General features: G+C 28.7%; 12 protein-coding genes across 28 annotated transcripts; 4 read left to right on the forward strand and 8 right to left on the reverse strand.

Moving 5' to 3' along the window:
• Positions 1-2,361: 2,361 nt before the first annotated feature.
• LOC149892278 (prostaglandin reductase 1-like) lies at positions 2,362-8,016 on the reverse strand. 2 transcript variants are annotated; one of them, XM_090077875.1, is made up of 8 exons: positions 7,867-8,016; positions 6,985-7,030; positions 5,816-5,872; positions 5,519-5,692; positions 5,138-5,408; positions 4,815-4,926; positions 4,486-4,607; positions 2,362-2,568 (listed from the first exon to the last, which is right to left on the reverse strand). In XM_090077875.1, exons 1-8 carry the CDS (start codon positions 7,982-7,984, stop codon positions 2,458-2,460), a joined length of 1,011 nt encoding a protein of 336 aa, XP_089934001.1. In that variant the 5' UTR covers positions 7,985-8,016; the 3' UTR covers positions 2,362-2,457. The 2 variants fall into 2 exon arrangements, with proteins under 2 accessions (XP_089934001.1, XP_089934002.1); XM_090077876.1 differs by lacking the exon at positions 6,985-7,030 and having other exon boundaries at positions 7,867-7,986.
• A 2,164-nt stretch (positions 8,017-10,180) lies between these two features.
• On the reverse strand, positions 10,181-19,076 carry LOC145187597 (prostaglandin reductase 1-like). 5 transcript variants are annotated; one of them, XM_090077878.1, is made up of 9 exons: positions 18,891-19,040; positions 15,876-15,996; positions 14,993-15,038; positions 14,425-14,481; positions 12,019-12,192; positions 11,665-11,935; positions 11,080-11,191; positions 10,771-10,889; positions 10,181-10,580 (listed from the first exon to the last, which is right to left on the reverse strand). In XM_090077878.1, the coding sequence occupies exons 2-9, from the start codon at positions 15,880-15,882 to the stop codon at positions 10,470-10,472; spliced, it is 897 nt and encodes a 298-aa protein (XP_089934004.1). In that variant the 5' UTR covers positions 15,883-15,996; positions 18,891-19,040; the 3' UTR covers positions 10,181-10,469. The 5 variants fall into 5 exon arrangements, with proteins under 5 accessions (XP_089934004.1, XP_089934006.1, XP_089934005.1 ...); XM_090077880.1 differs by having other exon boundaries at positions 14,982-15,038; XM_090077879.1 differs by lacking the exon at positions 18,891-19,040 and adding an exon at positions 16,280-16,535.
• Positions 19,077-21,633: 2,557 nt separating this feature from the next.
• LOC145196566 (uncharacterized) lies at positions 21,634-26,810 on the reverse strand. 2 transcript variants are annotated; one of them, XM_090077469.1, is made up of 2 exons: positions 26,724-26,810; positions 21,634-22,794 (listed from the first exon to the last, which is right to left on the reverse strand). In XM_090077469.1, exon 2 carries the CDS (start codon positions 22,783-22,785, stop codon positions 21,664-21,666), a length of 1,122 nt encoding a protein of 373 aa, XP_089933595.1. In that variant the 5' UTR covers positions 22,786-22,794; positions 26,724-26,810; the 3' UTR covers positions 21,634-21,663. The 2 variants fall into 2 exon arrangements, with proteins under 2 accessions (XP_089933595.1, XP_089933596.1); XM_090077470.1 differs by lacking the exon at positions 26,724-26,810 and adding an exon at positions 23,272-23,289.
• Positions 26,811-33,336: 6,526 nt separating this feature from the next.
• Positions 33,337-42,454, forward strand: LOC145187479 (dnaJ homolog subfamily A member 3, mitochondrial-like). 2 transcript variants are annotated; one of them, XM_080063892.2, is made up of 15 exons: positions 33,337-33,596; positions 38,452-38,499; positions 38,591-38,676; positions 38,839-38,919; positions 39,621-39,687; positions 39,801-39,937; positions 40,012-40,167; positions 40,274-40,421; positions 40,535-40,599; positions 40,677-40,748; positions 40,830-40,886; positions 41,344-41,459; positions 41,554-41,648; positions 41,896-41,982; positions 42,228-42,454. In XM_080063892.2, exons 1-15 carry the CDS (start codon positions 33,464-33,466, stop codon positions 42,275-42,277), a joined length of 1,398 nt encoding a protein of 465 aa, XP_079920018.2. In that variant the 5' UTR covers positions 33,337-33,463; the 3' UTR covers positions 42,278-42,454. The 2 variants fall into 2 exon arrangements, with proteins under 2 accessions (XP_079920018.2, XP_079920010.2); XM_080063884.2 differs by lacking the exon at positions 42,228-42,454 and having other exon boundaries at positions 41,896-42,212.
• Positions 42,455-45,377: 2,923 nt separating this feature from the next.
• Positions 45,378-47,896, forward strand: LOC145182523 (uncharacterized). Its single transcript, XM_080057684.2, has 2 exons — positions 45,378-45,632; positions 46,839-47,896. Exons 1-2 carry the CDS (start codon positions 45,602-45,604, stop codon positions 47,426-47,428), a joined length of 621 nt encoding a protein of 206 aa, XP_079913810.2. The 5' UTR covers positions 45,378-45,601; the 3' UTR covers positions 47,429-47,896.
• A 9,328-nt stretch (positions 47,897-57,224) lies between these two features.
• LOC149892279 (uncharacterized) lies at positions 57,225-63,587 on the reverse strand. The gene is made up of 2 exons (XM_090079233.1): positions 62,511-63,587; positions 57,225-57,726 (listed from the first exon to the last, which is right to left on the reverse strand). Exons 1-2 carry the CDS (start codon positions 63,464-63,466, stop codon positions 57,720-57,722), a joined length of 963 nt encoding a protein of 320 aa, XP_089935359.1. The 5' UTR covers positions 63,467-63,587; the 3' UTR covers positions 57,225-57,719.
• LOC149892280 (uncharacterized) lies at positions 59,169-61,594 on the reverse strand. The gene is made up of 2 exons (XM_090079051.1): positions 61,031-61,594; positions 59,169-60,867 (listed from the first exon to the last, which is right to left on the reverse strand). The coding sequence occupies exons 1-2, from the start codon at positions 61,461-61,463 to the stop codon at positions 59,858-59,860; spliced, it is 1,443 nt and encodes a 480-aa protein (XP_089935177.1). The 5' UTR covers positions 61,464-61,594; the 3' UTR covers positions 59,169-59,857.
• A 2,767-nt stretch (positions 63,588-66,354) lies between the features above and the next one.
• On the reverse strand, positions 66,355-74,605 carry LOC145194546 (uncharacterized). The gene is made up of 6 exons (XM_090080483.1): positions 73,965-74,605; positions 71,864-72,408; positions 71,432-71,649; positions 67,502-68,289; positions 67,079-67,242; positions 66,355-66,992 (listed from the first exon to the last, which is right to left on the reverse strand). Exons 1-6 carry the CDS (start codon positions 74,286-74,288, stop codon positions 66,464-66,466), a joined length of 2,568 nt encoding a protein of 855 aa, XP_089936609.1. The 5' UTR covers positions 74,289-74,605; the 3' UTR covers positions 66,355-66,463.
• A 1,327-nt stretch (positions 74,606-75,932) lies between these two features.
• On the forward strand, positions 75,933-86,941 carry LOC145182500 (uncharacterized). Of its 2 annotated transcripts, none has more exons than XM_090079455.1 (7): positions 75,933-76,257; positions 83,947-84,093; positions 84,163-84,359; positions 84,437-84,566; positions 84,707-84,792; positions 84,912-85,119; positions 86,347-86,941. In XM_090079455.1, exons 1-7 carry the CDS (start codon positions 76,110-76,112, stop codon positions 86,625-86,627), a joined length of 1,197 nt encoding a protein of 398 aa, XP_089935581.1. In that variant the 5' UTR covers positions 75,933-76,109; the 3' UTR covers positions 86,628-86,941. The 2 variants fall into 2 exon arrangements, with proteins under 2 accessions (XP_089935581.1, XP_089935580.1); XM_090079454.1 differs by having other exon boundaries at positions 75,938-76,257; positions 84,903-85,119.
• LOC145194022 (uncharacterized) lies at positions 80,567-93,844 on the reverse strand. 5 transcript variants are annotated; one of them, XM_090079458.1, is made up of 6 exons: positions 93,526-93,842; positions 93,161-93,310; positions 92,331-92,378; positions 91,192-91,551; positions 89,865-90,114; positions 80,567-80,758 (listed from the first exon to the last, which is right to left on the reverse strand). In XM_090079458.1, the coding sequence occupies exons 1-5, from the start codon at positions 93,562-93,564 to the stop codon at positions 89,866-89,868; spliced, it is 846 nt and encodes a 281-aa protein (XP_089935584.1). In that variant the 5' UTR covers positions 93,565-93,842; the 3' UTR covers positions 80,567-80,758; position 89,865. The 5 variants fall into 5 exon arrangements, with proteins under 5 accessions (XP_089935584.1, XP_089935583.1, XP_089935582.1 ...); XM_090079457.1 differs by lacking the exon at positions 80,567-80,758 and adding an exon at positions 86,497-86,621 and having other exon boundaries at positions 93,526-93,841; XM_090079456.1 differs by lacking the exon at positions 80,567-80,758 and adding an exon at positions 88,788-89,539 and having other exon boundaries at positions 93,526-93,839.
• Positions 93,845-95,229: 1,385 nt separating this feature from the next.
• LOC145194665 (beta-1,3-galactosyltransferase 5-like) lies at positions 95,230-97,960 on the forward strand. Of its 2 annotated transcripts, none has more exons than XM_080072340.2 (2): positions 95,230-95,355; positions 96,241-97,960. In XM_080072340.2, exon 2 carries the CDS (start codon positions 96,257-96,259, stop codon positions 97,472-97,474), a length of 1,218 nt encoding a protein of 405 aa, XP_079928466.2. In that variant the 5' UTR covers positions 95,230-95,355; positions 96,241-96,256; the 3' UTR covers positions 97,475-97,960. The 2 variants fall into 2 exon arrangements, with proteins under 2 accessions (XP_079928466.2, XP_089936392.1); XM_090080266.1 differs by lacking the exon at positions 95,230-95,355 and adding an exon at positions 95,835-95,974.
• Positions 97,961-101,569: 3,609 nt separating this feature from the next.
• LOC149892281 (uncharacterized) lies at positions 101,570-107,623 on the reverse strand. Of its 4 annotated transcripts, XM_090080414.1 has the most exons (3): positions 106,290-107,340; positions 102,805-102,934; positions 101,570-102,012 (listed from the first exon to the last, which is right to left on the reverse strand). In XM_090080414.1, exons 1-3 carry the CDS (start codon positions 106,353-106,355, stop codon positions 101,903-101,905), a joined length of 306 nt encoding a protein of 101 aa, XP_089936540.1. In that variant the 5' UTR covers positions 106,356-107,340; the 3' UTR covers positions 101,570-101,902. The 4 variants fall into 4 exon arrangements, 3 of the variants coding, with proteins under 3 accessions (XP_089936540.1, XP_089936539.1, XP_089936538.1); XM_090080413.1 differs by lacking the exon at positions 106,290-107,340 and adding an exon at positions 107,390-107,623 and having other exon boundaries at positions 101,570-102,934; XM_090080412.1 differs by having other exon boundaries at positions 101,570-102,934; positions 106,290-107,036.
• Between the last annotated feature and the right edge of the window lie 2,983 nt (positions 107,624-110,606).

Here is a 110,606-nt window from a genome sequence, read left to right on the forward strand (position 1 = left end):
GTTCTAACAAGGTAGTTCTGTGATATGAACGAAGCAGATTTTTCATAATAATTTTTAATAGGCTAATATATTGGACCAAAGTACATGTAAAAAATTTGACCAAATTTTATGACTTTGTTGACCGATATAAGAACTGGATTCAATTTTTTAAAAAATCTGTCACGTTTAAATCACAGAAGAGAATCAAACAAATTTATACTTAAAATTTTAGCTTAATACCACTTTTAGTTATTTAGATATGCTGGCCGGCGTCTTAAAAACTTTTCATCTGAGAAAAACAGCTTTTAAAATTGCTAACATAAAAAATTTCAAAACAGTGTAAATAAATATGCAAGTCTGTATATAATAAAAAATGTTCAATCTTAAACTGCATCAGTTTGATATTAATTTTGCTCTTTTTCAAGAGATTTGTCATATCGACTCTTCTTTTTTCCACGAATTACTTGTCTGCGTTTCTTTGCTCGTTCTGTGTTCTTTTATATGGCTAAGTATAATCGCTTTTGATTAATTTCCTTCTAACAAATACTTTTCAGGTCTTAAATTCATTTTTTCTAAAACCAAAACACTAGCTTGTCTACCAATGTTAAAATGGGCAACTGCATCAAAAGTGCAACATCAATAACATTGGGCACATGGTCTGGAATAGAATTTAAAACAAGATCACTTTTCAAGTCCTTTAATTCTTGAGCAGCATCCATCATAGTGTTTTCAGCTACAGATTTTACTGCATTAGTTAGTTTTATAACAATTTTATTATAAATATTAGCAGTCATTGGTTTAGGCATGTCCATTAATGAGACAAATCTTGAGAATGCAGAATAGTCTTGACCACATGATCTCAGCATATACAGCCCTGGTATTAATATCAAAACTTTTTTGTATATTCAATGTTGAGGTATAATATTCTCTTGAATAATCACATACACAGCAGTTAACATAAAGACAATACGCTAAACCTTTTCTCTTGTTTTCATTTTCAGAGAGAAATAACTTAGATGACACATTCTGGACATCTAAGGGTAGAAACTACAGAGTTTAGCATTTCTAAATCTATAAAACGGTATTCAGTAATTATATTACTAAATAACTTTGCTCTTAATGACGAAATTTAAATTTTTCTAGCAGAAACACATAATTCATCAGAATTAATAAAGTTAAAATCAACTGGTTTCCCCATATTTACATTTAGATCTTCAACACTTGTAGTATGTTCATATCTACAATATTCGATTCCATATTTACATCCATATCAACATTATTTATAACTAAGTTCTTTTTTACATTACATCCTTTTATTATTTTTAGCTCTTTGTTTAACTCTGCAAGCCTAAACCATTATAGAAGATTAATGATATATTTATGAGCTTTCCAGTAAATGTTTTTATACTCAAGTTGCTTTGAACAATGGAAAATACAATTTACTTGATATATTTTTCATATAAAAAAAATAATATTTTGGACTATTTTTTAGTAAAGGCAAAAAATAGTGCCGTTGTTATGGCGGTTGTTAAGGAAACTTAAAATACTAGGGTTCATTAAAATCTATTTTAATGAAGATCTATATTGAGTTTTCAAAAATGGTTTTCAGATGGTGAATCTCTGATAAATTTTACACAAAACAAGAAAATAATATTTTTTTTCAAAAATCTCATATTTCTGAGGGGTTTTCCACCTTAAGAAAGTTGCTGACACTCTTTAAATTACTCGAAGAAGTAAAAGGTTTCCTTGTTTGCATTTTTGCTAATATGCAAGAGGAAGTTTTATGAGTTTGATGAAAAGTATGTTAACAGAAACACCAACAGTTTTATGTTTATCAAAGATTTACTTAGCATTGTTTTTAAGAATTCTATAATAAAAAATTGCATTTTAGCGACACTTTTTACAAACATTTTAAAATTAAATATACCATAAGAACTATTTAAGGAACCGGTGTTAGGAATTTTTTCCAAAATATTGGTAGATTCTTTTGTAAAATCTTATTGAAATATCTTGTTTACTTTTTAAAAATTGAACCTATTTTTAGCAGTTACTTTTTTAGAGTAAAAAATTCCATATTTTTAATAGCAACAAGTGACTTGTAAGTTTAGAGCGAAGTAATAGGAACATGATGTTTTAGTTTAATAAAGACTGGAACTGGTAAAGATGGAACTGTAATAGAGTTAATGGAACTGTTTTTTTTATTGTTACGCCATTATTTTAGGATTAAAGAATGTAAAGTTCTTACCCGAGAGTCACCTAGTTTTTTTTTTGTTTTTTGTTTGCGATCGAAGTTTAAGCTTTTATCAGATAAGTATTCCGGAAACAAGGTTACTTCGAGAAAAACTTAAAACATCCGATATTTTCATAAAAAAAAAACAACCGTTTTATAAAAAAAATGTCATTCCAACATTTTGCATATGAAATAAAAAAAAAAAAAAAGATTTCTACAAGATACTTTAACTTTTTAATCACAGAAGTTTAACACTTCACAACAACTTTTCCGATATTAACGCTGTGAAACAGTCCAATGAGTGCTTTTGGCATATTTTCGAATCCCTCGACAACGTGTTCGCGTGCAGATATCTTTCCCTAAAAAATTACATTAACTTGATTGAGTTTTTGAAAGGTTTTAAGCGAAATATTTTTAACAATCCAATATAAAAATTAACGAGTGCATATATACATTATCGCCTCAAAGCCCGTTTCAGATTATTCATGAACGGAGAAATGTATTTTAAACTTAAAAATACAAGTTTTCTTTATTAGTTTAAATCTTACTACCTGAAACAAATAATTCACACTTTTGCTGTCAAATCTTTGTTCATACACCGAATGTGATAAGATGCGTTACCTTGCTAAAAAAATCTAGGAAGATCGGGTTCTTGTAGGAAGTCAGTTAGTGGCGCAAGGTTTTTTTTAAAAACGTCGATGTAACAATATTGTTTGTGAGGACTTCCGAAAGTCTTAACTCATTTGTAACTCAATTGCCCCTCTTGTTTAGTACATATCAGGATAAGATCATCGAACTTTTCAGCGTATTTTCTATCTTTGAACGCTGAGTAGAATTCAGCATTCAAAACCCACGGTTGAATTCTAGAACTCTAGAAAGCATGATGGAGCTTAAAAGAGTGATTTAGTGACCAGCTCTGGAATTGGTGTGGCATCATCTCAAAGCTTCTATTTTGGCGCAACGTGTGATGACACTTCATTTCTTTTTTTAAATTACAGTGCACTCCTTTTGGCATTTGCCGTCATTCAATATATTATTATATAGTTAATACAAATAATTATTACACAATATAAAATAAAAGGCAAACTTTTATTCATCAATTATACAAAACAGTGTTGAATAACTTCTTTGACCATGCAGTTTATACACGGCAACGTCAAAGCCGACACGTCAAGTCATCGTTTAAAGCCCGCACCTTATGTATGGGGAAATTGTCCACTACTCAGACAAGAGCGCACTTTAGAGACTCGATAGTTGGGTGTCAAGTAGAGCAAACCATATCCTTTAACACGGACTACAATTTGTAATCCAATTAATTCTGGTCGGAAATGAACTCATACTGTTAGATCTACGGGTTGTTTGCAAATAATGTAGTTTTTAGAGGCTTCATAACCTTTCCAAAACATCAGATAGATGCACTTTCGCCAAAGTTTACCAAGCTTCATATTTGTTTCCAAGAAATAAGAAGCTTGGTAACTCTGTCATAGACAACTTTCCACCAAATTAACACAAAACCACTATCAACTCTCAGAAAGAGTTCTGCTGCATCTAGTGACGACAGAGCATACACTCCGTCGTTTTGTTTATTGAAAGAATCCTCTACCGAGAAAATATTTTCGTCAGTAAACAGATTTCGTCTGTGGGCATTGTTTGAGTACCTAATGCTTTCGATTTTCTTGTTGTTTTAATGAAGCATAAATGATTAAAAATTTAAAAAAGTACAAATGTTACTAGGGTATATTTATCACTTCCATCCTATTTTCACAATATGCACCATAGAAAAAATTAAAGATAGAAAATCTGGAAATGTACAAAGCTGATATCAAATTTATACTGATTGCGTCGCAAAAAGTGAAACTGTTTTGAAAAAAAAAATTTTCTCTTTCTGTTTACAATAAAAAACTTGCTGAAAATATAGCGAAAAAGAGTTTTATTGCCTGATGTAATCCTATTTATGAAAACATAAGTCACACGTGAGAAAGATGCTTTGTTCCACACGGAAATACAACTTCCATAGATAACGATACAATCTCAATTTACAGAGCCAAAATTAATTCAGAAAGGAAGCCTTAGTTTGTTACACCTACGGTAGTCAGTGCCATCAAAAGCCTTATTGAGAGGAACCCCAGCAGGTAAATGATGGAGTATTGTAAAACACCTCTATATCTCTTTCATATATTGTTAATCTTTTATGTTTTAAAAAAAAAATTTAGCAATCTTAATTCACCTATTTGTTTTTGAAACCACCGTAATTTAACTTTTAAGTCATTACTAACCTCAGTTAAATATCTGTGCATTGCATTGAAGCTTTCAACGTATCTGTCTTTGAATAACGTAAATACAAGAAAGCCTTGAATCTTTAGCTCATTGCGAATAGCAAAACTATGTACATAAGGACCTAAAATTATACAAACAACATCTCCATTTAAAATCGACACATGTGAGCAATTTAAAAATCTCATAAGTATGAGTCAAAATATAAAAAATAAAACATAATAACTTATAATATAGAGACAGTATAGATAGACAAAAAGCATAAATTATTTTTAAAATCACAGATAATTATATTGTTTATTTTTTTTTCTTGTTTAACATAAACAATCACCTTTGAAATCACTTAAATCTTTTTCATTGTACAAAGATATAGAACCGCATAACGCAATTCTCCCATATCTGTTCATTAGGGGAATCACTGAATCAAACTGGGAACCACCAACCTAGTTAGAAAAGAAAAAAAAACAAAACAGAAAAATTGGTATGAGTACCAGGGGCTGTTAAGACTTTAGTTTCTATTTTTTTAAATTTAATCTTGTATTCTCTTCTCAATATTGGTTGCAATACTTTTTTAATGACTTTAAAACTATATTCTTTTAACAATCAAAATCTTTACTCAATTTTTTATAAACTACATAACTTTCTAAAACTCACATTATCAAAAAAGCAATCTATTCCATTTGGAAACAGCTCTTTCAATTTTTCTGTTATGTTCACAGTATTATAGTTAAAAGCAGCATCATAACCAATTTCTTTTAAGTATGCAACCTTTTCATCTGAGCTTGTAGAGCCAACAACATAGCACCCTTGTATTTTAGCAAGTTGACCTACTATACTGCCAACAGCACCAGCAGCTGTGTTGACAAACACAGTGTCACCAGATTTAGGATTACAGATATCGAAAAAGCCATAATAAGCAGTTAAACTAAAAATAATAAAACTTAAAATGTTACTTATTCATAATTGTAAACCAGCTAATCATTTAACATTTACCCTTCTTCAACTATATTATATACAAAAAGAAAAAAGCATTACCCTGTCAAACCAAGTACACCAAGAGCTTGAGAAGGTTCTTGCAAATCAACAGGGACAACTTGAAAATTATAAGACTCTATTTGCTGTATTGTTGGCACAAAATGAGTAGTCCAGCCACAATGAGCAATAATCAATGTGCCAACTGGATATTTTGAATTTTTACTTTCAATAACTCTTTAAAAAGTAATAAAAAGACTTTTTAAAAATAAATAAAAAAAAAAAAAAAAGAAGAAGAAACAAACAATTAACAGTAATATGTCCCATAAACTTTGAGAAAGCTTTTATTTAAAAAATTACCTTGAGACTCCTGCTCCAACCATAACTTGTCCTGGTGTCATACTAGCTGCAAAATACCTTACAAAATGATTCACATTAAATTAAAAATGATGATAAAATCATAAAAAATATACCAAACAGGTGAAATAATGTTATAAATGAATAATAGTATAAATGACATGATATTAAATAATTCTTTACAACAATTTTATATATGCAAAATAAAACTAAGTTTATTCTAAACAAACTTTCATAATAAATATGGTAAGGTGGTTTACTAATATTTACACAAGCAGAGGTTCATTCAACATTGCTTAAGAAGAAGGTCCCATATACATTAAGGATGGCACAGCTTTCCTTAAAAACCTTTGTTCCAATATATCATTGTTAACTAATGACTACTAAATATTGACAAGATTCAAGAGAAACAACTTGGAACACAGATTGCAAAAGTTGTATTCTTGTTCTAAAAAAAGAACAATAGTGTAGAAAAAAAAAAAGGGGGGGGGGGACAGGACTAGAAGACAACAAGTAGCAGAATAGCTTCTTGCAAAAGTCAAGAGTAGATGTATTGTAAAAACTGTTGAGGTATCTATGGGCACTATCTATGATGTTAAGGGGCAAGTTTCAGTTGGAGTAGGCATTAAGAGAAAGTTAGAAGGAGGAGGCATGAATAAAAAATGGGATTTTGTACTTTTCAAGTCTCTCAAAACCAAATTATTGAAAAATTTTACAGAATCCAAGAAAGCTATCCTGGGACATAAGAGCTACCTCCTGGACATTAAGAAGGGCTACTCCATCAGAAGTCACCTTCTAATGTTAAAGGAATTTTTAAAATTAAACACCCGGCTCAAATCATGGTTCTGGAAGTTGTAGCACCTGATGGAAAATGGTTGGTTAAAGTAATTTTGATATCAGTTGAAAAATAAATCATTATGTTTACTGTCTTTGAATTTGTATGCTTTGCTTCCTCACCCTGCAGATATATACAACAAGCTTTTAAAAACCATGAACAAAACTAAAATGATTATGACAGATCTTAGTTTAAAATCTTTTGTGAGCACTATTTGAACCAATATTCTAGGAGCTATATGATTATTGCTATATAAAGTTAATTGAAGTGTTAAAAGCAGGGTTAAGACTATTTGATAGTGGTTAAGGGTTCAGCAAATGTTTTAAAAATCTCTTACCTCATGTATGGATCGACACTGAGAAATAAGTTCTCACAAAGAAACTCTAAAAATAAATTTTTTTTCTAATCCAAAACATGCATTTATACTCAGTATTTTTATGTGCAAACTTACTAGGTATGCTAAAGTACAATTTTTTAGAAAAGACTGCTAGGGACATTTGTAGAAAAAAAAAAGTCAACATAGAGAAAATTTTGATTCTACAAAAAGGACATTGTAGCTGTTATAATAAACAAAAAGAGAGAAGCAACAAAATATTACAGATCTATTATTTAGAAACAAGAAAATAACACTTCTTTTTCTTAGAGAGTGTGAAACTTTAATTTAATACTCTCAAAGAACTTCAAGTTTGTGTATGACTTCCTAGATCACTTTTGTAATATATTGGATATATATTGTAATGCATTGGATAAATATTGTAATATATTGGATAAATATATAAAAATATTATCGGATAAAATGATGTCTTTAATTGCATTGAATGTGAAAATTTAATTAAATGCCACTATTTTAATAACATATGGTTAAAGAATTGCCTGCCTTTAGCTGCTTATTAGGGATTTATCAATTACATTTACCAAGTAGTTACAGCTCACAAAAACCCAACAAAAAGGTATTTAAAAACTTCTTTAAATTGATAATAATCCATCAAAAAACCACATGATTAAAAGTTTAAATTTTTAGTAAGGTATCTTCTATTTATTTTAAAACTCAAATATAGAAAATAGTTTTTGTAGCAAACTATTTTCTATATTTGAGATTGAAAATAAATAGAAGATACCTTACTAAAGTTAACATGCATTAACTTTCATTATGTTACAATTAGCAAACAAGTGGAAAAATGTTTATTGAATGCTTTATAACATTTTTGAAAATTCTTACCACCATCAGCTATTGAGGGAATTTCACTAACTTTCATTTCAAAGTCATCTTCTTTTGGAAGTCCTTCAAAGGCTCTTTTGTAGAACCAAGTTTTAGTAACTTTATTATTTTGAGACATCTAGTAGAAAACCGCTAACATTAGAATGAAAGAGAAAAGACAGCATTTTGGAATGGCTTTCACAATTTTTTCTGAATATATTTTTAGGAATAAAATGCTACACATCATCAAACATGCTTAAACAAAGAGCAGCTCAAAGAAGCAACACAATCAAATAGCACTTCATCTAAGGTTTTGATTTATAATTTAAGACATTTAACAAGTGCTTTACCAGATTTTGCATTTAACTACAACTAATTTACTCTACCTATATTAACAACAACAAAAAAATGTTTAGTTTGGCAAACCTTATTCCTAATCAAATTTATTTTCAACAGACACATGATAAATTTCCATTCATTTTGTTGAAAGCGTTTGGCAGCTTTTTTTTGCTGACAAATGTTTTTAAAGCAAACTAAAAAAACACGACTTTTTTCTTTTTAACAAAAAAATATTTCATGATCAAAAAGTGCACTTTTTTAAGAAAGTTCTTATGATTTAGAAAGTAATGATAATAAGTTAATAATAAGTTCTAATGATTAGACTAAAGTTTGCAAAGTATAAAACCTCATTGTTAATGATGCTTTTAAAAACTAAAGATGTCAAAATTTTCCATGTTAATTTCTTACCAATCTAAAATAATTGTAATATAATTAGCTTCACATTAGGTGCAAAAAGCCAATATGGTTGAGAAAGGATACACAAGAAGTAAAAAATTAAACTTTTTTAAACTTCATTTCATCCCAAATATTTATCCCAGAAAATTTTAGCATTTTTGCTAATATACTTTTTAATATTTATGAAAATAAAAACTTCACGACAAGCAACTGTCACTATTTCTATCTACTTAATTTTGTCCTGAAGTTTATCTATCTATGCATGCTTGCTACAATTGAGCTATTATAATAAAATAGTTTATTGGGGAGAGGGATTAAATTAACATTTAAGCAACTTAATCCATTTTTCTTAAGGTACATTAGACAGTCTATAGAAATTTCATTCAACATTCTACTTCCTTCTTTAGAATTAGCTCTAGACATGAACTGAAAGAAAATGTATTAAAAGGGATATGGTGACATAAAAAGTTAAGACAAAAAAGGATTGACAAAAAAAATCTGAGTATTAAACATTTATTCACAGCAATACAAGTGAGTCATAACTCATACTGCTGGCTAAACAAAAAGTGAGATTAGTTTTTTAACAAATAGGCTTACATTCTTTAAAAATTTAATATATTAAGAAATGCTTCTTTTTATTATTAAGAGATAAACATACAACAAACAAAAAGCATGTTTTACCCACAAAATATTTACATAAACCAAATGAAAATCTTTTCATATACAAAAATAGTAAATTAAACAATATTTAAATGGAAAATCTAAATGTTTCTTCATTATTAAAAAAAAACTATTTTGTTAATTTTAACATTCAGCTATTAAAGTAATTTTAAAAACTTTGTACAGAATTAATAATCATAAATTTAGGGAATATCTTTGTTTGCTTTATTTACCACTTTCACTCTCCCTCTTCAATCATGTAAATAAAAGTAATGTTTGAAACTAAAAAGTAACATTTCCCTGCATTGAGCTATTTTTCTACAGCTGCTCAGAAGAATGATGAAAACAAACTGGGAATCACACAAAACGACTTGAAATCAAAAAATATTACAAATAAAATTTAAAAAAAGGTATAATATTATTTTTTAAAACATTAATAAAGACTTGAGGAAAAGAAAACAATTGAGCTGGAAAAATAAACTTTTTAAAAGAAACTTGATTATCAACAAAAAAATATTGTGAATCTGAAGAAAATATTTTCAAAAGAATGTAAAAATATGAAACTGCATTCCTAAGATTTATTCAAGTAGACCAATCTTTTAAAAAAAAGCTGTCTAACAGAGTTTTTCTTTTACTTAGGAAAAGAACAGGTGCAAAAACTTCCTTATTTTAATGACAACAAAAAAAAAATGCACAAAACAAAGAACACTAAATCAGGTAAGCAATCACAAATAAAACTTGCAAAACAATAACAGTAACAACTGCAAAATTACAAACCTTGTACTGCATATAAATAAAAAAAAGCATAAAAGCCATCAGACTCATTTGCTTAACTCATTCTGCAACTGAAACTTTGACTCTTTCAATTTAATCAAATTTTTTATTTTTATTTACTACTTTTATTTACAAATTTTATCTTTTTTAGTTATCAATTTTTAAGTTTTATTTATCACAAAGTATTTGAAATCACTTAGCAACATGGAACTTAGCAACAGGGCTTGAGTATATAACAACAAAACAAAAGAAATCATATAAAATATTTAATTTCTATACTTACAAATATAAAGTATTATTAAAAGCTTGTTATAATATTCAATTAGTCATATATAAAACATTCAAAAAAAGCCATATTTGGTAAAATATTTTCAACGAGCAAGCAAAGAAAAAGATGCAGTCCAACCTTTCTTTTTACCAACTTTTATTTTTGTTGGTTGTAGTTTTGCTATCTCCTATACTTTCACCACAACCTTCCCAATATTGACCCCTGTAAATAATCCAATGAATGCCTTGGGCATGTTTAAAAAACCTTCCAAGATATGCTCTTTGGCTTTTAGTTTTCCCTAAAAAATACAAAAAATCCGCCAACAAAAAATTACTTTACTGCCATACTTTTTGGGTTATTTAAGAAAATACTCACATAACATGAATAAATAAACGTTAAATAAAACAATTAAAAGTTTAAAGAGAAAAATCTTGAAATAAGAATAACTTAAAAAGTAGTATAAAAAATGAGAACCAAAATCTTCATACTTGTAACATCCATGAATGCAAATTCTGCACTCCCTCATCATAACGGTGGTAATAAGATGGTGCCAGAAAACCTTGAATTTTTAATTCTTTGTGGATGATGTAATTATGAATATAAGGACCTGAAATAAATTGAAAGTAATAATTCATGATCTTATATACCAACTAATTCATTATTATACTCATTCTAACAATTGCAAGCACAAATAATTATTTAAAATTTTTACAAAGGTATCTCTAGAACTTTTTTATGGCAGCAATAATTTGTAAATAAATATTGATAAAAGTTCTTATAGCCATCATTATACAAACCTTTAACTTTATTTAGGTCCTTCTCATTGTATGTTGATATGGAGCCACAAACAGAGACTCTACCATATCTATTCATATGGGACATAACTGTATCAAACATAGAACCTCCTACCTGTAAAAAAAGACAATTTTTCATAAAAAATTTAATATACCTTTTCTTACATCTTCAAGGTAAATTTTAGACTTATTTAAGGGTAAGAAGAGAATCTGAATTTTAAAAATATTTTGCCTTAAATTTTAAGATACTACAAAAGATTATTAAATTATTTTTTTTACATTTTGTTGCATTTTAATATCTTTGAGCATTTCAACATCTTTCAAAAGATTATCAAATTATTTTTTTTTTTACATTTTGTTGCATTTTAATAATATCTTTGAGCATTTCAACATCTTTCATCAAAAAAATAAATATATTTTAATACTTATTCCAGTTGCTCTTTTTATAATTGAGATGAGTAAATAGGTATATAGTAAATAGATATTTACATCATAAAATTTAAACTAATTGTAAGCAGAGAAGACTTTTTAAAGCAATTTATTTGTAAACCATATGAACTACAAAAAACAAAAAATTGAACCGCATACATTATCAAAGAAGCAATCAATTCCTTTAGGGCAAAGCTCTTTTAGTTTTTCTTCTAAGTTTTCAGTTTTGTAGTTAAAAGTACTATCAAAGCCAATTTCTTTTAAATAAGCAATCTTTTCATCAGAACTTGTACAGCCAACTACATGGCAACCTTTTATTTTTGCAATCTGACCAACTATGCTTCCAACAGCACCAGCGGCTGTGTTTACAAATACTGTTTCCCCAGATTTAGGCTGGCAAATATCAAGAAAACCAAAATAAGCTGTTAATCTAAAAAGAAAACAGAAAATGAAAATAGAACAGCTCAAAAATTTTCTATTGATAATTTACAGAAGCAAAAGTTTTAAACTGACCCAGTTAATCCAAGAACACCAATAGCATGCGAAACATCTTTTAGATCTGCAGGAACAATATGAAACATCTTTGAATCAAGAACACTTTTCATAGGAATGAAATGTGTTGTCCACCCACAGTGACCTGATACAATAGTCCCTACAGGGTAGGTCGAATTCTTGCTTTCAATTACTCTAAAATAAGATGAGAAAGTCCAATATTTAATGACAGGTATACTACCATTCAAAAGTTTAAATCCACATAAGAAAAACGTTTTTTATAATTTCCAACATATTTTGTTGTTTACATACAAGTATGATTGTAAAAGTGTTAAGGAATTAGAAAATAAGTTTCTTGAAATCATCCATGGTCACCAGTGAGGAAATTTTTATTTCATTTTAGAAGCATATGATGATTTTCAGTTTTTTATACTTTCTGTGACAATAAACTTCATTCAGAACAAATAAAGGGTAATCCTGAAAATTGTAAAAGTATTTTCAAAGATATACTTTTCTAATTTACAAACATAAATTTAAAAAATTACTCATTTAAGTTTAAAATTCTATATTGAAAGTAAACTTTTTATTGCAAACAATTCTTTGATAGATCATTCTTAATTTTCAAAACTGTTTTCACTGGTGTCACATACAGTTCTATTCTGGCTATAATAAACCATTCCACAAGGAGAAACCTCTTTATTGAAAATGATTGATAGAGAAATTTGTTTAGCTCCCAGTGGGTCTGATAATGTAGTTGTACTTCTATCCTATCTGAACAACAGGTATTTTTGCACTTTTTTTCCACAGAGAGCTGAAACATTTTTTTAAAAAAGATTTTTCTCTTTTTTTGGTTCTTGAAAAGGCATGCATATTATTACTCTGCAAATGATATTGTCGATTGCCAGAAAATCTTATTAATGGCTGAATCTAAATACATAAAGCTATAAAGCTATAAAGCTATGGTAGTGGATGAGAATCTCATTTCAAATCTTATTTTCAGTTTTCAGTTTTGGCAGTTGGAATTCTTGAGTCTGCAAAATCCATATCCTCTTAAAGTTTGCTTACTTTTTAAATGAAAAATTTATTTACAACCATGTTTCTTGTGCATAAAATTGTTTCATAATGATTTTTTAAATGATGATAGATTTTCTAAAAGTCATAAATGGAAAGTTTCAAATAAATGTAAAAAACATATTACTTGTTTTTATTATACCTTAAAACAAACTTGATTTTTTTTTTTTAACAGTAAACTTGCATAAATTTAAACAAAACAAGGAGTTAAAAAAATATAGTGAAATCTCATTTAACTGAAAAAAAGATCCTCCGCATACTGAATCTTTGCTAACAAAATTTTTAACCAAGAATTTTTTTAAAAGTTTTGGGCTAAAAATAAGTACAATATTTTAAAAAATAGTATTCTTGGCAACTTTTACAACTAGAATCATGTAGAAGGAAATAACATTTTGCTGTGCATTTTTGAAAGAAAAATTCCTCTCTAAACCATTGACAGACATGTTGAAAAGTAATACTGAAATTTTGCTTTTTGCTATGTTTACAATTTTTATGCAGTAACTACTTTTTTTGTAGTGAAAAATAAAGCTTGGTGTTAAGAAACCATTGTTGTTTGAAAAAAAAACACAAAAATATTTAATGACAATTTGTTTAATGATAATGTTTAATGACCATTCAAAATGATAAACCAGTAACTTAAAAATTTTAAAACTTGAACCTCTCTCACATAGAAACTAAGGGTCTGCATATCGTTTCATTTCCATATTGTTATCATTCCGATATGATATCGGAAAAAAAAAAATTGGAATGACAAGAGTTCTGGTATATACCAAGATTTAAACTAACTACAATACCAGTTAAAATTTTTATAACAATATTATGTCGTAATCATTCTGCTGACACTTTTTTTTTCCCGATATCATATCGGTATGATAACGATATGGAAATGAAACGATACGCAAAACCTTAATACAAACATGGATGGTTTAAAAAAAAAAATTTCTGATCCTGAACCTTGAACACTTGTACAATCCAAAAAGGTTTCTTAAAGAATTATTTTTTATAAGTAAACGCTCTGGATAGGTTGTGAATAATAATTGCTTGTTTATCATTCACAACTTATATTATTACAGATATAAACAGCAAAATGCAGAATTATTAAAAGAAACATTTTTCCAATATGGTTTTAATATTTTGAGCAGTGGGTAGATAATTTATAATCAATTTGCATAGCATCAAAAGGTGAATGGTGTACAACACAATTTGAACAGATGCGGACTAAAGTGTAAGCTAAAGGTTTGTAAACAGCTAATTTAGACTTTTTGCTGATAAATCCATGCGCATGGTTTACTTGATAAATTATCTGAATCTGATAGAAGTAAAATCTTCTTTAGAACAACCCATTTAAATTCATACTTAGCAACTCCACTACCAATCATAAGACTTCCTTTATTGATCTGTGTTGAATATGGCCTAAAGCAGTGAAAAAAATATTATAGAACCAAATAAGAGACAACATTTCTTACAACTTCAAAAAACATTACTTTAAAGAGTTAGTATGTAGAGTTAAGTTTTGTTATTGCGTTTGTGTCTGTATGAGATTTTTGGAAACTTGAAACTGGATGATTTTATGTATACACTAAGGCCCTTTCTGGAAACAATCAATTACAGGTGTCTAAAAATCAGTTTACATTAACTATCACATTGCAGCAATTATTAGAGATGCAGCAATTATTAGAGTGACAACAAACACTGGTGGAAAAACTACTTTATTTTTAATTAGTATTATCTGGATTGGTATTGTAGTGATTGTCGTGATAGAAGTTGTTGTTGCTTACAGTAAGAACAACAATAATCCCTCTAAATCTTCTGGTATTTCCCAGTACATGTTAAAACAGAATTCACCATCCTGAAAGGGCCTATACCTAGTTATATTTTATATGCTTTTGATAGGTGAGAAAAAGTAAAATTACCGGCGTTTTACCTCATGTATGGGTCCACACTGAGGTATAAGCTTTCACATAGAAATTCTGAAATATTTGATAAAAAAAATTGATTACAAAAAAAATTTTAAATAATAAATTAGTACATAAAAACATTTGCAAAAATAAAGACAAATTTCACTTTCTGTGTATATTTTTATATAGATTTACAAGCACTGATATTGTTTTGCTATCATAACTTAAAGTCTAACTTATTTGACTTAAAAATTATGGTAGCAAAAAAAAGACTCAAACTTCTTTGAGTAATTAATAGAGCATCCCGCCATAGGAAACTGCGTAAATGCGTAAATTCTGATGTGAGAAATAGTTTATAAAGGTGACTCTGATGTGATGCGATGGTGAGGAATGGTATCACATCGGAGGTGCGATGTAGTCCGAGGCCGATGGGGAGAATTTCACGCACTCTCCGATATATTTCGAGATTTACACATTATCGTACGATATTTTTGCGCAATTTCACAATAAATCGTATTTAAAGTGTAAACTCGTAATATTGTGGTATTTCTGATGTATTTATCTATAACTATGAAGTTTTTGTAAAATTTTGCAAGCCACCACAAACCATCGGAAAATATCAGAAAATAAAAAGATTAAATCACATCAGAGTCACCTTTATAAACTATTTCTCACATCGGAATTTATGCATTTACGCAATTTCCGATGGCGGGATGCTCTAGTAATTAATGGTTAACTTGACACAGGCTGCAAGGCATGCACTATTTTAGGTTAACTACAGAAGTGGGCTAATCAAAAGCTAACAGTGAGTTTATTAATTGTGTTAAGTTTGATTGTATAATTTGCTAATTACATAAAATTAAAATGGTTAACAAAAGGTTAACAATAAAACATTTAGGTTAATTTTACCATTCATATTTCAGGCTGTTTCAAGACTAAATTCAATAACAAGAAACTAAACACAGAGGAAGGAGAAGTTTGGTTGCTAATATTTAAAAATTTGTTGTGGATTATCTTTCTTCAATAGCATCTAAAAAAATCATAGAAATTGCCTAATACTAAATGACCAAAAATGAAAATATGTAGAAAATTGTGATAAAACTGATTGCATATTTTTATATAAACAAAACTTAATTAAAAAAAAATACAGACACTGTTTTATTTTTCTCTATTTGTTTTATGTTTGTTCATAAGATTAATGTTTTTTAATGTTTTTAAAACATTACATTGTAAATTTCTCATCTTACAAATGGTTTCTTAGCTTTAAAGATCTCCTAACTAAACAAAAACAGATACTTTACTGCAGCACATACATTAAAACCTCCTAAGCTTTACTCCCTATGCTTTTGCTAGTCATTAGAGTTTAGTCACAATTTTTCAATCACATAAATAAAAATTTAAGGGTCAACCCAGCACCCGGCTGACAATATTCATCTTCTAGGAGGTACATTTTCAATGTTTACCAAAATAGCATCAATGCTGCAGCAGATATGGTCTGTTTTTTTATGTTTTATCAAACACTTGAGACTAAAATGAAAACAGAGTATTAGTGAGTTTTGAAAAACTTGCAAAGAAACAGACTGGTAAAGAAAATATATCACTGATTGCTAAGCTAAATAATTTACAATTCAACAAGGATTTTATGAATTACTTTTCATTAATTTATCATATTTTTAGGCTATTAGCTGTTAAATCTTAGTAACTAATTAATATCAGCTGTTATCTCTCAATTATCAATATCTTGATAAACACTTTCAATATATCTTTGGCACCCATTATGTTTACATTTTAAATGCCAAAGATTTATGATTACCTGGTTCAAGACTCTATGAAGATTTTCTTAGCATTATAATAGTGTTTATTACCACTAGAATATTTAACTAAGTTTAAACTTAAAACTTAAACTTTAGTTAAAAATTTAAAATCCAACCTTTTTTTAAAAGAAATACTGCCTGCCCAACATTCCCTGCAGCCTCTGATTAGTGGCAGAGTTCAACCAGTGGAAAGTCGTACCCAGAAACCTTTATTTTGAGTAAACCAGCAGTTGGGTGTTGATTAATTTACAAAACTGGTAAAACCTTAAAATATAAGTTAACTCAAGAGCAAATATACAAACTAATCCTATTTTGAACTCACTTTTATCTATTATCTGTTTCAGAGAAGTACCACTATGAAATGCAACAATATCTTTCTTCAACAAATATGCATTAAACTATAACTTTTTTTACTTAACATATGCAGTGCTTCTAGTCATATGCCCTTTAACAATTTGACTGCCAATGTCCACCAATAGAATTGAAGATCTTATTGGGGTTCCATATCCTAATCTTAACTAGTCTGGATCTTGATAATTGCTTCTCTAATGTTTTGGACTCTACTCCACAAAGCTAATTGCTAGTTATAAACTGATTCCTCAACCATTTGTTGACTTGGAGTACACCACTTCCAGAAGCATCAACAACAAATGATTAGAATACTTTAGTAACAAGCTTTCTTGGCATTAAGTGACAAACATCTGAGGTTGAAATCAGAAAAAAGCCTACTTGTTTTTTTGACAAGATAAACCTGCTTAGATCTACCTCACAGACTGCTAGAACTTCCTTGGGTAGTCCTGTGTGTGTGCTGATTGAGATTCTTGATTTTAACAGTCTTAGGCAGACACAGAATTATCAGTATTATCATTATCATTTACAGCAATCTTAATATCAGGATCTGATTAATTCAACATAAGCCATGGCTAATTACTAAGAAACCTGAAAAATGTTTAATGGAAACATTTCAAAGTTAATCTATAGAACTTTTTTCACATTATTACACAAACTGCAAGTTTTGCCATAATATCCACTGGAAATAGTTTTTTCTCTTAAAAAAAAACTGGACATTAAAAATATAAATTCAGTTATATATAGGTATGATTGAGTTTATACCAATAATGCTTCATATATTTAACAACTAAAGGTTCAACAACTTTGGTGTCCAGCTCCTATAAAGTGATTAGAGCAGTGGTTTTCAAACTTTTAGAACATTGGGCAAAATACCATAGATAAGAGGCAAATGTTCCAAAAATAATAGTTAACTACTACCAACACTTGAATTAAATCACATGTATTCAGGTTCAATTTCAATAAACCTTAATGGTATATGGCTACAACTCAGAAAACATTTTACAAATACTTATACTATGTTGCAAAAATGTTCATCTATATTATGTCTTATCATATAAATATTCTATATTAACTTGTATAAGTGCTTGGAAAAAGGTTTCCTGAGTTGTAGATATATACCATTAATGCAAAAAAAAAAAAAAAATAGACAGAAGTAATATGCTTTGATAGGGCAGAATTTTAAAAAATGCAAGCCAGATTTGGTCTTAGGCCATAGATTGGGATCACTAGTTAAAATTTCAGAGAAATACTTAAAAAACAATATTTAACATTGTATTAATTTACTACTCAACGAAATACTCTTTTATATATTTTAAGTATTATTATTTTTTAAATATTACTTTTTGGTAATAATGTTATTTTTTGTAAATACTACTATCATTTTTTGTGAAATGATTAACTTAATATTAGGATCAACATAAAACTTATTTACTTCTTAAAATATTAAGAGATTTAAGCCTAATGTTTTAAATTATCCTTCATTCTTCTAAAATGTAGTTAAATATCCCTTTTTTTTTCTTAATTTTTTTTTTTTAGAAATCTATCAAACTACTTTCAAGGTGTTTTATTGAGTCTATTTACTTAAATTCAGTCTTAAATAAACAACTATCCAGTAAATGAAGACTAAAAAAAATGAAATTATAAATATATAAATATTTAAATTATCATGTTGACACTTTTCAAATAAATGCACTAACATTTTTTAAAATTTAAAACATAAAATGCCAAACAGACTAATGGATTCTAAATGGCTTCTTACCATCATCTGCTAATGGAGGAAGAACTTTTTCTACAAGTTCGAAATCTTCTTCTTTTGGAAGCCCATCGAAATGATTCTTTAGTAAAAATGATTTTGCAATAATTTTTCCAGACATTATAAATTACTTGCAAATATTTATATTAAACTGAAAGAAAAAAGAAAAAAAAGAAAAAAACAAAGAATTCCAATTTAAAGAAATAAAAACAGTTTATTTAGTTCAACACTATATTTTAGGTTATACTTCAAAAGCATGCAATTTGTCAACATAGAAGCACCATTACTATTTTTGTATTGAATATACCTATTATGGACAGTGATATAAATTACTATTACTAGTGAGTTATTCTCTCTTTTAAGATCATTTAAAGAGTTTCTGCATGACTAATTTTCAAAATTTTGAATTTTGTTTAATCCAATACTAAATCATAATTTTGAACAAAATTATACTCAAGAACATATTTAAACTTTGTTTCAGCTTATATGACATAACCATACCTGCCAACATTTTTCTTTAAGGAGACTATTAGAATTGAACTATAATCAACACGCTGCATGCCTCTATAATAAGTAAATATAGACATCTTTTGTCTATAATGTTAATAAACATTAAAGAGATTTGGTATCTATTTACACACATAAACAAAGATGAATAAATAGATACATTATTAAATAATCCCACTTTAACTATTAAATGTACTTATTTTATCTTCTCTATTTACTTTAACAGATTATTTCTATATCTAACAATCAAATTTCCTGTTTGCACTGTGCATCGATAAGTTAATCCCGCAATCGATAAAATGTAATTAAGTAGAAAAACATTAGACGAAATCAAAATATCTCAATATCTTTTTTAGTTTATATGACCCTGTTATCTAATAGTGTAAATAATTGATATCATCAAGGCATCTGTCTATTTAACTATGGAAATAAGATTAAAAATATTTTTTGATTAAGAATAAACTAGAAGTATAATTAAAAAAAGACAGCAAGTTTTATATGTAGTCCACAGAACATCAGAAACAATCTCCAAAGTTTAGCGAAATAAGATCCATTTAAAGTTGAAACTGTGTGCATTTTAATAGACACATGTGACGCACGCACGCATCCCCGCAAGCACGTACGCGCTCGAATTAGACAGTCTTGTTAAATATCATGTTTAGTACCGCAGCTTAAGAAACTTAAACAGTACTGATTTATATTCTCGATCGTAATTTGTGAAGTCTTTAATTCCTCGAATCTTAAGAAACATCTGTCAATAAAAACAATAGACCATTTGTTCTGAGATTTAGTATAATTTTTTATCCCGAAACTTTGATATATAAAACATCTTATAGGCTTACTATAGTTGGTAAAATTTAATTTTATGGTAAAACAATATTTACCTAGCTGCCATCGATGACATCACGGACAAAACCGTTATATGTAAATAAAAATAAAACCTCTAGTTCATGCGTAATGCATAATTAGTGATTACTCGCTCTGCAAGTTATCAATAATGAGTTTTTAAACTTAACAGACCAAAACTAGTCATGAAAAAACATTGCGGTTACTTTAATATATACATATATAAACGTTGCCAATGAATTACTGAAGAATTTTTTATAAAATACCTTTAATATTTGTAACTACTTAGGTGAAAATCATCAATAACGTTTGCTAAACAACGTGCTATGTGTATATATATATATATATATATATATATATATATATATATATATATATATATATATATATATATATATATATATATGGCAGAGCCGTCAATAGGAAGGGGGGAGCGAAGGGGTCTGGCGGGGATTTCACCGTGGGCTTCATACTGGTTGAGGACCAACCAAGCAATGACAACGTAAATCTTTTTTTAAGTACAAAAAAATTCTACAAGAGGGTTGACGACTGGAAAGTTACTTTCTCCAACCGTCCCTCGGATCCAGAACCTCACCAGAGTAAGGTGGCTAAGTCTTCATTCAACTGGTCTGATATATGGTTCTTAGAAAAAAAAATCCGAGAAAGAAAAACATTTAAAAGCTTTTTTAAAAAATATCTTTACGCTTTATTACTTAATCCAACCACAATTTCGAAAATAACCTCAAGCTTACAGCCGATTCCAACTCTAAGCTCTAATATTATATCAATCAAACAAAAGGTATGACATAAAATGTGAACCAAGTTTGGCTATAATTTTAGTCATATCTAAATTAAGCTGTAGTCAATAAAATTATGAAATTTGTTAAAGATTATAGAAGAATTCAGAAGAGCAACTCCGATTGAAAGCGCTTGAATAAGATGTTGTTAAAAACGAGTAATGATTCCAAATTGTAATACTACTCTTTACTATTTTACTATTTTGTGTAAGGAATCTATTTTTGAAAATCTTTTTTTAAAAATGTTAATTATACAAGGATAAAATGTTGCAACGCATTATACGACAATCTGCGGTTTGTCTAACTGAACGTACTTCGTTTTTAACGAAATGTTATTTTAAGTTATTTTTTATTAGCATCTATAATTCGCCAATTTTTTAAAAAAGACTAACGGAATTAAAACTTAAATGGAAACAGCCGTTAATTTTAATTCCTGTACTAAAAGCAAGTTGATGTTTTAAGATTTGTATACTTCAACAGTAACTCAGGAATACTTTACGTCACGCATTACATATAGTAAACTTTATACGTTTAGCTAATTAAAAGAAGTAATCCTGAGTCATAAGCGTAAAGAACGCTTTTTATACAAGATTTACTTGCTGGCAGTAAATTTATATCAGAAAATTTTTTTACACTGCATTTATCATTAGGGTGACCCATACAAAATAATCGTCTCCTTCGTAAGGCATTGTCAAAAAAATATCTCTAATAGACTCGGTTTGACTCGATGTTGAAACATGCACAAAATTGTGGCTTGAATGTATTTTAGGCCCCATATAAGTGTTACAGATAATTTTAAAACCGTCTTTTGTGTTTCTTTTTACAGATTCCATTATTCTTCGAGAAATTGCTCTGCAAATCTTTGACAAATTCATCTCTTGAAACACTTTGTTAAATGTAAGAGCATTTGTTTCATTGAAAATAATCAATTTAAACTTAGCTTCGGAAAGTATGACTTCTGTATCTTGAGAAGGTAATGAAGGAACTAAATTATTCTCGCTTAACAAGTTTATAGCGCAGTTATTGTCAAAAGGATAACAAGAAATTTTTTTTAGATTGAGTTTATGAAAATCATCACGCTTTAAGTTGGATATTTTGTCAACAGATAAACAGTTTTTTTTATCTTCAATTTTTTCTAGTTTTGCATTCTGTTTAGATTGATCGTTTTTATTTAAGATTACTTCATTTGTAGTTATAAGATTATCGAAATCAACCAATTTTTCGGTTTCCGTTCCGTTTATTTTCCCGACTTGCGATCGCATATTGCTTAACTTTGTTTTAAGGTTAGAAAGAAGAAACTTTTTATCAAAACTTCGCTTGCTTTCTAAGTTGCCATTTTTTTTTAAGTATTCATCTTCGTCTGCTTCAGATATTGACGCGTACGATGTAAGACTATTTGGTTTACCCGATTGTAATTGATTACCAAATGTAGTTATTGAGTTTTTCCGATTTGATTTCTTTAAGGCAAATTTCTTTTGATGATCGTTCGTAAATGTATCCGTTGTCTCCAAATTCAACGCACTAATTGATTTCGAATATAAACTTTTACTATCTGATAAGTTTTCAGTGCGCCACTGTTTATTGCTTACACTGTCATTTAATCCGGTAGCAACTGAAGCCGAGCGCAAAAGTGGTTTATTATATGTTTTTTGAATTTTGTTGTATATTCCTGACAAGTTTTTCTTAAAATTTCTTGTTTTAAACTGTTTTGAAGCACTATTTTCTTCTTTCTTTTTCTCATTCCACGACATCTTTCTAAACTAAGGTAAATATATCCCCAGAGTTTAAAAAACATCATATGGATTATTCATTCATCCGCTTTATAAACTACAAGCAATTACATCTTCGTCAACTAATCGCGTGTTAATAGTTATAAATAGTATATCCTGCTAATTAAAAGTGAGAAAAAAGAAATGCCAAACTGCATCAGTATTTTCCCATGAGACCTTGACAATTATATTAATGAAGTTAAATTTTTTTTTAAATAATATAAAACACGGTTCAGGTAACTAGGTTTAATGTCTTGTCAACATTATCTTGATTTTGACAAGATTTTTTTCTTTTAACCTGTTTGACAAAAGTTGCAGCAACAACAAAAAAACAGTTTTAATCTTTTATTACTATGCAGCTTGCAAAAAAAAAAGAGAAAGCATATCACATGTATATTTTTGTTTGAGTTTTGGCGACTAGTTAATTAAGGTTTGACCAATTTAAAGCCAATTAAGTCAGATAATGACCTAATTGCCGTTCCAACCCCGCAAATGTTTGGATTCCAAGTTCTTTGCGCAATAAATGACGTATAATGAAGAAAACTATTTTATTCATCTCAAAAATTTTCGTCTGAAATTTTTTGTCTAACCCCTTTTTTATTTTGCACTCCCAACAATTCGGAGTTAATATGTGTATGTATGCATGCGTGCGTGCATGTTATCTGTAAGTCAAATGCAAATAAAAACAAATGTGTTTACATCTATATATACATTTATGTATATATATATACATTTATGTATATATATATATATATACATTTATGTATACGTATTCATGTATATTTAAGTCTATACATAAACATTTATTACTCATTTGAATAAGTAAAAGTAAATGATTGAGGTACAATGTATTTGATGTATTATTACTATATTTGATATATTATTATTATATTGGATCCATTATTAATATGTTTGATATAAATAAAACGAAGCCTTATTTATAGACAAAACGTAGAAAAAAAAAACAAACAAAAAAAAAACTAACTAAAAAAAAAAAGATGCTAAAAAGCAAGTTTTTAATTTAGCATCAAAGTACATCAACTTCGTTACTAGGACTGCTCTTATTTTTCGGTGAAGATGTCAAACTGTTGACCGCTTTATTCAGTAATAGCATGAGATTTCAAGAAATGAACAGTTAACTCATTAATTCAAAACACGCTTTTGATAAAAGCAGTTCTTTTATATGTAAAAATAGAATAGCTGTCTAGATAAAAGAATGTTGGGTCAATAAAAGAATGTTGTCAGCGTTGGCTACTAAAAGTGCTCTCCTAAAGACTTATTTATAGCTTAATCCATATATCAAAATAACGGATTGTTTGATACACTCCATTCTGTGTTTTTTAATTCGCTGAATTCAAATTTGCCATTTTGTTTTGGCTAGGTTGAATTTCTTTGAAACGAATATTTTTTTAACATTAACATATCTTACATTTATAGTTTATAGAGGTTAAATTTATATTAAACTATGAAATATACCTTTGATAATGCAGTTGCTTTAACTTGTGATTTATTTTTAAAAATCTTTTAAAAAAGATTATTTAGAACCTTTTTTCTGAGTGTTTATTTTTCTGATTAATCACTTTTTAAACACTAAAGGGTTATTCTGCTACGAAATTAATGTCCTATCTTTCCTCGATAGCTTAATGTCTAGATGGATGCGTTTCCCTCGTTCTCCACAATTTTGATTGTGTTTTGAGTACTTTCAAAATGTCCTTCAAAATTTTCTGCCAAAAAAGACATTAAATAGATATTTTTTAAAATACGTTTTCTAAAGTAGAAACCCAATCCATCATTGCCTCATGTAATAGCAAATTAAATGCTAGGCATCCTAAAACACACTTTCCAATCTCGTGATGCTTCTTTATGGAAACAACTCTATTGCACCTACATTCATCCTTTACTTGAGTTTGCGATTCCGGCTTGGAACCCTCATTTGGTGAAAGATGAACAAACTATTAAATTAATACAGTGCAGAACCACAAAAATACCAGACAAACTGAAAAAGTTAGACTGCAAGTCCAGATGTTTACAACTTGGCCTATCTTCTCTAGTTGAACGTCGTAAAAGAGGTGACTTCATCCGAAAATATAAAATTATTAGTAACATCAACATAGTCAACTGGCACTTTCCCCTCATCACAATTCCACTAAAAACAAACACAGAGAAAGACTTCACCGTGAGAAGTACAGCAACAATTTAGCTCGTTTCCACTTTTTTAACAATCGCATTGCCAAGGCATGGAACATGTTACCAGATAAAGTAATCAGTTATCCAACTGTCAACAGTTTTAAAGCGAACCTCGATAAGTTCTAATGTTCCTACAGCTCGCAGCTTTCCTTAGTGAAAGTTGCAATATGAGCTTCACAAAAACTAACTGTAATCTGACAATCTATGATTTGTATTTTAGTTAATTATTTTTACTTTTGTTGTAACAAATATACTACTACTACTACTACTACTACTACTACTACTACTACTACTACTACTACTACTACTACTACTACTACTACTACTACTACTACTACTACTACTACTACTACTACTACTACTACTACTACTACTACTACTACTACTACTACTACTACTACTACTACTACTACTACTACTACTACTACTACTACTACTACTACTACTACTACTACTACTACTACTACTACTACTACTACTACTACTACTACTACTACTACTACTAATAATAATAATAATAATAATAATAATAATAATAATAATAATAAAAATGTCGCAGGCAAGGGTTGTAAATGATCTTCTATATTTTGTTCAACCAGTTGTTGTTTCTCTTACAACAACCCTATAAACGTATAAACTGAAATATTATAAAATAAATTAAAGCGATTTTATTTATTTAATAATATTTATATAAAATAAATATTATTAAATAAATAAAAGCGATTTAACAACAAAATTTGTATAAGTTTACACTCTATTTTTAAAATTCCAATGGTTCGTTCTATCAAATTACTAAACACAGAGCCGTTGGGATGCGGTGTGGCAAACAAGAGATTCACCCTAGACCCTAAACTAAGGACCTTAGAAAAAGCCTGGAATACCACTATTATGATACTATAGTAACCTTAAAAGATAGGCGATAAGATAGGCGATAATATTAGTGATAAGATATGCGATAAAAGATATGCGATAAAAGATAGGCGATAAAAGATTGGCGGTAAAAGATAGGCGATAAGATAATGAGAAAAGCTCTCCCCAGCTTCTTATGTGGCGTCGTCTAATGGTTTTATAAGATTCAAATTGATAATAAATTAACTTTTCCAAACATTAAATGTGGAGGGAAAAACATGCAAATTTTAAACATTACCCGTTTATTTAATCTATTGTCTCCTAATAGAGATGCTCTTTACACAATAAGATGTTAAGATGTTAAATAAAACTAAGTCGGACACTCCGATTGGTTAATAAACAATTAAACAACAATATTTTTTAAAAATAGCCATTATGGTAAGAAATATTTAGATATAATTCGGTGTTTATGTTTGATCTTTTATCTTATTCAGAAGCGAATCCAGAGATACTGTATGTCGAGAAGTCACCATAACTTTATATAGAAATCAGTGGAAAAATATTGTTTATATAAAAACCTTGATTAGGCATTATTTGGTTCACCTACCATTGCAACTTAAAATTTTTATATAATGAGTATTCTTTTAAACTACTTTTCGAAATAAACTGCACTAAAGACGGACAAAAATGTTTGTGATTCCTCCCGACGGATGTCGGAACAATTTCGGCAGATTAATCGTTAAACCTCGTTCTAAACTGTGGTAACTCGTTGCCGTCTGGGAACTTTATTTTACTTACCGTATAACTTCGGTCAAAAAAAAATAGACCTCAGTTCTCACAATTCTTAAAAAATGTTAAACATAAAAGGCTCTTTTATAACTTACATCATGTTACATCAGTGAATTCACAAGCTCTTAAGTGCTTTTACTGTAATAAAATGCATTCTTTTCATAAAAATATAAGCCTCTGAATAAGTTATGTTCAAAATGTTTCTATTTGCATTTTCGCTTTATTCAATAGAAGTATTAATGTGATTCATAAAAATGTTTGATGTACATCTTTGTTGGACACCTTTACAAATTAACATTCAGAGTTTTTGGAACTGGGCGAGAATTAAAATTAGAAATGGCAAATTCTCCATTTATTCTAAGTTAAAAAAGTTAAGGTTAAAAAACAGACAGTGATCATTGACAATAATTTGAAGAGTCTATAATTTTTTTCTTGTAAATCTCCATTACAAAAACATACATGGTTATGATACGTATGCTGATACTTAGAGTGAGCTCCGCTGAAAAAGGCTCTAAATCTTTTTGAACTGGTATAAAATCAAGCAACAAGAATTTCTCATTAGTTGGGATGTTTTCTGTCCATTTTTCTCCACTTTGGCTGAATTCAACCCTCTGAAGTGGCAACTTGAGGTCCATGATGCTATTAACACAATCAAACCAGAGTTCCAGCAGGTAGACTTTGCTTACATAACCTTCTTTTAATGAATATAAAAAAAAAAAAATTAACAAACCATGAACATTTAGGCATGAATAATTAAATCAGAACTTTGTTAAATTGTTCATTAATCGTAATTAGTAGCAACTACAAACGATTAACAGCAGTAACGATTTTGATTAGTAATGTTAATTATCAAATATAGGTGTATCTTATTTATTTATTGAACGTTGTTGTTTGAACTATTACTAAATAATAAAAAGTTTAACATTTAAATAACGGTACGAAATTTGCAATAAAACGCAATATTATTCAACGGTATGTAATGAGAACTTGGTAAAATCGTTCTTTGGTAATCTCAATTAGAGCTGATTAAACGTTTCATTAGAAATTGCATACTACGAGTCTTAACAATTTAAAAAACTTCTAAAATTGCTTCTTTTAATACAACAACAACTACCGCTGAAGTTTGTTATTTTTAGTGAATTGCAATTTTGAAGCTCCAGAGAGAAGCGACATTCTTCCAAGTTACTTTCAGAAAAATGAGTTGCAATGAATCCAATAATTCACTTAGCTTCATTCTATAAGACCAATTGACAAAAAATGCATCGACAATTTTCAAGATAAATATACTTTGAGTTGAAAATAGTTGCTATGGAAACATCTTTTTTTTTTGGTTATTACATACGTTTAAAAAAGTGCATTAAAAATTTCAATTCCAAAAGAAAATTAAAAAGAACTTATTTTTTAACATCTATTTTTTAACAGCACTCAGTACTTAAATATTAGCAAAGAGTTGTAAAGGTGGTGGTAAATTAACTTATTTACAACCACCTTACAACTCAAAAGTTCCACGTTGTTCAACATTCATTCAATTTGGTGTAAAAAAATCACTTAACTACAGCCAACTAAACCCTAAACTATTTGCTGCAACCTTCTTAAAGGAGACATTTTAATTAGATTCAAGCATAGTGTTGTCAAATATACCACACACCTGTCCGGAGAGCCTCAAAACATAAAAGTCATGCTCAAAAAATAAAACCAATTGGGTTTGGTAGCCCAAACATCCATTTTTCAAAAAATAAAAAAATTGAAATCATCTGCCTACGTCCTAGAAAAAAAAAAGACTTTTATTTTTTGGATTTTTTTGTTCCTTGCTCTATCGCCAGGAGAGCCTCAAACCACAAAAGACACACTCAAAAATAGGAAATAAATAATAAAACTGATATTACTATTATTGATATGCATAGTCTATACATAAAGGCTTTAAAAATAAAAAATTAAGCCATCTGTCAATGTGTAGGAAATCATTGTTACTTTGAACTTGTCAGTCATTTTGACCTTGCTTTTAATGGAAAACATTACTTTAACCACCATTTTTTCTTTGAATTTGAATCATTTCTAAACTTAAAACACTGTCGCAAAATGAAAAAACTATTTAAATAGTGTCTATAATTAAACTTTGGCAAAGGCTGTTTCAAAATTCTAAATATTATAGGTTTTATTTACTGTGGGTTTTTTTTACAAATTGCAGTTACACACAGGTTAAACAAATAAGTATTTAAGAAGATTTAATCTCATAAATAAATTTTTGAATCAGTTTAAATAAATCCATAGGTACATTCTCAGTTGATTTTTTTTGTCATAAACACTTATTCTAAAGTAGCAAAGTTTCAATGTTCATTAAAGATGCAACAGACATATTTCACCTAAATGTGCTTGCTATTGTATTCAACCACACATCTTTCAAGCCAATTTCCATATTGTGGATGTAATTTTGAATGTTTGTATCTTTGCCACTGAACAGAAAATCGTGATGAAGAGCTTCCAAAGATTGTTCACTGAAAGGACCAAGGGATTTTTTCTTCATTCTGATAAAATCATCAATGTGAAAAAAAACGATGTGCACTTTTGGGGTCACACTTACATATACTAGACTTAAAAAAGATGTCCGAACTTCTTCAATTTTTTTTTTCATATTCCTTGTCAAGGACATTTCCAAAACAGGCTCTAACAACAGCACTGAATATTTTGAATGCATCAATGATGGCCAAAACTGATGAATCTAGGTTCTCTAAGAGCTGATCTATCACATCAATATTTATCAGGAGTTTTTGGCAATCATTGCCAGCAAATTGTCCGCCATGATATGGTTGGATTGTGGCCACTCATCTTTTTGGCCACTCATCTGCATCTGGCAATGCTTCTTTTAGTGCTTTGAACAAGTGATTTACTATCCCAATAAGCAGATGAAGTTCCATCAGCTTTTAGAAGTGGTTCATGAACAACATTTTTGAAAAACTTTGCCCTCCTAATGTCACCACCTTTTAAAAGAAAGTCTGTGTAACAATTTTGAAGATCAGACAACGTCCTGAGCGCATCTTTTTCAGCTAAGTTCTTTGCTTCACTATCACAGTATAGGCATGGATGTGAGCTAGAGTGACATTGCAAACCACATAAAATGTTAACAACTTTCAAATCGCAAGAGACCATAAAGTCTACATTTCCAGGTTGAACAAGCTCAATAAAGTTTTTAATGTTGCTGTAATTCTCATGTAGATTCTCTGCAACTGCAATTAGAAATTGCTTTTTAACTCCAGTGTCTTTTAGAGCTCGAGAGGTGACGATTTTTTTTGAAGGTGGGCTGCTTGAATCATTTTCATCATTCATTCTTTGAAGACTTACTGTAAGCTTTAGGAAGCCTCGACCTCCATCAATCCCAACCTTTATGAGATGACCTGCTTGAAGTTGTCTCTTAAGTGAAATTTCTGCTAGGAAGTCAGAGAGATTTTTTTAGTGAACAACAGTGTACTCTTTGTGTGGCATTTTTTCGTCTGATGATGCAATTGTAGTTTTTGTAAAAAAATTTGCAAGTTGCAACCCTGCTTCATGAAAATTTGCTCAATAGCTTGGCTCAAAAAGAGGCGATTTGTAAACCAAATTTATTGTTGATGCAAGTTTTTTGACTCTAATATTAGACATGCCTGTAGCTTTCTGAATTTGCACCAGGTCTTGGGCACTTAACTATACTTTTCTGCAGTTGTTGATTTTGAACATGATGCTCCTAAAGACAAATTTTAAAAATCTTGTTATAAAATGTAATCTTAGAACAGACAAAATAAGCCCATTAAAAACAGGAAAGGTACAAAATTTAAGTTACCGAGGGTAACTGGTAATGGACGACCTCCCTCAGTCACTGACAGCCTGATTGTCCCACCTGGTGATGATTCTTGAACTTTGATAGTTGCAGAGGCTGTCTGTTCAAAAACTTTTTTGTTTTCTGTTGAAATTTCTCTAAGGTTTAAATTCAAAGAAATAGAGTTGCATTTATGAGGTAAGCCTTTCCCTATTGGTGACAAACAATCTAAACATCTTTTCAGGGGATTTGTGGTATTTGAAGTTGTAGAATTATCCAAAGGATGTTTTTCAGTCAGCTTCAGCTCACCAATTTGGCAAATCAGGCAGTTACAGTTGGACCTCTTGTCACAGTCTTAACATTGATAGTTTGAAAATTGTAAAGAGTAGGCAGCTTGACAGATACTCCTCTTTCAACCCTTCTAAGTTTCTTTCTACACGTTCCACACATTCCAGTTGGAACTCTAGAGTCCAAAAAGTCAATGTCTGTTGCAAAAATGTTTTTGAATCTCTCAAAGGCTACACCAGAAATTGGTGAATTGCACTTTTTCATACATACAACACACACTGTTTTTCTACACTCTTCATGAGATTTGGCACTATTGGGCATTTTGAAAGAGTCCAAGTAAAGTTAAAATTGCAAAAAGTACTTGCTTGTGTTTTTCTTTGATAAATGACTTAATTTATTGTCAGCAGCTAATAAAAAAATTTATGTTTTTACAGCTTCTTTATTTCACCATTAAATGACATAAATATGTAACACTATAAGTATTGCTAAGTAGTAAGCAATAAAATGCGCCTAGCTATTCAAAAAATATGGCCTCAAAAAAACGTTTAAAACACTTGACTTTTAAAAGAAAGCGAATTAGCAGGTAAAGATACCCCTAGGGTTATGCAATTTAAAATGGATTAACAATAAAAGCAATCTAGCTTCATTTTGTTTATTTTATAAGGTTATTTTTTTATCAAATTTTATTTTCTCTAGTGATCAAATTTTATAGTTATTCATAAATAAGTATCATCTTTTCTTCCTTAGGCCTTTAGGAAAAGACCTAATAACGTGAGAAAATTCAAAGTAATTTTTTTTCCTTGGACGTAGGCAGATGATTTCAATTTTTTTATTTTTTGAAACATGGATGTATGGGCTACCAAACCCAATTGGTTTTATTTTTTGAGCATGATTTTTATGTTTTGAGGCTCTCCGGACAGGTGTGAACACCTGATCTTATGATTTGCTTCAAACTTGCGAAATCTAAAAAATAGATCCACTCTTATGATTACTCTTTTCAAGCAAAATTACTTTATCGTCAAATATTATGATAAGACGTAAGAAAATTCTTTAATTTTCATTATTAAATTGTAATTATTAGATAGCGTATATTTACACAAAAATCCGCAATCTAGAAATTGAAAAAAAAAAAAGAGTGGGGGGGGGGGGGGGAGGGACTTGCTGAAATCCTTATAAAAAATTTATTAAAATTTCTGAAACTAATAATGATAAATAAAGTGAGCTAAATAGAAACTGTATGTATTTTTACTTCGAAAAGTGAAAAAAGATTGTAAAGACTATTAAAAGTTTTTAAACTACAAAAGTAATTGGTTAGGAAAAAATTTTATTGATTACGATAATTTGTCTCTTCCTTCAGGAAGATCATTTTAAAAATGAAGAGATCTTGTAAAAGAACCAAAAGAGAAAATACCATGTAGCTCTATTCCTTGCTGCATCAAAGAGTACTAAAGCAGCAGAAGAAAAATATTCAGATCTTGTTTTGAATAGAGCTTCTAAATGAGTTGACGTAGTTCAAATGAGAAGAATTATAGATCCCCTGACAACAACCATGAAGCTAGAGGGGGATCTTGCTCTAAAAATGCAAATTGATTTAAGTGATTTACTTTACTAAATATTGAGAAAATCAACTCTTAATCACAATATAAAAATATATCTTAGCCTTAATAAGATGAAATACTATCTTGAAGATGCTCTATTTACTCGAACGTCAGCTAAATGCTCATTAAAAAGTATAGTAAACTATCTAGTTACCAAAATTATAAATATCAGTGAATTTTTTAACTTAAAATGAAAGAGCTTTGCCTAGAAAAATTAGGTAGATCTCACTGTCCAACTCGGTGCATCTCTGGTATTTGAGTGAAGAACTAACATATTTGGCATCTCTTAGTGATCATAGCTGCATCTTAATATCATTGTGTAATTAGCAAATACTAAAAATGTAGAGAATAACATCTTAATCTTTTTTAAAATAAACTTTTGAGTATTAACATAACTTGAAAAGACCCTTCAAACTGAAAAAATAATCCATCATATAATGGTTCTAAAGAAATAATGAGTGTCTTCAAGCAGTTAGAGGTATGGAAAAAGAGGGGTAAAGATGTTAAAAGAATAAAATTCCTTCTTAAAAAGATTCGCAAAAAAAGAATTGCAAAAAAAGAGTTGCAGAAATATGCGCCAAATTTAGATGAGATTGAGCCTTTGTAGAAGATACGATAAAATGAACGTATTTAAACCTTAGAAGCAGCAAAAAGCAAAAAGTAACGAAAGATTTTTTTCAAGCCATTTTGGAATATCCGAATGTATAAACTCAGTATGTTATGAACATTATAAGGCAGATATGAGTATTTTGCTCGGTCATATATATAGACAATTGTTGATTTTTATTTCTTTAATTTTATTGACAAGTTCAAAAGAAATATAAGCATGAGTTGCGCAGATGAAGAAAATTATTCAATAATATTTTTGCTCTTAAGACGTAAAGGATCATCTTTTTTACATGAGTGCAAAATCATCACCGAATCATATTAAAATAAAATTACTTAGCAATATTTTGTAATGTTTGTAATGTAATGAACTTTTGTAACTTTTTTCCCCTTGTCTATCACTTTAAATCCCGCCCCAGAACGCTAGTATGTAACTCGGACCCGAGAGTCTGGAGTGGAACTATGTGCAAACATGTCGATTAGATTTCTAAACTCGTTAAATTATCTGTAACGCAACGTACTGTTGTATTTCTTTTAATAGAATTAGCTAGTTATGGCCACTTTGACACGTCGTTTTTGGATAACTATTCTTAGCGATAAAAATGTCTTTCCAGCAATTCTAAGAAGAGCTTCTTTCAATAAAAATGCATATACGCCTTCATGCTGTTTTCTACTAAACAAACTTGGTTAGTATGCTTTGTTATCAGTTGTAGGTATTACATAATGTAGGCTAAAAAGATTTATGTATAATATACAAGAGATGTATAGATGAATATGTAAAAAAAAACAATAATATAAGCTTTTTAAATCTATAAAAAAATTCTGGTTTACTGGGTCTAAACAAGTAAATTGAATTTTTTGGTGTTTTTTTATTTTTCCCCTTACTTTTACTAGTATTTTCCTTGTATATTTTACTAAATTGCTATCTCTTAAATTAAGTTTGTTGTAAAATAGTATGATTGATATGTATTTATATATGCATACATATGCATTTATCTATGCATATACACATTAAGATTATTTACGACACTTTTTTAAGATTTCTTTACCCTATATTTGTTTTTGGTAAAATAGATATTTTTGTTTTGGGGGTGACTTATTATAGAATCTTAATCAAATTTAATCTCTTATATTATCTCTTAAATAATAGTTCATTAATTTACTACACAGGATAGCAACAGGATTGTAAAAATACTCACACAAAAATAACTCTGTTTTCTATGATACTTTTCTGCAAGTAATTTTTAAAACTTGTTTTATAATTAATTTTTCAGAAAATAAATTTTTAAAAGTAGACTTCTTAAAACTCTTATGTTAAAAAATAACTTTATCATACTTTTTAATTTTCATAAGCATTATTTGAAAATTTTCTTTTTAAAACCATTAAATTTTTTTTTTAACATTTTGTATTTTTAAAATTTATATTTATATATATTGTTAAAAATGTATATATATATATATATATATATATATATATATATATATATATATATATATATATATATATATATATATATATATATATATACATACACTGAAATAGCTTTTTGCTATCTGTCAATAGCAAAATGCTATTTCCATTAAACTTAGAAGGGTTTGGAATGCATTTGAGGCATTTAGAAGACTTTTTCAGATGGCAGACACTGAAAGTTTTCCACCATCTGACTCTTCGCACCTAACATCAAAGAGAGATAAGCCAGCCAAAATTTCAGAAAAATACCAGAGTCTATTGAATGTAGTTAAGGTAGCTGTTACATCTTGATATTTACAAAGTCCTTCAATCAGCAGTAGGTTATTGTTTAATGCCTTCATAGAGAGGGAGCTTTCATGCCAGAGTGTCATGTGTACAAATGAAAATGTTCATTTATTCTATAGTTTCTGCCCTGTTCAGAAAAAAAAAGTACACTTTACAAATTCCATATATTCATCTCTTGGGTGAGTCTCAATTATTGAGAAAATCACTTTCATGGGAGATTTTCAAAAAAACATACTATGTACTTGAAGATTAGAAGTATGTTCATCAGATATCTCATTAGAGGCTACATGATGAGACTAATTTTCTGCATGATGAGAAACCTTCCTCGTTGATTTTTATGGTTCTTAATTTATCACTGATTGCAACATCAAAATGAAGAATGAGAATATGGGCTTTAAGGAGGAGCTCAAAAATAATAAAAAAACAAAACAAGTATTTTTGAAAGTCTTACCCTCAGTTTCTTACAATCTAGAAACACTATATAAAATGCTTGAACAATAAGTTTTTGTGTTTAGGGGTAGCTCAAGTGCATTTACAAAAATTATCAAAGTTAGATAAATTTTTGATTTGTTTTTAAGAACTCAGTATTTATTTTCCAACACAACTATATTGCAATCTCAATTCAATTTTTAGACAGAGTTCATGGTATCAGTTCAACAACTTCTAAATTTATTATTTATGTAGTACTTCAGATATAGTTTATTTTTTCTATCAAGGTACATTTAATGATGATCCTTGACAACTTGCAGAAGGAATTGACAAGCCACTGTGTCCCTGAAATAATGCAATCCCATGGTTAAGGGCATTATTTACTACATTCACATGACTTGGCTGTTTCCTTAGCTTGCCTAAAATCATCTCTGTCCTCCTACAAATCTGGATCAAATGCAAGGAATTCATGCGGAAGTTTCATTATTTAGAGCAGGGTCATTGATTTAGCTGATTTAGGAAGAAGGAATGGGATCGTCACTCAGTAACAATAATAAAAAAAAAAAACCCGGGAAGAACCACAATTGATTGGTTATCAACATGAGTTCTTTGTGTAGTAATGATGATGATGATGTAATTGATGAGGAAACAACACATCACCAAACATTGAATTTTTTTTTTTCCTTTGAATTTCACAAACTCAAAATTTTGAACTTTTGGATGAAAGAACTCTTTCATCCAAAAAGTTCAAACTATTCTGAATGAAATGAAGAATTTTCTCCTTAACTACATTCACTAGACTCTGGTAAGGATTTTTTATTCCAGAACTTGTAAAGAACATGTCATTACATGTCATTACACTATCCTGCTATTTCAGTAATCACTTCTTTACCATATCAAGAATGGTAAAGAAGTGATTACTGAAATAGCAGGATAGTGTAATGAAATGAAATTTCTATTTTTTTTTAATTCAAGTTTTCCAGTTTTTTTTTTTAAAAATCTGGAGTATTTCCTAAAGTAAAGTTTCAGAAAATACCAAACTTAAGTAATGCCATATGGAATTCCCGTTCAAAACTAGCTCTTTTGGCATTCATTCTGCTACCAGAGAGAAGATACTTGGTATTTGTAAATTCATCTCTTATGCATGGCAACAGATTGGCTTACTGGCCTAATGTACAATGCAGATGAATATCAGAAGCTATTTAGTAGTTTGCAGGTCCTCAAGGAAGTGTTAAACTCTGAAAAAGTTTTAGAGTCAGGAACCATCAAGACTGGAAATACCCACAATAAATCAGTGTGCAGAACAGGCAATCAAGTGTCTTCATTAAGAACTTTTTGATGTCTATAAAAAGAGAACCTTCAGCTTAGATTTATTTTGTCTAACAAAACATAAGAATTGTATACTATGCTGTAATTGGACTTCGCATTCTTTTTCATTTTATGCAGTAGCTTTTTGTTCTTATAGAATTGATATTTAAGTTTGTAATTTAGTGAATTTGTGTAACAATAACAACAATAAACTGTTAAAAGCTTAAAAACTACTTAAGTTCTCTCCATTTACAAAAATTGTAATTTAAAAATTTTGATCATAAAATTGTTTAACTCTTACTCCATAAGTGTATTTGGTAAATTCGAATTTTTGGTTTGTGTTTGAACCTTTTCAACAAGAAAACAAATTAATGTCTTTTTCATGAGTTTTGAACAAGTATTTATCAATCTATGACCCAGGAATATGAGGTCACAAAAAAGACATAACCCTAATATATATATATATATATATATATATATATATATATATATATATATATATATATATATATATATATATATATATATATATATATATATATATATATATCGTTGAAGTTTTAAAAAATTGAGTAAAGTTGTAAATATTTTTAGTTTTTGCCTAAATGTAATAAGAATTACAACTAATTAGATAATAATTTCTTAAAGAAAAAAAAACACTTTTATCTTTTACATTTGTTTAAATTGCTGATGCTCTTTACACATTCTCATCTTTGTTTAGTACAGGTTTTTACTGGCTCTTAAATGGAATACTGAATTTTATCTATTATTATTTTATGTTATTTGTATATTATTACATTACATTGTTATAAGTCTATTTTTTTCCAGTGTACCTTTGAATAAATGCTCGTATCTAGAAGATCTTTCTGCATAGTTTTTCACTACAAACAGAATTTTTGCATAACCTAAAAACTATCTGTAATAAGATTTGAGTGTGCCAGTAGTAGTAAAAATAGCTAAATTCCTTCATAAAGTACATGATAAAGTAAAAATACCAAAAAACCCAAACTTAGTGGATTACCAGCATTAATGCTAACTTGGTTGACTTTCTCTTGAATCTCTACTCATACTTGTAATATTTATTAGCTCTGCTTCTTTTTTCTTTTTCAACATAAATTTTACAATACTTCAGTGCATCTGTGACTGCTTTCTCAACTATACAATGCCTGCTTTTAATCCCTGCTTTTAATGAATAGTCAAAATATTTTCAGGACCATATTGATCTTTAAATTTAACTTTTAACTTTTTATAATGAGGATTATCTGGTCTAAGCATTTTTGCCTGAGTAGCTTTTTCATGGTAATGACACATTTTTAATTAAGACTTGTCTACAAGCCAGACTTTATATCATCTTTGTTAATATTTGCAATATCATTGTCTTCTTTTTTAATTTTGCTAGTTGTTGTTGGCAGCTACCATCTAAGCAATATTCCCTGAATATTGCTGGTACTGCATTACTGATTTTTTTTTTTTTTCCCTAAAAAATCAGAATCAATTGAAGTATCTGAACTGAATTTAATGCTTTTTTTTAAATTTTATGTTCAAAAACTTTAAATCTTTTAATTGTCACATCAGATAAACAAAAACTGTAAAAGTTATGTCTATGCCTCCTTGTGTAATAAAAAATAAAATCAATTTTGCATGTGTAAAATCATATCATTAGAGTACTGTTAAGAATAGAGCAGACACAATTACAGTAAAGAGGAATTTTAAAAAATTATATTAAAGAGAAATTGGTCATTAAAGAGGCATTAATACAATTAATCTATTGATAACGTTTAAACGGAAACTGGTTACTTTCTTAAACCCAAGTGATGTCTTTTTCATCCAGGAATTCAAGATTTTCAAGTTCAGACCTAAGCACGTCTTTTCTCATTAAATTTCTCAAACTTGGAATACCTATCCAAAAAAAACCTTCAGGATATTTAAAAGCTCTTTTTGATTTTCTGTCTCTGTTTCTTGTTTTTTTTTTTGGCATTTTTCTTTTAGAGTGTTAATTTTATGTTAGAAATGATTGATTCAAAATTAATTTTGTTTATTTTTTTCAGGATGCTATCCATCTCAAGTATCTTTTAAAAAATCACTACACACTTCAAGTAAACTGTTTAAAAAATTTTTTCTTTTTTCTTTTTAAAATTACTTTTTATTTACAAAATTTAACAAATCTTTTTAATTATTTTTTAACAGCATCATTGAAAAGGAAAGATTATTACAAAATTTTGGGTGTTCAAAAAGGCGCTTCTGCTACTGAAATAAAAAAAGCATATTACCAAGTTTGTTGATGTCTATTATTTATTCAAAACTAAATTTTATACAGTTACAGCTACAGTATGCACAATTTAACTTAAAACTTAGGTTAAGTTTTATCTTTCTGATGTTATACCAGATTTATGAGATGTTATAATAATAGGTATTTGTTCTAATAATTTATTTAGTTAGCAAAGCAATATCACCCAGATACAAACAAAGACAAAGGTGCATTAGAGAAGTTTCAAGAAATACAGCAGGCATACGAAGTAAGAGATTAGTTTGAATTACATTCTTGTTTGTTTTATATTTATTCATTCTGGTTTTTTATTTAAAAAAAAAAAAAAAAATCAGTTTAAAATAGAAATATAGTTTAAAAGAGAATTTTCTTGGTTTGTTCTTGGCTTGTTCTTGATTTGTTTTTTTCTCTCAGGAGTTATTTAATAACAATGATGGTTAAATCCAGAGTTTTCTTTTTTTTCTGTGTTGTCGATTTTTTACAGGCAATTTTTTATTTTTTATTCTTTTAAACCTAATTTTCTTTAAAGCCTAATTTTCAAAGCTGATAAAACAGCTTTGAAAATTAGGTTTTAATTATGTTGCTTATTTTATTTAGAATATAAAATGACAACAATTAAAGTTAATGAGCTTTTTAAAAACTTAATGTTTGAAAACTAACACTGGTTCATAGCAACCTTAGAAAAATTGATTCTAAAAACTAATTATGTTTTAAGGTTTATTAAGTTTAACTCCGCAAGGAGTCGCTTTGCATTAAACTTCCAAAAATTCATCTCAGCAATAGGTTGCATTAAAAAATCTCTAATTTTTAAACTTATTGATATCCAGGGAACCTTGACTTTATAGAATGACTGTTATATATTTCAATTATTTTTAAGTCATTCTTACAAAATAACTTTTTGCTAATAACATTACTAATTCTGATTAAATTGATATTAAATTGTTTTTAAAGATACTAAGTGATGAATCCAAAAGATCTGCTTATGATCAGTTTGGACAAACAGATTTCAGTGGTGCTGGTGAGAATTTGTTTTGTTAGTTTAAGATTTAATTTACAATAAAAAAAATTACACTGAACTTCATGAAATCAGTTGCAATTAATTTCTTAAAAACTTAATCATTTTGCTGTTAGGAGGTGGAGGAAGCAACGGTGCAAAGAATCCATTCCAAGATGCTAACATAGATGAAATATTTAAACAGTTTTTTGGTGGAAACAAAGCTGGTGGATTTTCATCTTCTTTTGGTTTTGAAGATGCAAGAGCAACACAGGTATAATCTATTTTAAAGATCTATTCAAGTTTTTTATTTGTCCTAGAATGTATAACTTTGGGCTTCAAATTTAGCAATATGTTATGAGCTTGTCATTCATGGAATCTGTTAAAGGCATTAACAAAGACATTCGAGTACAAATACAAAATCTATGTAATCGATGCAATGGCAAAAAAGCTGAGCCAGGATCCACTGCTCACAAATGTCCAAAATGTAATGGTTCAGGCGAGGTAATCATTAAATTAATTGGTTTTTTGATATTATTATTATAATAAAAAAGGTAGGGTAATATTTGTTAGTGATGTTAATTTAAGATTTTACTTTTTAACTTCTTAGGAAACTCTATCTAATGGTTTTTTTAATATGAGGTCAACATGCCGTCGTTGTCAAGGTCAAGGAACAATTGTGAACAACCCATGTCGTAAATGTTCTGGAAAAGGCACAGTGGTTGAAGACAAAAATGTTACTGTTCCTGTACCTGCTGGTTCAGATTTTTACTTTTATCTACTGTTGCTCTTTGTGTGATTTCAAAATAATTGACATTAGTTTAAGCTTTTTCTACTACAAATTTATTACTTTTTTTAAATATTGTTTTAGGAATTGAAGATGGCCAAACTGTGAGAGTTCCAGTGTCCCATGGTGATCTTTTTGTTACTTTTAAGGTATTCAAAAGAAATTTTTTTTCATAAATACATTTCTCAGATTTAACAGTTATAATAAATTAGCAGTTTGTTCTTAGGTTGCGAAGAGTAAATTGTTTGAGCGTGTGGGCTCTGATGTTTATTCTGATGTAACTGTTCATTTTACTCAGGTATGGACCAATTTTTGGGATTTTTTAATTTGAATAATGGTAGCTTATTACTTTTAACTTGTTTTCTATTGCATTTACCAGGCTTTGCTGGGAGGAACTCTAACAGTGCCTGGTTTACATGGTGATATTGACATAGCAGTGAGTAAATAATTATGATTTTGAATAAACAAGACAGCATGTATATTTGATTAAACAAGACAGCAAATTGTATATTTTACCGTGGTAATTGACCAATTAGCAACTTGTATATCATAATATGTGTGTGCTAAAAAAAAAAAAGCAAACAAAGAAATGAATGCTAAAAAATAATATTCACTTTTAAAAAAATCATTAAACAAATCCATATAAGTTCCTATTAACATAAAAACAACGAATTATTTACATGTTTTAATAAGCATAAGAATTATCATTACATGTTATAGTCATTATTCATATTGATATGATTCCTATTAATCAAGATTGATTTATCAATATGATAAACATTTATTAAAATGATGACAAACGTAAAACAGAGCATAAAATTCTTTATAATTTCTAATTGTGATTTGCTTTCCTATTTTTTTTGTTTTTTCTTTCTTTTTTGTATCATAACTAGCTTCCTCCTGGTACACAATCTCATCAACAAATGCGTCTTATTGGTAAAGGCATTCCACGCTTAAATGGTTATGGAAATGGTGATCATTACTTACAAATAAAAATACATTTACCCAAGTAAGGGTTAATATTTATTAATAGGGTAATAAAGATCACTAAAAATAAAGCTATTCATTTTTTCAATATTTATAATATATTTGTTATCTTTTAGATATCTTACAGAAGAGCAAAAAAAATTGATCGTAAAATTTGCAGAGATGGATGACAGCATACAAGGAAGTGTACATGGTGTTGATAGAGGAAAAAGTACGATTAATGTTTATTAAATTCGTTCAGTTATTCATTCCGTGACAATACTAGTTTTACAAGCGCAAATTGTTTTTAAGTTTGTGTAGAGTTGTTTGTTTGTAATTTATATGCAGTTGTCTTTTTAACGGTTCGTAGTTTATATGCGGGTGTCTTTATAGCAGTTCTTTTTGTGCAATGTTGCTAAAACAGATATGGCTTCATTTACTATTTTGTTAATAAAAGTGTTTTTGCTTTTTTATTCCAGGCAAACAAAAAACCGAAGGAGATAACTTTTCAAACGATGATCGAAAATCAGACGAAAATATTTCACAGAAAAAAGAGGAAAAGGAAGGTACTGAGGATTCGGAGAAATTAATATTTAACATGGACTCAGATCAGGCTAGGGTGGTTTTGGCCCTTGCAGGAGTAACTTTCCTATGCCTATTATATATGCTAGCTAGTGACCTTGAATATTAGATAAAATGAAAGAGCAATATTAATTTAGCTAGTGACCTTGAATATAAGATGATTGAATAAAATGAAAGAGCAAATATTAAGAATGGAATAAAGGTGTTAAGAAGAAATCTTCTGTTTTAGAAACAAACGCCAGCGAAAAAGAAGACAAAAAAGTTAAAAGCCGCGTCTAGTTCTACATTCTTCAAGTATCTTCAAGGAACTTGCTTCAACTCCAAAAGAATAAATTCCACTTTCGAAATAAATTTCTGCGCTTCTTGATTTTCTGGTCTGTTATTTTTTACAATTTATAGCTAAGTTTTAATCATGTTGAACTTGAACTGAGAATAAATGAATATAAAGTTATAAAATAGTTAAGTCAATTCATAAAATTTTGTTGCAGTATTGTGTCCGGGAGATATCTATAGATTTTCTGTCTGATTATATCTACTCTGACATCAGTTAGACGAAATTCTCCTCCGCGTTCTATTGTTTAACGGGTTACAAGTATTTTTCTGATCTCATTATATGACATAAGAAATGAATAAGACATTTCTTTGAGAGGTCAACTTAGACTTACGATCTACAAAAAATTAATCTTAGATTAATTTGATTTATACCATTATGTCCATTGCTTGTTAATACTCATAATTAAGCAGAAACATGCGCACAAACACGTCTAAAAAATGACCGATTAATTCATAAGGATGAATTGTATATTACATTCTAATGATCTGGTAATGATTTGTGATTAAAAATGCATGATTGGCAAGTCATACCTTGATGGAGCTCGATATATTTTTATTAATGTTTCCCGCCAAGAATACTTTATTGATGTAATACATCCATTAGTCAATTAACGATTGACTGAGTTTGATGTATTCTATCAATTCAGTGTTTTAGGCGGCAAACATCTTAGAATTTCTCGTATTATTTCTTGGGGAAAATCAATAGTGATAAATAACCAACATGCCTTGATAATGTTAATATTTTACGCCATATAGGCAGAATTCTTGAATAACAAATACCTATGAAATACTATAACGAAATTTATAATTAGCCATTCTATATTTTTAAACTTTTGAGAGATATTTTCATAGCTACTTTTTTCTTGGTAATCAGCTGAGAAAATGATTCTACAGTTTAATTGCATCGGGGCAGATGTTTAAAGCGATACAACTAAAAATTTAAAATTAAAGTTGTCAGTACTCTCTAAACAACTAGATGAGTAAGAATAAGTGTCTCGTCTACTACATAAAACTAATGTTACAGAGAGAACTGAACCAAGGTCTTAAAAGCTTAGCAAAAAATGATTTTACAATCCCATAATTTTAAAGAAAAAAGATAAAGACAACACTCCTCTTTTTATTAATGGAAAAACCAAAATGGTGACACAAACGTACAAAAAGATTGCGGGAAAAGTTAAATGAATAAAAAGGTATTCGTCTGAATTTTGGTTTTCCGTTTATAATGAATAATAATGAATAACGTAGGAACCTTCTATAACAGTTTTTGAAGATAAATTGAATTTTCTACAATTTATTAAAGCAGAACTCTTCATTATCTTAAAAAGGCAAACGTTTTTGGGGTTAAAAAATTGTATGTATAAATCAACTTACATACACAAATAAAATAATATGTCACAGATGAGTTTTTTTGGGGTTCTTTTGAAAAATAAATTTAAAAGATTTAACAGAATTTTACTACCGCAGAATATTTTCAAGTGTTAAAAAAATTAAATGACTGATGTCAAAGTTATTAAAAGTATGTTATGTTGGTTGATATTGGAAATTGTCTATATGGAATTTCATAAGTTTTTGTAAATTCAATTTTTTTTCAAAAACTTGGTATAAAAGTTTGGATTTTATTCGTTATTACCGGAAAAAACAAAAGTCGGTTCTTAAAAGTAAGATCACCGAAAATTTATAGTAGTTTTCTATTGCCATCGTGATTTTTTGAACAAAAAGGAAGTTGGTTTTTTCTGAGATTGGATTTCGTCCGGTTACATGGATTTCTAATTTGAAAAACTTCCTCCATGAGGGCGTAACATTTTTTGGTTTGGTTTTATTTACAACTGAAATTCTTTATAATTAAAAAAAATTAAATAAAACGCATTTGAAAAATAATTCTTAAATTCAACACAAAGTTTTGGTTCTTATAAATTAGAACTGAATAAAACTAATAAAGTCAAAAAAATATAATAACAGAAAGTCAAAAGAAGATTTTTTTTTAATTCGATAAACTAGATTACATTTCTAACTTCATCAGTTTATGTGGGCATCATGCGTGCTGCTGGTTCACTAAAAGTATTCTGTTGTTACTATGGCACCAACACAAGTGTGTCCTCTCTACGTAAACTATAAGCCGTGAGAAAAATTCGTTACAAATTTAGCATTTTTATGATTTTTAGAAATGAGATCTGCTTTAAATCAAGTGGATCTTAATAGCTTTAGAACGGTTACCTTCGATCAAAATGATCAAAACGATCATGACCATTAAACTGAACGTAAAATGAAGGCCATTCAATTTGACAAGTGTTTTAGATAATTGCTTTTTAAGGTCAGTTCTATTAAATTGCGAAAACAAAGTGGGCAGCTTGCATCCTGTACGTTGGAAGGACATGGTGAATTTGCTATTTCTATGTCATAAATAAACGTTTCGGAATCTTAAGACAAAAGTTATATTGGTTTCCATTTCAATACAAACTTCAATGTTCAAATATTGATTTATGTCATCAGTTTGATGATTATACTATTGATATTGAGTAAGGATAACGGTGTGGGGCTCAGTTTGGGACTGAGCAAAAACATTAGTTGCATTCTTTTATATTATTGTTTTTTTTGTTACTTGAACCCCTTTCTGATTATATATCAATATTGTGTTTTTTAATTCCAATAAACGTATTATTGCTATAGCTACTATGCCACCCCTTTGCTCTGGTAAAAATCTTGATATGAAAGATTAAAAATTATAGATACGTCAACAGTGAAGTATTTTATACAAAATGCATTTCAAACTTTTATACAAAATTTAAAATTAAATTTACTTTTGTATATTTCTCATTTCCTATTTATCAATAATTTATTAACTTTCTTTTTTTGTTATTTCCTTTTCATATCCAAAAGAAATGTCTGACAGAATTTTCTGTTAAAATATTAATTTGTATTGAGAAAAAAACTAATTCGGAAAAATTGCATTCCATTAATACTTTCGTCCGATGACGTGTAATCCTTTTGTTTTTCGAAAGAATGGGAAAAAAAAAAAAAAAATTGCGCTGACAACACTTCTATATTTAAAGCGTCCTTAAATTGTTATTCTAATTGACGACCTTTGCTCATTCGTGCACGGTTAATTTATGACATTAAATAAGTTTATTAACGTGGAAGTGTTATATAAAAATTTTTATTAACGTGAACTCGAGGTAAAACAGTGTTTATTTGATTCTGTACTTAAAGAGACATCTTCACTTGTATAAAAATAAAAATCATTGGTTTGACCTTTTTTGAGAAGCGTTAATAATGCATAATATTATAAAGATGAATTTATTGGGTAAGTTATTTTGAGAAGTTTTTAACACTTAGTAACTCAATTTCATAAACCTAAAATTTGACAGCTCTTTGCCACGTGGTTTTGTAAATACATGCGTACCTTTATAACAAAATAAATATGCATATAATATGGGTAGACATGCTTTTTATTTTAAGATCACAATCCGTGTCTCTATTTAAAAAAAATAAAAAGAATAGAAAGTTAATCCTTCTATACCCGAAATTATGCATGAACTGTTTGAACGAATATTTGCCATCTTTGTAAGCAAACATGAACAGCGTGCGCTTTTAAATTCATTATTTATAAGTTTCGGAATGATGCTTGCGTAGATGAGGTTGCAACAATGAGGTTGCAATACTTATCTTATATTGCAACATATTGTCGTTGTCGCAAGCAAAACGTTTCAGTCCAAAAAAAATAAAATTTACAATAACACATACAAAAAACTGTTTGTTTTGTCAATATCATGCAATCAGCTATAAATCTTTGTGAATTCAATGATTTTGTAACAGATAATTAAGCAATTTTTAATATAATTATTATTTTTTTAAATTTAGACGTTATTTTGTAAATTTTGGATTTAAGTGACTTTCCTCAATTATTATGACTTAAGTAATTTGGTTGCGACATTATATATATATATATATATATATATATATATATATATATATATATATATATATATATATATATATATATATATATATATATATATATATATAATGACAAAAAAACTCCAGACTTCATTAAGGAGGATTTTGGCTTTTTCGACATCTCTGTATGTTAACAAAGCTGAAATATTATTTTTTAAAGCCTTTGTTATGTGCATCAATTAAAAAGACGATTTTACTAAATTTACGGGTACCGATGTATGCATTAAAACTTGAAACGTTAAGTTTTTATGCATGCATTAATACCCGTATTTCGAATACTTTGGCTCTGCATTACTTGCCAAGCGCAAAGATAATATTTACTCGGAGAATAAAACTTAATTTTATGATAATAATATTTTAAAATACATTAAATAAAAAATGTAATTACTTTAAAATAACTTATTTTTTCACCACGCTCGTAATTGCAACGTCAATTTATACATTTTAATGTTTTTAATGGCAACAGTATACCTATTGTGCAAAATAGTGATTTTTTTGTATTTAGCATAATTTTTTATATGTTATGTTTTCTATGTTTTTATTTACGTTTTAGCTTTGATATGTCTTATATTTGCTGCTGCATGTGTCTCTTCACGAGATATAACTCGTGCTACCCTGGAGGAATTGAGTAAACTTTTAGAGCAATATAAAGATTCTATGAATGGAGATAAACCGAGCTCAAAATATCTGCAACCAAGCTACGAAAACTTTTCTTCGCCTTTTTTGATACCTGAACAAAAATTAAAATGTGCAACAAAATGTCGCAATACACACAACGAATGTCAGTTTTTGAGTGATAATCACCTTCAAAAATATGGATGCAGCGAAATATATATGCAGTGCTTCCCTGAGTGTTTTTTCGGGAAATCGATTGCTGATGGTAATAAACGAGAGATTTGTGAAAACCATTGTCAGTTCAACTTTGACCAGTGCATTTTAGTCGGATCAAAAGTCGAACAATTTGCGTGCTTCAACTCTCGTAAAACATGCAAAGCAAAATGTTCCAGCGAATCGGTGGCATCAAAACGAGGATGTCCAGAAGATTGTGCAGGTGAGCATCAGTTGTGCATGATGCTTGTGCAAGATTTTGCAGAACATCATATGTGCAACACAAGAGAAGCTCAATGTAAAGCAGGTTGCTAAAACAAGCATGAAAAATCTTTATATAGACGTCTATAAAGTAATTTTCAAGTAAAACATTCGTGGATGTCTATAAGTACCAATGACAAAAGAATTATTTCCATGAGCCAACCAAATGAAAAGTACTTTGAAGTTTTTTTAATTCTCAATATTTTCCTCCTGCTCACCATATCTCAAATTTTTTTATATCCTCGCCAATCTTGTTGTAAACTGGGATTCCAAAATTATTTTTATTCAAATGGTGCTGCATCTTTATTTTACCCCCCCCCCCCCCAAAAAAAAAAAAACAGTTTAAATAATGCTCCTCCAGAACTGTTGATCACTTGGTGGACCATTTTCAAATTTTTTATTTTATTTGGTTTTTTAAATTATTTATTTATTAAATGTGCACGCTTTTATATTAGACGGTGTAATATGTATTTTTTAGAAGATTCTCGAGAAACTCAGCGTGCTGATGTTAAACGTTGACTATTTTATTAAAAAAATAATTACGCAGAGTTGGCGGGAAAATCAGATACCCAGTGTGGATTTCTTGTGTTTTAAAATTATAATAACGAAAACAAAACATATGAAGGTTAATATAAGTTCGGAAACAATTGAATAATATAAAAGGAACATTATCAAATCAGTATAAATATTAAAGGTTATATTATTCTGTTAGGTTATATTATCCAATATTTATATTATCCAGTTAAGACAAATTAAAGGTTTGGAAACCGGTTTGGAAACAATTTGGAAAACTTTCGAATATTAAAAGTGCAGATAAATCATTTTAAAACATTCGTTAAAATGATTAAAAACGAATAACTATTGCGATAACTTGATTACAGTGGAAACGTTGAGCAATAGAGGACTGATCAGGACACAATTTAGAAGACATTCAATACATCGACTTGATTTTCTTATCACTATAATACCAAATCAGTTTTAATATCAAACAAATAAAAACTCTCAGAAGAGTTGCCTTCCTCTCTAGAAATGAAGCTTTAATTTTGAGAAAGATGTTTCCCTGTAACGAAGTTAAGGTTTTTAGGTTAAAACAATACTAATCGTATAAAGATAGATTTTCTTTTTCTTTTAATTCACCGGCGATGGATTAAAAGACAGTTGTTTAGTGCACCAAATTTATACATCGTTTAATGCTATAAAACTTGTAAAACTTTGTTGAAACTTTTAAATATCTCTAAACATCTCTAAAAGGGTTTCATCAGTTCGTATTTAAACCAAATAACTTTTCATTAACTTTAACTATTTTCATTAAGCAGCGGATCCTGGAGAAGTTGAGCTTTGATAAAACTAAAACTTTTCGTGTCGCTATTCTTTCTTCTTTGAATCAATTGAAACCGCGTCCAGTAATAGCAAATATCCTGTTGTCTTTTGCTTTCGTCATAAGCATACAGGAAAATGAACACGCCAGCTCAAGTCCTTTTAAGCAAAAAAAAGTCACATTTAAGGTGTTTTGTGTGCGATAGGGGGCTGGAAAACTAAATCCTTACTTCAAAAATTTTTTATAAAAATCAAAACTAAAATAAAAGTCAGTTTTTCTTTTTTCCTTATTTTTTTAAAACTCTAATAGTGAAAGTGGCAACCCTTTTTACAAAAAATAACAAAAGTTTGATTTTAAAATTCTTTTTAAAGCATTTCATATTTTGAGTAAAAATGAGGATAAAAAAGTAAAATGTAATCCTGTTATGCATAAACCAATTTGTTTTCAATTGAAAATTTAAATTACATAACTTGATTTTTTTTTCCCGCGACATTTTGTTCTCATTTAAATTAACACCGCAGAAAAGTTCTGAAAATTGAGCTGGCTACAACAGCAAAAGCCGTATGAATTGTTATCTCGTGTAGAGGAATGATTAGCGCCAAACAATTGTAAAAAGAAATTATCCTTAATTAACTTTTAACTAACAAACCATTTTAAATGGCAATGAAATTTTCAAATATATTAAATGATGCGTCAAGCAGCTATTTAAATTGAATAATTTAATTGGTCAGTATATTTATGACGGCAATTACAAACAAAACATCATAGCTAATATATAGCATTAACGGTATTTTTGGTCGAGTTTTCTTATCACCAAAGTTTTCTTTAAATTATGTTCTTTTCGAAATTTCAAACCCAATTTAAACATTTAAGTTAGCTCCAGCAACAAACTTTTTTAGGATTTGAAGAAATCCCACTTTGAGCGGTAACAATCATTATCCGACCGATATACGCAAGTAAAGAAAATTAAACATAACTCTTTAACTGCAAGAAAAAAAAAAGACAGCTGTGTTTTATTCATTGAGCATCCCACTGTAAAGTTGTAGATGATTGGAAATTCACATTTTTATTTGGGAGGGAAGCGCGAATCTACTTTATTTAAAGAGCAGCCTATAAAAAAACTAGTAAAAAAAAAACAAAGAAATCTTTATCAAAAAATAAACAAAAGATGCTTCGGACTTTTGAAGATTAATAATATTGGCTTCATTCCCCACAAATAATTATTTCTTACATATGATATTAGTATAATAGTAAAGAGAAATCTAATGACCGATTTAAACATTTTACATATTGTCCTGCACAAAATAGGTTGTATCATGTTTAATAATCGCTGCTTTTGCTTAGGAAAGGACGACCACAGTCACTGGGTTTAGGTCAGAGTTTAAAAGAGAATTTGTAGTTTATAGAACAAATAAATATAGAAAGTTCATAGCTTATAGAAAAAGGAGGCAGTTTCAGATTTTTTCAAACACACTTCACCCTCCCTCTTCTTTTTGCTTGATTTTTTATTGGTTCCGTTTTATTCTGTTTTCTAAACATAAAATGCTCAAAATTTAAATTGGAAAAACGTTGTCGGTTATTCGAAGCTTGTCAATGATAAATAGTATATTTATGGGGTCTAGTGCTAAAAAGGGCCAATATTAATTTATTGTAAACATAGACCCTTTTATCAACAAGTCACAGATATAACTATCTTATAGCAAACCTCACCGCCCCCATTCCCTCATCTCTCTCATTCGGAAATAGTGATATAGAGCTTCTAATAAAACAAGTAACCCAGGAAACTATCTTTTATTTACATATATTAAAGTACAACTTTCCTTCCGAAATATTATTTGAGGTCATACCGCTGGTAACTGATGGTTCCGTTGTTAAACTAACAATCATGTTCACATGGGATTCTTATCAGCTCAATACTATTTATGCATTTTTAACACAAATGATTCTTTTAAAAAGACATGAAATGTAAAAAATGATTAATCACGTTTGTTGCCATATTTAATTCTATTGCTTCTATTAGCAAAAAGCTGACGCTTTCTCTTCAATCTCCAGTCTAAAAAAAGACGTGAGAAAAAACACGTCAAACAAACCAAAAAGTTGAATTTAGATATCAAACGTTTCTCGTTTAAAAATAAAGTTAACAATAAAAATAGGTAACTTCATAGACAGAAAATTTTAATTATTTAAACAATTAAAATTTACACCTTTGAAACTGAAGGAATTTTTGCAAATGGTAAGGGTGGAGTTTTTTGGAAATGGTAAGAGTGGTTTGAACCAACCGGTTTCAGAAAAACTTTAAATGATCAAAATTTTTTTAAAGTTTTCCTTTTGATTGCTTGTTACATATTTTTAAAGAAAAATTCCAACTTTATAAAAAATTTTTTTTAAATGTTTGAAAGTTGATTTTTTGCCATGACATGCAATAATGTTTCAAGATTTTAGAATTAAAAAAAAAAGTATTATCTTATAAGGGAATGTCATTAGGTTTATTTCAAAGACTCAATTGGTACAAAACATAAAATAACGCTTTGATGGACATAAAAAACGTGTAAAACTTTATTTAATTGTTATGTTAGCAAAATTTTTAAGATTTAAACTCATCTAAGTTGAGGAAGGGTTATGTGATATGGTTCGTTTCTTTTCAAAAACCTTCAATATGGATGCATGGAGTAGTATTAGCTTTTAGCCGGAGGTTTTCTGGTTTTGCGTAAGTTTTCATTTAATATTTACAAGCAAATTTCAATTAATCTTAAAAACGTCTAAACGAAACGAGAAAGATGCTCTTTTGTTTTTTACATTGCCAACGGCCAGAAATTTAAAAACGCAGATGTTGCTAAAGCATTAAGTCAATTCCGTTACCCTGGAATTGACTGAATGCTTTAGCAACGATTGACAATAGGAAAAGAAAAAATAGCTTTGTTAGCTTTTTTTAACTTATTAATCGTTAAAACATCAATCGATTGATAATTATATCAATCGTTCGTTTTCAATCGTTACTTATCAATCGTTAACTATCATTCGTTAATTGTCAATCGTTATTGATGTTTGGTTTAGAAAAAAGAATAAACTTATGGTTCTTTGTTCAAGAATTCAAAGTTGACAATATATCATTTTTCTTATTCTATTTCAAAACTCTTTACAAGAAAATAAAACAAAGAATGAAATCAATTCGAAACACAAATCGTTTCTGTGTATTCTCGGAAATATTTTCGATAAAATTTAAAAAAATCGTAATTGACAAAAATCATTAAACTATTTTTTAAAAAACTATTTTATAAAAGCTATTTTATAATGTAAAGCTATAATGTAAATATGTCATATAATGTTTATGAAATAATTCATAGTTTAAATCATAGGTAAGACAAAGAATATATAAAAATAAAGCTGAAAATGAAAAAAAAAAAACCGTATCTCCCGCATATTTCCAAAACTCATTTTTTTCCTCCATTATCAGGGCAGTTGACAAACTTTGGCGTATATCGCGAACTTTGGACTTTTTTACGAAAATGTATTCGCCACAAAAAAAAAAAAAAAAAAACGAAAAAAAAAAAACACGAAAAATCCGATTAGAGAAAATTTTACTATCCTAAAAAGCAGTCAAATGCAACAATATCGCGAATTTTACTATCGTAAAAAACAGTCAAATGCAACAATTTCGGGAATTTTCGTATTCCCGAAAGTTTATACTCGCGAAAGTTTCTACATGTAAAAAAGTTGAAATAATAATATCATTGTTATTTCAACAAACACTTCTTATATATTAATCATAAGTATTTATATTTCAATGAATATTCATTGCATTCTAGTATCCAATCAACCAGTCAACTCAACTTTTTAAACAAAACATGCTTCATTAAGCTTTCACATATATTATTAGAGTACCTTGCTTAACAATCGCATAACTAAAATTCGGAAATATTTTCAAGTCATTTTTTATTTAAGACAAAGGAAGTTTCATCAGATACTTTGATCAGATTGCTTTCTAGCACCTCATTTTCTATAATTAAGGCAAATGCAGTGAGCCTTGAAAAATGCTTTACTTTGTTACCTAAACTATTTATACTTCATTTTGCAAAGAAGGCCAAGGAAATTTAAAGTAGAGATCGTCTTAAGAACGGCTAATATAGCAATATTATGTTAAATTTCCACTTAAGCCAGTTGAAGAAACCTATGAAAAACAGATATCTGAATACTTTGTGTAACTTCGGCTAATAAAGAATGGGAGTTTCTAAATGTAAATGCATTAATTAATTATTTAGGAATATTCTTACTTGCGGTGTCCAAAAAAAAAAAACATTTAAAAATAAATTTATGCATTTACGGTATTTATAAATTTTGTCATTAGGTAATTTACCGTTTAACGGTACATTGAAAGAATTTCACTGAGATATTTTTTAATTATGGAAAATTCAGTTGAAACTATTTTTAAAAACCTTTCAATTCCACTGTACGTGATTGCTTTATCCTTCCATACTCTCGGAATCTATTTAATGATCAACGTTCAGACGAGGAATAGAATACAAGATATTATCATTATCAATCTAAGTATCACAGAGATTTTTATGAGCATTTGCGAACTATCGGAGAACATTCTTTTACGATTTGACTTAAACCCCATGATAGTGGACTACTTCATCATCTTGGAATGCTCGCTTTTTGTATTACCAAGTGTTTGGATCATGGCTTTATTAGCTTTAAATCGTTTTCTTGAAATTTACTTAAACATCAAATACAATCTAATGATAAACAAGAAGCGGATGCGTATTCCTTTGGTTATTTTTTGGACCATAGGAGTCCTGAATGCAATCGTACTGTTGTATTTACGGTCAAAGTATGACACAATATCAACCATCATCTTCAAATTTTTATTGCCTACAAATGAATTACTTTTTATGGTTATAGCTGTTGGTTCTTATTCTTACATTTGGAAAAAGTTCTGCGAGCAAAGAACAAAAATCCATCGAAGAACGCAACAATTTCACAGACAACGAATGGGATTTTTAAAAAAAAATTTCTTTCCGCCGTTTCTCATCATTGTTGCGTTTTTCATTTTCGTATTGATTCCTGATTTGCTTAACTTAATATTTATGCATATTATAAAGTTGAATGCAGCTCAAATGATAAATAGCATTATTCTTACTCTTTATGTGACAGGGTTTATATGTGACGCTTTGATTTACATCTTCCTCCAACCACATGTTGCACGTCTATTGTATTCTAAACTCCGTCTCCTACGTAATAAACTAAGCAACGATAAAGGTTCTGCAACAGTTACTAGAAATGTTTCAAGTTTATATTCTGACACAAATGTTACAACTACAACATTTAATTGAAGTAACTTAAATTTTTTTTTTCCTTAAATAAAAAACAAAGAGAAAGGGGAAAAAAAAAAAAAAGGTGTTCGGAAAAACCGTAAAAAAATTGGATGTAAAGTTCAAAAGAACCGCTCTCGTCAACAAGAACCATTTATGTTAAACTAGATCTTTTGAATTAAACCGACAAATCACAGTTTCAAAATAATACCCAATAAGACTAAAAAAAGTTCAAGTTTGAGTCTCCATTGCTGAGTACTAAGATTAAGTATTCTCTAATAGTGAGTACAAAAGATTATGTGCTCTCCCAAGATGACTATGCATGATCATTAACTTGGAAATTTTTAAAATGTGAGGATTTTAAATATTTTTTAAAGATATCATTAAAATACATTTATGATATAACGAAATGAAATTTAATTAAAGTTATATATTATATATATAAAATCTAAGAATTGTAAATCTAAATGTGAATAATAATATATCGTAAAATACCATATTGGTGAAACTTAATACATGATATTAACTTAATATTTTAATTTACAATAACTAATGAGATATTCATTGCTAATTTATAAATTAAACTATATATATTTAAAAATAATAATTTTAGACATTGTAATTTACAGCTTGCCTCCTCCAACTAAACATCCTGACTTCTCCTTTCCTAAAACTTAGGTCCAACGTTTTAAATCCAGGCAGCTAAACATGGAACCCCTCAATAGCTTAGGTTCTCCATACATTAAATACAGTGCTACATTACAAGAAAAAGTTGTTTGTTGCGGTCACAAAAAAAGATTCTTTTGATACTTTGTTTTACTTAATTGAAGTATTCTAATAAAAACTTAAAAATTGTTTTTAAATGATATTTAAATATATTTAAATTGATAATTTACAGCTGTGTGAAAAAAAAAAAAAGAGAGACACCCTTCTGGCCTCATTTTTCATCAGGCTGAACTGACAATGCAACACATCATATCATAAATAGAAAAACGAATGATTCTAAACATTACAAGGGTGCTAATGGAGTTATAAGTTGCATCATAAACTCTAAGAACAACCAGTTCTTTTCGCACCATCGATTCAGAGACAGAAAAATGTTTGTGGAAAATGTTCTCAGTAACAAATTGTGGAGTTGAAATTACTAAATACATTTGCTCAAGTTTCAATTGTCCGATAATGTTTGGAATCAAGCGCTTTGGCTATTACAAAGATAGAAGGGCTAGAAAGAAAAATCATACTTTGAAGGAAAAACGTTTGAAGAAAAAGAACCATTGCATGGACATAAGAGACCAACTCTAATTTGATCAATTCTCAATCTTTTAAGAGAACAGTAAAGCTAACTACTCAAAGAGAACATGGTTGTCAAATGGGAAGAGCGATTCTCTACTCTAAAATATATTTATTTGCCCAACTAAGTTTTTTAAAAGTTACAAAATTACTGAGCAAAAAAAATGAGCCAGGAGAATTTACTCATATAAATTAATTTTCAGTTAAAACTTTTTTTTTTCTTAGGTTTTAAGACGATGAGAAAAATACTTTGTGGTGATTCTGGATAATTTTAAAAAAATATTTTCCTTAAGATGCCGACTTATATAGTACATGTACATGTTGAATTTCAGGTAAGTATTTTTCTTTATTACATTAAAAATTATGTAGGATTCCAAGAGCACAAATGGGAGAAAATGAAAGAAAAATTTTCCAGGAAACGTTTTGTATCGTATTTAAATTTGGTTTTGTATATTGATATAGATACTAAAATGAACTTTAGAATTCAAAAAACTGATAGAACTTTTCAATTTCAACTTTTTAACTTTTGAAAGGTAAATCAAGTTGAAATCTTTTTTTTCATTTCACCTCTCATTTTAATTTAATAGCATTCATTCCAACTGTAGTGCTACTTGAGCATATAAATTGTACCTTGAGCATAGATATTTTGCCATTGTAATTTTTTTATTAGTCTAAGTATAACTTAGACTAATAAAAAAAGTAACTAAAATTATTAGACTCCTTATAGGGAACATTCTCCTTCACACTATATGCAGGTATATTTTCCAGAGTGAGAAGATATACCAAAAATGCTTTTACAATACTTTTGAAGCTATCAGTTAAATGTTATTGTCGTGATTGTTTTGGATTGCATGATACTAACTCTTGCATCTGGTTTTTTCAACGAATCAGACGAATTTAACATTGTTTTATTACTAGCACATCTCCACCCATTTTGTTTTCATTCGTTTCTTGGATTTTGAATTCTTTTGGTGTGGAAGTTTAACAACTTTATTTAGATTTTATAATATGCTTTTTATAAAATCTATGGTAACCTTTAAATAAATTTAGAAAATAAAATGGACATGTTTTCTTTCTAATTATATTTATCAATTTTATTTTTTTGCAAATCATCCCCTTCACATCTTTATATATATATATATATATATATATATATATATATATATAGATAGATAGATATATATATATATATATATATATATATATATATATATATATATATATATATATATATATATGTAACCTTTATAAAACATTTAAATAAATTTCTTTCCCTATAATTAATCTATTTAAATCGGTTTTTAAAGTTTCATTTACTTTAATGTAAAAATAGCAATCAAAATCAGAGATATTTTATGCGATAAAATATCTCTGATTTTGATTGCTATTTTTAGTTCTAGCTGAAAATATAAGAATTGAATTGAAGTACTATATTTCTGGCTGAATATATAAGAACTGAATTGAAACGCTAAAGTTCTAGCTGAATATAGCTAAATACTCTAGTTAAATATATGAAAGCTGAATTGAATTACTTTGCTTAAATATATCAGAACTGAATTATTTATTAATAATTATTAAGTTTAATTTATAGTTAAGTATTTTTACTTGTTTATAAATGCAAAAAATCTCAGACAAAAAATTCTCAGACATAAAAATTCTTAGACATAAAAGCAGGTTTTTACAAGTTTAACCGGTCTTTTAAAGGCAACTTGTAATATTTTATCTGAGAAGAATTGGGATAAGCCAGCTACTGCTTCTAAAGTTCTAAAGTATGGATTCTCATATTATAAAAATGTATTATATATTTTATAAATATATATTTTATAAATATATATTTTATAAATGTATATTTTATAAATATATATTTCATAAATATATATTTTATAAATATATATTTTATAAATATCATAAATATGTCTGAAGATTAAATATCATCAAAGACTTTTACAATTTTGACCTTTCAAAGTCGCTGCACAGGGATGCAAAGGTGAAAAAGTAACCAAAAAAGATTTTTATTTTTGGTACTTTTTTTTCGAGACCTAAAGATCTTCTTCCAATTGTTAAAATCGAAGGTGTTAAAAGCCACGCATAGAAAGAGTCTTAAACAGCCTCCGTATATGCAGACAACATCCTTTTTTTCGGTTTGACATCTTAAAGTATTTTTCATGGTGCTGTCAGTATGACAACAAAATAACCTTATTGCTTCATTATCCTCTTCTGATACTGTCAAAATTGGTACAGTATCAGAAGAGGATAACAGACAATAATGCTACTTTATATAGCACGATTTTAATCGGATGAACTGAACTTGGGAATTCAACAGCTCGATTTATGCCTAATATAACATGAAAACTTCAAAGAAGATTTGATGAAGTTCCTCGGCCATAATTTTTCTTGTGTTTCTTTTGTGCATTAGTTTTCCATCTCACTCACTAAACAAAAAACTATAAATGAAGTTTCAATTCATTTCTTAAATTTAAAATTTAGGAAAGATAAGGAAAGATAAGAGTTTGGGAGAAATTTTGATAAGAGCTTGGGAGAAAATAATTTTTGATAAAAGTTTGGGAGAAAATAAAGAAAGCACTTCATGTTCTTTATCCAGGTATTTGAAAAATTACTTTTTGTGCACTAAAACCACGAGGTTTTTAATGGACACAAGTGTATTTTTAATCTTAATGGCCTGCTTGTCATTCTTTTTTCGCTTTTGTGCCGATAGGGCAGTGGTAAAAAATTTCCAATTTAAGTAGGGGAGAACCTTAATGAATGGGACGAGTATTGAATGGGACAAACTCAGATTCTTATAGGAGCATCGATGTAAGGATATTCAAATTCTTGTAACAAAGAGTGCTAGAAACAAGAATTCAACTGAACGACTCATCCATCCTATTGCGCTATGACCGTAATGTCATTGGATATTATTGTGTTTTCGAATGTAAAAAGTAATTTTTAAAAATGTTTCTGTTTTTCTGATTTTGCAGCAATTTTTGAAGTTATGGAAAATAAAATTCCATGCTTAAATAGATAACAGTCTCTAGTACTACAATGAGTGTAAAACATTCAAGCTTAGTTAATGGTGTTTTTGGTGCGACTATTCATTTTTGGATAAAGTAATGCGCATATTGAATGCGACAAAATACTACTTATTGAATGAATTTAATAAGGTATTATTTACAACTCAGCAGGGGGATGCTGCAGTCTGCAATTTTTTACTAAAATAAAAATTACTAAATATAATATTTTAAAATGAGAAAGTTCTTCTTTAATTGAAATTTAATTAGAATTAAATGTATGTATCTATATGAAGACCTCAGCGGAAAAACCAGCGTTATCACATTTTTCTTATTTTGAGATAATCAATTTTTAAAGTTCAAAACGTTCTTTAAAATTTAATTTATACACTGCTTTTTAGTTTTATGTATATATATATATAGATTAACTATATTTATATCAGATTATTTCTTAAAAAATAAAAAATAAATATTTTTTCAATGTTTTTTTCGGAAACTAAAGTTCGTTATCAATAAATGGACATCACTGACTTTTTCCTTGGAATTTTTAAGTGGCGTAATTACTATTTTTAGCCCTTCTTTTTTGTTTAAAAACAAAACAATATCTTAAAAATGGGCTCTTCATGATGTAAGGGGCCTCAAAAGACAGTTGACCCTGCTGTTTCTTTAGCTAATTTTTTTTTGTTATCCCGCTGAAACGTCTATGGGAAGTTATTAAATTTTTTTTAACATCTATTGTGGAGCGATAGATTTTTTTTATCTAACAAAGTCAAACTAATTAAAACATAAATTTTAACACAAATTAATCAGAAACATTACTATACATGAAATTAATGAGACCAACATGAAATTAATGAGAAACATAACCATAATTAAAATATATTTTTCTAATCAGTATCCGAATCTTCTGATGCCGAATCTTGTGTTTCTGTGTTTGAAGTAACAAGATTATCAAAAAAACTGTGATTATCAGGTTTACATAGAAAAAACTGTGATTATACAATAAAAAAACTGTGATTATCAGGTTTACATAGAAAAAACTGTGATTATAAAAAAACTGTGATTATACAATAAAAAAACTGTGATTATCAGGTTTACATAGGCTTCAGAACTTGTAAGTCGTTATACTTGGCAGTACTTGTTGGTAGAACTGAGGAATACATATTAAACTGATTGAGTGCAGTTTCTGTTTGATTATTTTGTCTACGTTTTACCAAAGCAGTATTTTCAATATTGCCATTCCAGTTGTGCAGGGTGTATATCTTGAATGATAAGTTCTCTGACTGGTCAAGTTTTTATCGGACATGCGCACTTATAATATTGTTTCAAGTAATCAGAAAATCTGAAAAAATTTACATTGAAAAAATTTACAACATTAACCCTCTATCCGGCACATTATAATCAAAATACCAAAGGAAAAACTTCTCTTGAGCTGCCATTATTCAAATGAAAATGTAATTGTGGTTAGTTTTCATCAAAATAAAAAATGAAAGATATGAAATACATATTTCAAAACACCTAATGTTGAGGATAAGCTTTACAACCAAAACATTTATCAGCAAATCATTTGTTGCAAATATGCAACACAAACGGGAAAAGGGTTAAAAGGTGAAGGTTTTTTTCTGCAATTCTTAAGAATCTGACGCCAATCTTCAGGAATTTCAACATTAGCCTTTATATTAACATTTGCCATGTCACGATCGCATTCCATATAGGGATGACCTCGTATAGGAAATGACACTTTAATACATTTAAAACATTTTTGAAAGTGAACCATCCAATGCAAAAAACGAAACACAGTGTAATTTTTGTTTTGTCCTGCACATACATCGCAAAAAAAAAGTAATTCAAGGACTGTGTCAGAAAGATGATTAATGATAAAATGATAAAGCATAGAGCAAACATCATCAGCTCCCTTTTTTCCTGTTGTTTCATCGTATGTATAAAGAAATACTTCATCACTGGATAGGATGTGTATATTAAATGATAAAAATTTAAGCTGTCTTTGGTAATACACATCGTTAGTTGATTTATTAGGCAAGGGTAAATTCTTCTGAAAATCAAAAGCAATAGCTTCAAACATGTCTGAGTTTTTTGCTCGTTTTTTTGCATCTGACTTTCTGTTATAAAATACAGCAGCTTTTTTTGTGTGAAAATCATGCTCTGTTTCAAGATCTTTTTTTTTTTTATTAGGTTTGATAATATCTTGACCAACTGCATTTAAAAGCTCTTGGTCAGTGTGTTTTATATTTACAATGAACTCATCACAAGCTAAACAAGTGTCTTTTTGTGGAAAGCCAAACCCAATTGTAAATTTATTGTTAAAAACTACTCTGTATGTTTTGTATCCTAATTTAACAGTTGGGTATGCATGTTTGAATAGTTCAAACATTTTAGAGACATTTAGATCTTCAGATAAGTAAATTTTTTTAGTTTTTCCAATAGCATAATGAGATGACCTTCCTCTGAAAGAAGATATATGTTTTTGGATAGCTTCACTGTCACTTTTGGTTATTTTGTGTAGCCGATTTTTATGCTTGCCTCTACCATCGATTGGAGGGCAACCTAAAAGAACAAAATGACATAATATTCATACACACAAATATATATATATATATATATATATATATATATATATATATATATATATATATATATATATATATATATAAATAGTTTAGTTCATAACTTAAAATATTACAAATAACTTCTTTAACTATTTACTAACCAGTTGTAGCAACTGATTTCCTTATTGATTCGATCCTAGCTTTTGTAATTCCGAAAAAAGACATCATAGCTTTAATGCAGATTGGAACTTCTATAGCTGATTGTGTTCTTTGCACCCTTACACAATAAGAATATGAAAAATTGTATAAGTAATTTTTATCTGCATTCTGTCGTGGTCTTCTTCTGTTAATGTTTTGGATTTTTATTAGTGTGGATAAGTACGCGTCCTGACTATTTTTAGATGAATATTCATTAAAGTTCTTAGTTAGTTCGTTCCTTTCCTCACTACTAATATTTTTAAAACATGCAAGTCGAATACAATAACAGTCTGCCCCAATAATGTGGCTCGATAAATTGTGTATTTTTTTTTCTATTTTTGGAATTAATATTAATCTTTTTTTTTCTTGATTTTTCTGTAACCACCGGACTATCATTACAAGCCATTTTGTTTTTTGTTTACTTTTTTCCGCGGCTTTTTTTTCAACCAATACTTGAGGTATTAAGGAATCACGTGGTTTCGTAAACTATAAAAACGTCTGACAACGCGGGTTTAATATTCCAAATGTAACCCTTGACATCACTGATTGTTCCATTTGATTATGTTTAATTTTATCCTCTTTTTTAATGAGTGGACTAGTTTTTTCACTTGGTAATTAAAATAAAAGATGAAATAAGATATGCTTGCTTGAAAAATAATAGTTTCTCAAAAATTTCAAAAATGTGACATCGCTGGTTTTTCCACTGAAGTCTTCATATAATTTATGTATGTATCTATATATTCCACTACATTTACAATTAATAAATTAATTTGAAATTGAATTAAACATGTTTAATTTTAATTCTTTTATGTTTGTCCCATTCAATGAGACATACTTAATGAATGGGACAAATATCATGCTCCAATAAAACTCTCCTTTTACCAATAGTCAAATGCAAATACCTATTTTTTTTGTTTTAATATATCATCGAGCAAGAGTCGGTGGTTGTCAAACATATTTTAATATATATATTAAACAATTTTATCTACGTTTAAAAAGCATTTTGCTTAAACTGTCCCATTCATTAAGGTTCTCCCCTACCTGTATATAAATACATCTCAACCATTACATTCACTGTTTTTTAATAATATAATACTTAATGTTAACAATCAAATTATACAAAATTTTTTATATATTAAAAATCAAAAAATTTTTTATAAATTATATTGTATAAATAGGACAATAATTGATGTGTGTTTTACATAAAAATATCATGGAAATCTTTTATCTTTTGGAAAGCGCCTTTAAAAAAAAACTCAAAATGATCATAGGACCGTTATTATAACGGATTGAATAAATAATTCAAAGTTATCCACTAAGTTGCGTTATTTTGATAGGAGTTCTTATTAATTTTCTTTACGGATACTAAAGTGCCCGCATGAAGTTCTTCAGTCGATGCTGTTTATTTTCCTTCTTCGCAATAAAATGAAAATAAACTCCTACCTTTCTTTTTCCAAGGTCGCAATATTGGTGTCAGAGTTCAAGCTAGAGATAGTTTTATTGCTTTCAACACGCTCACGAATGACTTTAAGTAAATCTTTACCGGATACACTTGTTTTGTCGCTCAAAACTCGTAGTTTATAAAACAGCAGGTGCAAAACGTGAGGTTGGAAAAAGATGTAAATCAAAGCATCGCATATAAAACCTGTTACATAGAATACTAGAAGTATGCTTTTTATCAGGTCAGCTTCTTTTAGTTTCAGAGTATACACAAATATTAAATTCAGTATATCAGGAACCAGCACAAAAGTAATAAAAGAAAGAATTATCAGAAATGGCGGGAAGAAGTTTTTTCTTAAGTACCCTTTTTGTTGCGCATGAAACTGTTGCGCTCTTCGATGTGTTTTTGTTCTCTGCTCACTGATTTTTTTCCATATATAAGAATACGAAACAACAGCTATAAAAAAAAAGCAGCCTTCGTTTATGGGCAGCAAAAATTTATATATACTCGTAGAAATACGTTCGTATTTTGATCGTAAAAATACCAGTAAGAAAGCAGTCAGGACACCTAATGTCCAAAAAAGAAGTAAAAGGATGCGCATTTTCTTCCTATTAACCAAAAGATTGTATTTGATGTTTAAGTAAACTTCGAGAAAACGATTTAAAGCTAATAAAGTCATGATCCATATACTCGGTATTAAAAAGAGTGCGCATTGAACTATGGTCAAATAATCAATAACAAGGTGATGCACAGAGGATCGCGTTAAAATATTCTGTGCGAGATCACAACAACTCATAAAGATCTCCGCAATGCTCAAATTGACAAATATCGCATCTTGTGCTCTGCTCTTCTGCTGAACAACTGTCAACAAATAAATCCCAAGAGAATGAAGAGCCAAAGATATTGCATACAGTGGTATAGGAGCATTTTCGAAAACCATTTTTACAATTCGTTCCATTCTTCTTTCTCGAACGGACTGACTGTTGTAATATGCTTAAAAAAACTTCGGCTTCCAAACTTTTCAATTGCATTACTTTAAACAAAGCTACATAAAATCTATATGGTAGTGGTATAACGAAATGCTAAATGTTTTATAAGAAAACGATTACATGAACTGCTTCATTACAAGCGTTTGATTTTTTAATTATTCATCTCTTTAAACAAATTTAAATTTTTACTTAAGGCGTTTGTAAAATTAAATAACAGAACTACTGCGTTCGACAACAATAAAATATAAGCTCCCTTTCCGTTATTATAAATGCAATATTAAAACCAGTTAAGATTTTTGAAGCTCCACTAGAGCAAGCACGTGATTTTTTATAAATGAAAGACTACTGCAAACGGTTAAAGCATTTGCAGAATTGTGGAAATCTTATGCGTAATACAATAGTCACTACATTCTCCTTTTAATTCATTGAAACTAAAGCACCCAGCGAGGCAGACATATTGTTCCCCTTTTAGATAGAACATTGCAATACTTTTCTTAAAAAACAAAATTATACTTTAAAAGAAGAGCAATCAAACTTGATGGATGATTTTTTTGAAATGCTTCTGATTATTCTTCCGAAATGAAAATGTTTTTTTACTCGCCCAGTGAAAATTTGCTTCATCAATGCTCTGAATTTTCTCATCACAAATCCAAAGATTTTTTTCTTTTGTATACAGTAGATTTTGAACTGATTCTAATTTTTTGATGTCTTTTGACGAAAATGAAATTTGGATACTCAAGTAAATTACTTTAAAAACCTTTAAATGTACGTCCAATATTAGCTTCCTTCGTAAACATTTTCACACATTTGGTACGTTTTAAACATTTGGAACTTTATTGCGAACTTTTTTCCATATTCAATATGAAAATCAAGGTCATCATGAGCCTTAGAGTTATTAAAAGTTGATTCTTTTTCTATTTTAGTAAAGTGCTCTTGCTCTTTCATCCTTTACTTGTTTCTCAACTCAATCTCCTCGTCAATTTTCCTCTAAGCAGATCGCGAGCTCAGAAGAATGTCTTTTAACACTTTTAAAAAAAACATCTAAAAGTCTATTGATATTGAAGAACTCACGCATTTAGGAATTAAATGAAAACACCACCGAAAATATTGCTCTGATTTATCTATTTAAGTGTATTATGAACAAAATGCATGACATGATTTTGTTAATTTTGTCAAAATTTATTTTTATGGTTTTGATTAGGGGGAAATAAATGATGAAGTAACCTTTTAACTGCTAACTTTTTTCACAATGGCTAAAATAGATATCTCTTCAAACGAAACGAAGTACATAAGTATTAGAGTAAACGAAGTACATTAGTATTAGAGAAACTGGGAAAATTTGAAAAAAAAGTAGTAAAAAAACCAAAAACAACAGACTGTTTCCTTGATAGAATTTCCGAATAATAAACAGATCTGGATTATAACTTGATTGATGTTAGGGCACAACATATTTTAACTCGATAGCCTGAATATTGCATTAAATCAAGTCTATAAATACTTCATAACTTTCTAAATAAGATTGAAAATTTTTGAAAATCATGAAGTATTGATATACTGTATTTTAAGTTTTATGTAAATTTGATTGGCAAATTTGTGTTAATTTTTTAAAATATTTGGAGGTTGAAAGTAAGCAAACGCTTCACTTACTGTTGTGTTCCTTAAAATTTAATGTTCTTTCATATACTGAATTTTAAGTATTAAATATTTTTGCAAATGTAACCAATAGAAATCAGTAAAATTTAGTTAACTAATGGTATTTTCATACTAATTAACGTTAAAAATTATGCTAGTTACTGTTCATTAGTTTATTTTGTAAAGAATTTGCCGAAAGTTTAGCTCATGAAATCTTCTAATATACAATCAAATAAAGTTTGTTTTGAGTAAAGGTTTTGAGTAAAATAAAGTTTGTTTTGAGTAAAAATGTCTGAATATTAAAAAAATTTGAAAAAACCATAAACAACGGAAAAACAATGGAAGTTACAACTTTAAAAATTATTTTGAAACCTCAAAAGTAGGTCACATTTAATCCGTTGTTATTTTCTTTTTTCTAGATCTAAATTTTGTTCCATTCTTTGGCTTGCTTAAATGTTTCCTCATTTTATCAAACCTCTGAAGACTTTAATTGCTTTTTCAAAAGCTTCTTTATATTCTTAGTATGAGATCCACAAATACCTAATGGAATATTTTTAGATTGATTTTTATCGCTATATATATATATATATATATATATATATATATATATATATATATATATATATATATATATATCGCTACTTTTGAATTTTTTCTTACGTCAATTTTATTCTGAGTCGAAGACTTTTGGTAGAGGATTCAATACATTCAACAATTTTTTGTAAAAGAATTATGATAGTATATGAAAATCTTTGACAGTAGTAATAGTGGTGTCAGGATTAAATAAAGTATCAACCGTATTTTGGTAAAACTAAAAGTTTAAGAGTAAAACTGATAAACCGTACGCCCAACAACAAGGATATTGAAATCTCAATGTGACCAGTCTCAATCAACTATGAAACGTGGGAAATTTTGAAGACACATTGTTGCCTTAAACGAAAATGAAATTGAATAGATGGGATGTTTAAGTAATTTACTTAAAAAATACAATACATAAATAATCTAGGACCAAAATATTTTCAATGTATGATAATACGAATAATAATAATAATAATAATAATAATAATAATAATAATAATAATAATAATAATAATAATAATAATAATAATAATAATAATAATAATAATAATAATAATAATAATAATAATATTATTATTATTATTATAATAATAATAACAATAATAATAGTAAAAATAATAATAATAGTAATAATAATAAAAATAACAATAGTAATAATTATCATAATATTAACAATAATAATTATAACAATTTCAGCAGCAACAACAGTTAAAGTAAAAAATGAAATAACAACATAATTAAAAGGAACATCTTTTTTACGTCACCGAGAAACGTGCTTTGAAATTTTCTGGAAACTTTGCAACACCAAGTCGGTTTACAGTTATAGAAGAATTTAAACGTTCTGCGCATACTTCTTCAAATGTTTCAGTCTTCTTCCGTGCAAGCTTCTTTTTTATAAAAGCTGCTAATGTTAAATGAATATGATATTTGTAATACAATGTCTCAGGGAGTAGGAGAGGGAAACATAAAACCATGGTTACGCAAAGTACCATTATCAAACCACCAAAACTTTCAATACTTAAGGCAGTTTTTGTTGAAACAAGAAAGACAGGCTGGCAAAACTTTGTCATCCACTTCTTTTCCATCTCATCAATTTTTTCGTCATCCACCATGCGCTGAATCACTTCATTCATTTCTTCTAAATAGGGAGAGTTTTTCTTCAAGGCGAATGCATTGCTGGCTTTAGCAATTGCATCTTCAGTCAAACTAAGTTCACATTCATTATCGTTTGCGTATACGTACCAAAACAAGAAGATGTAATCAGTCATAAAAGCTCCCAATGAACTACAAATTTGATAAATACATCAAAATCTAGTTAAAGCACTTTTAAGTCTTATAATGCTGTTTTAGAGACCAAAATTCTAACTTACCCGTTTTTTACGCTGTCTACTCCTTCTTTCATAGAGTTTACATTGTAGCTGTCCATGAAGTTTCCCATTCTTCGGAATTCAGGTATTTCAGAGGATCTAAAGTACGCAACGTAACTGGTGCTTTTAGTCGTACCAAATTTAAAACTCGGCGTTGGGTTACGAATCTAAAAAGCAGTTAGCTTATGTAACCAAAAACTAAGCTGATTTCATTTTCTATCTTGATCTCAAGTAAAGTAAAAATAATTCATCTCAAGTAAAGTAAAAAAAGGATTGCGAGGTGCTTTAATCGCCTAAAGGTGAAATTGTGGATGAAAACACCTGTATGCATGAAAAAGCAAATTTAAAAAATGAAAACACTCATACTAAAAAACGCGTTTAGAAAAAAGATTATTTCATTAATTAAAATTTGAGCTAAGTGTCTACCCTCTCATCCTTCGACCCAAGAAAAGGATTTTTTTCCTGCTTTTGAAGATTGTATTCTGCAAGCTTTGCTGTGTATGTTGTTACGAGGATAACCATTCCAAACGAGTAAATAACAGCTATAAATCTTGCACCTAATTTTACCGGAATAACTGGATCCATGTCTTTTTGCAGAGTAACTCCGGCAATATATATCATGCTATCGTAAAGTGTGTAATATTTTTCGCCGGCGTATTTTTGGTCTTGCAAACTTACTGCATATGTAATATTTTCGAACAAATAGATCAGCACCATCATTCCAATAACTACAAACCATATAACTAATTGAATGGTTCCCGAAAGAGGCGCCATAAACTCCCAGTTAAAAAAAGAAAGGTGAAAAGCTTCCGGCTTTGTTATGAAACCGGTGTACTGTTCCATGAATGGTATGGTGAAGTCCACATATTTTGATCTTTCTTCGGTCACTGTCAGTATTGCCATAGCCATATCAGCATTCCCCATTACTATTTCACCAATAAGTCCATTCCACTGGCCATCTACAATATCGCCATATTTTAAGTCTTTAACAACATACAAGTCGACCTTAATATTTAGATAATTTACGATATAAGTCAGTAAAGAAATGCCGTAACCAAAACAGCATAATTGCTTCCAATCTGATATTTTATCGACAAATACTTTGCAAAAAACACCATTGCATATTTCGTTTTCAAAATCAAAGTCGTTGTCACTCACGAAAATAAAGGGGGGTTCGGTTATAGTGACGATGCGTAATGTTCGAATTGTTTCATCTAAATTTATTCAATATTTAGTTATCAAAAAAATAATGTTCGAACTGTTTCATCTAAATTTATTCAATATTTAGTTATCAAAAAAATAATGTTCGAACTGTTTCATCTAAATTTATTCAATATTTAGTTATCAAAAAAATAATGTTCGAACTGTTTCATCTAAATTTATTCAATATTTAGTTATCAAAAAAATAATGTTCGAACTGTTTCATCTAAATTTATTCAATATTTAGTTATCAAAAAAATAAAAGTGAAAAATAAGTGATAAAAAGTAATGAGAAGTGAATAATTAAAAAAAGGAAATAACTTGAATATTTAACAAGGATGTCGGGGTATTTCTCTACCACAGAAGGGTGCACTTTTATATGCCGCAGACACAAATCGAGTCTATTTGACCGGCAACATTAGAATATCTTTTAGTATCACATAATGAAATTTTAAATGTAAAAAATCTTTTATTTTATAAGTTAACAACAATAATTGATAACTTAAAATACTATTGCGTTAATAACAGCTGGGGTATTTTTTTACCCCAACCAAATTTCCTCATTTTTAACTAGCATAACAATATATAAACTATAAATGACATGAATTCAATTGTTTTATTTTTGTTGTTTTTTCATTGATATGATGTTTATGAGAAATTGTAGCATGTATACATTATTTATTTAATCATATATGGTAATGCTTATGTCACAGATATAGTTTTTTATGTAAAAAATACTACATTACTGACACAAGATAATACTTATTTATAATATTTGTTTGATTTATTGCACAATTTTTACTTATTGAAAAATAAAATAAAATTTTTTTAGATTATATTTGTTATAATGAGTTGAAATTATATAGTATTATAATAAGTTGACCAAAAAAGAATGCTGCTTGATGCTAATAATATTTTTTGGTTTAAATAAAATATCTTCAAGAGATGATTCACGTAATAACTCAGATGATGAAGAGGATTCTATTATTTCTGATGACAATGATAAAGATGAAGAGCAAGAAACTGATCATGATAATCAAATCAATGGAGTACATTTCACGTAACAAAAAAAAAAAATGATTCGAATTGTTGAAACTGCAGTAATTCTGAAGCTCGTAGAATTAGACTAGAACAATTGGTTGACACAACATATATGAAATTTATGAGTTTATTGACCTGGTTATATTAATTGAAGTGATTTATTCTAAAACCCAAATCATAAAAGAGCTTTGGAGCACTTTAATTGGCATTCGTATTTTTTCTCTCAATGTGACGAGATCGATTTATTGATTTGCGATGACGTATTCAATTTAATGAGAGAGAATTTAGAAATGAAAGGTGTTTTGAAGACAGATTTGCAACTCTTCAATGTATAATGGAATTATTTAGTACTAAATGTAGAATCAACAATAATCCAAGTCCATATCTTACCACACAAAGAACACCTAGTTACATTTAGGGGATATTGTCCTTTTAAGATGTTTATACCTTTGTGAATTCTTGTTTTTTCGGTTTTCAAAGAGATTCTACTGTTGTTTCTTATGTCCCTGAGAAAAATAAAGCTGTCATATTATTATTAACTTTTCATAGCAGTAATTAAATTTTTATTGATTAAAATGGAAAACCACGCATCTAACATTTTGCTAATAACATGGAGGTTTTCATTTTTGCTTTTTACCAATAATAATACAGAAGCAGAAATGATTTCAAAAATGCCTAAAAACTGAAATAAAGTTAACTTTTCTGCAAATGTACGTTTGTTCAACACAACTATCCAATATAATTTTATATATATATATATATATATATATATTATATATGAAGATAAAATCATGTGTCTATGCGTGTATGTGCGCTATACAAATCCACAGTTTTGATCCGATCCCCACCAAATTTTGCACACTGGTCTAATTTCTCTCAGGGAAGGTTTTAGGCTAGGTTTGGACCACCCCGGACTTTATGTTCAAGGTGCTTATGGCTGGAATTTGGTTCCAGCCCCCTTTAACCCTCCTTGCCCTGCGAGGAGGTGATTACGGAGCAAATACTTTTATTTGTTTTTACCATTGAAAACCAAAAAATTGTAAATTTATGTTAGCGGTTTTTTATGAGAATTTTAGAAGGATATTTTTTGAAAAGTATAGGGTATAAATGACTGAGAAAATTTGTAAAGCAGGTTTTTGTTAGGAGAGATTATTATGATTTACCAATGTGTTTGTTGCGAAAAAGCTGAATTTCCACAGTTAAGTTAGTTTCCAAAAACACGGCCACTTAGCTACAAATGCATTCTTGATTAATATAGTAAAGTCTTATATCTAACAGCTGGAAAACCCGGCGCATTGAACTGGGAATTCCAGCAAGTATATACATACATACATACATACATACACACATACATACATACATACATACATACACACATACATACATACATACATACATACATACATACATACATACATACATACATACATACATACATACATACATACATACATACATACATACATACATACATACATACATACATACATACATACATACATACATACATACATACATACATACATACATACATACATACATACATACATACATACATACATACATACATACATACATACATACATACATACATACATACATACATACATACATACATACATACATACATACATACATACATACATACATAAATACATACATACATACATACATACATACATACATACATACATACATACATACATACATACATACATACATACATACATACATACATACATACATACATACATACATACATACATACATACATACATACATACATACATACATACATACATACATACATACATACATACATACATACATACATACATACATACATACATACATACATACATACATACATACACACATACATGCATGCACACATACATATAGTGAATACCAAGCCAATGATAAGAATGACCAAGCAAAAGAGGAAAATTAACATTTTTTAACAATTTTTCTGAACCCTTCACCTTTTTTTTAAGCTCGTGCATTTTTCAGTAGTAGAAGCCCGCACGACCGATTACTACCGACGAAAGCTTTTTAGATAATTTCATACAAAAAAACATTTAATGTGCAACCACGAAATGAGCAAATGATACAAACCTGTCGTTGAACGCAGCGATGAAAATTTACTTTGATTATGAATGGTCAAGTATCCTAAATTGATTTCTGCAGTTGAGTTAACATATTTGATATTTCCATTCGCACTTTTTGAAATTTCGTACACCGTCAAATGGTAATTCTTTTCAATTTGTGATTGTTGTAATTGGCTGACTACCAACTCTGCAAGACGGCAATCCAAGCAAGCATCTAATCCATTACTAGAAAACAGCATATATCAGCATCAAATATTCAGAACAAGAAACCACAACTAAACAATACAGGGAATTTATAACAAAAATTTTTAAATAGCTTTGTCTAAGCTTTATAAATTCAAAAACAAACAAAAAGTTTGAATTGTCACGCAATGATCAGAGCTCAATAAATTTGATTAAACTGCGATTACGAAGCAACTAAATGAAGAATATTTCTTACTTTTCTGAATTGAAAATAAACTCTTCGTAAGAGTTTATTAAAGTTTGAAGAGAAAGGTTTGTGTGAGAATAAGATGTCGAATCAAAAGTATCTGATGACCTGAAGTAAATTATTCTGCGAAAGAAGTTCTGGAGCGGTATCACACCTTCCTCATAATCAGGGATTAACCATGCATTAGGAGAATTTAGGAGATTAAACTTGCTAACTACTTTAAATATCATATTGAAGTATTCGAAAGGTGCCAACATTACAATTAAGTTAACGCTAATTGTTCTTAATTGGTACAGCTTCTCCGACAGCATTGAGCTGTTATCGTTCGTGAAATTAATGGCAATTACTGTCCAATTAAGTCTATCATTTAAACTGTAAGATATTTCCAGATCTTTTAATATAAAATCTAAAAACCGTTGAGAACAGTAGCTATCGTCTATTATTACAGCATTGTTTTTTAGCCATAGACTCTTAATAAAAAGTGTCACAGACGTTCTGTAAAATTGATTGTAACGAAAACAAATACCGGACTTCAAACTGCTCTGGAGAGCTTGCTGAAAAACAATTTTTTAGAATATTTATCTTTTAATATTTACTTGATGAATATCATTTCAGTTGCTAATGACTTTGATTTTTAATTTAATCAAAATAATAATAATGATAATAATAATGATAATACTACTACTACTACTACTACTACTACTACTACTACTACTACTACTACTACTACTACTACTACTACTACTACTACTACTACTACTACTACTACTACTACTACTACTACTACTACTACTACTACTACTACTACTACTACTACTACTACTACTACTACTACTACTACTACTACTACTACTACTACTACTACTACTACTACTACTACTACTACTACTACTACTACTACTACTACTACTACTACTACTACTACTACTACTACTACTACTACTACTACTACTACTACTACTACTACTACTACTACTACTACTACTACTACTACTACTACTACTACTACTACTACTACTACTACTACTACTACTACTACTACTACTACTACTACTACTACTACTACTACTACTACTACTACTACTACTACTACTACTACTACTACTACTACTACTACTACTACTACTACTACTACTACTACTACTACTACTACTACTACTACTACTACTACTACTACTACTACTACTACTACTACTACTACTACTACTACTACTACTACTACTACTACTACTACTACTACTACTACTACTACTACTACTACTACTACTACTACTACTACTACTACTACTACTACTACTACTACTACTACTACTACTACTACTACTACTACTACTACTACTACTACTACTACTACTACTACTACTACTACTACTACTACTACTACTACTACTACTACTACTACTACTACTACTACTACTACTACTACTACTACTACTACTACTACTACTACTACTACTACTACTACTACTACTACTACTACTACTACTACTACTACTACTACTACTACTACTACTACTACTACTACTACTACTACTACTACTACTACTACTACTACTACTACTACTACTACTACTACTACTACTACTACTACTACTACTACTACTACTACTACTACTACTACTACTACTACTACTACTACTACTACTACTACTACTACTACTACTACTACTACTACTACTACTACTACTACTACTACTACTACTACTACTACTACTACTACTACTACTACTACTACTACTACTACTACTACTACTACTACTACTACTACTACTACTACTACTACTACTACTACTACTACTACTACTACTACTACTACTACTACTACTACTAATAATAATAATAATAATGATGATAATAATAATAATAATAATGATGATAATAATAATAATAATAACAATAATTATAATGATGATAATAATAATAATAATAATAATAATAATAATAATAATAATAATAATAATAATAATAATAATAATAATAATAATAATAATAATAATAATAATAATAATAATAATAATAATAATAATAATAATAATAATAATAATAATAATAATAATAATAATAATAATAATAATAATAATAATAATAATAATAATTCAATTCTACTTACTGATAGCACAGGGTTACTTCCAAAACTGTAATAATGTTGATAACTTTGAAAGTATACATTTTTTATAAATTGAGAATGATCAGTAAATGAAAATACTGCCGTAGCGTTGGCGCCATACTGTTTAATACTTTTGTTCAAAAAATCTGCAGTAGTTTCTTTATCTATCTTTAAAATCGTAAACCGGTTTGAGGTATCATTTGTCTCAACAAGGTTTCTCACGCAGATTTCATCGCTTATAAATAAATACCTGCAACTCAAAACTTTGTATAAGCATATGAGGTGGACATAAATTACTACAATCGTACAATCGACAATAGTACCCATAGATTAAAAGAGTTGTTATCCTATTGTATCATCCCGCAAGCTTTTCTGCTATCCCATAAACATTCAAAAAAACTTTTCGAAGCTAAAAATCTGCTTTTAAAAAAAAAAACAAAAGCGTTTAACTAAGTACGATTGTCGGACCACTTTTTTAAAAACAGTTCAAAAAAAACAAATACAATTGCTTTTCTCAAATGATAAAATTTTGCGCTAACCCTTAAACACCTGTTTGCCTGATTTTTCCTGAAACGCTTAATTTAAAAATTCAATTTTATTTCAGAATCACAATTAATTATACCATTCTTCTTTTATTCTGTTTCTTTTTCTCTTCAATACGTAAAATAAGCTTTCAAATCTTACGTGTTAGTACCAACAACTTACACCGGCTGTTAAACTATACATACGACAAAAGCCGACGCTTTAAAAGAAGCAGCGAATTATCGAATTTTTTTTTTAAATAAAAGTTGTCATATGAAGTTTGTAAAATGTTTTTTAATTTCACTATATAACTTAAAGTATATTAAACAATTTTTTTTTTTTGCAAAAAGTTTGTTCTTCATAAAAATTTATTTCAAAAAGACTTGAGAAAATAACCGGGTAGTTAAAAGAGTAGATCTTTCTCTCAGAGAAATGCGCATTTTTTTAAAAAGATTGAGAAAAGTTTGAGCTGCTACCTCATATCGTTAAGATTTTCTATTGAAAGCGAATTTTAGAACTATGAAGTTGTTTTTGATGCATTTAATTTTTAAAATCAACGGTAACAAAATAATTATCAAAACCCAGACCAAGCGTAAGCAACAATGATGTGTTAAGTACACAATGGCCCATTTATTTGAGGGATCTAAAGTTAATTTAAAATGTCTCTTCAGTTTGCTACCTTAGAAATTGGAAGGAATTTGCGAAGGCTTTTAAAATCTATTTCTCCCACTGGGACCACCACTCTATCCCACAACCCCCACTCCTAATAATATAAAGATTTAGTATTTCTCCCAGATTTAACCCGATACTGATTCTTTACACTATTCTATCTTGTCATGAAACGCTTTTAAGATCTTCGGATGTTCTAAGTTAATCCAAACATAGATCAAAATTTGAACAGCGAATTAGAATTTCGAACAGAACTGCTAATTGAATTATAAAGTTTATGTAATAAATCTTGACCAATATACACTTTCAAATAAAATTTCAAATCAGATGTATCTTCGTAATCACGTGGTTTTGAAATTTCTTAAGTTTACAAAGTCAAAAAGTTACCACAACAAACTTAAAGACCAAAGTAAGTTAAATATAATCCGAATATCGGTATGAATTTCCTGGTTAAAGCTCGTATCATAAATCAATAACCACAAGTTTTACTTTAACTGCATAAAAATATTTTACCTAAATACAACGAAACCAGAAGCAAGAATGTCTCGATTGTTTGCAAAAGTTAAACTTTTTTTTTTTCTTAAACAGCGCTGTTCACGATGTTGTGATAATTGAGCAAAAAATCGATTTTAATAAAAAACTGCTTAACTCAACTTTGCCTAATGATTCAACAACTTCCTTTGTATACACAATCGTAATCTATTTAAAAACATATTTTATGATCAGATTGTGACTTCGGTTATGAGATTGATTTGTTTACTTAAGATGCATTTTTATAAAAATTTTTAAACTTTTAACAATGGTACGGTGGATAAAACGTTTGGAGGGGAGGAATTCATATTTTTTCTTTGCTTTAAATTATTTCTCGCTCAATTATGGTATGCTAAGGTATCTCAGGTTTACACAACCACAGTGTCAAAACCAAATACACGAGCCAAGATTGACAGTACCGCAAAGATGATAGGCTTGATTGTTGCTGCGATTATTCTTGTAGCAATAGTAACATTTGTGATGCTATACATCGGCTGGCGCATTAAGCGTAAAAAATGCAAATCTTCTTTAAAGAACTCCCATGAGCCTACAGATCAAGTGGAAACACCTTACGGTATTTATAGCTGCTAGTTTTTGTCATGTAAGGTAAAGTGTCCATTATCTGTCCCCCTCCCCCTATTTCTTTGAGATAGTGTTACAACCAGCTACCAATTAAACTCGTTAGAGACAACAAAAAAGCTTGGGGTGGTTTTAAATTACTCTTTAAAAGTAATACCTTAAAGAGAAACTTGTTAGAGATTTAATTCACCTTAAAAACACATTTCACAGGCCTCAAGGTTTTTAATATTTTGTAAGTGCTACTTATAGATTAGAGTTGAATATTTTTTTACTAAAGCTTAGCGAACACTTCTGGTTGTGTTTGTCTCATCTGAGCATTAATGTACAACATTCGCGCATATCGTTTACAATATAAGTTTTTGAAGTATTTGTTAAAAAAAAGGTTGTTTAATACACTTAACAAAGTAATTAAACTCGATTTTCAAAGATTCTAGTTGTTCGCTTTCCCAAACCACTGTTTCTATCCTTGATGGACATTATATACACACTCGAAACGTTTAGCTTAATGATTGGACGATAGAAAGAGTAAATTCAATTGATTGTCTTCCTCCCCGTTTGAAAAACACTTTTCAGCTTTAGATGTAGTGCTCTTGCTTACTTTATCAAAGTCTGTTGGTGACTGTCCAATAAAAAAAAGCCCAAACAAACTGCGAAAATACTCTAGGTTTCCTATTTGCTTTGCGAAACATATCTTCCTGTTGTAACACTTAAAACTACCAACATTGGTTTAAAAGAAAAGGTATTTATGCATTTGATCCTGAAGTATTTCAAGGACATCATTTTACAGTCGCCTGAGGAGTTTAAGCAGGCTCTTAATGAGTAAAATTGAGGTTTCTTTTTGGATTGATTCTTAATGTTTTTCTCTTTTTGCATATTTACATTTATGTTATATAACACTATTTTTTGACAACTGCTTTTCTTCTTCAAAGTTTCCATCGCCTAATTCAAAAGTAAAATAAAGTTGTAAAACATTTGAAAGACACGGAACACGTCTTCCAAAGTTTAAAAAAAAACGGCCTTAATTTTTTTTAAAGCTTTAAGGCGTATAATTGAAACCACTGATGTCAAAACATAATTAGATGGCGTATATGCCAAATTTTAGCCTCTCAAGATGGCGGCCGAATTAACGAATACTTGTATCACTGATCTCAAAATATAACTAGATAGCGTATTCTATTGTTTTTTTTTCAAATAAAGTTGAAGTCAAATTGGCCTTGATTAATAATATTTAACGATCTATTTAATTGAACGATTTACGATTCATTTTACTTGTTAGTTAGTTACTTTTTCTCATGTGAAATGTAAAGACATCATAGGCACACCCTGTAAAAATGACAATTAATACCAACTTCATGTCCCCTGGAAACTCCATTTATTAGTTAATAGTATATGGATATAAGGTTCACCACAAGAAATTTCAAAATCAGAAATGGCCGTCCGAGCGAGATATTCAGATTCAAAGTTTTTGGTCCATAAATCTTATTTTCGCCATATATATATTGTCAATACTTTTTTTTTTTTTTTTTTCTATATTGAGAAGCTATTTGTTGCTGCTAATAGAAACAGCAAATATTTGCAAAATTGGCTCCACAATATGCACTTTGCAGAGTAGGTATACTAGGGTGTAAGTTTTAACCATATTATGTATTTTAAGCCAAAACATGGAACAGAGAAATAAGGGTAACAAATTGAATTTTTTTTGGTCAATTCTTTTCAGCATGTATAAAGAACAAATTCTGATGCTACAATTTCTGTCGTTCCACATAAATTCACATAAGTTTACTGTTTAAGTCCACAACACATTGGAATAGTTGAAGATTGTAATCAGAATGAGTTTGGTCCCTCTTGAATTGCTGGCAATGATTAGCGAAGTTGGAATGTATCGCCTCGGTTGTTTGTTCACTAAAGAGTCCCAAAGAATAGTTATTTCTAGAAATGAACAGAGGAACATGGTGAAAAGAACATGTACTTTTGGTATCACAGTTATTGGAAGTTTCAGGTACAAAGATATAAATGCCTTAACCTTCTGACTGTAGGTGGCTTCCAAATGGTTTCCAAAACAGCCTAATACAACAGCATAAAGTGTTTGAAATGCACCAGTGAAATTTGCCACTTCTTGAGCTTTGTCCATTGGTGCAAGAGACTCCAACAGAGCAAAATTTTCCAAAAGTTTATTGCATTCATTTCCATTGAATGTGCAGCTTCGAAGGCCATTCTTTGGCACCTGGCTACACTTGAAGCATGTTTTTGAACATGTGATTTACAACTCCCAATATGAGATGCAATTTCATGGGAAGAATTAGGTCAAGAATCAATGATGATTCGTCTCCTGGAATGATAGGTGGGTGAACAACACTTTGGAACTGTCGGGCTTGTTTCACATAGCATCCTGTTAATTCAAAAGTTTTAATACATTCCTTTATAGAGCTAATAGAATATTGCTGCAGTAATAAATATCTTTTCAATATAAAAAAAAATTAAAAAGTATGTTAAGTTTTGACATCTATATGGCGAAAATGAGATTTTGGACCAAAAATATTGAATATCTCGCTCGGACGGCCATTTTTGATTTTGAAATTTCTTGTAGTGAACCTTGTACCCATATACTATTTACTCCTAAAGAGATTTCCAGGGGACATAAAGTTGGTGTTAATTGTTAATTTTACATGGTGTGAGGGAACATAATCGTAAATCGAAAAAATAACTTATATAAATAGCCTTATACAATTTTATATATTTTTTTATGTAATACATCGTTAATCGTTCAGATTTTTGTTAGATTAACTGTGTTAAATATATCGAACAAACGAATTGGGCTCGAAGTATTGAACACGATGAGTTGTTCAATGGATCGAACACGATTGATCGACTCATCGTTAAACGATTCATCGTTGCTCACTACTTTACAAAAATACGAAAGAAAATAATTAGATGTTTTAAGAGTTATTTATGAAAGAAAAACTAGACTATGAAATAAAATTATAATTAATCGAAAGAAATTAAATGATTTTGAAAAAATTAATCAATGAAAGAAATTTTTTATTTAAATATTAAAGTTCAAAATATTCGATATACATTTTAAGTACAATTTACAATTAAAAGTAATATCTATGTATAATTTATGTCCCTTTTAGTTCTAAGTTAATGCAGTATGCTAGAAGGTTGATAGCATAATTGCATGGTAAGCGGCAATAGTGTCTACTTACAATTTTGATAAATTTTCTATTTTCTATTTTGATACCAGATATATTCATGCTGCAGGAACTGTTAGCTGAGTGCTGTGAGTACCACAACTCAGGGGTTCCTTCTACGATTATTTAATACATGAATGTAATTAATGGATATATCATTCAAAAAGAATACTCAATACAAAATGTAAATATTTTATATCATTTATCATTTTATTTATAAATTATTCTTTGTAATATTCTTTCAATAATCGAGTCAATTGTTTTTTACTTGTTATTTAAAACAACTTTAAAGATTTTTAAGGTACCTTTTTGATAACATACATCACGTATGTTATCAATAAATCTATGATACATATAAGTTTATATCTTTAAATTTTAATAACTATCTCTTAAAGTTTAGGAACAATTACTCCTAGTTTAAGATATAAAAGCATGTAAAAACACCTTAAAAAAAAATTTCATAATGTATTGTTTAATAAATTTTTAAATAAAGAAATATTTAAATCATTTACTATACTTTTTTTACCTATATTATATACTGTTATACTTTCTATTATATATCATTGCTACACTTATATAGAAATTAAATAATTTTATCACGATACTAAGTTGCCAAAATATTTTATTTTAAAAAGAAACTCAGCTGTCTATCATGCAGTTGTGTTATTAACCTTCAAGTACACAGCATACGTTAAAGAACTAAAAGGTACATAAGCTATATAACAAATAGTAGTTATTTGAAATTTGAGATTTCTGCACAAGCAATTAATAGATTACTATATCGGCAGCTGCCACCAGTTGCAAGTTGGTTAGTAATTATCATTATAGACCAAATCACTATGTTTCTTGGTTTAAAATGGCAACTTATACAAATACTTTTTCTTCACTACTACTAAACAAACTAAATTTTAACTAAAATTAAAATTTACACTTAGTTTTACTGAGAATTTGTATTTTATTTTATCATATTTATTCAAAAAACCAAAAACAGAAAAGCTAATATACAACAAGCTATTTTAAGAATATGTTTTGTTAAACAAAAAAATATATTTATATTTGAAATTTATGTAAATATATGTAATTTTCCGTTAATTTTTTAAAAAAATGTTATGTCAAACAAGAAAATAGATTTGAATAACTAGTTTTGTCAAGAAATTCATTGACATTATGATAGTCTTCTTTCTTCTGTACCGAGTGTGCAAGAGGCAAAGATGGGTATTTATCTCCTTGTGGAGCAGCACTGCTTTGAGACTCCGTTTTGAGCTATCTATGAACAGTGGCCATTGTACAGGATCATGCTCGAGCCTAAGTGAAGTAAACAAACCAATCTTTACAATAACATACACCATTACACAAGTCATAATAAATTTCTAATTCTTTCTATTGTTTCCGGTAGGGGAAGGTGGGGTACAGTGAATCGAGGGGCACAGTGAATAAGAGGCATTTTCTCAAAGATTAGGATTTTGTTCATCATGATAATGTCATCACTTTATATGCTCATATATCTGCCATATTTATTTATATTCGTTATCCCATAAATTTTTCTTTTTATTTGTTATGGAGATCACGGTTGAAATCATTTAAAAAGTTGAAGTTTTTTTTTCGGATTATTGATATTTTTGCTTCCTTTTAGCACTTTAGCTTTTCTTTTACAAACACTTGAACCTCAAGAAATTAGACTTGAATTAAATTTGTTATGAGTGGGGCACAGTGAGTCATGGCTAAAGTGAATCGGTTGATTCACTGTGCCACATTAAAAGTCTTAAAGATTAAATTCATGTATTTTTAACAAATCAACAACATGCAAATAAATTTATTAGTTTCAAGTTATGAGATATTGTGTTATTATTATTTTTTATTTTTTGAACAACTTTTAAGTATATGAATATAATACATAAAAATATATTTAAAGTAACTTTTATTAATTTCATGAAATTTTGTATTAAGTATTATTTCATTATGGTTTTATAATATTTGATGTGTATATTGTTTTGAAAAAATAGTTTAACAAAATACTTCCCACACAATTTCATTTTTAACAATAATGGTTGTTTATGTTTTATTTGGTTTAGTCAATACGGTCAGAAATCGAAAACAGACAGACAAAAAAATTTGTAACACAAGTTCTGTAAACATGTATGATGATGCACTCTGTTATTATGTTTACTTTTAAAAAAATATTGTTATTTAGATGTTTGAATAATTTTTTTTATCAATGAAATCCTTCTTTATTTTCTCAATTTTAAATGCCTATTTTTTCGATTTTATGCTAATCTAGTTACCAAAATTATGCCAAAAACATAGTGTCTCTCCTCCCTCAGCCTCAAAATTATTTGGCTTTTCATCTATTCACTACAATTATTCACATTATTATTACTGATTCACTGTGCCCAAGATAGCGATTCACTGTACCCCAGTACTGAAGTACAGTGAATAAATTAATACTACTTACTTTAAAACTCTCTGTGAAGCGTTAGATAATAAATATTTGGGTTTTAGTGATTTCTTATCATAAAGGACATATATCTCAATCCTTTCAATTTTAAAAAGATAAAATACAGATTTTAACTTTTACTCAATTTGAAAAATAAAGAAATCCGATCCACTGTGCCCCAACTTCCCCTACACACATGTCCTGCCGTCTTCGTTTAGTAGATTCTACTCCATCAGCCTTGATGAGAGAAGTTCAGCTCCTGACTTAGTGAGACCTAAATCTCTAGTTAAATCATCGAGATCACTCTGATTTGGGAAGTGAGACAGAAAAGTTGTTATTGGTACAAAAGCTTTCTCCATGACTTCGCTACTGTTATTTGCTGACTCTTGAGATAAAATATTCTTTGTATCCTTTGTAAAAGAACGAAAAAACAACCTATAGCAGCTTCAACATAGTCATAAATAACAGTAGCGTTCAAAACTTCATAAAAAAATAAATGCATAGTAAATACTTCATGTTTAATTGAACTAAATGTAAGACTTTTGGAGAGTATGATAAGAAATATGTTTAAATTTTGTGGTTGCGGTGCTGGTAGGCTGTCATCAAGTGAGAAAGTTACTGTCGATGATGGGACGTTTTTTTTGTACTTAGTAATATCAATCACAGAAAAGTAACATTCCTCGTGATACTTCTTCTGTTCTCTCCATATCACATGAGGGGCCCATGGTTTGTCCTGATTACCTATGGGCATTACAAAATATTTTTCGTTATCTATCAAAATATTTCTTCGTTCTTGGTACCTTTTACAATCTTATGTAATACCAAATTTTTTTCAATACAGTATCCATACACATAGCAAAACATATTAGGAGGTTTTCGACATCCTCTAGTAGCTATTATGTGAAGAACAGAACTTAATCGGCACAAATACGTATATAATGCTTATTAGATACGCATTTAGAGTAGGCTAAGGTGTTTTAAAAACGAATTATTTTTGTCTTGAGCATATCAAAGTTTAAAAAACCTTAAATGCATATCTGATAACAGGCATGCAAAGCATTTTTTATAAGTTTTATAAAAGATTTTACTTTACGGAAACGGAAAACCTCCTATATAAAGTACCTATTAATGACGTATTTTTCCGTCTACAATATACGTATTATTATCTGTCTTGTAACCCAATACCTTTCTTTCCTAATCCAAGCCTCTGCTGTGAGAGAAGCATACTAACAATATCCCATGAAATATTTTGTGAGGCACCGACGATGAATGGGCACTCAGTTGCCTGTTGGCGCTAAAAACGTTTTAAATTTGCAACGGGCGATGATATCGAAAAAAATTTACATTTTTGGAATTAGCACAGAAAATTAATCATTAAAAAATAACAAATTTACAGTGGGAAAAATTGTATAAAAATATGTGCGTCAAAAGCCGACGCTTTAAGAGAAGCGGCGAAATATTGATTTTTAAAAAAAAAAAAAAATTTGTCATATGGAGTTTGCGAAATTTTTAAAAATTTCTCTATATAACTTTGTTCTTAATAAAAAATTATCTCAAAAAGACTTAGGAAACTTACACTACAAACTAAAAAACCAAAGTAAGTTAAATATAATCCGAATGTTGGTATGAATTTCCTGGTTAAAGCTCATAAATCAATAACCACAAGTTTGACTTTAATTACATAAAGATATTTAACCTAAATACAATGAAACCAGAAACAAGAATGTCACGGTTGTTTGTAAAAGTTTAATTGTCTATTTTTTTTAAAACAGCACTGTTCACGATGTCGTGATAATCGAGCAACAAAGCGATTTTAATAAAAAGCTGCTTAACTAAACTTTGCCTAATGATTCAACAACTTCCTTTGTATACACAATCGTAATCTATTTTAAAAGATATTTTATGATCAAATTGTGACTTCGGTTATAAGATTGATTTGTTTACTTAAGATGCATTTTTATAAAAATTTTTAAACTTTTAACAATGGCACGGTGGATAAAACTTTTGTTTCTGACGTATGTTGAAAGTGAAATCTTGTTAATTCAGCGAAATAATTTAGGTGACGCTCTTACTTGCGAGTCAAGCGCTCGATGTTTGGATATAAGAGCAGCTCAAATCAACAAAACTTCGTGTTTATGTCTAAACGGAGGTACTATCTTATCTTCAAGCAACTATTGGTGCTCGACCGATGCTGGGCAAAGAGCTGGTAAAGTATTGATTTATAGATTGGTAAAGATTGCATCAAAGAAATTTTCTTATTGATATTTTTTATTAGGTTGCTCTTTTTATATTCATCCTTCAAACTCAACCATCAAAACTATTTCGGCTAAAACAAATGTTATTGGTGTCTTGAAATCTGCTGATAATTGCAAAAACATTGAGATTACTTCTGTTCAAATTTTAAATCAGAACATGGAATGGGGTTATTCAAGTTTTTATGGTTTTAATTTAGTTTTAAACGATACATTAATGGTAGGTTGTTGCTGATTTGTTTGCCGGTATCCCGACAGTTTAGTAGTAGAATACTGATGTTAGCTTGCATTATTTAGTTAACTGATAATAAGGATGCTAATGGGGGACAGCTTTGGAAAATTAATGTTCGTTGCCGAGCAAATAATTATCAAACTATAGTGGGATGTGTCTTATTAAAATTTGCGGGTAAACGCACTTGGAATAGTTGTAAGTAAATTTGATGATTTAAGATCAATTTAAGATATATTTGAACTATATTATTAAAAAGTCTTTTTTTTTTAATTTTACATTATTTCTTTCTCACATGCTGTTTTATCTTTTATCTTGCTTGAAAATTGTTCTAAAAGTTGATCTTGCTAAATCGGTATGTGGTGTAGCTGAGAAAAGTACCACAAACATCCCTACCCTAACTCAAACGAAAAAACAAACGCTTGTAAGTTTTTTAATACAAAAAAGCACTTTAGTGTCTTGTAATAGTATGAGTTCTTAATCAAATTTTTTCTTTGCTTTAAATTATTTCTCGCTCAATTATGGTATGCTAAGGTATCTCAGGTTTACACAACCACAGTGTCAAAACCAAATACACGAGCCAAGATTGACAGTACCGCAAAGATGATAGGCTTGATTGTTGCTGCGATTATTCTTGTAGCAATAGTAACATTTGTGATGCTATACATCGGCTGGCGCATTAAGCGTAAAAAATGCAAATCTTCTTTAAAGAACTCCCATGAGCCTACAGATCAAGTGGAAACACCTTACGGTATTTATAGCTGCTAGTTTTTGTCATGTAAGGTAAAGTGTCCATTATCTGTCCCCCTCCCCCTATTTCTTTGAGATAGTGTTACAACCAGCTACCAATTAAACTCGTTAGAGACAACAAAAAAGCTTGGGGTGGTTTTAAATTACTCTTTAAAAGTAATACCTTAAAGAGAAACTTGTTAGAGATTTAATTCACCTTAAAAACACATTTCACAGGCCTCAAGGTTTTTAATATTTTGTAAGTGCTACTTATAAATTAGAGTTGAATTTTTTTACTGAAGCTTAGCGAACACTTCTGGTTGTGTTTGTCTCATCTGAGTTGGAGCATTAATGTACAACATTTGCGCGTATCGTTTACAGTATAAGTTTTTGAAGTATTTGTTAAAAAAAAGTTTTTTGTAACACTTAACAAAGTAGTTAAACTCGATTTTCAAAGATTCTAGTTGTTCGCTTTCCCAAACCACTGTTTCTATCCTTGATGGACATTATATACACACTCGAAACGTTTAGTTTAATGATTGGACGATAGAAAGAGTAAATTCAATTGATTGTCTTCCTCCCCGTTTGAAAAACACTTTTCAGCTTTAGATGTAGTGCTCTTGCTTACTTTATCAAAGTCTGTTGGTGACTGTCCAATAAAAAAAAAAACCCGAACGAACTGCGAAAATACTCTAGGTTTCCTATTTGCTTTGTGAAATTTATCTTCTCATTGTAGCACTTAAAACTAACAACATTGGTTTAAAAGAAAAGGTATTTATGCATTTGATCCTGAAGTATTTCAAGGACATCATTTTGTAGTCACCTGAGGAGTTTATGCAGGCTCTTAATGAATAAAATTAAAATTTCTTTTTGGATTGATTCTTAATGTTTTTCTCTGTTTGTATATGATAATTGTATATCATATTTGTATATTATATTTGTATTTCATATTTAAATTTATATTATGTAATATTATTTTTGTGAGACCGCTTTTCTTCTTCAAAGTTTCCATCGTCTAATTTAAAAGTAAAATAAAGTTGTAAAACATTTGAAAGAGACGGAATACCTCTAGCAAAGTTTAAAAAATCGGCCTTAATTTTTTTTAAAGCTTTAACGCGTTTTTATAATTGTAACGCGTTAGGAGGACGATATATAAGCACTTTACTTTAAGTGACAACATAAAAAAGTTACAATAATATTTAATAAATCGCCTTTTTTTATTCCTAATGTATCCACACAACATTTTTAGATACAAGTTATGATGACAAATCTTTCCAGAACCAAACGTATCTCACTGCAATGGTACTAGGTCAGAAAAATTATTACAAAGGAGAAAAGTTGGTGAACAACGAGAGCGAAGAATACAACACCCTTTATGAAAGCAGTACGTCAAAAACATTTGGAAATACAGAGTATTTCGCTCTCAAACGAGAATCTGCAGAATACTCATCGTTGAATATAGATCCTGAGGATTCGTACTATTCTACATTGAATCAACCTGATTATCAAAGCATCGCAGAGGTTCTATAAATACGAGAAAAAATTTGAAATTAATTAAATTATCGAAAAGGTATTATTAGAAACTTAAAAAGTTAAAAATATTGTTAATTGCAAGTAAATCTTATCTAACAGAATAACACTCACAACTTCGAAAGCAGGTGCTAATTAAAACAAACATTCGGCAAAAAAAATTATTTTTAGCTCGCCTAGATTTTAAATATTTTAAAAAAGAGTATTTTATTTATTTTCTAATAAAAAAAATCATTCGGTAAATGTTAAATTTTACATTTTATCACAGCCTGTAAATATTTTTTATTTTATAATAATTCTACTCTTGCTTCAAATATATTGAGCACACGCTTCAAATATATTGAGCACACGCTTGAAACTCGCCCTAGATAACTGCTTTCTGATTGTTTATTCGTTTTTTGCGTTTTATGTTATTTAGCTATTATTATTTTATTCTTTATAAGAAAAAAAATGGTCCCAAAAACTAACGTGTAAAGACACTTTCTCTATCAAATAACTACTTAAAAAGAAGTTTTTTTTTATTATAAGGCCAGATCTTAACATTTCTAGGTTTCAAACTATTCCTTGAAATTTGACTAGACTAGTGTAATAACTGGTGTTGGCATACATAGACTGGTATTGTGAAAAAGTTCTCCATATGAGTTATTAGTCAGTAAAAAAGGTTTTTGCTTGTTTATGACGTCCCACTGTTGGTTTTAAACAAATTTGCTGACATTGATAGCAGGTGAATTGTAGAAGTGATTCACAATTCCATGTCAAATATAAATTGGATAATTTGATTATCACACAAAATTATCATTTTAAAATAAACATCCACTGATTTCAAAATAATAACTGGATGGTGTGCTCTGCTATTTTGGGTAAAAAGAAGACAAAACTTTATACAATTGAAAGTTTTTGCTGTAAAAAAAAAAAAAGATAATTGCAGGGGAAAATTTCTCACTGGGACGGAACTGTGGACAGTTTAGCGGATTTAAGCTTTTTGGTATAAATTTGATGTCTCTCGAATTGTACCACTCTACGGTCTTCTTAGAATAATGACAAGAAGCAAGATCAGGCCAGAAACAACAGGGGACATCCTGACTTCAATAAAATTGCAAAAGTCTAGTTTGCAAGCATTCCTTGATGTAAACATCCGAGTTTAAAGTTGACGATGTGACGAAAGCTCGAGATCTTAGACCGCAGCTGCGTATTGCTTGCTACAAGAGAAGTTTCTTACCAAATTTATCTAATGATTTATACTTGAACTTGTTGCTGACACGTCCACGAACAATTGAAGTGTAAAATTTTGAACCTGGGAGCTGTTTGAAGTCACATTTGATGTACGTCTCGTTATCCATAATTATGCAGCCATTAAATTTTGTAAGCACTTCGTCAAAAAGTTTTCAAACTCGAGTTTCAGCAGTCAGACTCGTTTTTTGATATTTTTAATACTATCATTACTTAATGTAATTACGCAAAAAAATAAAAATAAAAAAAAAAAAAAATTAAAATGTGTTAGTGACAAGTTTTAAAACGAAGTTTATAGATCCGAATTTAACGATGGCATGCTTTATTTTTTTCTTTAAAGATAAATATCTTTCATATAAAATATAATATGTAAAGTTATATAAAATTATTTATTGTCTACATGCTATAACAAATTTATATAGATTTTTGAAGTTGAACTATGACGTTTACTTATCTGAATTGAAGTTTTCTAAACGATAAAAAAAAATTATGTTAGATAGGGAACTAGAACGATTACAAACCGTGTTTTAATGCCACATTTTACTCATCATTTTGTAGAAAAATGTTTTTCCAGTTCCAAGTTATTCTTAAGACGATGGTACATAACCATTTCATAACCTTTGCTAATTTCAATATAAAATATAGAAGTTCATACTTGATTTGCTTATTAAAATCTATGAAGATCAATTAAGTTTAAAACTTCTAACTCTGGTTTTAAACTTTAAAAAACCCTTATGTACATAACGAAACTTCAGGAGTAACCAGCGAAAGTGGATGAACGAAAGTGCCGAAATCTATGCAATCGACGTAATCATTCTTAACTTCGACATTTCGGTATTTTTTATAAAATTTTTTTTATAGCCCAAAAGAGAAAATAAATGATTTTCAAATAAGAAAAAAAAAAAAAGTCCAAAGAAGTAAACATTAAAGAAAACCGATATTTAATCTATTTCGCAATTTCTTGTTGCAACTAATTAAAGAAAATGTGCTCATCAAATTTAAAAACTCAATTCAAATAACAAGTCAAATACCAGGAGACTGGTATTTGAATAATGAGAATTTCTTTCTAACTGCTCATTTTTTACAAAACTTAAACGAACAAAATGACTTCAAAAAGTTAAAATATATATAAATAAAGAATTTTACAATAAAATATATAGGCTGCTCTTGTGTACATTTTCTTACATGTTTAAACAGCAGAAATATCTTTTAAAAACTTGGTATAAAAAAAAAAAAAAAAAAAAAAAAAAAAAAAAAAAAAAACTGAAAAAAATATTAACTAAAATACTGAAAAGATATTAACATATATCAACAAAATATTAACAAAAATAAAAAAGTTGTAAACAAACTGTAACACCACGAAATAAGCTTTTTTAATGGCATAAGGTATAAATAGGCTCAATTAACCATAAGTGTTCATATGAAGCTTAAAAGCCGTAGATTGAACAAATCCTTTACTATATGCATCACAGATATACAATTTAGCTTTAGAATAAGTCAGGAAATAAAGTTTTAAGTTTAAGGGTTTGAAGTTTTTTGTTCTTTATTGCAAACTCTGATTAGATTACAATAATTCCAACATATGAATGCATCCAATTCTCAATTATTTTTTCGTAATATTTAGGTCGGAATGCTTATAAAGTGTGAATGCTAAATGAAGCATCTTGAGAACAAGTTGACATCTAACAAATAGAAGATTCTCATTGTTATCATTTTTCAGATTAAAAAAAACACTAATTACTGAACTTTCTTTTCAATTTTGGAAAAAAAAAATCTATTTTTTTAAAAAATCAATTGCATACTAACAAAAGTAGAAAATAAAGGTGTTTAAATGTGAACAATTTTACTTGTATCGATATTATTTTTAAAACTGTTATCAGTTTTTAATAATAACTGAGATGTTAATCAACTGAACTGTAATTTAACCACCACAACTTTTTGCGATAAAAAACATTACTCAGGTTAGAGCTCTGAAAAAAACTGAAACACTTAAAAATAAGAATTTACCTTAATTTACATTATGCTTTTTAGCCATATGGTTGATCAGCTGAACTTTCTGTGCAAAACCTGAGTTACAAATTTCGCATTGAAATGGTTTAACATCCATATGGGTAATAAAGTGCGCTTTCCAATTTCCTTTGAGCTTATAATTCATTTCTTTGTTACAACTACGACACAGGAAAACAATGCGACAATAAGGATTCTCATTCTCCCAAGAGACAACAAAACTCTCTAACGATGAACTGCTAAAAGATACCTAAAACAGACAGATTATGTAAAATGAAAACTTGCAGAATTTTATTGCTAAATGAACCCATCTAAAAATCAATTTATTCATTTTAAAGTTTACCATGGAATAATTTACGGAATATCATAATTATCTCCTATCATTACAATAGGTGAAAAAGAGAAAAACACGATCATGATGATTGGATGAACTGTTGTACTAAAAAATAACAATATAAATATTAAACCCAACAGCAGTTCTTTTGACATTAAAAACTAAAGGTACTGAATTCCAATACTTGCTAAATATACTAAATTACTTTTTATTTTTTTATGCTGTTTAAAATATGAAAAGCATAATTTTCACTCTAATTATATTTTATAAATTCTTTAGAATCGGTTTATAAAAATTTTATAAATTAAAACAAACATTTAAAACAAAAAATTTTTTTGTTTTTGTTAAATGTTATTTAACAATATTATTTACCATATTGTTAAATAACATTTTAAATTATATATTTACTGTAATTGTAATTTTTTTGTTATTAAATACAAAAAAATTACAATTACAGTAAATATATAATTTAAAATGTTATTTAACAATATGGTAAATAGTCACCTTTGACCTTTTTGAAAGGCACATTTTTTATCATTATCATCATTGCAGCCAAAATACGGGAAAATGGATTTTATTACCTTAACAAATAATTAGAACTAACCTATGAACTTTTAAATCTCAATGGAAGTGCTATAAATAAAAGCTTTATAAGCAAACTTTAATATTAATATATATTAAATAATTTTATAACCAGTATATTTAGTTTTACATATTTTTTAATGGAGATAGTTCTCATAGCCAAATAAACTTTCACTCTACTGGCAATTTAAAATAATATAATGTCAGAAGAGAAGATGTAGCTTGTTATAGCATTTAAGGAATATAATTACCTCTGTCAGACAGAATATTAAGAATTTATCTTTTTTAATTTTATTCATGTAAATAGCCTAGGACTTTTACGACTAGAAACAGAACGGTGGATTTTAAAGTCAGATAAAGGTGAGGAGGAAACATTTGTCATAAAAATATGAATAACTAAATAAAATTTACCTGATCATCTGACTTTGTTGTTACATACAGCTGTTTATTTGATGTGTCTTGGTTTAGACTTTGAGCAACTTGTGATCTGCTACCTTTAACTCTAGCACAACTCTTAACTTGTTTATGGAATGGTGAATTTACAGAAGAAAAGGAACAAGTAGATTCAAAATCAGGCTCTGTTTTAATGACCTGGTGAAAAGGTTGCATAACTTCTGTTTGGTTTTCTTTTTGAAATTTTTCAGGGGTACTGTGACAAACATTTGCAATTACATTTGAAGAAAGAGCTGAAGAAGTTAATGATGATATACAACTAAAGTTTGTGTTTTGATTTCGGGTTGAAACTGGAAACAAACTGTTGTGATTAGTTGCCTATAAAAGTATTTAAAATTTATTTATAAAACACCAGATTTCAAAAATCAAGGCAATATTTGAGGCTTTAGAACAAAAAAAATCCCTCAACACAAATTACTATCTTGATGTAAATGAAGACCTAATTTCTGTATAGTGTTAAGACTTTAGAAGATGGCTATATATAAATCAGACGACCTCCTATTTGCTGAAAAACAATGTTTTTAACTGGGATCGAATTCATTTATTATTTTTATAGATTCTAGCACTTGGATCTGGATCTATTGATATTTGAAAAAATCTGTTCCAAATCCTTTTAATTTTTTGTGAATGCAGGCATATTTTTTGCATATAAATATTGGCTCAAAATGAAAAATTAAACAAATAAATGCAACAAATCAGAACTAAATTTGTTGCATTTTTTTGAAACCCTAGTAAATATTTACCAATAAATCAACTCATGAGATTAATTTTTCTAATGGAGTTTAAATTTTAAATCATGCTCCTCCTCCTTTACTAACAACTTTTTTTTTTTTTGCATACTTTATGGAGACAGCTAGATAAAATTTAAATGTAATTTTAATAACCAATTCAAATGTTTAACTTAGTGATATCAAACAAGACAAATGATCATATTATAAGCCATGACATTTCTTTTTATTTCCTCTCTCAGAATATAATATCTTTTCACTTTAGCATAGCATTCTTTATCATTTTCAGATAGGCAAAGTTAAGGTGAAAGACTTAAACTTATTAACATGTACATATAACAACAATAATGATAAAATAAAAAAACCTACTTGTTTAAAAGGTGCTAACAGATTGTCATATATAACTTCTATTTCTTGCTAAAAAAAATTATTTTTTTTTTATGAAATTATTTTTTATATTTTATTATAATAAAAAATAATTTTCATTAAAATAAAATATACAGAATAAGAATAAATATACGTATTTTAAAAAATTTTACACAAAAATTTTACACAAAATTTTATACAAAAATTTTAAAATTATATTTAAACTTTTTTCTTAAGTTATATGGTTTGTTTACTAAATTATTTTGTCTAAAATTTGACTTAAAAGAATGATTTAGCTTGAGTGTGTGGATACTTGAAGGTGATAGCTCATGTTTAGCAGAGATGCAATCAACAATTTACCAGATAACAAGATCTGTGGTATGTAAAAGTGAATAACAAGAGATGTATTTTTCTTTAATAAAAGTACAGATAGGCTTTTTAATCATCTTGTCGAAATTAAGAACTGGTATTGATAAAGAGATAATTGGAACAATTGTCGGTTTGTCAATACCAATTCTCTCAACTTTAAAAAATTCTTTATATTATCAATACCAATTTACTTTCAAATACCAAAAATTCTTTCAATTATCAATGAAAGAACTTTTGATATTTGAAAGTAAATTTTATTTTAAAATGCATATTATCTTTTTTTCAATTAACATATTCTAAACTGTTTGATTGGCTGTTTGGTGTCAATATTGGATAAAAGATAAAAATCTTAAAAAGCTGGTTAAAATTTAACAAAATGAAATCTTTAATGTTTTCTCTTATGCTGTCAACTATTTTAAAGACTTTTAATCTACATACTCTAATCAATTTGCATAAAAGTATACCTTTTTTAATGGTTTTGGGCTAAAGCCACCAGCACATCTGCACTCATGAATGTATTCCCAAAAGTTATCTACTAGATCTTGATATCCAGCAAGACTTTCAGCAGTTTCCCATGAACTTTCCCATTTAACTTGATATAACTGGTGGCCATTCTAAATAAATAATAAAAAAGACAAAAATGAGTCTTAATAACAATTAGAAATAGTCCAGAAATCTGATTTTAATTGGTTTGAGCTATTAGCAATAACAAAATCGAAACCAAGTTCTGTCACTCACGTGACGTTCCTGTCAATACCGATTTGAAGTGACTGACGTTAAAACAAACAACAGACGTTGAAAAAAAAAATTATTATCAGTTTAAAATTGCCTCATATTTGCAATCTTCTATTCTTTTCACACGAGGCATTACAATTGCTGGATATTTAAACAGATGTTGATCACGTTTGATTGTCTCAACTTTATGATTTTATTATTTAAATGCCCCACGTTTGATTATCTCAACTTTATGATTTGAATTTACTGGTCACATTTGGTAGATATAAAATTAATAAATATGGTAAATAAGTATTCTTGGCAAAACAGCCCAATATCCAACAAATTAAATTTACGAAAACTTTTGGCGCTTTTTCATAATCCGAATTTTGCGAAACTCTTAACTTATCTGTTATTGTTCATCGTAATTCTGTGAGGAGGGTATCTGCACATCAAGTCCGCATTAATTTAAAAATGACCCTAAAAAATTAAATATTGAACTTTGATATCTAAGTTTGACGATTTTCGGAAGGCTCATTATTGGAAAAAGGAAAAAAACAAAAAAACAAAAAAAACAACAACAACAAAAAAAGAGCTCTTAAGATGTAAAAGAATTAAGGGCCAATGATATATATTAACTAGATGTCAAGCTTCATAAATAAACTGACAATAATTCGTTTTTGTTTTGCTTTTATTTATCACGCGTCATTTCAGGCAAGACAAATCAAGCTGGCAAAAAATTTGCTTCACCGCGGAAGCGCGAGTATCCAGTTAATATATATCATTTTAAAGGGCAGAGCTCTGATTGTGCGTAAAACATCAAACAGGAAGAAATGAACATAAAGAGCGATTGGTTTTTAAATTTTAAAAATGTAAAATGCCTTTTAAACTCTTAAGTTCTAATTTGTGTTGCTGAAAATAATTGCGGATTAGGGATTAAAGAAATGAATTTTAAAAATCTCTTGAAGAGAAAGTTCTTTAAATATTATTAGACTTTTTATCCGTTAGTTTAAAGCTCCATTTACACTAATCTCTTTGGCCTCAAATCTGATTGTAAGGAAAAGAAAATAAGAGATGAACTAAATGCTAGTAAGACCGCAATCAGATTTGAGGGCAAGTATAGGACCAAAACTAGACTTATGACAAAATTGATATGGACTGATTAAAAATTTTGCCTAAAATAAAAATAATTTTTGTTTTAAGTTAAGAATAAAATTTAAATTACCGTTTTTTTTTAAAAAAAAAAAAATAAAAAAAAATAATAATATTGAGCTCAATATATAATAAAAAAAAAAAATCAACCCTGAGGACCATAAGGGACCTTCGGTCAGTCAATTTTTTTTCTGCTTTGTTATATAAATGTCAGTCCTTGTCATTGACATAGATTACTGAGCTTAAAGTTACCCGAGTATTTTATTACAAACCTATTTTTAGTTGTGATAAACGTATGATTACAGTCTTTTAGCAAGTTGTGAATATTGTAATAAAAAGGCTTTGGATTTTGCAGAAAAATTTAAAAGATTCGCTAAAAGTTTTGTATTACTAAATAGTATTTAGTAATTTTTAAAACCGATCAAGGGTTATGAAAAAACACCTTGATATTAACATATTTTATTTTTATTCTGACTTAAAAAATTGTCTAAATAAAAAAGAATATTAAAAATCTCATTAAGAATGTTAAAAATTTTTCTTAAAAAATCTTTTTTAAACCATAATTTTACAAACAACGAAAGTTCGGATTTTATTCATTTTACATCGATAAAAATATTTATCGAGTTAAAGTGAGGTTGCTAGTGCCGAATGTTTTATGGCACAATGTATGCATGATTTATTCTTATTCGTTTTGGCAGAAATAAAAATAAAGAAGTCTGCCAGATAATCAACGATGACTTCGCCTATGATCATAGACATCGAAAAGTGTTTTATCTGAAGAATGTAACAGAAGGTATTTTAGTATGAATTTATTTTTTCAAGCTTCAAAAGGAAACATTTAAAACCTTCCTGGTTTAAATCTAAAAACTTTGAAGAACTTTTTTGCAGTTTTCAGATTGGCAACACTTCAAACATTTTTGAGAATTAGTTAAAATAATAACTTTGCTGATTGCTCTTAAAAAAACACGTATTATCATTTCGATTATAGTTTTTTTACATACCAAGAATATCTGAAAACTTTTTTTGCCAATTCACATTTAGTTATAAATAAATAAATGATAAAAAGTAATATTAAGCAAACGTTAAGGTTGAAACAATTTCAAGTTTAAAAGTGTAAAAGTTTAAATATTTAAAAAGTGATTCATCCTGTTCAAAGACAGAGGCCAAAAAATAAAATTAAATCAGAATATCAAAATAAACTCAATAAAACATCACTTGAATCTCGCCATCAAACCTCACCATTTAAACCTCGTTATCATTTGTAAAAAAAAACGTAAACTTTGAAGCTTAAGGTTTTTAACGGCACCACTCATTTGGTAGGGTGGCAAAGATCGACTGTTACTGGACCGTTATCGACCAATGATCGACCGGTAGCTAGAAATTGACATTCGCATGTTAAATTTGAGCCATGTGTAAATATACTTTGAATAATTTTTTCCGTAAAAATGTTTTATTAAAAGCGCTATTTTATTCTTAACAAAAAATAAACGTTATAAACTAAAAAATTAGAATGAATAAGAATCCATTTCCCAAGAATTTAACTACAACTGCAGCATGTCAAATAAAAAACTTTCTTTTTCATATTAAATACTTTACACCTCAATTAAAAGTTGCTAATATTGTTTTATACATTTTATCTTTATAGAAGTAGGAAAATTTAATATGATGTTTTATTTAGATTTTTTTCCTGCATAATGCTTTCTCTACTGCGTCGGAGAAAAGTAGTAGTGGCTTGTCTCGGTTGCATTTCGATATTTACCTTAATATACCAACAGTTATCTGATAGTCGATGGGAAGTTAACACTTTAAAGTCTGTTGTGTCTAAACTACAACAATATCACACGGACTTTAAGAGAAGTATTAATTTTACAAACTTCCAATTTAAAAACATCGTTAAAGAAAAGAGAAATAATAAATCTCCACGCTTTACAATAAATCCTAGCCTCTTGAGTTCAGCAGAGCTACATGCGAAAGCAAAGAGTTGCTTACAGCAAAGTGGCAAACAAATAGCGAAGTATTTACAAAGGAGTTTTGAGACAATTTTTTCTGCCGACTATGTTGCAAGTAAAAGAGTTAGTCCGATTTTAGAACCAGAATGTAGGCCAGGCCTTGATTTAATTATCATTATAACAACCAGGCCCGGGGCTTTTTTTAATAGAGCAGCAATTAGAGGAGGCTATGGAAGATCTGACTCGGATATTAATAAAAAAATATTTTTAAATAACCCTTTCAACTATATCACTATTTTTACTGTAGGCCGTGATACCAACATAAATGTTGAAAAACTTGTTGAAAGTGAAAATCGTCAATTCAAAGATATTCTTCGTCTTAACTATGAGGATACCTATGAAAATTTAGCTAACAAAACTCTATTGACAATTGAATGGCTGGCAGATCATTGTCCAGCAAAATTTGTGTTGAAGTCAGATGATGATTGCTTTGTAAATATATTGTCAATCGGAGCGTGGTTACCAAAACAAGACTCAAATATTAAGTATATAGGAAGAAAAAACGAATGGATGCCAGTCATAAGAGACCCATGGCATCGAAATTATGTTCCATTTGAAGATTTTAGCGAGGAATACTACAAACCGTACTGCGCTGGCGGTGGGTATATGCTGTCGGGTAGCATACTTAAAAATATAACTATAAAAGCAAAATCTATCAAACAAATTATTAATGAGGATGCTTACATGGGTATGGTAACTAATGCTTTGAATATATATCCAAAAAATGATGAAAGATTTTTGCCGTTTATATTTTCCAAACAGAGTGCTCTAAAGAGACCAATATGTCAATGGAGGAATAAGTTTGTTATGCATGGTATTATAGCAGAAAAACAAATAACAATGCACTGGAATGCTATAGCAATGAACGAATATAAATCTTTGTGCGAGTGGGATCCGCCGTAGCGGCCTAAGTTATTACTATTTATTACTATTTAAAAAAACTTAGGTATATAAAATAATTATAATTCGTAGCTTGTTCTTCATTTCATCAATCTCGCCAATTCTTCCTCTTCATTTATAAGTTTTCATCACCTAAAATTGTTTTAAGTATTGTTCACACGTTATGAGTTTGTAAATATTTTTTGGTATCATAGTTTTTTTAATACATTTTTACAAGAGCTCAACAAAACATAACTAAACTAGATTTGAAACAATTTTAATGTGATTACCGTTGTTGAACAATTCTTTAGAGGAATCCAATTAATGAGGGAGAAGGAGGATTGTTATTTTGGGAAATTACCTCCTTAAAGTTTATTATTTAACATTTATAAGTTCCTACCTTATTTATTCGAATAATTTTATCTTTTGCACTTATTTGATATTCTATCTATTAGATATGTTAATTAGAATTTCAAATAAATGCAAAAAGTTAGTAGAAAAAAAAAAAAACACAATTAAGCGAGAGTGTTGCACCTTGGGATAGTTTAGGAACAAATATGTTTAGGAATAAATATGTTTATTTTGACTGGTAAAAAGTTTTTGTTTTTTAAGTACTACTTTAAAACCCAAAATTTAGACACCAAAATTTAAAAAATGATTTTTAATACGAAAGTAAAACTTATTTTTTACGCCCTTACATTATATCCCAAGGTAAAACACCAGGTTGTACCTTGGTACTAAATGAAAGTGGAACTTCAAATTAGCAAAGAAATTTTATTCAATTTGTACAAAAGTACAAAAGTAACACCAACAACAACCTAAAAGAACGTTTATATTCCTATATGACTAGTTCATAGAAATGTCATATGCATTGAAATCAACGGGGAACTCAGTTACTTGTTTTATATGCTCAGTAAAAATCCTGAATTTGAAGGTGAAAGTAATTAACATGTTACATCTTTCTTTTATTCATTTCATCTCTTATTAGGAAAACATTTCATCTCTTATTAGAAAAACATTTCATCTCTTATTAGGAAAGTATTCCTTCCAGTTTTGTATTTTATATGCAATGTCGGTTTCTGTCAATACTTTTGCCACATAGTAACATATTTCCCTTTTACCAGACAGTTTAACTAAAACATAAACATTTGACTTTATTTCACCACACTTAATGCTATCCTCTAAATCTAAGTCCATTTCTTCTTCCAAACCTCCTTGTTTTAATTTTTACATAAATATATTACAGTTTTCTGCACCAAATTAAAAACACATTCTCATAATCTGAACTAGAGGCGTTTTTGTTTGTTTTTCTTTCTGGGATTATTTTTATTTTTATTTGTACAAGGAAAGAAATTCTTATTCCCAACGGATCTTCTTTTCTGCTTAATTTTATTTCGCTATTCAGTTAACTTCTCTTCAGGTGTATCTGTAAGTATTCTGGTTTTTCCTGACTGTCTGCGCCTTAAACTTTTTCCTGACTGTCTGCGCCTCAAACTCTTCTTTTAACCGAAGCTTAAGTAAACTGGCGAACCCATTCTGGAGTCTCAACAGTAGATATTTGTTGTACAGACTTTGAAGGGATCTGTACTTCACATCTCAATAGCTGGGCATCTCATTTCCTTTTAGACAAGTGGTGGAAGTTGATAAATCAACCTCATTTGTTAGTTGTTGAACCTTATAATTGTTCGTAGGAATTGTATTTTTCTGGACTTGTTCAAGATCTATTACATAGGAAGAAAGAAATTTGTCTTCAGTATAAAATATTTCTTTCAAATGGACGTATCCCTTTAACCTGAAATCCCTTTTCAAAACTTTCTTTTGTAAATGTTCTTTCATAAGCATTACCAACTAATTCTGCGACATCATGGATATCTGGATAGTCTTTCCAGGTTTAGATAATATCTAACCATTCAAAAAATTGTTGTAGTCACATTTACAGACCGACCTACCGGTTGCAGCTTGTGGGATGTATGGGAAGGAAAAGTTAACATCATACCTTTTTCCTTCCATAAATCTAAAGCTTCAATTGAGATGTGACTTTCATGGTTGTCTAGTATTAGAAAGATGGACTGCCGTTTTTTATGCTTGATAAAATGCTTTATATAATAAAAAAAATTTTTAATTGCACCATCTTTGTGAATTTGCACCCCTGATTGAACCATTTGGCGCTCCGATGTGGTAAAAATTAGCATTGGTGGTATACTGTTGCCGATAGCATTTACAATTTTTTACATTAAGTCCCCTTTCATCTGAACCTGTTTTATTCTTTTAGTAGAATGAATTTTAGGAGGTTTGTGTACCGTTGAGTTTCCGGTTTCATTTGAATTATGTACAATTAATTCAGATGTTTTTATCTTCAATAAATTGAACTCTTCTATTGGATAATTATTCACATATAAACCCTAAAAAATTATCATTAAAAACCGCTTAAAACATAATTACAAATATATTAGTTAGAAATTAATCAGAAATATAAAAATTACTAACCACTTTCATCTAATTAACTGCTTTTATAAAAAATTTAAATGTGTTATACCTTGGGACGTCCAAAGGTATAAAATTACCTTGCGATAAAATTACCGTTGTAAATTTTGATAAAATTTACTACGGTAATTTTGTCACAAGTTACAACGCATTACAAAAGAGGAAAATATGGCTGCTTAAAGTGTTTGAGGTTAGTTGAACAGATCAACGATTCCTTTGGAAAATGCACATTTTAAAGTTTTGTACAATGTCATAGTTTTAACACAGATTAAAAAAAAACAAAAGTAAAAAATAAACAATTAAAGATCAAATATTTACTTAACAACGACAGATTTTCCTTTTATCGTTTAGCTTCCGAAAAGCTCACTGAATAGTTGCCAGTCACTCAGTGGCCAGATAAAGAACTAAGAAAGCTTAGTTTGGTCTTGTCGCACACAGATGACATAGCAATCCAGTTTTTCTCAAGGTAAAACTGTCTCATGGTGCAACACCCTCCCCTATCTCAAAAACTAAGGATGTTCATTTCGTTTTATGCTAAACATACTTTCATACCAAGGATTATGACATACATGACAATGAACAGCTCTTGACAAATATGAAATAGTCCAATTTTAAAAATACATAAAGTAAATCTTTTGTATTTTTTATCGCAAAAAAATTTGAAAATATTCTTAAGTACTAATTTTCAAGAGTATTTAAATTTTTTTTTTTTTATATATCACGTGCGTGAAGTTCTCTATTACATTCTCGTGTAAACCACGTGGTCGCTGTTTATGGCTAATTTTTCTAGAATGCTTAGATTTCATCGAAGTTAAATATTATGGATCAAAATTTTATAAAAAATAAAAAGTTCTTATTAAAGATATCAAAAGTATATTTAAAACAATTAAACTTTTGTTTTATCAGAAAGATTTCACCAAAATATCTCAAAATTTGCCAATTAACTTTAGTTAATCCAATTAATTCTAACATATTATCCGTGCATCTCAATGGATGGTTTTTTATGGTTCACTCATGCTTTTTAGATTCTATCAAAGTTATATATAGTTTTTTTAATTACTAAAGATGTTATCATGTTTAATCAATTATATTATTTTTGTATGTATGTTTATTATGTTTTGTATGTATATTTATCAAGTCATTTATTATAATACTAAAAATACTTATAATAATAGATAATTATTTATGAATTGTTTAAACAATACTTAACATTAAACCATTTAACATTTAAAATTAAAAAAGTACAATTTTATTTGTTTTTTAAAATTTTTTTTTCATGGCTTTTTTGAGTAAAAAACTTATATTTGCCAAAGATAATTGATAATATTATCTTTTAAAATCAGTCATCTGTTTGATTTTAAATTTAAGATAATAAATGACCAGCAAAATCAGTTCACAAAGCTTTTTTTTTTTATCAATTATGTGTGGCATAAAAAATTGATTAAAAATTTTTTTACTAAAGACGACGTCTGTTAACAAATAAAATTTCATTGCATACTTTTTAATGTTAACGTTAGTAAACTTGCTGACTTTAGACTACTATATAAATTTTATCATAAAATTTCAACAACGCAGTATAAAAATACTTTAAATACAACTGTTGTAGAAATTTCAAGATTACAAGGAAATCCAAAGTTGTAATATTTACAACCGTTGTTGTCATGCTTTATTTCTTCGTCAGAAAATCAAAAATAGAAATAAAAACGGTGATTAAAACCTTCGGTTTTCAATTAAACTTTAACATCAACATTTTAACAATTTTACTTCGAAATGAATTTTACATCTGAAAAACAAACTTTCCGTTTTGTTTTAAAAAAAATCATTTAATAAACTTCCATTTTGTAAAAAAACATGCCCCGTATTTATAACTTTTTAAAAATTATCAACATAAAATAAATAAATAAATTACTTTTTTCAATATAAACTTTTTTTTTTGGAGTATAAACTTTTTCGCACTTCCAATTTTTTTCATTTGGATAATTCGACTGTCATTGAGCAGGTACTGCGCTTTCTTTTGCGCTCTTTTACGTCCTTTTGATTCTCTTCGTAGTATTCACTGTTGTGCTTCAAATCTATACCTAAAAATTTGTAAAAAACTCTTTTGAAGCACTTTAACTTGTGCCAAGATAAAGAGTTCATCGTGTTGATTGTTGGGCGCAAACTTATTAAAAACGACATAATATAAGTAGAGTATTTGGAGAACAAAGCGATTGACGGATAATGATGCTGGAAGATAAAAGATAAAAAGGCATTTAAAACGCATAAAGTTGTCACAATGTGGATGCCGAATAGCAAGACTGGTGTTTTTCTAACAGGCAATTGTTCTGCTAAGAAAGAGTTTCTAATAGATTGAAAACTAATTTTTCGTTTCGCGATCGGGGCCATATTAGTTTGAATAGATTTCATAAGGGTTCTTAATCTCTCCCTGTGGCTTGTTGCAGTACAACGTAGTTGTATTTCTAAAGTGACTGTTAAAACTGATAGCATAGAAAGAATTGTAGAAAAACAAATAATTGAAGTACTCGACATGTACAACATCAGTGTTTTATCATTGACTCTAAAGGTCCTGCTTACATAATTTGGTTGTGCAAATAGAGATGCAACCAAATACATTGAAGTAAAAGTCCAAATTACAACTAGAGCTCCTAATAGTCTGCCTTTGGTCAACACGTTCTTGTAAGTAAACGTGAAGTTGACGACAATATAACGATTTGCGGCAATCAATGTTTGGCTGGCGTACGAAAGAAGTACCAAGTAAACGGCTACTTGAGCTAAATAATATCTACTTTGAACAGATCTGCAAAATAAGTAGGCTACACTCGAGCAGGCGAAAAGTAAATCTACCAATATGATATTCAAAAGTAGTTTACCGTCTCTTGTTCTCCACAGCTTTAAACTGATGCATATTATCAAAGCAGCGGCTGAGAACAATATTGAAACCACGTAAATATAAATTGTTAAATCGAGCACGTAAAGATAATCACTCATTTTACACTTTTTCTACAAGAAAACATATATCTTTAAAAACAGCGCTCATATATAAAGCCAGATTTTCCAGTTTCAAGACGATCATTTAAAAATTTTTAACCACTGTTAGATTAGAGGTATCTAAAGTGCTTTTTTATAACACATCAGTGGAGATTTGATTGGTATTAACTATAATTTATAAGGATTTATTAAAAACAATAGCAAATTTATTGGATAATAAACTGGAAGAAGAGACAAGTCACTCTTTTTTTTTCCATGACAAAAGAAAACTTTCCAAAATACAAGTGTTGAAAAAGATGCCAACGTTTCACAAAACGAAGCATAGTTAAATCAATTTAAATAAATTTTTTTAAACAAAGTTTCTCAAAAATATATATATATATATATATCAAAAACTAAGTAAAACAGTACAATGGAACAAACTCTTTCTTTTTAACCCCAATCCAAGAATCCATAAGTTTTGTCGCGTTCAGAAATCGCAAACAAATAACGCGATGCGAAAGTTTTAAGCAAACTAAAGCCCATGCAGAGCGGTTTTTAGAAAGGAAAAAAAAGATTCCTTCGACTAAACACAACTCTTCGTAGTGGTTATATACAACAAGAAAACTAGCAACAGGTGTAGCTCCTTCTCTATTCAGTACCTTAATTTAAATCAAGCTAGTGCTGCATTCTTGAAACTGCACGACTTTTCTTTACCTATTCTGTTATAAGTTACTAGATTCTGTGAGTTTTACAACAGATTCATTTCCATTTTGACAAAAGCAACTTCTAAATAAACTTATTGTGATATATATTTATAAAACATTTTTAGCCATTGTTGGGTGTGTTCAAATAAATCGAATAACTCAAAGTTTTTAAAAGATTTCCAATCTTATTTAGAGGTTCATTTTCACATGGCGTATTACAATAAACAGTGTTTTGAAAAATAGCGGTAGACTTAAACTAAAGCACAACGAATAACAAAGGGGGGTTGTTATTCGTTGTGTTTTAGTCTACCGCTAGGCAGGCAGGAGGTTGCTTAATTTAAACACTAAAAAACATTTGTATAAAGATGATGGTTTTGCCCTGAAACGTTATTTTTATTTCGCGAAGATGAAAATCTGTCATCTTTTTATGCATTTTTTTTTTTTTTTTTTTTTGAATTTGATAGAAAAATTGAGAAATTAAAAGCGTAAAGAAAGACGGGTAACTTAGTATATATCTTAACCTTTGAAACGACATGCTCTTTAAAAATGATTAAAGAATTCAATTCTAAGATGACGTGGATCTAAAACAAATTGACATGAACATTTGAAGCTCCTCATCAATAATTTTAATAGAGTTAAGACTTTAAATGAGTTCAGTGATAAAACCCACTCGGAAAGAAAATTAGCTTAATTACAGGAAGAATTCAATTGGTTTTTTTTACTAATTATTTAAATAACGGTATTAAACGATGGAAAAACTTCAACATAATCTTTTTTTTTTTACAAAAAGAGCTTATAATCTTCATTTTTTGCGAGAGGGGCTTGAAATTATATTATATTTTAAAATGTAAAATAAGTTATTGAGTAAATTAGAACATTTACATCTAAACAGCCTTCTCTAAATTTATAAAATTGATTTTCCAATGTTCTATCGCAGATTATGTTTGTCGACAACTAAGGCGACAATTATTTATACTTCAAAAAATAATGTATATGTGTGCAGACGATATTAATCTGTTATACTATTACAAAGGCAAGACATTTTTATTGTCTATAATCCTGAAGACCATAATTACAACGATTATGAAGTACGGACAGGATATTACGTGAATTATTAACAAGAATCCTAGAGCTACAACCTGAGATTTTTTTTAGACATAATTAATTGATAAATAAAGTAAATAAAATTAAATTAATTTTTAATACGTCTGGCTGAAGTTTCAGATTATTTTACCAAATATGATAAAATTAAATTATTAAAAATCCGTTTAAATACTCTGCCCCTATGATCATCAAACAAAGATTTATTTGAAAACAAAGTTAAGATTAAAAAGAGTCCCTTTAAGCATAACACATATTTTGAGAATTACATATTGATTGTTTTTTTTATCGATTTCTTTAAAAATATGTGTAAGAACAATGTCAGACTAACTTTAAACTTTTAATGAAGATTCCATAAGCTTACAGTTCAAAAAACATTCATATGAAACAAAAGAAAAAAAATTTCAAATATTTGCTGAGTAAACACTTTGCTGCTATTTTAATATTCGATTTTGTCACATTCGTTTTGAGCCACGATCAACTTTTGTTGATCAATGCTATATTTAACACTTGTATGTAGTAACCAGTGAAAATATTATGAAAAAACTATTTGCTTCCTAAAAAGAAGTTTTCTAGAGATCAAATATTTTTTATCTTATCAGCTGATAAACAATTCTTAATTTTGTAGTTTTTTTCTCCCATTTTAGATTAGTCTTTTTACAAAAATAAATACTTTGAAATAATAAATGTACAAAAGAATAGAGTGTACTGCATGGTGATGCCGTCTATAATAGGATTTTAAACTCTTTGATAAACCTAAGTGATTTCGTATTTCGCCTTTATCTTAGTAATATCAGGAGTTCATAATATTTGTTTCATTTTATGATATCGCTTTATTTTATGATATCGCAACATAGAATCGTTTTACATACGCTGCACGAATTTAATACATTGTAAGGATTCTAAAGTTTGCGTTTAATTCTACTCGATAGATAAGGTTGTTATCGAGTAAAATTAGGCAAATAAGTTTACAATATTAATAAAAATGACAATATGATTCATTCTCTTTATGAAATTAATTCTGAAGTTTTCTACAGAAAATATTTAGTAAAACGATAAAGAAAAAGTACACGTTTTTTTTATTATAAGAAACTAAGCAAATGTGCTTTTTTACGACTCTAATACTAAAAGTTTCTTAAGAGTTTGTTAAGTATCAAAAGAAAGAAAAAATACATAAAATTCAATTTGAAAGCATGTTTACAAGCAAGATGAAATGTTTACTGTCAACTAAAATTACTCCAACTCCATTAAATATCATTCAATTTAATATAATCCTCAGATTTGTCCCTGAACAGAACACAAAACATATTTATCGAATTCTTAATAAGTTTTTTTTATCGAAAATTAACTTAGTACTAATAGTTTCTTAAAATTTTGGGGCTTCTAGTACTAGTTTCTTATATACAAGTTTCTTAAAAAACAAAAGTGTATTAAAAATGGCTTTCGACTGGCAACTTAGTTCGTGATAGAGTTTTGATAAGATACCGATTATCTTATAAATAAAAGGGTGGAAAATGAGAAGAATCATCTGTGACATTTGATCGTCCTGAAAAAATAAGCAACTTTGCATTTCAACTGACCTGTGCAAACGTGTCCTTGCAACTCGAGTAAGCCGTATGTTGCCTTCCGCGAACATCTTGCGACATTTCTGAACGCGACAGTGAAAGAATGTTAGAAAACTGGTGTTTTTATCCTGAAGTAACCAGGGGGTTCAAAAACATATTGTTTTCTGATGAGAAAATTTTTCGATATAGACGGGTATGTACAACAGATGGAATGACAGAATTTAAAAGCCAATGTGTGCAGAAGCTGATGCAAGAGGGGGAACGTTAGGCTAGACAAATTTCCATTGAAAGAAATGGTTTGGTTGGGTACTTGCCACAAGGGTACAACAAAGGGTATTATACTGGAAAGCAATTTTAACCATTTAAAAGTGAGTTTTCAGTGACGCGTCAATATGTCAGGAAGTTCAACATGAAAAAAAAAACTGAAATTCGTTTTGAAAAACCGAAGAGCGCAGAATCGTCCAGATTTGATAATGATTCAAAAGAACAGTGCAAAGAATGGCGCATACTTAACATGAGAACTCCTAAGAATTAAATAGCCAAAGGAATTAGAAGTATGTCACTTCTTCTCAGAGGATCATTTTCATTTTCCGTCCGTTATTTAACATTCGAGAGCTTTTAATCCAATACATTTATGCTTTTTTAGTAACTTTTAAAAACATTTACACTTTTATAATAGCTTTTGAATATATTTATGCTTTTTTAATAGTTTTTGAATGCATTTGAGCAGGATATAGAAAGAATGATGAGTATATATGATGAACATATTGAGCAAATACCATCTTCACAAAGTTAACCCAGAAAGATGATCTAAGATTACTTAAATTCTTATCAACATTTGCTAAGTTAATGTTTTCTATTAACTTTATTATACATTTCTCGCAAGAGTAAGCCATTGGAAAAGCCATATCCAGTGGATCTCTATTCAAAATACTGAAAAACAGGTTGGTAACAGCAATCTAGGTTTATGAAAATACTATCAATAATAATAAACTTACGAACAACATTTTTAACATACTGTTATGTTTAAGACCTTCAAAGTACTGTAAAATAAATATCCTTCTATTATTATAAGAATTTAAAAGATAAAAAAATTTCTTCATAAATATACTCACTTTAAATACTGCAAGAGAATGAATCGAAATATATAGTATTTCCCTTCATTGTCTTTACAATAGCCCATAAATCATAAAGCTTGCAATTTATCACTTATACTCTTAACATTTTCATTATCATGAGGCACCTGCAAATCCTTTGTGCCAAATATCTAAAGTTCTTAAATCGAATACAACGATTGTGATTTAGTAAATATAAGCAATGCAATAATTCTTCTTCAACGAACAAATAATAGATAATGCCCACTTTTTTTCACGAAAGATTTCTTTTTTCAAAGATAGTACACTGGCTAATTTTTATCTTTTTTATTGACCATCTGGCCCGTTTTCAAAAAGTGTAGATAACTATACAAAAGTTGATTCACAAATATTGTGAACACTTTTTTGATCGTAACTGATTACGTACTAACTACAACAAAAAAAAGATTTACTTATCTTGAATTCATTTTAAGATCGATGAAATGCGACAAGAATTGAAAGTTAAAACAAACCACTTAAAAATAACCAACTCCAAAAATAAATACCAGTCTTTATGTTATCAGAATAATTTTATTTCAAGTTTTGTAAAATTCGTGAATGTGATTATGTGAGTATACATATGTGTGTATGTATACATGCGTGTGTATGTATACATGTGTGTATGTATACATGTGTGTGTATATATATATAACAACATGTAAACAAAGCAAATAAGACGCTGCTGATGATACACTCTTCAGTGGATCTCCCTGATGAAATGGTAGCATCCTACAATGAAGCTGTAAAATACCATAACCAACGTTAAGACCATGGATCTCTCTTGATGGTTGCTCAAAGCAAGAAGCGCAATTTCGAGTACCTGGAATCATGCACCTCGCCAGGTAGATGGGAAAGGTGATCTATTCCATCAAAAATCTTCTTTTCAAAATCCAAATTACTCTCACCGCTTTGACCTACAAAGCCAGAAACAATGTTGTTAGAGATGCAGCAATAGAAGCCTTAAAAAGATACCTAAGTTTTTTTTTCCCTATATTTGATTTGCTTGGCTTTTTTCAGCTCTTAGACTGGTGTTCAACGAAAGCTGCCATGGTCAAAAATCTTAAATTTTCCGAAAAGAAAAAGTCACTTAAGCGAAATGAAGGCAAACCATTCAATTTAGAAAAGCCACTGGAATTTTATGTCACAAGTCAAACATCTAATCTTTTCGACCTTCTCATCAACAACGGGGCAGAGAAGGCTCAGGTTTTCTTATCAATGCCACTCAAACTTTAGCATATGGAACCAATTTATATTTAGTTCAGGGAATCTGCCAAGCAGAGAGAGAGAGGGGTTGTTTTAGTTGTTGGCATTCATTGGAAAACCTTTCCAGTTCCATCAAAGCGTCTGTTGAAAAAAGTCCCGAAATAATCAACATATAACATTAGAAAATATGAATTAAGTTCAGAATAACTTGAACCTCAATAAGACATGATTTTTTGTTTCTTATTTGTCTTATAACAATTTTTTTGGTGAAACCAAATTTAACATTCTCGTTTCTCCCATCACAACAACATTTATTGCTTAAATTGAGAAACGGTCCATATGGGGAATAGAATAAAAGCTAATATATATATATATATATATATATATGATTAATTCCTTAACCTCAACACGTTGATAAATTTTGTAGAGAAATAATAAATTAATGAAACTTTTATCCACAAGTTCTTACTTTATTTGCTAATAATCATATAAGATGGTACAGTTTTCTTTTCTATTTTTCTTCTTTTTTACTAGTCCTAATTATTACAAATGTGTAATTGCTTTTTTTAAGGCACCAAAAATACTTTTCAAATTATACAAACTTTATTAAAGGAAAAACTGTATTTATTTATTTATTTATTGCGAAAAAAGGGAAGTCAATGTAATAACAATACAAACTTGTTTACACAAAATACAGTTTATGAATGTTCCTTGATGTGTAAAGTAATTATGAAAAGGAGGTTATATCCAACTATTTATTTATTTTACGTATTTTGGATAAAAATGTTCAAACGGTCTTGTCATTATAAAATATATCAACAACTAACAGTTTCAGACAAAAAAAAAAAAAAAAAAAAAAAGAAGCAATATAATAGCATCACACAAACAGAATAAATTTTTTATTCTGAATAAATAGATATAAATCTCAAAAGTAGGAAGGCTTAATAAAAAATATTGTATGATAATCCTTTTCATTACAAATTCGACAAATTCAAATAACTATTTTATTTACAAAGTAATTAAAAGAAACTTAACAATTTTAAAAATATAAAACCTATTTTTTATGCTTAAAAGATTTAAGTGATGGGGATTCCGTAGAACTTTTTCGAAGTTTTTTAAATATTTTTCTGTTCTTTTATTATTTTAAAGCTCTAAAAAGTTGATTAGTTAAATAATAGTTAAATTAACTTTAAAAAGTTTTAATAGCATAAAATTTGTAGTGTAAAGTTTTAGTAGTTAAAATATTTTAAAGTTTTTTCTTATATTATTTTAAAGTTTTCAGTTCTTATAGTATTTTAAAGAAGAAAAGTCTGTTTAGTTTAATAAATTATATTTCATAGCCACTTATGTTTTTCAAAGCGATAATATCTTGTAATAACTATAACTGTTTGATAAACCGTTTATAAACTCGTTGTGTGTGATTAACTCTGTTTGCCAACTTCCAAAAGCTAATCCAGCATAAATCCATGGGGAGGTTAGCGGTTTGAAAAATAGTTACAATTAATGCAAAAGAAATTAGAAAGGAATACACTTGAGAATGACCATTTGGAAATGATTTAAGTGAGTTAACAGATACTCGATCCCCCAAATCTGTTAATGAGTACTTTTAAATATTAACTTATCTAGCATAATAAGTTTTTGTTTTTTTTCTTATACACATTATTCATCTTATCAAATGTATATATATACTCATAAAGATCGTTCTCAATCTTCTATTGCTTAAATTAGTCAACGAAAACTTTCGGCTTTTAACGAAACTGAAAATTCTGTTTCGGCAACCTTCTACTTGTTTGGTTTCGGGCGAAATTTAGATTCAAACTATTACCCTAATGAAACAAAATTTTTATTAACAGATTTTTTTAAGATAATTTGTTTTTAACTTAGTGTGTGGAATCTTGATTTTCTAATTATATTGATGTTTAAACGTTTTGGGGGGTATAGTCAGTTTTTAATTAGAACAATTCAAGTATCTTTAATTGAAAGCACGTTACATAAT

This window comes from Hydra viridissima, unplaced genomic scaffold, assembly GCF_058129835.1.
Source record: "Hydra viridissima isolate aposymbiotic clone 2 unplaced genomic scaffold, HvirCarnegie_v1 scaffold_2, whole genome shotgun sequence".
Lineage (NCBI taxonomy): Eukaryota > Metazoa > Cnidaria > Hydrozoa > Anthoathecata > Hydridae > Hydra > Hydra viridissima.

Coding starts and splice junctions, on each gene's coding strand:
- LOC149892278 (XM_090077875.1), bottom strand. CDS start 7,984: ATGTCTCAAAATAATAAAGTTACTAAAACTTGGTTCTACAAAAGAGCC. Junction 7,031..7,866: donor TCCCTCAATAGCTGATGGTG/GTAAGAATTTTC, acceptor ATTTATTTTTAG/AGTTTCTTTGTGAGAACTTA. Junction 5,409..5,518: donor GGTGTACTTGGTTTGACAGG/GTAATGCTTTTT, acceptor TATTATTTTTAG/TTTAACTGCTTATTATGGCT.
- LOC145187597 (XM_090077877.1), bottom strand. CDS start 19,005: ATGTCTGGAAAAATTATTGCAAAATCATTTTTACTAAAGAATCATTTC. Junction 15,039..18,890: donor TCCTCCATTAGCAGATGATG/GTAAGAAGCCAT, acceptor CAAATATTTCAG/AATTTCTATGTGAAAGCTTA. Junction 10,581..10,770: donor TGCATTCATGGATGTTACAA/GTATGAAGATTT, acceptor TGTATTTTTTAG/GGAAAACTAAAAGCCAAAGA.
- LOC145196566 (XM_090077469.1), bottom strand. CDS start 22,785: ATGTCGTGGAATGAGAAAAAGAAAGAAGAAAATAGTGCTTCAAAACAG.
- LOC145187479 (XM_080063884.2), top strand. CDS start 33,464: ATGGCCACTTTGACACGTCGTTTTTGGATAACTATTCTTAGCGATAAA. Junction 39,938..40,011: donor AAGATGCAAGAGCAACACAG/GTATAATCTATT, acceptor CTTCAAATTTAG/CAATATGTTATGAGCTTGTC. Junction 40,422..40,534: donor TACTGTTCCTGTACCTGCTG/GTTCAGATTTTT, acceptor ATATTGTTTTAG/GAATTGAAGATGGCCAAACT.
- LOC145182523 (XM_080057684.2), top strand. CDS start 45,602: ATGCATAATATTATAAAGATGAATTTATTGG. Junction 45,633..46,838: donor TATAAAGATGAATTTATTGG/GTAAGTTATTTT, acceptor TTTACGTTTTAG/CTTTGATATGTCTTATATTT.
- LOC149892280 (XM_090079051.1), bottom strand. CDS start 61,463: ATGATAGTCCGGTGGTTACAGAAAAATCAAGAAAAAAAAAGATTAATA. Junction 60,868..61,030: donor GAAATCAGTTGCTACAACTG/GTTAGTAAATAG, acceptor TTGTTCTTTTAG/GTTGCCCTCCAATCGATGGT.
- LOC149892279 (XM_090079233.1), bottom strand. CDS start 63,466: ATGGAACGAATTGTAAAAATGGTTTTCGAAAATGCTCCTATACCACTG.
- LOC145194546 (XM_090080483.1), bottom strand. CDS start 74,288: ATGGGTACTATTGTCGATTGTACGATTGTAGTAATTTATGTCCACCTC. Junction 71,650..71,863: donor TTTATTTTCAATTCAGAAAA/GTAAGAAATATT, acceptor GCTGTTTTCTAG/TAATGGATTAGATGCTTGCT. Junction 66,993..67,078: donor GTAGACAGCGTAAAAAACGG/GTAAGTTAGAAT, acceptor TCAAATTTGTAG/TTCATTGGGAGCTTTTATGA.
- LOC145182500 (XM_090079454.1), top strand. CDS start 76,110: ATGATAGGCTTGATTGTTGCTGCGATTATTCTTGTAGCAATAGTAACA. Junction 84,094..84,162: donor CGATGCTGGGCAAAGAGCTG/GTAAAGTATTGA, acceptor ATTTTTTATTAG/GTTGCTCTTTTTATATTCAT. Junction 84,567..84,706: donor TAAACGCACTTGGAATAGTT/GTAAGTAAATTT, acceptor TTGTTCTAAAAG/TTGATCTTGCTAAATCGGTA.
- LOC145194022 (XM_090079458.1), bottom strand. CDS start 93,564: ATGCCTCGTGTGAAAAGAATAGAAGATTGCAAATATGAG. Junction 93,311..93,525: donor TAGAAGATTGCAAATATGAG/GCAATTTTAAAC, acceptor TTATTTATTTAG/AATGGCCACCAGTTATATCA. Junction 92,379..93,160: donor GCCCAAAACCATTAAAAAAG/GTATACTTTTAT, acceptor AATTTTTTTTAG/CAAGAAATAGAAGTTATATA.
- LOC145194665 (XM_090080266.1), top strand. CDS start 95,955: ATGTTAAATTTGAGCCATGT. Junction 95,975..96,240: donor ATGTTAAATTTGAGCCATGT/GTAAATATACTT, acceptor TGTTTTATTTAG/ATTTTTTTCCTGCATAATGC.
- LOC149892281 (XM_090080412.1), bottom strand. CDS start 106,355: ATGTCGCAAGATGTTCGCGGAAGGCAACATACGGCTTACTCGAGTTGC. Junction 102,935..106,289: donor GCAAGGACACGTTTGCACAG/GTCAGTTGAAAT, acceptor GTTTTCTTGTAG/AAAAAGTGTAAAATGAGTGA.